This window comes from Thunnus albacares, chromosome 21, assembly GCF_914725855.1.
Source record: "Thunnus albacares chromosome 21, fThuAlb1.1, whole genome shotgun sequence".
Taxonomy (NCBI): Eukaryota; Metazoa; Chordata; class Actinopteri; order Scombriformes; family Scombridae; genus Thunnus; species Thunnus albacares.
Window position 1 is genome coordinate 25,135,055 of NC_058126.1, and position 103,200 is coordinate 25,238,254.

Sequence of the window (103,200 nt, forward strand, 5' to 3'; positions counted from 1 at the left end):
CAGAAGGTTTATGGCTGTTCCAAACGGCCGTCAGAGGACTTCCCTCACTTTTTGTTGTGCAATACCAAGAACGCCTTCGAGGAGAGACTGCCCCGAAGGTGTTCCAGGTTTGTTTTTGAATGACGCTTCGTACAAACTGGTTCATTTCAAGCATGCCCCCAGCCTTACGATCTTGAGTTTAGAGGAATAAAAAGAAGGTAGGGATGAATGTGAGTTGTTACTCCCGGTATGGAGCTGTGAAGCCTGGGAACCGGCTGCAGTGAAGCGTGGCCCTTGTAGCTAGGAGATATCTGTAAGTCGATTAGAGAACATGGAATGACAAGAGAAAAAGGCAAGATAGAATCAAGGACAGAAAGGTTGCTGTATAAAGACCTCAAGAGAGGAATAGCTGGGTGCAAAAAAAAATGTCTTTTTACAGTTAAGTCATCTTGGGTTTTGAAAAGAAAAGTACAAGGCTGCTGGTGACTTTAAGACAGAAAGAAGGTTGTCCTAGTAGAGGCATACCAGAGGTGCTGTTGAGTTGAGCTTTTGTTGTTGCTATTGTCCCAGAGAATGACATTGCTAATGGAATACACATACTTTACAGTCTCAATCCCACCCAAAGGCCCAGCAGGGCTAGCCAGGGCTTACTTAAAGGGATACTTTGATATTTTGAAATTTAGAGTTTCCTGCACCACCACCACCACCACCACCAATCCCCCCATCCTGCCCCAACCCCTCCCCTCCCCCAAAAACCCACATGGCTTAGAAAGAGAAATCCTTGGCCCTGGTCTTCCCTGGCAAGCCCCAGTTGGCCCTCCTAGCTTGACCACTTTTGTACACATTTAACATTTAATTCAGCATAGTTTGTCATCCTTTTTGAATTTCATATAGCAGCAATATCCACTTTACTTTCTTCAAATATCAGGATAGCTTTCATCTGCTTTTTTGTTTAGTCAACGAGATATTTACAAGGCTTAAATATGTCACTTCTGCCACTGTCGACCGTTTCTACATATTTAAGATACTTCATTCACGAGGACAACTCTGAACAGTGGAACTACACGGGTGGGAACATCACATCAAACTGTCTGTATTTTTGACAAACTTGAGAGTTAAGTTAGGTAACTCAATTTTCTTAAAAGGACGATGAGGGAATTGCTGAACAAGCTCTGTAGCAACTGAGTATGTAATTTCATGAAAATGGATCTCACCTTGGTGGGGTTTTTTTTGTATATTTTAAAAAGCTATGAGATATTGCTGGTGAAATATTTCTATTATACTTTAGCCAACTAAATGCAGCTTTTGTCATGTTCTTTAAAAATGCAACAGCATCAATAAAGAAAGAGACGAGTAATTCTCAAGGTCTAAAAGCTTTCATTAAAAGCTAAGAATGTCTTAACACTTGTTTCTTTCAAACAGACAAAACAATCTCTAACTAAAGGTCTGCTTATGGTCTTTCTGGCTGATTAAACAGAGATAACTTTATCTTCTGATGAAGACTGTGTGATAAGGTTGAAAACTCAGAAGGAGCAAGTAAGCGGACCTTGAGCTGAGATTGTTGTGTCACTTTCTGTTTCCAATGTCAAGCTCAAATTATTATTTTTTTTTGTTTGCTTTCAATTTTTGAGGCATTTGATGTCTTTGTTGCTGCTGCTTACTTTAAAATTCAATCACTTGAAGCAAAAAATGAGCAGGATTTATAAAGCGACTAGTTTGTTTGAGGAGGTAAAATTCCATTATCTGTGAATTATGTAAAAACATAACAGGCTTCATATTGGTGCATTTAGAAATCCAGTTTGCATATTGACATTATTACATCATCAGTTGCTATAAAGGCTTTAGCAGGGGGTTTGTGGAGAACTAAACACATCACTGCTTTGTTCTCCTATCCCTCGTCTCTACACTTGGGCTTACAGTAGATGGGTTTATCTTGTGTGGGCATCAAGTGGACTTGAGAACAAGCTCCTCGGATGCCCAGTGATGGATTGGCACAGTGGTTTTCAACCATGGTCCATGGAGGCTTCACCTTTCCGTTCTAAAATCAAGACTCCGGCAGCTGCTGCAGTGGGAGGGTGGAACCCTGCACTTCCATGGATGCTGGCTGATAACAACTCTTCACATACATCAGCAAATCTGAGGACCGTCTACCAAATGTCGAAGGGCATTGATTTGCGTCAGAGCAACATGGCACAGAATGATCAGATTTAGGCAATCTGAGGATATTTACATCCAACGGCAGCTCTCACCTCGACTCAGAAAGCAAGGTGGACAACTAAGTAGCAGCACATCAATACATTATGTATCCATAACAAAAAAAACGATGGAGACAGACGGACTCACCGACATCCAAATTGCCACACAGTTAAACCCTGCGGTGGTTCAGAAGTGCACTTATTGCTGAACAATCAAGAGACTCTGGGATTTCTTTGTCTGGGAGATATTTACTGGATGGATCAAATGTTGACTGTTTAACTCTATGTGTGTTTGAACTGTAACTACTTAGAAATTTGTTTCTGACCTGTGTGTATTACAAGTGCTTTCGATGGAACTTAGACACAAGCAAAAATCTGTAAAATAAGTTCAGATGGGTTTAGATGTATGGCAATATTGGCAACAGGACAAACACTTGACTGAAACAAACTGGTAAATCAGGTGCTACATACAGTATATATTTTTTTTGTCCTTTAGATAGATCATCATCATCACTTATATATATCATCACTTATATATATATTTATATATATATGTGTATATATTTATATTTTTTCTTAAAAAAAAAAAAAAAAGGAAAAAAGAAAATAAGAGCAGATCCTGGCTCTTATGCGTTGGTCCCTTAAGGCTTGCTAAGCTGAAATGACAAAATTGTCCATTTTACGCATTTTTTCGTCATCTTTTGTTTTTCATAAATGTACATTCTAGTAGAAAAAGACCTCGCCACAAAAAAAACAAAACAAAAAAAACAAAAAAAAAAAAAGAAGAAAAAATAATACACAACCTGGAAAACCTATGGCTTAGTAAATATCCGTTTGCTATATTTAAATGAATGTACCTCACTGTTTTTTTGTTGATTATCCTACAGAGAAGAAAATGCTTGAAAGGTTGATTTGCACTGCTGCGCAAAACGTGAAATAACAAAAATCAGAAATCCAAACTTTTACATTTATAGGGCAACATCAGTAATGCTTACAAGTCTTTGTGTCTCTTTTTGAAAGCCACCATGAGCTTTTGTGGCAACGGTTTTTCCAACTAAAGACAGTTTGAGGTGCTGAAGCTCAGTTTCCAGACTCAGTCCACTGGGAGGACAAGCTGTACGATGAGTTGTTGCTGAGGTGGTCAGGTGTTCAGGTGGTGGGGTTTGACGAAATGGCACCAGAGTCGGCTGGATTGTGGGTGCTGTGCCGTGCGGTGTGTCCCTTCTTGCTTTCCGTCCCTACTTCTTGGGTGTGCATAGTAAAAGCTGTTATATGCTCGGCAGGGCTCCTGCAGGCCTCCTCTGACTGACTGACACACACACACACACGCACGCGCACACACACACACGCACACGCGCACAGAGCTGCATACATGCGAGAAACAAAACACTCCACAGCAGCCGACATGAGAGGAGTTGGGTTTTTAAAGCACTGGCACTTTCCGGTAACAGCTGGCTTGGAAGGCATGGTGGCAGCTGATTGTTGTTGGTGTTGTTGTTCTTGCTGTTTGTGGTTTAGCAGAGCAGAGTATAGAAAATAGACACATTTATCTACTGTATATTGCATATGTTGCAGCATGTTCACCAAAAATGAATGAGGTCATCATGTCCAGTTTAGTTTTGCAAAAAAGATCCCCTGCCACCAGAAAGAAAAAAAACCATAATAAATTAAACTGACCTGTCCGACTCCCTGATAATACCGAGGGGAGACGGGGAAATAACAACAGTTTAAAAAAAAAAAAAAAAAAAAAAAAAAACAGGTGCAAAATTGTTGCAGAGATGAGAGATTCTGCTCACAACTCGACTAGATGAAGAACAGATGAAGCCAACGTTTTGTCTGGACCCCACAGGGTAGCTTACAGACCGTCCCATAACCCCCAGGTCCTTGCTTCAGTCCCCAGCGCTACTGTCACATGACTCAAGAGCAGGGCTGCACCCAACTGTGATGAATTCACATTGAAAAATGGTTACATTTGTTGAATAATCTTTACTCTCTGAAATAATACTGATCATGGTTGAATCACTGTTAGCTCGGTGATTAAGAGGAACTGATGCTGTCTTTTCTAGCAGCAGAACAACAGCAAAGAAAAAAATTCTTATCTTCTGAATATTTTATAAACACACTGAATGTGATTTCTTAAGAGTTAAAATCAAAAGAGAAACAGGTTAATTGTTCCATTCGCTGCCATTAAATACATTCTACAGCAGTCAATGTTAAACTGCTGTATTCACTTCCTCTATATGGAAGCCAAAACAGGCCATAATTTCAATTTTATACACAACATAACTCCTAAATGTAAAGTTGAACCACTACTGAGTGCTGAAATTGAAAGAAGACTGAATTTAAAGCATATAATAACAATTATATATGACCTTCTGTCTGAATTTATCTGGTTGATTTCACTCTTTATTCCAAGTTTTTCAATTTTAAAGACTTGATTCAAGTTAAAAAAATCAGATAAAGATTTTAAGTGTCGCTTATCTGAACAAAAATTCACTTTGAGCAACTTAATTTTAGGACTTGACTTGAATGTTTTGATCCAAAAATGAGCGACTGAATTCAAAAGATTCAAATGCATCCAGGTAAATGCTTTTCAAAGTAAAATATTTCAGTGGTATTTGAATTTCAACATTAAGTAGTCAGTAATGATCAGGTGTTCCTCACACCTTTCTTTACTTTACATACTTATGATAATATTCAGAGAATTTCTTTTGCTTTCATGAATTCCTGCGATTAGAAAGGGCCAGCTGTGCCAATCAGTGTAAAGCCAAGCTCCTGTAACAATTAGCTTAATAACATGAGTGTTGTGGGAGCAGTGCACATAGTTACATTCATTAAAGAATGTACAGTATGTTTGTGTTACATTTGTAAAAGTCTCTGTATGGCCCTAATGTGACAGCACATATTGTCTAGATCCATCAAAAAGTTACATTTAGATTATTATTTTTTTTTTTTACACATTTTTTGTGTTTTTAAATCAGAGGAAATGTGAATATTCCTTGATTAAAGATTATTCAAAAAATGGAAATGAAAGACTTGCAGCCCTGCTGAAGAGTAGCTTAACTGAAGTGAAGGATGAAATGCTAATATACAAATGAGGGCATGATAATGAAGATGTGAGGCAGCTCAGAGGTCTCCTAGGTGATTCCCAGCTGCCTGTCTGGTCTTTAGTTTACCTGATGAGGTCTGAGCTCTTATTGGTTGGGTGTGCGATGAGCGGTGGAGGCGGGACTTGAGATGGACACTGGTTGCATCGATGGGTCTTTCAGAGAGACTTCGTGTAATGAGTACAGGAAGATGGAGGATAATGAGTGAAGGCTTCCTTTAATGCCTCTGATATTCCCTTCAGGCACAGCCAGCCCTCATCAGATCCATCCATCCATCTATCCTTTTTATCCACCCATTCATGTGTGTTTGTGAGCCCAGTGTGACACACACACACATACTGTACACACACTGCTTTTCAGTTTTAGATGCAGGACTCATCAGTTTGTCAACAAATGAAATTGGGATAAGAAAAAAAGAACACAAGGGGAATAAAAAGTCTTCACTTCCCTTCCAAACCAAAGGGGAGGAACAATCGATGAATAATAATGAAGATAATAATGTTGTAATGCTAACGATATGGATGTCAGTCAGAGGTGTGTGTGGGTGTGTGTGTTTGGTAGTTGTGTCTACATCTTGATTCCCTCCTGTTGGCTGAGCTGAGACAGGGTTTTCTTGATTCGGAGCGCAGTGAGCCGGGCGGCACCGTTGGCATACCAGCACTCCCTCATTATCTTCGCCATCACCCTCAACGCCTGCAGAGAGGAAAGAGAAGACCAGGATTAATATGACTTCATTACAACATAATGTTGGAACAGTGGGGCATCTTGGGAAATACACTTTTTTTTTCTGTCCAACGTACAATTATGACAGCTGTGGAGTTGTTGAGAGCGTTGAGTCTAGCATTTTCAATTTCTGTTCTTGGGTTGAGCTATGCTAAATTCCAGACTGTTTATATTCTTATTAAGTGCAATAAAGATGAGATAGTGTTGTTGATTAAGACCAGTGACTGATGGAGAATCTGTGGGGTTCCTCAGGGTTCTATCCTTGGTCCTGTTATATTTTAAATCCAAATGCTTCTTATAAGGCACATTACTTATCGGATTGTCTTTCAGCATCTTTACACCAATAATACTGATCTTTATGCATCTGTAAAGCCTGATGATTTCTCTAATTTAGCTATTCTACATAAATGTCTTGCTGAAATCTGCCTGGATCAGTTTCAGTTAAATCACAATAAAAGTTGGTCTTACACCTGATCAGACAGTTGATCAGTTATTCCAACATGTGTGTGTCAGTAACCATGTGGACCTGTGTTGTCCTGCTTGGTAGCAGTCCAGGTCTGAAATTTCATTCTCATTACAGCTTTCCTACAGCAAAACAGTAGGAAGCTTTTGTGAGGCAGATATATAGAAAATGCAATGTACTTATCATTGCGTTAACATCAATCTTATATAAATATAAGCGAGGTTATTCTGTATTAGAAATGTACCTACACAAAAAGATACGGGCATATTCTGCTCTATTCAGCAGATCTGTTTCAAATATTGCAGCATGAGAGGAATGGAGAATGCAGAGAGCCATCTTCCAAACAATACCTTTGACTTTGCAATCCTATAGAAAAACATTTGTACCAGCTTGAATGGCTGTGGTTGCTCACAGCTCAACTGAATACAAAATAATCCTCTATATAAAAAAAGTCAGTTTTTTGATCTCATCATAACATTCTTTTTTTTCTTCTCTCTAAAGCATTTGACTGAATTTTATAATTGGTCTCTTCTTTTACTTTTTCATTGTAATTTCCAGTCTCTTCCTATGTATTTGTAGTTTTTCTTGTGTAACTTAGTGAACCACTCCTGTGTTTTCTTACTTTTAAAAGCTTTTTCTCACATAATCACTGCTTCCTTTTATCTTGTATTTTCTGGGAAATAGGGTTGAATCTAGAAAGTCTCTCCCCCTGCCTCTCTAAAGTGGTGACGTCCGGCTAGACAGTGCAAAGTTTGAAATAGGGTTAGCGCCTCCAGAGTTTACACTGATTCCTTCATGTCTCCCTTGGCCGGATTGTAAGAAGCATCTGGTATGTATGAGTCAACATGTCTGTGTGTGTCTCAGTCTCTCCGAGCGTCTGTCTGGTAAGATGCTGGTGCTCGATCTGTGGAACTTCCTACAGCGCTCATTAGGACAGCCAACACATTCCAGTCCTCCATTCATTGGGTGGATTAGTGCCAACTTCACACTACTACAGACAAGCAATCTGCCACATACACAAGCAGGCACGCACGCACCTTCTATCTGCCAATCTGACTTACAGGCTGAATGGTAAAATGGTGAGACAACTGAAAAAAAAAAAATCCCTCTTGGGAATGCCACTCTTAAACCAAACACTTTGAACAGCAACACAGAGGAACAACTGTACAAGACTTGACTCTAATGAGTGATTCTGACTCTGGAGGGTCTTAAATTTGATGTCAAGGATTCTCAAATAGACCTACTTCAGATCCCACAGAGCCTCATACACCAACATTTTCAGTGGTTAGTGTTGATTTGTACAAGAAGCTGGACAGTATAAGGAGAGATAATAACAGAATGAGTGCAACCTACTATTATTCAGGAACAGTAAGCAACCCTCTTACATGGTTCTCTAATTCTGACCATTTTTGTTCAAATCGTTTCTGTAGTGCAAGCATTATGTAAGCATGTATACCTGTCAGATGCAGTGTCAGCTGGGTTTTTGGTGCAACTTAATCTGAGAGGCTTGTGTCTGTGCTTGAGTCCTGTAATGCGGGTTTGTAAAGGGTTTGAAAGTGCAACAGTATGACCTTCACGATTTCAACATTCATATGACTACATATGATTATTTTAGAATAACTAAATATAACATATTTTGTTTTTCCACTGTAACTATGTGTATATACTGTGTGTATGTGACTCACATACAGCATATCAGATGGTTATTATGCTTGTGTTTCCAGTATGTGTAACACATCAGTTTCTACTTTTACAGCACGCACCTTTTTTTAAAATTCTATGTGTATTTATGTATGATAGTATGTCTTGTATATGGTTATCTATATATATTCTTATATGTGTTAGTTATTGTAATGTATATGAAGAAAAAAAATAATATCCTCCAGCACTTAGCAGAAGTTATAACATTGGTTTGTTCCTTTTTGTGATTGTCTGTGACTAAATTAATTAAAAAATACTAACGGCCCAATCAGGTCAAACTCTGCTTTACAGTGTACCTGGTACAAGTTGGCTGTGAGAGTTATGGCAGATTGTTACACAGTTTACCGAGACTGCAACATTATATAGTACATGCTATTCTTGGAAGCATATTATTTAACATGGCAGGCACTGATTATATTTATTGTAAATCCCTGCTGAAGTCTGGTAACTCGTTCAAGAGGACCTATTATGCTTATTTCAGCTCTACATTTTTATTTTTGGACTCCACTAGAGTAGCTCTGCATGATCCAAAGATCAAATAACTATTTATCTTATACTGGCCCTTTATGCAGCCCCTCAATATACACAGTTACTCTTACACTCTGTTTTAGCTCCTGTCTCTTAAAGGCCCTCCTCCCGATGAGCCCACTCTGTTCTGACTGACCAGACCAGCTTTACATATCAGAGTCATGTAACTTTACCGTCAATGCAAACCAAACATTTCCTGCTTTACTGCTTCCAATTAAAAGCTTTTAAATGACTAACTGATGGGAGACTTTTATTGTGAAGAATTTACAGGAAGTAAAAATGTGTTCCTCACTGACTTAGCGGAGCTTCATTAGCGGCACTAAAAACCAGTCGAAACAACAACATATGGAGCTATGTGTTCAGCAGATCAGTTAGAAATAACACAGGGAGGACTAGTACAAGCAAAAACAACCACAGTGAGATGTTTTATGAAGAACTGCAGACAACCAGCACACCTCCAACAGGTAAACTACTTATTTTACTTTGCTGTACTGTGTAATGGAGTCATGGCTACTCCCAGAGCAGAGCAGTTAACTCGTGTGTTGTGCATGTAACAGATGACCATATACAGAAATCCATCACAAACTGAGGTCAGCTCGGGCTGAAAGTAGAAAAAATCGTTGGAAACCGAGCATTCAGAGCAATCTGAAGCTGCTGCTTTTTGCTCACAGGGACTACTGCTGCATACGTTTACCTTGTTATTTGACATGTCGGCCACTTTTAACATCAACATCCGACGACAATGTTGACAATAAGGAAGTGCATAATATGGCCCCTTGAAGACATTTTTCTTTTCTATAAGGTCACACTTGTTTTCTTAGCAACATGCATTTTGCTACAATAACAATTAAGATGAATGAAAATGAAAATGAAATTCAGTGTCTCTTCAATTTGGTGATGTTCAGAACTCTCCATCACCCATTTTTACTACTAATAGATTGAATTTACCAACACATCCTCTGTTTGCATCTACAAGTACTGTCAAGTTTTAACGTGCTAAACATGTTTGTCTGAGTGGGTATTATTGGTGCGGTCTGTGATTTATCATGACTCACTGTTGTGTGAGAATGAGTGAGATGTGTGACTCTTTCTGTTATATTTGTTATGTATAATGTGTGTGAGGACATATAGACATTGTTGTGTTTACTGCCAGTCCAAACTGTGAAAGCAGAAAGGAGACAGTACTGACATACAGAGATTTACCTGATGATAGAGTCTCTAATATCTGGATGTACACATCAACTGACTGGACACAGTTAAACCTTGTCTGAATCAGATGATTATGACATAATCTGTCGTGATATGGAACATCTTTTTATATCATTTCTAAGCAAAGTGTTGGATGTTTATCCTTCATGGACATTTTCACCACAGAAAAAAAAAAAAAAAAACAGATTGAAAATCTGAAAGTTAGTGAAAAGAAAAGCTAAAGCTGAACGTCAGTTCTCTTTTCAGATGCCAGTGAGATTAAGCCTCCATTATTCAAACATTTAAACACGAGATAGTGATTTTGCTAAGCTGGGCAGAAAAACAAACCACATGTGCAGTTTCCAAATCAATATGCTGCCTTTGGCTCAGAAAGGTCTTATTAGCCCACATTCTGAGGGAAATTTCTCTAGACCTTCTTTAGGGCAGAGGTGTGGATAAGTCATTGTTATGGTACAAATAAGCCTTGTGTTTTAAATGGAAGAATTTTACCTCCAAAAAAGGACAGACTCTTCCTTCCAGGTCATAAATATGACAGATGTCTGGATGCTGCCAGACTAGTACAGTATGTGGCAAAGCTGCAAATACCTGAGGTCAAACTACACAACAGAATGTGAGTCTGAGTATCTTGATCTCTTCTACCATTTTTATCTGACTTTATGAAGTGTGTGTGGGCAGCAGACTTGGCTGCTTATAAGAGAGTCTGCGTTTATAAAGAAGTCTAGTTTGAACAGCTGAGTGGTGGAGACAATGTGGTCTAGTCTGACTCAAACTAAACTCCATCTACTATCCTGCAAAATATCCAGCACTACAGGGCACAACAGTCACAGGAATTCAAGAGATATTTGTGCAAAGTCTGGCAGCTGTCATGTGGGGAAAAAAATACATGTGTGAGCATATTAATTATTGATTTGTGTTCTCAAATCAGTAATTTATGTGCACCAATTAACAGAACTTACAATGAAACAATAACATCTTAATATCTATTGATGGTGTAAGCATATCCACATATCTCTAAACAAAACATTCATTCAGGCAGCTGATTGAGATTGAACTGTCCATGTCCTGACTGCAGGACTGCAACTAATGATCATTGTTATTATCGATTCATCTGGCAATTACTTTCTCAATTCATCAGTTAGTTGTTTGGTCTATAAAATGTCAGAAAATGGTGAAAAATCTCATTCACGGTTTCTCACAGCCCAAAGTTACGTCCTCGAGTGTCTTCTACTGTCCTGACCAACAGTCCACTACTCAAAGATATTCAGTTTACTGTCATAAAAGACTCAAGAAACTAGAAAATATTCACATTTCAGAGGCTGGAATCAGAATTTGGATTTTTTTTTTTCTTAAAAAATGACTCAAAACAATTAATAATTACCAAAAGAGTTGGTGATTAATTGAATACTTGGCAACTACTCGATTAATTGACTAATCGTTGCAGCATCTTAACTAATGAAGCATCATAACTGCATAAATAATATGTATGATAAAGGACTGGTGTGTAGGATTAAGTGGCATCTAGCAGTGAGGTTGCAGATCGCAACCAACTGAATACACCTCCCTCTCCCTCCCCTCCCCTTCCAAGTGTGTAGGAGAACTGACGGTGGCTGTGAAACTTGTAAAAAATGTGAAAGGTCCTCTCTAGAGCCAGTGTTTGGATTGTCCATTCTGGGCTACTGTAGAAACATGGTGGTGCAACATGGGAGGCTCCATGTTAGACCTGCTCCCTGTGTAGATATAAAGGACTCATTGTAACAATTCTTATTTTCAGGTGATTATACACCGATGAAAACATGCTTATGAATATTAAATCTTACACACTGGTCCTTTAAGTGGACAAATGTATTGAATGTGATAACCTAATGAGATTAATATGAAGGAATGGGTTCAGTATTCACAGGCACCTCAAAGACAGAACATAGCTATTAGCCTACTGCTAACACTCTTAGGGTGCCTGTTTTTCAGGTGCAGATGTGACACATGTGCTGTATCTATAAAGAGATGCAGCAGCCTGGAGACTGTGTGTGAGTGCCTGTGACAAGCATCTCTCTCCTCATTGCATATGCATTTAAGGGAGGATCTGCAGGATCTGGATTTGCAATGTGCAACTGTTAGTTTTACCTCAGGTGGTGGTTTTGCCACTAGTGGCAGGTATCATATCTCATCTTCACTGAGAACAATGGAGCTGCCAATTATAGGCTCTCTGTGTATGCTCTGTGTGTGCTTCAAGCCCTGAAAAATGGCTTCTAGAAAGCACTAATTAAATGCAAACACATTGTACAGTTACTGCTATGCCACCAAAACAATAGTATGATGGTTTAAAGAGTTTACATTTTAAAACAACAAAAAAAAATAAAAGACCTGCAGACACTCTCCAAACTTCATGTCCCTGTCCACACAGCGCTGGGGGATAAACTTACCCCAGTCAGCCCAAACTCAACTATAATGATTCCTAACACAGAAAAAACATCAACAAACCAAAAACACAAGTTGTGTGTGCATGTGTGGATGTGTGTGTGTGTGCATGTGTGTGTGTGTGTGCATACGATCTGGTTGAAACTGAAACTTGAGGCTGCAGTTGATACAACACACATGCTCTCTTATCCCACAAGCTGAGTGGTTGCTTCCTCTCTGGGGAGTGTGGGAATGAGAGTGCCTGTGTGTGTGTGTGTGTGTGTGTGTGTGTGTGTGTGTGTGTGTGTGTGTATCATATGACTGAACATTGTTATTGAGTGAGACTCCAGGGCCTCGAGGTTCAGACTTACTGCTGGATACCAAGTGGCTGAGCTGGGCTGAAGTAGACAGAACTCTGGCTGCCTACAACAACAACAACAACATTTCCACATCTACATTTTAAATGAATGATGGAAATGTGTGTTTTTGTGGTACATAAAAAAAAAAAGTGGTTTTACTTTCACTCTGGTGAAACAATGTAGCTAATCATGTCATTTCATATTATTTTCAGACATCTAGTTAGTCAGTAGCTACTGCAGACAAAGTGGAATAATGAGGTGGCAGACGATGCACAGTTTGACTGAAAACCAGTCGGAGATGTCTGACATATACACAGACGGTGAAAACATCATCTTTGATTCCATTATGGGGAAAGAATGAGTAAAAGCATCCGACATCTAGAGTCAGACACGGCGTCCTACCTCACAGCTCTGCCAGCGGTTGGGAATGTTGGGTCGAAGCTTCTGCTCGCAAACCACCTTCCTCATCTCCTCTACTGATGGATCTGACTGAACCAGGTCGTAGTAGGGCAGCTGGTAGTCCTCATGAATACCTGACAGAAAAATATGGAGTTCAATTACATCCAGATGCTAAATGTATCTGTCTGATCATGCTTCTTCCCCTCCATCCATGCAGATATATTTCCATAATTAACCGTTGCTCCATTCATTCATCACTCCCTCCATTAATCTCTCAACCTCCCGCTTCATTCGCCCGATGATTCGCTACCCCTCCGTCTCCTCTCGTTTGATCCTCACCTCCCATAGAGCAGCGGCTAGCTATCTCCCAGAAGACCAGCCCCATGGCGTAGATGTCAGCTCGCTTGAAAGACTCAAAATGTTTCATGTTTATGGAGTCGTCCAGCACCTCTGGAGCCATATACCTGAGCGGAGAGATAATGACAGCATTTCATGGTTAGGAAATCATTTTTCTAGCGTGGCAGACTGATGTTGTGAGTACACAGAAAATCACGTTGTGTCGTATTTCCATTGTACAAACAAAAGCACAAAAGCAACAAAAGCTTTGTTAAGAAGGAAATGATCATTGAGCTTTTCCTGACTTTAAAATGACACTTTGGAAATACAAAGCAACATGTTGGTGTTGTTCAAGTCTGTACTTTTACATCATGGTTAGTGCACTAGTGAGGTGGTGCATGGTGTGAAAGGAGTGATGTTTAAATCTAAAAACAGGTCTAACCAAACACAGATTTAGATCTACTGACATCCTCCTCCTCTTCCTCTTGTCATATAAGACTGCAATCATCCAGCCAGCAGTAATCACAGTCATAACAGCAGCAGTTTGATGGAGAAAGGTGTAAGTTATTGATTTAGGTCCTATTTTTTGGCAACATCAAAGAAAGAAATAAAAAAATCCCCTGGCTGCAATGCCACCTATCTGATGTTTCCTCCTCCTAAGTTTCCTCATCACCCGCAATTAATGAAATACATATTCATGAAACCTCTCAGATCTGTCACTGCTTGATTTAATGTTTGATTTATGTTTAAGAGCAGCAGCTGATCAAAAGTTTACTTTTAGTAACATGACTCATAAGAGGCAGGAAGCTGAGAGCTGTATGACTGTACACTGATCTACAGTGTCATACTCAACAATTCAAAGTAGCAAATGTTTCTATGTTGTTTATGCTTTATGTTTAAAGTTTTGTGGCTCTGCTGCTTCTTCTGTTGGTCTGATAAACTGTGAGTAATATCCTGCAAGGAACTCTGGGAACTGACTACTGAACTCAAGATGCTATAACCATGCGGGCAGCAGCACTCCCTAAAAGTTGAAATTAAAATCATTTACATGGTTGGTTTTCATCACTTACTATGACAAAGGATTATCTACGGGCAATTCAGTTACGACGTCTTAAGCTGTCCAAGTTACTGGTATTTATTGTGAGCGAACCTATTAGCTTGTTTGTTAGCTTATTTGCTACATACCGAGCCAGCTAACCCTTTATTAACATGCAAATTGAATCTCATAGAGACAGAGAGGTGTGATGTTTAACAAAGGTCCTCAGCTGCAATCAAACCACGGATGCTACTGTATGCAGTATGCTCCTTAACCATTGGCTACTGGAGCACCGTCATTTCAATATTTTTACTACAGAGCACCTTTAAAGTGTATTCAGCATGCACCTATTTGACTGCTTGGGAAAATGCATGTGTGTGAGATTGATGAAGATGAAGTTCTGTTTTCTTTCTATAAATGAGCAGGTCATTTTTAGCATTATGCTGCTTCATACATCATGAAAGCCTTCATCAAATGTGAGTGATGAATCTGAAACCTGTGATTAAGACCCGTAACACACTCTCATCCACTGCGGATACCTTGATAAAATCATGTGAAGATAACATTAACAGGTTGCTGCAAAAAAACCCCCCCACAAAAACCCCTGATAACAAACCACATCAGACGTTCTCTGCTCATGCATGAATCAGATGAAGCAATAAGACATAAACATGTGGTTACCCATGTTCACACATACACACGCAGCTGATGATGTGTAATGATAGATTCAACAGTGCAAACACATAACTCCCACACTAACCATACGAGCTCAGGTCTTAACTGAATGGTGTACAAATCGCCTGTGTTTGCCGACTACTGCTGCTGCTGAGAAATTAGAAGTTAAATCAAGATGAAAGCAAAAGACCTTCATCAGTATTTGCTATAGATGCTCAAGAGGAATTTAGAGATAGTGTAATTTTGCGTGGAACAAAAAAAGGAGCGAGTTAATTGAATTGAAAAAGTGAGCTGTCTTTATTTAACTCTACATTAAACAAAAACATACACAGAGTCCACTCCATTCCAAGCTGAATGTTAGAGTGGCTTTTGATGAAGATTGAGTTGGAATAAAAGCAGCATTATCTAGTAAAATATAGACCTTGAGTCTATCATTGCTTTTAAACTAATGGAAAGCATGGTGAGATCAACCGTCTCTCTGCTTACTGGGAAGAAGAAGAAAAAGAAGAAGAAAAAGAAGAAGAAGAAGAAGAAGAAGAAGAAGAGGCTTTTCTTTCCTGCTGCACGTCTCACTGAGATACAACTGTTAGTCAATACATTATAATGAATGTTCCTGTGTCTTATTCCCTACACTCACATGCTGACATGAGTCAAGTGTTACCATGGTTACTAAAATAATCTTGATTAATTACATAGATAAGCTTCAATCAGCAGATGGATTTAATAATAGTTCACATATCTACCATCACACAGTTCTGTGGTTGGTCTGATCTGCTTTCACACTAAACTGAACCCTTGGAACCAGTTCAAGACTACTTCAAGAGCTGGGTCTCAGTCACAAATCAGATCAATGGACAGCTCTCACACCGGCCAACCAACCGACACAAAACAGACAGTTTGAACTGCACCACAAAAGGTTCAAAAAACAACCTGATACGAGGTCTGAGGACAGATTGATCCAGTAAATTAGTCTATTTCTTTGGAGAACAACATCAACTGTTGAAGTTCAAAGTTTGACTTTTGAAAGCTTGTGAAAAGATTTTGAACTTTGACCCTCACAATGCAGATTTGAACATCTGCAGTTTCATAACAACTGAACAAACTGAGCATGCAATATGACTGAAAGCTCCAGTAGTACTAAACCCAGTCATCAACATCATCGACTGTATTTTCTAACCCTATCTGGCCCTATATCTTCATCATCTGACAACAGTCCCTACATCCTGACCTCCCTGATTGATGAAGCTTCCACTGAACTAGATGCTCAATATATTTTTGGAAAAACTGTAAATGAAACACGACTGACTTCTGCTTTCAGCTGCTGAAAACTGTTGGAACTGCTCATGTTTGCTTTGAGCTGGTAAACACTCATTGCAAAATCAGGCTTTAGCAAAAGACCTTGAGTCTGTTTTCTTAGTTCTGATAATCTGTAAGAAATGTCCTGATAAATGAAGACAGTGATATTTTTATTTAACAGAGGCCTTCTACTCAATTCTAAGCAGGGACTGTGGACAAAAATATATATGTTATTCTGTCATTTAGGCAGAGTACATATCAGTTATCTTTCTATGAAAGGGAAAAATGTCATAGCCAATTAATAATACATACACAGGTGCATAATATATACAGATGCTAATGCAGTAGATGATATTTATCTACAAAACATTCCCACAAAAAAAGTACTGACCCCTCAACTGGAAAAGCTACTTAAAATAACAATATTGAAGTTGTGAAATTTACAGGAAATTGAGATTAAACTGTTTTACAACCATGGGAAGGCTGTTTGTTGGCAGTTAAAACAGTAAAACTGTCAAAAAGCAGGAAAGACTTGAGTTTAGTCGATGTCTTCATAAAACAATGAAATGTTAATGCAAGAAACATGCGCTGACACAACTCACAGAACTACACGTTGTCTGACAAAGTGTAACTTTTGGGTCAGACTGATACTTTGGTGAAAGTTTGTGGGATCAGATCATCAATATGTAACATGGACTTCAGCCAAGGCCAGAGCTTCTGTCTCCACTGACCCGAGGCTTACTGAATCATTTAGTGGCACTCTAATACACCTGCAGCATCAAACCACCAAACAACAAAGGGAGCAGGGAAAAGACATAAACAAGACAAAAAAAAAAAGAGGGAGAAAAAGCAGAGTGGGACTGAAGCTATGGTGGTCTCACTGAGAGAGAGAGAGAGAGAGAGAGAAAGGGAGGGAGTGCTGGAACAAGTGCTGGTTATGACCTCGATGCACTGCTCACTTTTCAATCCTACAGCTAGACATGTCTACATAACAGAACAAGAGATGTGTAGACAGACACACACACAAAAGGGAAAGTGAGAAGCCACCTGTAGTCTGGAGAAGAAAGGGAGGAAGTAGTTTAGCTGTGAGGTCAAACATTTTTGGCTATTTTTATGTCTTTATTACAACATTTACAACTTTGATAAAGTATCCGCTTGGGCCATGCAGGTATGAAATTTTCATGCTACAATTGTGGCAAACATATGGTAAACCGTATCATATCTGGATTTAATCAGACTTGTAGAATTAACTGCATATTGCAACTTTGTCAGGTTCTGTCAAAGCATTACCATAAAACAAATGAATAAATACTAGAACTAGACCTACACGTTTTCCATTTCAAAAATCCATAATTTTCCAGACTCAAATTTCCAGACCATATTTGACATCTGAGTATGAATAGCAAGATGTTTATTATGTAAATAACTGGTTTTAAAATCCAACTGCTAACATGTATCTTACATTCTGACTATGTGTGCAATTGTATTGCCAAATAATTGCCAGCAGATTGTAGCTCATACAAATCAACTCAATGCAAATCAAGTTCAATGTGCAGCACTGGCGACCGCGTTGACAGGTTCATTACTTGTTGTGGTCAGTCTCTGGATGGAGTGGATGCTGCGACAAGACAAGAGTGCTTTTGCCCTTACATATAGCTTACAATTGCTGCCTCTCCCATGTTGCAGACGTCAAACAATTTTACACAAAGTTTGCATCTAGCTTTCTTTTCCCAATTGGAACTCTTATCCAACCAGGCTTTATATATATATGGGATTGTCAAGCCTGCCCTTGGAGAACTTGTATTACTGTGGCTGTTAAGTCCACACTGCTACGCAGAAAGTTGGACAACATTCCACAATCAAACATCTCTGTCCAGAGGGAGAGAAAGTAAACTAAATGGTAAATGGACTGCACTTATGTAGAGCCCTTCTAGACTTTCAACCACTCAAAGTGCTCCTTTCACTTTTCTGATGACTACATCACTGCATGACTCATAAATGTTCAGACAAGCTTAATATTTGGTTATTTGTGATGCTGACTAACTGGCTCCAATCTTCACGCTGAGCTTCAACAGATAAGACTATGGAGATGACAGTGGACACCCCTCAGCACTGCTCCCCCTCACAATATCCAACAGCCCTGTGTCAGCCACGAAGACCTACTACCAACTACCATTTCTCAAGACCAGAAGTAGGAGACCAACATCAACTCCATCCTCAGAAAGTCCCAGCAGAGGATGTACTTTCTGCAGCAACTGAGGAAGCATGGTCTGCCACAGGAGCTGTTGAGCCAGTTCTACATCCGTCCTGTGCACATCCATCACGGTCCAGTTCAGAACAGCCACGAAACAGGATAAGAACAGACAGATAAGAACAGAAATCATTGGTGCTCCCCTGTCCACCCTAGAGGACTTGTACTCTTCAAGAACCAGGAAATAGGCCGGAAAAATCATTACACAGTCTCCACACCCGGGACACAACCTTTTTCAACTGCTCCCCTCTGGCAGGCGCTGCAGAAGCCTGTATACCAAACTAGCAGACACAAGAGCAGTTTCTCTCCTTCTCCTTAGAAATAGCTGACCAGTATCAACTGCTCTGCCATAGCTTCTCTTGTTTCTTCAGATAGTTACTACACCCTGCGTCACAATTTCATACAAGTATTGTGTGCATATCAAAACCTGATATATCTTATCCCTCTGTGCTGTAGAGCTCAGTTTTTTGTCCAAAAACTATTAAAAACATGTCAGTGAGCCACCCTGTTCCACTGATGACATGTTCCTTCATTACCATGAACACACACGCGGTGGTTTATTTTGACTCAATCTCACACACGCCGTCCTGCTGCCAGAAATACTCACTAGAGCACCAAATGTGGATTCATACGCCGCTGAAAATAGTCTCCAACACATGCACTATTTCCCTGTAACATTTGTTGTTTGAGTGACCCGCTCTGTCAGTGTAAATAGAACGCCATCTCTGATGTTTGAGCACCAGCTGAGACTGTTTCCATCCTCTGGATTGACCGGTTAGCTAAAAGTGACAAGATGATTGATTTCATAGATGAAATCCTGATAAAGCTGAGGGCTGAAACCCAGTCACCTCCTCAAGTCTTTATAGTCACGCCACCTGTAAAGACAGCGGCAACAGTTGACACTCTAATAGTCTGGCTTCCTTTATTTACATCCCCAATTCACTGAGGTGAGATGTTTTGCAGCTTAGAGATGTGTGGTGAAACACTACTCACAGTGACAACATCACACCTGCCTACACAGCAGAGCAGAAGTGAGTTTTATCCCAAAAGGATGCTTATGTCAGAATGAAAGATAGCCCTAAGAGCCTCCTGACAGAACCTCAGCGGGTACACAACAAGATGGAGACAGAGGATGTCCGACCATAAATTCACTGCTACAGCTACAGACTGTGTGCATTCTGTACAGCATGCACTTACCTTTTGGTTCCCACTCTGTGGTTGGGAGCGATGTCGATGGTGTCGGTGGCTGAGTCGTGGCGGACGGCTAGACCCAGGTCGGCGATGCAGCAGGTTCCGTTCTTCTTCACCAGAATGTTCTTTGACTTCAGGTCTCTGTGGGCAATAGCTGGCTTACCTGGAAGAAGAGAAAGTCATACATTCAACAGAAGTCCTGCACTCACTGGACCTAAATAAGAAGAACTGAGCTTTATGTGCCAAAAGCCTGAGACCACTTTCCCATTCATTTGAAAATATTGAATATAGAAAAAGATATTTTGATATCATAATACAGTGTAATGAACATCTATATCTTTTGAAAATGTACACCACCATATATTTATAATTTGTGTCAGTGATGATGGGAGTGGGAGTTGAAGTGAAAGGGGAGCACTGAGATGCATTTAGATTAAGTGAGGTTACATAGTTTGCTTCGACCCTATTCAAAATATAGACTTAATACGACTTCATTTAAACTTTGCACTTAGCAAACTGGCCTGTTGTACTGACATGAGTCCCGCTGATCAAAATGTAATTTAAAAAGGATTTCATGATGTGGATGGGTAAAATCCTGGTGATTATCAGACTAAGTTCAGTCTGGTGTTTGACTGCTTGTGTTCCCACATCCTACTGAAACATTACTGTACGTTTCCCAACATGTAAAAACTCAGAAGCTGTTGTTACAGCATGCTGCTCTGATAAATGACTATGATCAATAATGAATCTGACAGATCCTGATACGTCTGGTCAACACATGATGTGTGTGTGGTCTTTGTTGTGTTACATGCGTCTCTGCACTTTTTCTCTGAAGGATGGAGTTATAAAACTTAAAAGGGGTCTTGGACTGCTGGAATGGTTTGTGTCTTTGGTCCATGAGTAGTAAATGGTGAGCTCCAGTTTCTCAGATTTTCTTCCGATGCTCTTTTCTGTACATACAAGATCAGGAGAAGCTCAAAATTTCACTCGAGCTGACGGGTTTCTGACTTGAGTGGTGAAGAGAATCTGTTCATCTCTATCTGTGTCTTTCTATCGGCTTTGTAGTTTCATGCTGCTGCAAGTTGTGAGATGCAACTGAACCGCAGTGTTCACCATGTTTGCTTCAGAAAATAAGATGTTTGTTGGTCCAACAAAGTTCAGATTTTATTTGTTCTTGGGGAAATTCTTATCTGGACATTTTTTATTCTTCAGTTAAAGTTTATGGAGATAGAAGAATCTGGTAGTTCAAAAAAAGGTTTTGATTTGCAGGGTTTATTATTTGGATTTTGCAACTAAAACTAAAAGAAACTACAGTATAAAACTATGAATTGTGAGAATGAATTATGTTTTTGCACATTTATGAAACACAGAAAACAGAAAAGCATACAGAATGTGACAAATTTGAGTGTGTGTGTGTGTGTGTGCGCGCGTCTCACCTTGCGTGCCCACTATCTCCATGTGGAGGTGGGCGAGGCCGCTGGCTGTGGACAGGGACAGTTTGATCATGCCCTCCACAGTGACGGTGTAGCGGTTCAGGTAGTCAAACAGGGAGCCGTGTTCATGGTAGTCTGACACCAGCCACAGCTGAGTCCATGTCCCGTTATCTACAGACAGACAGGAGGAGCAGCAGGTCGTTATGTCTATTTTCTGCTTTTCCAGACTCCAGAGTGACACTGGAAATTTGAAAGTTACAAACTACATATCACTCAATATTCTACTTTTTAAAATATATATATATATATATATATATATATATATAAACAAAGTTTTTTGAAAATAGCAGTTTTCAACCTGTAGTTTGGTTCAGTTGGCTTTTAATTTGAAACAGATACAGGAAGTGGTGGCATTCTGCTGACCAGTGGTGTAACTTTATCATTCAGTCAGTCAGTTAGGGACTGTTTATAGGGCTGGCTCTGCTGTTGGCCCTGCTAGCCAAAATTCTATTGTTGCCTTTTAGCTCTGGCTTCTTTCCTATTCACCTTGTGTATTACAAATGAACCAAGAGTTCCAACCATGACATCATATGAACAACTCATTTATTGAACAGTCGCTGATGTCATCCTGCCCAGAAGGACCTGGAGCACTTTACAGAACCTGATGTGTTGATTTATCTTCTCTGGTATCACAAAGAGCTCATGAAGAAATCAATGATTACAAGTATTATGAGTGGATAATACAGCTGGACCTCATCTGTCATGAATAATGTTGAGATGGTAGAAACAGTACATAGTGGCGTCTTGCACAGTAATATTACATTCAGCTTTACATTGAGGAACTGATGAACTACTTGGACTAGGACACACATTCAACACACCTCTGTTTTGACTCTGACTGATGAGGGGAAGCATATGTGTTACCATAGCTACTACTATTGATCTTGCATGATTAAGTAGATCACTTTGGAAATTTCTTTCTATATAATTCCCATGATCAGCAGATGGATAAATTCACACATGTACTTTCACAGTCACAAAAAATGGTTGGTCTGCTTTGCTTTCACACCACAAACAAAGCAGAGAGTTTGCTTTGATCATATCAGAGTTCAATTGCTTAAATATTCACCCAAAATGACCTCAAACTATTCCTGTACTGCATTCTCTTGGCTGCGTGTATGCTGATACTGATAGGACTGTGATAAACTGAATCAGCTGATAACAACAGTCTGGCTCTAGTCTCCACCAGGATACAATAATAAAAAATAAGTTTATAAATGAATACAAATCAGACCAGCCATTTTATTCTGCTCTGTTAGGAGGGAGGTTGCATTTGCAACTTGCTTTGAAACTCTTTAACTGTAAAATCTCAATCTATTGTCTACAAATCGCATAAATTGAAATGAACTCTGTATCTACATGACTTGCCCGACATCCCATGTATTAGCAGCAGCCTGTACAACCTCCCATCAGTCAAACTGTAATAAAAGACACAAAATCCATTCTGTGGGCCGTCTCTCTCACACACGTCAGTAGGTGTGTGTGTGTGCTGTTGGAGCTGTTTAGCAGTGTGTTAATGTCTGCTTGGTCTCTAGTGTGAACTGCTACTCTTCCACACCATCGAGCAGCCTGTCTATTCACACTGAACACTCGCCGGCACTAATGTCACCCTTAGCAGAGTGCTTCTCTTTCAAACCTCGCTCGGTATCTCACTATGGGAAGCGCCTTCTGGTGTGACCAGTCATGGAAGCTCCAATACCACCATGTTGGTCAGGAGACAGACCAATCATCTTGAGTTGGACCAGCCTGTCCCCCCCTTTATAAACACCTGTGGCGTCCCGCGTGGCATTCTCTGGAGCCGCAAAGGCTCTGGAGAGTGAAATTTCTTCTCTCTTAAGCTGAGGGGCAATGCTGGAGGAGGAAAGGAATCTGGGCTTCTACTCCCGGTATCTCCTCATTACAAAAAAGGGCGGTCCATTCCATCTAGTGCCGGACTTACGTTTCCTCAATTCCCACCTCTGCAAATACATATTCAGAACGCTCATACACAATTTTCTGTTCCGCACGATTCGACCTGGTGACTGGATCATATTAATAGATCTGCATCTGCGTAGCCTACAAATATCAGACTCTGCCATTCAAGGCTGTTGCTCACCCTGAGGGTCTTCAGTAAGTGTGCAGAGGCAGCTCTGAATCGTATGCGAGCCACAGGTCTCAGAGTGTTGGCATAATTGGACGATTTTCTCCTCTGTGGTCCCAGGAGGGAGGAAGTGGAGAGAGACAGCCTTTCCAGCTTGAGCTTCAGTGTCAATCACGCCAAGAGCATCTGTTTCCAACTCAGAATATAGAGTATTTGGGCCTCCAAATAAATTCTTTTGGGGCTTTTCTGTCACAAAATCCAGTGGACACCTGGGTGTCCTCCCTATGTCTGGACGTATGACGTCATCTCAGTCAAATGGTGGGCGTGTCCTCAGAATGTCTTTTCCAGTCACTGGAGAGACCCGGTGGTGTTCACCACTGACGTCCCCTTGGGAGCAGTAGTTATGAGGAAAACAGTGACAATATTATACTCTATCGTTTATTTTGTTGTGATGCAAATCACGCTCTTTACGGCAATTTTTTTTTGTCATTTGGAGTCTGTCCATCTTTTACGTGGATGATATTGATAAATTACTCTTAGTGGCTTTTTACTGGGGAAGCTTTTATTGCACTTACAGTAACTCAATGAGTTTAGTTTTCTTCGTTCCAACTCTCCACCGTCGTCTGTCTCTCCTCTGCTGTGCTGCACACACACGGAGGACTCAGCCCCACCCGAGTTGAGAAAGAGCAGTGAAGAGGAAAGAAGCAGCGAGACGGTGGCCCATAAATGACAGCAAAACGCAGTAGAGACTATGTTTATATATGTTATTTACCAAATTTATGCGCACTCCTTTGATTTCAGCTCAGTTTGAGAGTCTCTGCTGTGTTTTGCTGTCATTTATGGTCGCCCTACTCTCCTCTGCTCTCTATGGTTCACTGCGGGCAGGACTGAGCCATTGGTGTGTGTTCCACACACACAGGAAAGACAGTGAACCAGGACAACTACACTCGTTACATTACTGTCAGTGCAATAAAATCTTAGGGAGTGGGAGTTGCCTGGTGTGGGAGAGATTAGGCTGAGTGTCCGTAGATCTCTTCACATTGCACAAAAATGCGCAGTGTCCTCTGTTCTTTTCATTAAGAAACACAGACGCACTGCTAGGAGCAGATGCACTGGTTCATCTATGGCCGAATATCCCATATCGGCCCAGCAGACTGTGAATGGTGGAGCTAGTGCTGCTCCTTCACAGTTAGCCATGGCCGCCGCCGTTATGCAACGACTTGGTGTCACAGGTGCACAGAAAGATTTTTCACCCACACCCCAAACGAGAGAGGGTACATTTGAATCAATCGGCTATTCAAAGTGTGAGGATGGTTAGTGGTGCGTGTTTGAAAGATGGTGTTAGGCTAGAGCCATCATTGGGTTTCAGATTTCTGTTCCAGATGTATTCTGCTTCCTGCAGGATTTACTGGACAATGGTTAAGCTTCTTCCACCATTAAAGTTTATTTGCCCGCGATTTCAGCCTGCCATGTGGGTTTTGGGAATGCATCAGTTGGACAGCATCCTCTAATAAGGAGGTTTATGAAGGGAGCCCGCTGACTGCAGCCTGCGTGTAAACCTTAGTTCCTTCATGGGACTTGCCAACTGTTTTGGAGGCACTCTCAGGGTTACCTTTCGAGCCCTCTGGTGTGCTGAGTTGAAGCTCTCTCAAAACTATCCTGCATCACTGTATCACTGTATCCAATGAATATTGCATTGTCTGATCAGGCATCCTGCTTGCAGTTTTCCCCTGACTTTGGAAAGGTGATGTTGGGCCCTAACCCTGCTTTTGTGCCCAAGGTTAGCAAGTCTTCTTATAGCTGCTCCACACCAGAGCTGCTTGCCTTTCACCCCCTGCCTTTTGCACAGGAGAGTGAGTGTCTGTGTGTGGTCTTATCTCAACCTAGCCTCTGAGAGCTCTTCTGGTTACTCACCTTTGTTGTCAGCGGCGATGAAGCCCAGAATGTTCTCATGTCTCAGCATCACAGTCTGGTAGATCTCAGCCTCCCGGAACCAGGAGCGCTCCTCGCGAGAGGAGAAGATCTTCACGGCCACCTCTTCACCACGCCATTTACCCCGCCACACCTCCCCGAAACGCCCCTTACCAATGCTCTCCTGCAGGATGATGGTCCTGGCGATGGTCCTCTGGACCAGCAGTGGCAGGCCTGGAGAAAAAGCAGACAGGAATGTTTAGAAAATGGAGTTGCTAACAGCTACATCATGATGCAGAACGTATCATTTGTTAAGGAGAAAAAAATCAAATGGAGGAAAGTGGAAAGTCCATGAAAAACATTAGTTACAAGAAAGCAGCCACCTGAGCACCACAAACAAATGAGATGTAGTGGAGGCAGAACTCTCAGTGCCAGATAAAAAAAAACCCCTCAGTTTATAATCTTGTATACACTGAATAGTCATAGCCTTCAAGGACAGGACCACAATTTTTCAAGTCTAATACAATATTGACATGCCCATATGTACAATGAAAAGGTTACTGGTTGCTGTGATTGTTCCTCCTGTTCATACTGGCTGTGAAGAAATACATTCTAAAAGCAGTGTCAATGGAAGTGATGACAAAAGTCCATAGTCCTCGTTGTGTGCAGAAAGATGTTGTAAAGGTCAGCTGAAGTGAATATGAGGCTTCAGCAGTCTGAGTTAGACTTAGTGTATCTTCATAAGTGACAGCTAACAACAAAACAAATTCCCACTTTGTGTTATTTGGTGTCACTTTGTGATACCTCTGCAGTACATCACCGAGAGAACGCTGTCTGTGGAAGCACAGAGGAGGGATTTAATACTAAATGTCTGTCACTGGAAGATCCCTAATTGATTTGTCTAACTCAGACTGCTGAAGCCTCATATAGCCTTAGCTGAAATGACGTTTTTCAGGCACCAGAATGTATTTCATAATTTGAGTTGGGTAATATGAAAAAAAAAATTGTTTTCAAGCATTAATCGAAGAATCAGTTCACAATTTTAAGTCCTTTTTTGCCTGCAAAATGCAGAATTGAATCATCATATTATTACAGTTGAATGTCAGAACCAGATGCTTCAACTAATGCAAAGATATGGAGTTCAATAATCAGTTAGAGCACAGACAGAGCAGAAAGATGAGCTCATTAACTTACACGCTGCTGTTTGTGTTTCTGATTCCTGATGTTTGCAGCATTAGCTACCTGACAGGCAGAGAGAAACTGTACAATGTAGAATGTGGAAAACTGTTCAGTTGACTCCCAGCGCTTCGACTCTGGTAAACTGGAATGATACCCCGTCAACTAATACAGACTGAGAGCACAGATCAGTGTGAAGAGTCGTTTTCAGTCTGTTTTTCTCATAGATGTGACCGTTACATTCACTACGAGTTAGCCAGAGACAGCACACCACCTGGAGTCACCATAGTCCCATAACCAGCAGCAGGCGAGCATGTGGTGTGATGTCATCGTTTATGGGACTGTCATTACTCAAAAGGGCTAATGCTAATGTAGCCAGCTGTCATCTAAGTTACTTTCTGACTGAAAATAAACTTTTTGTGCGTGTTGTGATAACTCAGTTTTCATGATTTAGACATTTTACACATCATGAAAAATCAATCAATCAAATGTCATATATTGCCCTACACATGATTTGACACTCAACAATATTATAGCTTTTTTAACAGTGGCCCTAACACTTCACGCCCACTCTCGATCAATTGAATTCATCCACAGATGTTCCTGTGGGAAGATGCACCTCTCTTCCCAGGGAAACAACAGTGAATAGGTGAGATTTACTAGTTAAGTGGAATTCTGCTGGATAACTCCAGCAGTAGCATATTGAGATCCCTCAGTACACAAGTACAGCAGTTTGCCAATATTAGAGTCAAGTCTGCTTATTAACAGTTGATTTGGTGAAGTGGCTTTAATGAAATAGAGTTTGCTCCTCTTGCAAACTCATTTGGCCAGAAATATTTCCAATAAAGCAACAACTTGAAATGCGGCAACAACAGTAAGAAAGTTGGACTGCATATGGAAAAGCTTTTTTCAGCTCTGTTGCTTTGGCAAACTGCTGATGAGGAAACAGAAAACGGAAGTGGAATGAAAATCCTCCTCCGATTTCAACAGGCACCATACACACACATATTCTGATTCAGCAAATTAAAACAGCCCACACAGTTATGCCAACACATACAAACACATCGTATCAGTCACAAACACAATTACATATTCCGCAAAAGATTGAATCCAAGTGCTTCCCTGGCAGTGTGCTGGAGGTGTCAGTCTCCACAGAGAGGTGCTAATTTATGGCTAGCATAAAGAACAGCTTTTACCAGTGCGGAGATTTTCTCTCTCTCTGTGTGTGTGTGTGTGTGTGTGTGTGTGCGCGCACGTTTTTGTTACCTCATTGGGACCTTTTCTGGCATTAACACCGACCTTGTCGGGACCAGAAGTCCTCATAGGGACCAAAGCCCGGCCCTAATGAGGCTAAATGTCATTTCTGAGGTCCTGACTGAGGTTAGGAGTGAGGTGTGAACTGAGGTTAGGTTAAGGTTAGGGTTAAGCATGAACTTGTTATGGTTAAGGTTATGGGTTGGGTTAGGCTGTCCACAGTGATAGAAGTCAATGCAATGCCCTAATAAGGATAGCTGCGCACACTGAACCAGCCAGACTTTTACTTTCAGATGTTTGTAGCTTCAGGGTTCTCACTGCTGCCATCTCCACACAAACTCATGTACATTTAAATATACAAACTAATACAGCTGTGTAGAACAGGTAGAGGTCAAACGGGTCGAACTTCCTGAACTAAATACATGATAGATCGATAGAAAACCTCCACAACCCAGACATGCATAAAATCATTTTCAAAAAAAGAGATTAATCTGAGAGGAACTTGGGGATATTTAGACCTAAATGAAAATGTGGCAGCAGCATGACGAACCAACAAGTTGCAGCTGCAGTTGAAAAGCAAAGCAATACATTGATTGTTACATTGATGCTAAGCTTCATACTTCACACTCTGTCGGAAAGGATTGCTTCATCATCAGGTAAGACAGGTACGCACAATCACAGCTCACAACTGTCTGGCTGATGATTGGTCCACTGAATGTGCTGCTGCTCTGTCCCACCCAATGAACACAGTCCATCCAATAATCACAGCTGTATTAGCGCGCATTCACTGAGAAATATTGGCAACTCCTTTCAAAAAGAAGAGTTAAGGTCTGCCCCCCCCCCCCAAAAAAAACTAGATTTGTTGTTAAAAGTAGCTAGATCTAGCGAGAAAGCTGCTAAGTTGGCAACACTGAACAGGACTACTCAGATTCACAAATGCTGTGTTTTGACATGCAGAGATTTTTGCACTTTTGCAGACTTGAAACTGAGTTTTCCTTTATCCAATCTGCTGTGCTGCACTGAGCAGTACAATTATAGTTTGACCTTTAACTGTTAGCAAACAAAGGGAAACAGGACGTGTCATGAATGAACCATGCTGCACACAAAAAAGTCCTGATTCATGATATAAACATTAAATATGTTTTATGCCACGACTCAAACTCTGCTTTAATTAAAGGAACAGTATTACCAACTAATATTTCTTTAAGGATTTTGATTGGAGTTATATTTGACATGTTCTCATGCTCCTCTCCACACTGAAACTCACTGTTAAATAAGTAAAAGGTTACAGTAACGGTAGAACGTGTACTGTATGAGTTCATCTTCTGTTTCTGCCACTGTAGCAGTTTGTCATAGCAAACAAATGTGCATAAGTGAAACAGGAAAGAAATGTAACCCTCGTCATATTGTTTTAGACTTCAGTACCCAGACCTTATCTGAAAGTCATTAGTGTGGAGGTGCAGCATTGTACCTGATCCAGAGCCCGAGGTGGTCATGTCATAGATGAGGTCCTTCAGCGTTGTTCCGACAGTGATGAAGGGGTGGTCCATGGAGGGATCCTCTTCGTTGGGCACCCGGTGGTGGTGGTGATGGTGGGCCCCAGCCCCACCGGCTCCTAGACCCCTGTGGCTGTGGCAAACGTAGAACGCCAAAACCAGCAGCAGGCAGAGCACACACACCGGGCCGGCAATCACCGCTGCGAGGGCCACAGGACCCAGAGGAGGGGGCTGGACTGTCGAGACTGCTGGACAGGAAGGAGGCAGACACAGAGTCCGTTAGAAAAAAAAAAAAAATCACACATCAATGTTTGAGGTTAATATATGAGCTGTGTTTCTAATGGTTCTGATGTCAATATGTCAGCAAAAAGTTATGAACATGTGAGAGATCAAGTGAGGCTGCGAACTGTTGGAAAGGTTCACTTGGAGCATACTGATGGCTGGCAAGTGGCAGGCCTTAAGTGCTAGCCACGACCCAGGAAGCTAACAGGCCAAGTGATGCGGGGGCACATTCCATCTGCTAGCCTGATGGGAGATTTGGCCTGTAGCTAACACACCACACACACACACACACACACACACACACACACACACACACACACACACACACACACACATGCACACACACAGTGCCACATGGCCAAAAGAGGCAACTACAATGTCTTTATCCATCTACTGAAGTGATAAAAGACAGCTGGCAAACTTGAACCATCCAGAGGTACAACTGTCCTTGTGTGTGTGTATTTGTTTGTTTGTTTCTTAACCTTAACCCAATGCATGCTGGGACAGGGTCCTGTTTAGGGCTGTCGCAATAACTGCAATATTGCAATGCCGTGCTATAGACAAGCCAACCGAGGTGGACGGCAAGCAACCGCCACAACTGTGTTGTTCACATTTTTCCTTTTTTCATAAGGCTAGGTCCTTCTTGTTTTACACTTCAGTGTGTGTGTATTGGATGTTGGGAGGCTCCCCTGACCCGGTCCAGCTGGACTCCATTCATAAATCACAGGTTTAAGGTGACTCTGCTGTAGGTTTTCTGCATTAGTCAGTTAGTGCTGCTCCATTCAGCCAACACAGGTGCAAAGTCCACTGCTCTTTTTATTCTCCCATAGGTCTACTTACTCTCAGTCCCCTCCTGAATGTATTTAATCTACACGCCTCCAGTCACCTATGTCCTCAGACCTTAGTACATCCTAAGTGGAGCAAAGTGGTGTAAATCAGTGTCACTGGGAGATGTATCAATGGGATACTTAAGCCTGTATATAGTACCCAGGTCCTGATACGATACACGGGTGCAGGGGTAGGTGAACTATAACCTCAAAGGAAAAACATTTACTTCTAGACCCAAGGACTATTTAACTAAAAATGAGAGGGGAAAAAAACACTCATCTAGTAAGGTGGAGTCACACTCCAGAAAAGTACAAGTCCTTGATGAGGAAAACCACAAAAACCACTACAGGGTTTCAGTATCAGTATAACAAACAAAAATGATCTAAGTCTAAGCATCCTTCCCCAAGCAGAGAGAGAACCGTTTTTCTTCTTCTTTACATACCCATGCAACATGAGCTGATTAACAACTGTATGAGGTCAGTGATAACTCATATATGGACTGGGACTTACTGGAAAGTCCCGGAAAGTGCTGTAAGTGAACTCATATACACACATAGGGCAGGCTATAATGCAACACACACAAAGCAATACTGTGACCTTGACTCAAAACAGACTGTAACTAGTTTAAACACATACTCTTTTCTTGTGAAGCATAAAGTAGGGTTAATTAAGTTCAACAAAATCATTCAGAAAATACAATAGGTATTACCGTTTACTAAAACTACACTAAAAGCAAAAATTAGGTGTAAAAAAACATTTTATTTAGCTGAAATAAGAATAATACTAATGAATAAATGCAAAACCAATAACTTAGGCATCAAATACAGTTAGTCAGGACTTTTAACAAGGCCCTGGCCTAGAGTTCATTCTTCTTGGGGTCCAAGAGGTCGAAGGCAAGGGGACACTATAGCACAAGATATCTTGCGCGGGGTGCCCCTCTTAACAAAGGCATGTCTGTCTGTGTTTGTATGTCCTTCACATATCTTGAGAACCATTCCTCCGATCAACTTCACACTCAGCAAGTGTATTGCTAGGGACCCAAGGACATGCAGTGTTGAATTTGGTGCAATTTAAACATGTGACACATTTAATATTAATAAACAAAGGCATGCGCCCCGCTCAGTTAAACTGCCTGAGAGAGACGAACGAGTGCACATAGGAGAAAAAAAAGAGACAGACAGAGACAGTAAAACTAGCCAATAGGAGCGCAGATATGTTTGATTGGCAGCGAAATCAACCAATGTAAGGCCATGAACTGCTTCTACGGTTCAACCTCAGTTTAGTCTCACTGGTGAAGTTTCTGTCTGGTTTTAAACCATTTAATTTATTCAAGGGTAAATTCCTTCACGACGACAGCCGTAGTCCTGCTCCATATGACCCCAGGAAGAACTGGTGATGTCAGCATTTATATAACAGCCTGGAAAGGATACGTTAAAAAATCATCTGACTTTGGTGTCAACATTACCTCTCTGCATTTTAATATACAGCAGGGGGGTCATGAATGATGAAGGCAGGCTAGTGTTGCATCCAACAATGTTAACTTCATCTACATTAAAGGGATGGCACTGGCATTTAAACAAAGGTCTTCATTGCATAATATTCTGTAAAGGGCTCTGATTAAAACTGACAGGGCCGGTGTGGAAAGAGCTGCGATGCTAACGCAATATTTGGCCTCCAGGGCACGAGACAGAGTAGTGACACTGCTGGAGAACAGCTGGGTATAATGATATCGTGATGGAATTTAAAGCTGATTCTACAAATCAATGGCTGTTTATCTCTGTGGCTTACAGACAACTCTGAGTGCATTTAGAGATAGAATATAGAAGTCCGCTGCCTATTTTATAGCCTCCAACCATGCCCAAGCATTGTTAAAAATGTTGCATGGAAAGCATTTGTTGGATTTTCATACTATAAACAGGTGGCATGAATTAGAGGTGGATGATATGACGATATATAGAGCGAGGCAATACATACTTATCTGCTATGAGACTTTCCCATAGGGTTTATGCTGTGGTAGTAATCCCTTCTACATCTCACCCACATATCCTAGTGGGAATGAATGCTGAACATTTAGGGAGATTGGTCTGAAGATTAATGTGGCTTTTCAGGGTCTTTTTTCTCCCTCTTTCGCTGAACAATTCAAGGTGAACGAAGAACCTTCCCTGTAATTCAAAATTGTCTCATTCACAGTATTCTGTGGTTTATTTAACCTAATAAATATACAAAAATATATATGAAAATATTAAATAAATCATCTGGTTAACATGTAAAATACAGATCTGAAAATTGATAAATGCAGCTCAAAAAAGTACAATATGTGCCTCTGAAATGTAATGATGTAGAAGTAAAATAACATGGAAAAGTAAAGTACAAGTCAAAACTGTACTTAAGTACAGTAGCAGCATGTAAAACTGCCACCACAATTATGTAATGAAATTGCTCACAGTTTGGCTGGTGAGAGCAGGCAGTATCAGGAGAGGCAGACAGTACATACGCCTACATCACTGTAATTTTCTCTACACAGTCCCTATCATTATCTAACTATTATCAAAAACAAAAGCTAAAAATCCAGAGATCCGTACTGAAGACAGGCACAGCCGTTTAAAACAAATGACAGTGAATGCAACAGTGATGTATGTCAAAATAAATCGCACCTACGAGAGAGAGATGGAAATTTATAATCGTCTGAGCAGCTTCTGTGGAGCAGAGGAAAAAGTACAACATTCTATTGTCTACTAAAATCCACTGCATTCATTGTATTAGCAGCCTTGCCCATGCCCTCAACCTGCCAGCACATACATAGTCAACAGGAGCCTCTTCATGGGCTCTTGTTAACTTGTTTGGCTAATCTGGTTTTCTAAAAGCTGAAATGTTGGCGGGAACAGAACAACACTTGAAAGGCTTTTGCCACAGAGGTGTTGCTGTTGGTTGAACCTTTCTGAAGAACCAACACCATCATAACAGTGTGAAAAACACCAGCAGAAAAGACTATGGAGGGTAAAAATGTAAGAGGAAGCTATTGTAATGGGAGTGGAGAGCGGATGGCGGAGACATACAAAGAAGACTGCATGTGTACTCTTGAGACGGTGGTTGAGTGTAGTCTGATTGAGAAGGACGGGAAGGGAAAAGGGTTTTGCTATTTATTGTTCATATTGCATCCTGTGCTTTATAAATAAGCTTCTTGTATTGAGTGGTCATGTTCTTTTCTGGCTTGAAAAAAGCCCCTGAAAAAACAGAACAGTCTTACCTGGATAACTAAACATGATGATTAAGAATTTCTTTTCAAAGTAGAACGTCTGTAAGAAGTATTGTAAAATAATAATAATAATAATCCAACAATCCTGAATGTCACCAAGATGAAGGAAATGGTGGTGGACTTCAGGAGACAGCAGCTAGGTAGATAAACCCTGCTAAAGATCAACACAAAACCTGTGATGAGGGTCTCCAGATTCACATATCTAACTTGGACCCTTCACACCCAGCACACACTCAAAAAAATCCAGACTCTACTTCCTCCAACAGCTGTGGAAATTCAAGGTCTCATCCTCCATTCTGAAGACCTTCTACTCCTCAGCTGTGGAGAGTGTCCAGACAGGCAGCAGCAGCATCACCACCTGGTACGGGAAGTGCTCTTCCGGCGACCGTGGCGCCGTGCAGAGAGTGGTACGTTCAGCTGAACGCACCACTGGAACACCTCTTCTCACCCTGCAGGACACCTACATCAGGAGGGTGAGGCTGAGAGCCCAAAATATCATGAGAGACACTTCACACCACAACGACGGACTGTTTAGACTGCTGAGGTCGAACAGACGCCTCTGCAGTCACACGGCCAAAACTGTTTCTATCCTCAGGCCATCCCGATCCTCAACACACACACACACACACACACACACACAGTCACTTACTTGCACACCAGCTCACTTTAACTGTAAATACTGGTAGATTCTGTAAACTGGTAAGATGAGTATATATATTAGTTTCATCTTGCACTAGTAATTGACTTTATTCTATTCTATCTATTTACTGATTTTATTGGATATTCTTGCACAGTAAGAGAGCATCTCCTTCATTCTGCTGCATCTTTTACTTTGTATCTCTGTGCATGTGACAAATAAAGCTCCTTCAATCCTTGGCAACACTCACAGTCACCGTAACGCAAGTGCAATTTGTTACCACGGCGAACTCTCATCGAGTAGCTACTTAAGTCCCTTTTCAACCAAACAGTTCCAGGAACTATTGAACTAGATGAACTAATCTCATCTAATCTAATATAGAAACTTAAGATCTCCTTTGTGTACTCCTGTTTGTGTTTCCACCGCATCTGAACAACAGTATGCAAATTGGACCCAAAAAAGCAGCAGCATTTTTCCTCAACAATACACATCCATCCTGTTGTTCTTAGTGTTTACTGCTGTGTGTCTTCATATTAAATGATCTGCTGAGTGTTTCATGCTTATTTATTTCTGCTTTAGAATGTAACAGCATGAGACAGTCAGAAAATAAAGTTTGATTTCTCTCGTTCACTGGCTCTGTTCTGTCTACTGCCTCTCCCCCTCTCTCATCAACACTGCCAAAACAAACTAACAAACAAAAAACAAACAAAAAGTTTGTGTACTCCCTTTGTACACAAATAGAAGCAGCCACAGTGTCAGGATGACTCTGTTGCTTTCCTGTATGTGACAATTGTGTTTCAAACACCACTGTTGTTTTTTTTTTTTTTTAAATACGTCATGGGTGTAATTTGCCCAGACAGGAGACTTTAAGTTCCTAGTTTAGTTCCTGAGATTAGCTCTTATCCTTCAATAGTTCTTGCACGTTTTTGGTTGAAAAAAGCCATTTGTCAGAAATACAAGAGAAGAGCAGCTGGTGTATGTGTTTCCAGATCAGCAGAACAAACCTGGGTTGTTTTAATAAAGAAGTCAGTCAATAATCCACCATTTTCCATCATGCTGTGATCAATGCATGCACAGCGCAGGTAAGTTTTCCACACAACAGTAGGACACAGTAAAGCTGCTAGGCTTGCTGAGGAGCCTGCAGCTCTTCATCTAACAGCTCACTGTGGCAGCTCCTGACTGTTCCATTACTCCCTGCAAGCTTTCTGATCTGACAGGGAAAAAAAAAAGTCTGAAAATAACCTTTGTGTTGTTTTGTAGATGCATTTTGGATGACTGTTGTGATGAGTGCTAATCTCTGGCTCCTTCATAATAAAAGCCTCACTGTGTTTTGCCAGTTGAAGACTTTTAAGCAGCAGCAGTAGGAGGTTCTGTTTGCGTTAGCAGTAACTTCATAAAGCTTTGACATGGTATAAAGAGAGTAAACAGGACATGGTGATGATGATGTTAATGAGATCAAACTGTGCTAGATACCATGCTGCGTCGTTTACTGTGAATTCCTTATTGATTCAGATTTCCTGAATCAATTCCATTCCAATTCACAAGGTCCCGATTCAATATCGATTTGTTTTGGGATATTTTAGTCACAATACCAGTTTTGCTTGGATATGAAAGAGATTGTCAGAGAACTAATGCTGTAAACTGTACAAGGAACCCTCTAACCTGCTGTATTATTAAAAATATCAATGTTTACAGTAAGAATTGGCAAAGCAATTATATTAATGTACTTTTTATTTAACATGAACACACTACAGCAGTCAACACAATATAGCACAACTCTCCAGTCAGTGAGTGAGTGACTAGATGAGTGCTTTCTTTAGTGCAGTGTATAATCAACAGGCAGCCAGTGGAAATAATGAGGCTACAAACATGCCTGCTGTGATGTAAACATCACTAATATCTCAGGAAAACATACACTTTACTGTGATTGTCTCACAAAGCTTTTGTGCAACAGGCTTGCCTTCGGTGGACGGCAACCAAATCTCATGTACAGCAAGATCTGGCCACAAGGTATATATGGTGGGAGCTGCTCCAAGCCTGAGGGCAGATGTCTGGATTCATTTCCGATGTAAAATTCACAGGAAAAAGGCATATATTAAAAGATCGATCTCAGATTTTACGGATCTAATTGGAAAGATTAAATGAAGATCGATGTGAATCGCAAAATTGATTTTTTTAAATCCACCCCGTAGTAGTTAGGCAATCTGAATACAACTTGGGAATAGTGTACCTCGCCAACACCAATAAAAACACTGTATGGAGAGGTCATTACAGAATGGAAATACCAACTATTAAAAAAATACCACCCATGAATATAGAAATCAATCAAAAGTTGAAGGGTTTAACTGTGCTGTGCTGTGCTGGCCAATCACACAGTTACACTATATTTCATCAGTTGAGCTTGCTTGCTCATGGGGGGAATGTTGGGTCTCTAGTACTAGTCTAGACCTGCTCTATGTGAAGAGTGGCCTCAGATAACTTCTGTTATGATTTGGAGCTATAGAAATAAAACTGAAGTAGAGATTGTCAGTCAGAACTAGCTCTGTGCATACCTTGTGCAGCTTCTGTCTGTATTTTGACTTTGTTATGTAAGTGCATCTGAATATGATCTGACAGTGACATTAACAAGTGAAAGAACAATCAACTGCCTTGTAAGAACAGCGAGACCTCTCATCTGTATTTGTTTCTATCAGATTTATGTTTGGCCTTCGATTTTTGACTGAAGTGAGGCAGCGGCTCAGATGACACTGCTCGACTTTGTTTCCATTAAGTGTTGCTGTACCTTCTAAAGTTATGGCAACGAATCAAATTCGAGCCCTCTGGTTTTTGCAGACTGACTGTTTTTGTACACATAGCTCTTTGTTCAAATCTCAGTAAAAAAAAGAAAAGAAAAGAAAAGTGTTATTTTCTGTGTGGGGAAATGGAAATTGGGAAATAGAATTGCAGGTCTAGTGGGACTGCAGTCTTATTGTAAGAACACACTTTTTTTTTGTAAAAGCAGCAAAGAAGAGAGACTCAGTAGTGATGCAGAGTCTAAACACACCTCTTGATTGAAGTGAAACACCTGTCCTTCTCCCCGGCTCATCTCCTCTTTAATATGGAAGGATGACAATCAAACATGTTTTCAAAAACATAAAAGAGAGGAATTTTTATGGTAAACAAACGGATCACCTGAGGCTGGATAAACCAGTGAGGAGAGGCTGCATGCACTCTGGTGACCCTGCACACTTTACTAACAAACAAGCAGCATATTCTCTCCCAGAGCGGAGCCTTTTTATCATTAGCCCTCATGCTGAGTGCGTCGCTCCACTGTAAAACTAAAACCTGCTTCTATTACACAAGTATTTCTCTGAAGCACTGATTGTTGTTTGCTCCAACTCCATTACCCACTCAGCTAGTGAACTCACAGTTCTATAAAACGGAGGTAACTTGGTGCAAAATGTAGATGTGTAACCTTTGGGCACAAGTTAAGACTCTTAAAATGACTGGAATGCATTTCTTTATAATATTCCAGAGTCAAATGGTGTCATGGCGTTTCTCTGTCCGTCATGGTTTTGAAGCCTACAGTAGAGAGACAGAAGCTGTGTCTCTATCAGGGGCGACATCCTTGGAAGGACGCGGTCTACTAAAGCTCGTCCTCTGTAGACCGTGAAGGCCGGAGCCGAGCGTTGTTAAATGAGACGAGTCTGGTCTAAGGAGGATTTCCAGCTGCGTCACTAGCTGCGCCCGCCCTTACCCTTGCATCATGAAGTGCCGCTCCTGTCGCCTAGCAACCTTGACAGCTGCACTTGAAAATCAGGACACAGCTAGTAGAAATGGTGCCAGAACTTTTAATTTTATTATTGTGACAGCCAATCCAGGTCCAGCAGCACCTCCAGGGACTCCCTGCTCAGCTGAACCAGATTATACATCAACACATTCTCTAAGGCCTCATATTCATAACATTTAATTTAAGACACCCCGCTGTAAAAACTGATGTTAATGAAATAAACAGTGTTTTAATAAACAATTACTTTATTTTAGTTCATTCATTCAGTATTTTTTGGTTTTTCAACTAACCCCTGCCTCTCTCTGCTGACAGCAGCTTCAACACACCTACCTGACTGTACTGTCACAAAATCATCTCAACTACAACTGTTAGATTTCATCTGTGAGACCCGACATTTATCTTCCAAAAGGAATGATATCATATATCAAAATGTTGTGGAGACATTAGAGCCAGCAGTAAATCACCAAAGAACTGCAGGGATCAGTTCATCAGATCATGTTCTCCCCCCTGGATGACGACGGACGTTCAAGCCCGTCATCTCAGGAGTCGGGCTGACCGGCACCCAGCCAGCACAGTCATGAGTCAGGGTCAACTTCAAAATCCATTGTAACTGCTGTAACTTCAAACTGACAGCTGCTTTACTCAATGAACTCTTCAGAGAACCTTATATACAGCATACAGGGATTAGTATTTGATACACAAAACATATTAGATACTCCAGAATTCTGTGGAGAGAAATTTAATTAGGGATGTGTTCCAGTTTCATTTTGGAACCAGTTCCAAGTTGGTAAAATAGTCCTCCTCACTCTTTTATTAACAAAGAGCAACAGAAAACATATAAGCATCAGGCTGTCTCTGCTTAAACTGACAGACTCATCAGTCAGCTGTAACTGTAATTAATGTTAAATCCATAACAGCTAAAATAAAAAGCTAGTCTGCTCTGTGGTTAATGTGTTCTGTGCAGCTGCTGTCACACATTGTTCTCTACATGTACCATGTATGACCAGCAGTGTAGTTACAGTTGCCACTAAAAACTGTTGCGTTTCATCCAACAACAGATGATTTGATTTGAGTTGTAGTTACTTGCGAATGTTGAAAGGTAAACCTAATAACTATAATAAATCATTTGAAAGGATTTGGATATAATAAGTGGATTCAATAATGGATTTGAACTCAATACAATGCTGTTAAACCCCAACCTGACGCTCCAGATGGTTCGTTACAACAGAACCATCTGAGAAGTCGTCCTTGGAAACTAATTGGAAAATGGCAAGCACGCTCAAAAAATACTTGACAGGTGATTGGATGAACCATCTGTCTATCACGGGCTCATCATCGGATGCTGATTGGTCCAGACTACTGTTGGTTCGGCCACTAGCGCATAACTTGAAGCCTGACGAGATGGATTCTTGCGTAATCTCGTGAATCCAGCTGCCTCGCGAGGTCAATTGAACCTGATACCTGCTGCTAATGATGGGAAATGTAGTCTAGAAAACACACATCAATATGCCAGTGTATCATATCAATACAAACTCATCTGTACTGTTTCTGTATCTAGATGCATTAGCTGCTGTTTTTATTCTTATGCCACCTGTTAATCCAAGCCTTACAGGAAAATGCACACAATGTAAGGACATCGTAAGTATATGAACGTGTGTGTGTGTGTGTGTGTGTGTGTGTGTGTGTGTGTGTGTGTTTTTACTGGGGAAGACGGAGAGGTCGGGGTCTTTGTTGCAGTAGTTGGTGGTACAGCACATCGGGTAGATGCCTGTGTCGTGTTTGACGGACGGGGCGCAGATGAAGGGTCGGTCTCGTGGGATCAGTTCGTTTTCGTGTACGCACTGGCGCTGCTCGGTGGCCAGTCGGGAGCCCGTCTTGCGAATGGCGACGAAACAGACGCCATCTGTCGTGCAGCTGGAGTTGGCACTGCAGCGCTCACAGTAACACTGAAGGGCTGGAGGGAGAAAGGAGGAAAGGGATAAAGAGTTACAATTGAGGCTTGACTTGTTTTCTCAATGTAAATGTCAAAGTAGATTCAGACATAATCCAAGGTTTAAAACATTTATTTCCTGTGCTTTTGTCCTTCTTTAGAGAGGAACAAGACTTGACCAGAAATCTATTAAGTTTAAATCTGCTGGAGTCACGTTAGTTTTCAGGTCTGCAATTAAACCAAAGTCACACATGGCAACAATATAGCTAGTTTAAGATGATACTCCATAGCAAAACGGCAGACTTACATGCTTTACATGACTATATGCTGCACAGTCCTCTCTTCTCTGCCCTGACTTTGCAAGTATAAGTGGCTTTCTATGGCAACAAACCCTGAAAAACCCTAGAAATGACTCAACACTACTTTTTCATTTCCAGTATCATTATGATTTTTTTTTTTTTCTTTTTGCTCTTTCATATGACACGTGCTTTGCAAAACATCAGTCTTTCCACTGCGCTGTCAGAAACCAAGTTCTATTTTAATCTTCAACCCATCATGAGAGAAAGAGCACTAAAACTGCTGCTCTTTTTGAACGTTTCTACACACAAATAACCAAAGTGATGTGCACTTTTTATGTTACTTTTCCCATCAGAGGTTTCTTAACCCCACCGTATACTGCTCCATCAGCTGTGTGTGTGTGTGTGCGTGTGTGTGTATTTGAGAAGAACTGTCACTGATGGAATGTGAGACGTTACATCACTCCAGTCATACGTTACACACGCTCTTACTGACTCATTTTCATCCAAATGTTTGCTCTGTTGCTTGCACTCCGTCTGTCCCCGACTCTGTCTCTGTCACACACACACACACACACACACACACACACACACACACACACACACACACACACAGATGTAGTACAGCTGGAGAGCACATGGCTGACTCCAGAAAAAAAAGCCAAGAATCTGATAGTGTTTTGGTTTGCAGTCCTGCAGACTCCATTATGAAGGGGAAGTCAGGCCCTTTAGTCATCCTTTCCATAAAAAGCCTGTCGCAACACACACACACAAAAAAATCAGAGCCTCATATTCATTTACTCACTAGCAACAATACAGAGCTTGTTTTTTTCCCTACTTTACCTGGAATATCTTTTAAGTTTCAACTCAGATGAACTCAGCCCAGTCCTCTTCAGAAATCACAGACAATTTGAAGCATGTGTTGTTGTTATCGTGGCTGCTCGAGCCACAGGTCAGAGCACCTTTAAGCACATTTAAACACTGGGAACCGAGCGGGCCAGACACTAGCAGAGTCAGGAATGTGTTTAATGTAAGAGAGGTCTGCTTAGCAATCCCTGAGGCTTCGAATCATTAGCAGTAGTGTTATGGAGTGCTATGAATAAACCAGGTCACTCTCTCTCTCTCTCTCTCTGTGTCTCCATAGTGTCCTTGCCCCCAGCGCAGGACAGACAGAGAGCTCTGTGCAGCTCAGAAACACATCATGCATGGCTGGCCAGGTTAAAGAAACATAACACACCTTCTAAGACAAGACCTTTGAATAATTAACAGGGCGGGCGCACAGCCTGTGGTGTAAAGGCGCTGAGAGTGTCTGACATCCACACGCAGGCAGATGGTATTAACCGTATGAAAGGTACACCAGTGGAAATCTGCCCTATGGTGTAAATCCATAAATAATTAAGTAATTGCTAGTAAAAGTGTCTGGTAGAAATACACTAACAGTCTGAAAATGTTATAACGTTATCCAAGTTTTGATGCAACTGCAGACTTCCCACTCCTGGAATTCATGGAATTGCCTGAAGGAGAATTCCAGGAAGGCAAAAACAGGGAGGTGAAAAAATTACAACAGCAAAACAACAGCAACTGTGTGTGTGTGTGTGTGTGTGTGTGTTTGTGTGTGTGCTCTGCATGTTGTGGTGGCGTCTCAGGAGGAAGGCAAAGGAGACGGATCAAGCTGTGGAAGACAGCAGACAGCTATATAAAAGCCAGCTGACACTGTCTCCTCTGACTCACCTTCAGAACAGATAAGTCCTGTCTGTCCCACCGACACACACACACTGTACTGTACTGTACTGTTAGGTGTGTCTCAGCTGTCTAGACACCAACTGAAATGTTCCACATGTTACAGTGTGTGTGTGTGTGTAAAGAGCGTCTGCCTATGGGAAGCGGTGCAGTCAGTGGAACACAAAGTGTCCTGCTGATACTCATCATACACCCAGGAAGCAACACTTCTGACCTACACCGGTTATGCTGGAGGAGTTTAGAAGGTTGAATTGATTTTGTAATTACATCTTGTGTGTTAATGTGTTGCACCTTGCCAGATGACTCCACATTGAGCTGCAGATTCAATGTTTTTTTGTTTTTTTTTTTTTTGCTGGATGTCCGAGCCCTCAGTCTGCATCAGGACCCCCCGCTGTGCCAACGCTGTGGTCTCATTGAAATGAAGAGGAGGAAAGCTTCTTTTTCCTCTTTTTCCTCGCTGTGTTTGTTTGTCTGTCTGAACATGGCCTTACTGTTCCTGAGCTCTACTACTACTACTGTTTCCTACAGTGTTTTAATCAAAGTGAGCCACCTTGTCTGGGCTACCTATACAAACATCAAAAAACTGAATAGACTTTTGTTAAATTCTGGCTCCACTCTTCAGAATAAAATCCCCCAACACTCCAAAATGTGTTGTTCCTCTTCTTCCTTCAGTTGGATGTTGTTCTCTTCTCTGTGCAGAATGATATATGTGCAGAAAGTTACTCTGTGCTCACCTGTCTCATAGGCCTGTACCTATGAGCATGATTTGTGACATCACAACTAGTTTGGAACCAATCGTGTTCCAGTATGCAAATTACACAAATGTGATGTAGAAACTTGAAGCCTCCAGTGCACAAACACTGAGAAAGGACTTTACAATGAAGTGTCGAACATTTCAACTTTTAAAATGAACAATATTGACATATTCACAGATTCTGGATTTTTCATTGAAAATATGTTTGGAGGATCATTTTATCATCATCTTTAAGGCCTGACATATTAGCAGCAGTTCCTCTAAGATTTACTCTTGCTCCTAAAAAACACATTAAAGGTAGAGTCAGTCATTCTGGAAAAAGACTGTTGACGTTTGAATTAAACGGCCAAACAAATATATCCCGTCCGTTATGCTCCTTCAGAAGCTCCGCCTCCCAAATTCATGGATGCGCATTGCCAAGGCAACGACCAAAAGAGAAATATGGTGGAATCCAGAGCAATTCGCCAGCTGTAGAATCACTTCTGTCTCTCTCACACCTTATCACGAGTGGAAAAAAAAAATACTGTCTAATGTGAGCACAACAGTCCATCCACACTCTCCGCCTCTCACTCCACCTGCGCTCAGCGTCTCTGTCCAGGAGATATTCATTGAATTTGACAAAAAAGTGTACTGGATTAGAATTGCTGACTCTATCTTTAAGGGACAGACTTTCTGATATAAAGTAGTAGTCTCCCAGCACATGTTGACAGATGCTTGATGACATCACTATGACATCATCAGGGATATATTACAGACTTGACAAAGCTCCTCCAGAGCCACAGAAGACACTGTATATCAGTTTTCACATGCTTCATTACATACAAGATTATGAAAGTGATCACAATATCAGTGCAAACTGTGACACAGTTTAGTCTCATCATCTCTCTCTCAGTGAGACAGAAGTCCTGTATGGATTCATGTCAGGCAGACATGAGCTAACCAGACTGACAGGTCTACACATGCAGACACTGATTGTTGGTTTTTGAGTCAAAAAAAACAAAAAAAAAAACCAAAAACAAAACACGAGTCAGCAGCAGATGGGAAGAAGACGAACACAAACAAACACACCCATTACTTCTGTTATCAAAGCAAGAGCAACAATCTCAAAAGCAATTATTCCTCCTTCCTCACTTCTTTTGTTTGTCTTTCATCATAAAGTTAGTACAAGTGCAGCTGGCCTGGCTCCGGCCAGCAGAGTTTGAGAAAGATTTTTATTAAAAAGCAGTCACCTGCAGAGATTCCAAATCTCACTGCCCAGCCACAGTCCCCAAACAACTGCATTCTTTATGAAACAGCTTGACAATAATCCATATAATAGCACGCTCCCCCGAGGGCACAGCCGCCTGCTTTTAGTTTTTTCTCTTTTAAGACTGCTCTCTCTTCCTCTCAGCGGTGAGAGCAGGACTGAGTGTCAGTGAGTGTTGCTGTGTGTGTGAAGGGCCAATTAAGAGTGTTTCCACAAATGAAGCATCTGCAGATAACACTGCACAACACTGAAGCAGGCTCTAAGAAGAAACAAACACGCTTTTAGATATCCTCACAGCAACACAAAAGGCTAAGAGAATGAACCTTGGAACAAAAGAGTTTATTGATAAATAATCTACAACACGTGAGATAAAAAAAACACTTCAATATGTGTTGAGATGCAGAATGTCCTTGATGATTAGTCATGTTTGACTTAGCGATGCTGTGTTTTTCTGCGGGCTAATCTTAAGTAGAGGTGAAAAGCCCTGTGGATGTGTTTTATTTCATTTTCTTGCTGGTACCTGCAGCAACCATCCCCCCAAAACAACACAGCTCCTTGTTTGTCATTTCACCCAAATTACAAAACAAAAACAAACACTTTTACACCTGCCTCTAGTGGTAATGTCACTTCCCATGACAAGGAATCTGAAGTTACCCGTTAGCTTGTCACTACAGTGATTCTACAGTGTAGTTAAAAATCAGGAAACATGCCTTTAAATGAATTAAAACGTATTAATTAATAATGCAGGTATGCTTCATCAGAACTGCTTGTCAGAGAGTCAAATAGCTTCACAACACTTTCCTGACATCAGACTTGGAGGAGCTGTGTCCCACACTTCCTCTAAGTCTCCAAAACCCACAATCCAGCGTTCACACCCTCACACCTGTGCAGAGGTAAGACAGTCAGCAGGGTTTGAATTTCTCTCTAGTGCTCTTTGTTCTTACTATTCCTGTCACTTCTCATAGGAACAACCCACAGCAACACTATAAAGCACGCTATACCAACTAGTGAACAACACACTTACTTCTCATTCATTCAAAGGAGAGTTTTTGAAGTGACACCTGCGACCTAAACAATTCTCTTCACATGCATTTTACTGGGGAGGCAGCAGAAATCTTTTAAAATCTGGACAAATTAAAGCAAAAGCATCTGCAGGGATGAAAAGTGAAAAAATACTTTTGCAAATTTTCATCAACTAACTCATTCAAAGCAGTGTTACTTTGAGACTGGACATGACCTCGGTGATTCAGTACAATGATGTTTTAATAGAGATTTATGACCGGTGACACTAAACATGATATGATGAAGGAAGTATGAAAAGACAGAGAGACACAAGGCCAGGCTCTAACAATGTGGTCAGACAGAATGTGGTGGACTAATCTAAGATGCTGCTTAGAATGACGCCAGGCAGACAGCCAGACTAAACACACACACACACACACACACACACACACACACACACACACACACACACACACACACACACACACACACACACACACACACACACACACACACACACACACAACATGGGCCAATTGCCCTCCTCGCTGCTCTCAAGGCTGCTCTGCCCTATTTTAATATGGTGTGGGAGAGTGTGTGTGTCTCTTCCTCTGGGAGGTGGAGGTGTTTGGACAGATCAGCACAGCCTGGCTGTAGTTACGCAGCACAAGTCTGAGAGTTTCAACAAGTGTGAAGGCAGAGCACTATTCAGTGTGTGTGTGTGTGTGTGTGTGTGTGCGTGTGTGCGTGCGTGTGCGTGTAAATAGTGTGGTATCTATGCAAGCATGGTATCTGAATTGTTGTGTCGTCATTAGTGTGTGTTCCTATTCTGAATCCTCTCCTCTTCTTAAATCTCATATCAAAGTAAAGCAAAGTATCTGTCACCACATCAATGACAAGTGTGTGTATTTAATATCCTTATAAAACACAAAAAACATCTGCAAAACAACTTGACAAAATACATTATGAACTACAGACTTGAGAATGTAAAAACATGAATGAGAAAAACCAGGACAAAAGAACAAAAACACATATACAGTAGATCTGCTGCTTGAAGATGATTAGCACCTGCAAAGCTTAAGTAGATATTTGAGAGACAAGAAGGATGCTACTGAGTTGCACTATGGAATGTCCCAAGAGTTGTTAACGCCCCGCATACTACGGACTAAAGTCAGAATATCTCTGCCGCTGCTGCTTAACCTGTCTCAACTTTACGGAAGTGCAGAACTAAATCATCATTTAAAGGTTTGGATCAGGTGTGGATGTGTAGTGGCAGGAAAAGCTAAACAGCAATACTGAAACCTAGATGCAGCTTTTATCTGATGACATCCCATCACAGGTGTAATGCACCGGAGGACGATAAACGCCATTGAAGCTAATTAAAACAGACAAATGTTATATTTTAACAACACACAGTGGGGCGAGGTTATCAGTTGGTGCGCCCCGGGAACGGAAGAGCTGGGAATAGATCAGGCTTTAGATTGTATAGCCAATACTCATCAACAGAACAAATGCTACTGTTCTTGCAGGTGCGCTTAGCGCGTCAAAAGAATCATCACTGTTAAATACTGCGCTACGTTATACATTACACATACACACAACCTTCCTGAGGTTGAGTGTAAACCAACAGGAAAGAGCAGCTTGGTACTGACAACGAGAAGAGAGAGAGGAAGCTTCAGCTCTGGGCATCTTGGAGGATTGTTGTCATACATACATAGGCTCTACTTGGGTGGCCTGCCCAGGTAGATTAAGACCCACCCAGGTAAATAAAATCTGTCTGAGTCACATTCTACAGTAACTGAGTGGGGACTAAAGGCTTCTCTGTGTGCAGCTGCCTAGCTAGTGTCTACCGATAGACTGCGTGTGAGGCGTTTATGGAACATCTGTAAATTGTAGTGTCTACCGATAGACTGCGCGTGAGGCGTTTACGGAACATGTGTAAATTGTAGTGTCTGCTGATAGTCTGCGTGTGAGGCGTTTATGGAACATGTGTAAATTGTAGTGTCTGCTGATAGACTGTGTGTGAGGCGTTTATGGAACATGTGTAAATTGTAGTGTCTGCTGATAGTCTGCGTGTGAGGCGTTTATGGATCATGTGTAAATTGTAGTGTCTGCTGATAGTCTGCGTGTGAGGCGTTTATGGATCATGTGTAAATTGTAGTGTCTACCGATAGACTGCGTGTGAGGCGTTTATGGATCATGTGTAAATTGTAGTGTCTGCTGATAGACTGCGTGCGAGGCGTTTATGGAACATGTGTAAATTGTAGTGTCTGCTGATAGTCTGCATGTGAGGTGTTTAGGGGACATGTGTAAAATGTAGCTACAGATAATAACCTGGGTTACACTCCCCCCCCCCCCCTCTAAACTACACGGTCTCTGCATGCACGTCGGTCACATGCCAAGCTGTGGTCTGTGCTGTGTGTCATATGGCAACAAGTCTTGAGTGCACGTGCAACCCAGAGCCTTTGAAGCCAGTTTGGTTTTTACCGTCTGTTTCCGCGGCATCATCTCCTTCACCACAACTTGTTGACTTCTGGTGCAGCAGGTAGGTAAGAGCTCCGCTAGCAGCGGTGTGTGTGTGTGTGGCGTTGGCATACAGCGCCGCCTTTGAGAACATGTCGGATCTGATTTTCAATCCGCAGTATAGTGAAGCCCTAAAGCTTACAACAAGCCAGCCTGAGCCTTTTTCGCCAGCTACTCTCTCCCCCTTCATGCTTAAAGCGCAATAGCCTGTGAAATAGACAAGTGAGGAAGAGTGGGAGTGGGAAGAGTGGGAAAGTAGGCCAGTTGTTCATTCTTGAAGTCTAATCCAGAGAATGTCAAATAATTCAGATAAATGGCTCTCTCTTCACCTTGTTTAGGAATCCTGAAGCTACATTAATTTCTCTACAGGTGCACCAAATATTACATCCAGCTAAAAATATATCAGCCGAGCAGACAGAGGAACAAGTCCACTGGTTCTCAACACACCAGTTTACAGGGCTTATGCTGATATTTTTACTGTCCATACTTTAGTGCCAATATTCAATATCTTTACATTTCACTCAACGCCTTTCAGTAGAAATCATGATGTGTCACAGTGGTTCGGTTTAGACTCTGCCTGTGTAAAAAGCTCTGATTTATTGATGTGCTTGGGTGAAGGCAGTATTTTAAGTTATAGATTATTCAAATGCTGCTCAGTCAGTCTAGTGGGAAATTGTGATGAAGGGTTTTTCACTATTTCTGAACGATTAATGAAATAAATGTAAAAAACTAGACCGATAAATCAGTCAAAATATTAGCTTTCAGTATGGACGTTATTCAATTACAGATTGTTTGAGTTTGCGATGCGAGTAAATGCAAATGAGCGGCGGTGACATCTGGAAGTTCAGACCCTACGACCGATCTGGCTCTGCCTCCTGTTATTCCCCACCGATGCATCCATGAAAACACCATTTTCTGGGCTGTGTAGTAGCCAGGCAACAGACGTACAATGCATTACAAAGCCTCCCGTCACCGGTTAGAGGCTGAACCGCGTTTATCCCTCCGTCCACCCCTCCCTCTCTCTCTCTCTCTCTTCCTCGCTTAGTGCTCCCTCCTTAATTACATCCCCCTCCTGCCACATCCCACTCTTTCTTTTCACCCCCCCTCCCTCCTTCTGACCTCCTCCCCCCCCTCTCGCCTTCTTACAACAATAGAAGGGAAAATGCTGAGACAAGTGTCAAGAGCAAATAAAAGGAATCTACAAGCTGCAGACAGTACAGGTCAATATTTCAGGATGTGAGCATGAAATGAATTAAGTGTAATCTGCCTGACTGTGGATGTGTTTGCATTCGAGCCTGGTGTGGGATTTCTACAGTGTGTGTTTTCCGACACTGTCGGGGTAAAGACATTATTCTGGAGGCTGAGGAAGCGGCTCCTGAGTTCATGCAAATCACCTTCTGCGGTGAATGAGGCTTTGAGTAAGCACCATAGTAGAGGAGACGGGAGGTTGTATTTTCAGCAGACTGCTGATAGGAAGGACTTGTAAAAGGCAGTGTTTCCCTTATATTCATTCTGTAGCGGCGGGCGCACCGCCACTGCAAAATTATGAGCGCTCTGTGCGAGCATGATACACTCTAGTTACTGTGGGATTGTTTTGAGTCACCCTTCCTCTACTCATCCTTCAAAAAGGACAAGGTATTGTTATAGGAGTAAGCGTAGCTCCGTTGAGGAACAGGGCGGTGCGTAATGCGTGTGCGTAGCGACTGCGTGGTTGAGCGAGCCGCAGAGAAGTGACGGTTAATGTGAGCGGAGCGCAGGAAAAAATTAGCATCTGGTAGTAAATGTACGGTGCAGGCTCCAGAGTGTCTTTAAATAAATGCTGCAGCTTCTCAAGACCGAGAAACATTTCATCTGTTGCTTCCCCCGACTGCTGGGAAAGTGAAGCCTAACCTGACCAGGCTCACTTAAGGTGGACTGACCTTTAAAGGTGGACATGTTACTGTCATTTTAGTGCCAATCTCAGCCGCTCTTAAACAGAGAACAGAGAAACGACTGCTGGCTGCTGAATATTCTAATGATTCTTTTTCTTTCTTTAAGACTATTTTGCAAGTTGTTGAAGAGTAGTTCAAGACTCCAAAAACTTAATTGTCCATTACATAATGATAGAAATTTGTCTTAGGTAAGGGGCTCACAAACAACATCAAACATACATTCAAATACAAACAATTCCATGAATAAGAGCAGGTGTGCAAAGCTGCATTAGTGACAGTCTATTTGGCTTTGTTTTAAATGGATATTGCGGCGGGAAACCAAACTAACAGCACAACCAAACTCATGTCACTTTTGGAGACAATGAAGTGAAACCAAACAATTCTAAACAGGGCTCTCCCTCCGGCTTCCCTCTCTCACTTTTCATTAGTTTTATCAGGGCGACATAAAGAGAGGTTTTAATGATAATCATGTCTTGGTGCGGTTCCTATCTACTTCATATAAAGGCACAGAGATGTTTGATAGAGCCAGAGGCTGAGACATTTGAACAGGCTGGGGTGAACAAAATTAGTCTGACGGATCAAAGTTTGCATCAATAATTCATTGGGGTTTTTTTTTTCCTCCACAGGGTTCGATCTACAAACAGGAATACTTAAGAGGAGAAATTGATTTTTAAGTGTCTCCCTTTTGCAGTTTAAAAGGTGTCTGTCTATATGATAGGAGGTCTGGTGACTATGATTGGACCTGTGACCCCCCCCCCCAGGACTTTGATTCTGTCTGATTCTCCTGCTACTCTGGGAACGTTTCTGTCCCTAATCTGGTGCAATGGAATAATTGTTGCAGCTGGAGTACTACCACTACTGTTACTGCAAGTGTTTCTGCAATGGAAGGCAGTGACTGTATATTCACTATTTGTATTATAGTGTGTAGACGCTGGTGCTACACTCCACCAGATCCTACTTTATCTATTTTTACTTGCTTTTCCCAGAGCTCACAACCGCTGCTTTAGATCCTTCATGTTAGGCTTCGTCATGTACTCCTGCAATTATTTCAAACTGGGAACAGAACCGCAGATAAATCCTCAGTTAATCAAAAGCACCGTAATCATCAGTCTGTCTTCAACCGTCTCAGAACCTAGGTGTCTTTTACATCATTTATACATAGTACATATTTAATATAGAATTAATACATAAATAGTTTTAGTGATCTGATATGCAAAGGTTCTGAACAGCTTCAAATCGTCTCATTTGCGGCTTTTTTTTTTTCCCCAGTCATGGCTTTGTGCATAAGAGATGAGGGTTGAGATGATTCCTCTCTGCGTGTTTTGCCTCGTGCTGCTGCAGCCTTCACAGCACTTTAACAGCATTCACTCCAGACTCGTGTCGTGGTTGAAAGTGATGAAGAAATGTTACAGGTTTCACCTTGTAAGATTGCAAAGTGACATTTTTTTTTTTTTAGAATAAAAATGTGTCAGATGACAATGTGTAATGTGAGACATCTGGCTGGTAGTGATGAACCTACAGAGAATTATCAGTGACTCTGCGGCTCTCTATGGCGGCTTTACGGAGCTTTATAGTGAGTTTCAGCTCATTGTTTAGCTGCAGTTTTACTGTTTTGGTTCACTTTCATAGTGTTTTTGGCTGCAGGCAGCTGTTTAAAAAAAAAAAACCTACTGTACAATATCTGCTCAGCATCAAACGGCAGACAGACACAGTTAGCTGTAGACTAGCTGGTGAACATAGTGGAGTATTTAGCAGCTAAAGAGACACATATTTCCCTCAGGAGTTGGTAGAAAAACAGCTAAAAGAGAGTGAATATTGGACTTAGATTCACCAGGTGGACACAAACACGACTCCACATGAATGATAATGTTGCTCTGTAATAATAATATTGCTGTAATAAGGGGCTGTACATTTTCTTTAAGGATAAGGGTGGTGTTATTCTATATTTTACTTGTAAGTCCCTTAAAAAGACTAAAACCAACAATGTGTCAGTTAGTTCTATGTGTGGCTGGAGTATCAGCTACTGCACAGTTATTGACCAAATACCTGTGATTGCTGTGCTCAAAGCTAGTGACAGTGTGTTAGTTACAACTGTCTGTTGTATTGTGGGCAGTGTCAGGTGGAGACAGCGCAGCAATAAGGCAGAGATGGCTGTGAGATGAAACCAACCCATACTGTTGTCAGAGGGTTAGACACACACACACACTCGTATAAGAGAATTTCAAATGGAATATGTTATGACAGAGAGTCAGTAGAGGGAAAAAACCCTGACCTGAGATCAACCTGCTGCTGCAAACATCAGCCTACTAACAGACCATGTTAACCTCTTAAACACCCCAAGGACACCTGCGTCCAGCTGACATTACTGTCTGTCAGAGGCTGTAGCAGCCTCACTTTTCAAACTAGAGTGATGATATGGGCAGGGAGCTAAGCAGAGCTCCAAAAGTTAGATGGAATTTTGGAGAGGGGAAAAACACCTGAAGATATATGAATGAAAACGGGTTCAATAGGTACCCACGAGTCTCCCCAAAAACCATGCAGCTTTTTACAAGCACTATAAATGTGTTATTTTCACCTATTCTAAAAATGGTGTATATGAACATTTCTGCACACTGGGGTTCCTGAACAGTCTTGGAATTGCATAAACTGGTTATGACTAGAAAGCTGAGACTGCATGTGTGATGATGTCAGTCCCCGTAGTAACCATTCACTGTAGTGAAACTTGACCTCACTGTATGAAATGACCTATTGTGACCTCTAGGATAATCACAGCCTCATGAAACTTTACAACCACAAACTAGAGACCGAGGGCGTTCAGAGGATCTATGGCTTTCCTAGATTTATTGACAGTAGGGGGATTTCTGAGCTATTTCACCACCCGATCGCTGAAAAATGCAGCTCTTACAGAAATCTCCAAATGTCAAAAGTTTTTACCAAATCACAGCATGAAATTTTCAGTGGTGTTCCTCAAGGTCTCGGTGTCTTAATGTGGTATTTCAGATGGGTTTTTCACCATTTTAATCAATTCTTGAGGGGTTGAAAATGGTTCAATTTTGCACCAAATCTGTATAACAAATGGTATCAACCCAAAAAATTGCTGCAACAAGTTATGAGACATAGCCTAATTGAGCATGTGAATGGCCGTCATATACTTCCATCCAGAGCTCGGCAATAGGACCAAATATTAGGTCATTTCATATCCCGATAACGATACCTATCCCTTTCTCAGCGTGGGGCGGAGCTGCGTCCTCCGTGTGTATGCGGCGCAGCAGCAGCAGAGACGGACGGCGAAAGAAAAGCGAAAGACTTAGAAGAAAGAAAATAAAGTGAAAGGAATTTCCTTCCCCTTGCCCCCTGACTTCCTTCATAGCCATCGGTGCTCAATATCACCGAGCATGCCAAGACACACTTGAAAAAAAATAATGTAAGGATATCCTTGTCTGGAAAGCTTCTATTTCCTATTGCCAGAGTGTTTCACATGTGGAGCGGAGCTGACTTGAGTCCCACACACCCAAGGGTGGAATTTGGCTGGAATGCCATTGGATTTTGAAAATGTTCTTCCTGGAGTGACTGATCTACACAGTTTGTAAAGTGTACACACAGGGCCGTCGCAGTGATTTAGGGTGGCTGGACAGCGCAGTGTACAGTCATATGCGGTATTAGCACATTAAATTGTGTTGTGGCAGGAAACAACGAGTCCCTTTAAACCTGGGATTTATGAATGGAGTCTGGCTGGACACGCCTTTAGATTGTATGATTGGTGGAAAACTACTTCACCTCGCAGGTTAAATGACGCGGTGACCCGAGAGAGTTTAAACATAAAACTGAGACAAGTATTCATACAGATGTGTTTTACCTACCGAGCACCAACCCGTCAGAGAAACGTGAACATAGCGGTTGTGGCGGTTGCTCACCATCCCTTGCAGTTGGCTAATCAATAGCGCGGGTATAGCAATATTGCGACAGCCCTATGTACACTTGAAACTATTCCTTATTTCTTTATACTACCCTTACAGTCATATGGAAGGTATTGCGATGTGTGTTACTGATTCAAATCTATGGCATGTGTGCTTGCTAGCTGAATATGCAGCGTGAGAACATGTCTTTAATAAAAATCAAGGGAAAACACAGCAGCTGTCTACAGATTGCATTTTTCAAGTGGCTCTCATTGTAAAACAGGTTGGAGACCACTGGTAAAGCCAGATATATAATTTAAAAACAGAGCAGGCTCTCAGCTTATCTTGATTTATAGGACAAAGGGAAATCACTTATAACATTTTAACAATGCAGAAAAGCCAGTCGGTTAATGAGTCATTCAATCAATGAATGTTAACACTGATGTAAATGTGCACCAGAGACAAGCATGAAGAGGGATACAGTGACTGACTTTCATACAGCCAACCTGTGTATAAGGAATATCTGAAAATACTTCTACACATCTACACTTTAACAACAATACTGCTTGTTGCCTTCCTGGTGCCTCTGCTTCCTCCTGAGCTACTATTCTTCTTCTTTACACAAAACAACTCTTTACATCTCCAGACCTTTAACGTGAACCAGCATTTGCGTGAAATACACTTAGGCAAAGTAGTTTCAGAAAATATTTACCGCTCCGTCCAAGGTGTAAACTTAAACTGTATTTTTCTGCCATCAATCTGCATGCAATAGCCCATAATGTTCAGGCAAAAACACAGTCCCCAGCTACACCGAGAGCCTAGTGCACACAGGCGTTATAAGCGCTGCTTAAAACTAGTGCACTCAGGAGAAAAGCAAACACTCCAAGCCTTTCTCTGAAAAACTACTGGCCAGCCATCCATAAGCCGACAGCCTACATGATCCGTCTTGTGAGCAGCACTTAGAAGCAGAGTTTGGCAGGTTTTCATGTTTACTAAAAGTCTCCCACACCAAGAGGTGTGTCAGGTATCAAAATAGGACAGTGTAAGCAAGTCTGACTGTCAGGTAGGAGTGATGGGAGGGGTCTGGCCATGCTTTACAGGATTTAGGCCTAGTTAGGTAATGAGTAGAACTGCACTGTTCTCAACTCTTACCTCTCAGCTATTTCTGTAAAAAAAACAGATTCTTCTTTTCTACTATATTATACTTTTCACCAGCGTCATCAACTCCAGAAATCACTGCAGCAGACCACTCGTGTGCTTCAAACCAAAGACTGTCCCAAACTCCACTCTGAGGACATTTAACTTGCACAAGTAGTTTGTTTGCTTGTCTCCCCAAATGAAGAAATACAGGAAATGATCTCTGTGCAAGTCCCACACATGTAAGAAATACAATCTGTGATAGCAGATAAATAAAAGCCTCCAGGCTGGCTGTGGTCAGGAGGAACCTCAACTCTCTAGCAGGTGACAAAACACTGGAGCACTGATCCAGATCTGAGGTTCACGTTGGGTTCCTTTAAAAAAAAAACAAAAAAAAAGGGAGATATTTTGGCCTCAATTTCAGACATTCAGACTCTCACACGGAGCTGAAACTAAATGAGTGCACATAAATGAGGTAAATAACACGCCAAGAGTTGGTGACACGCGGAGCTTCTTTTCTCAGCTCCTGCTCACACTATGATATCAGTTCTAACCGGAGCTCCTGCCTGTTATTTAACCTGCTTCCAGACGGAGATCTGGTTTTGTTATTTCCCGTATTTGTTGTCAGTTTCCCTCCAGACAGCTAGTTTGGAGGTTTGTTTGTCGGAGCGCGTTTGGCTTGTTTGGGGAACTTGGTGTCGTCTGGAGGGATTTTCTTCATTTGGAGCGGTGACAGCAGGGTTTAACTGCTGGAATAATCAACAGAATCAGTAAAAACAACCCGTCCTGTGTGAGGAGTGTATGTGTCTGACACAGAAGTAGCCCAAACCAGACTCCACCATGCCTGTCAGAAAGAAAGCTGCTTTCACCTCACAAATTACTCATTTTTCACAATTGAGCACACGCTTCTTAACCTTTTTCAGGATATCTGGCGTAATTTTTGGCTTTAGGAAAAAATAAGAGTTGTGGTGATACCAGTATTGGAAATGCCTGAGATACTTCTAAAATCAGCTATCAGCCAGTACGCAAGTCTATGTACCAACCTGATACCATGCAATTTATTAATAAACATTAAAGTAGTTTCACACCCTGATAAAACTGCAGTTTTTCCAGAAATCAGTTCTTCTTCGTTGCTCCAAAACAGCAGCCTACACAGCCAGCTGTGTAGCAACAACTGTTTTAGTGTGACAAAGAAGACTTGATCTCCAGTAAATAAAACGTTACCCTTTAACAAAATGTCAGCGATTTGGCAATATTTGCAGTGGAAAGTCCCACCAGTGAAAAGGCAACATGTACAGTATGCAAGGCTTTAGTTTTGAGGGGCGGTGCTAGTGTTGCCGGTTTCAACACCAGCAACCTTATGAACTTTTGGGAGACGCATAACACGAAAGATAGCAATCATATCCCATCCATACAGGGTTAGTAGTATACAACTGGTAAAGGTTGTAGAAAAAAATGGTATCGGAACATCTGTAAAAAAAAACATGTCTTTGGCCTGGTGGGGGTTGTCGTTGGTCTGGAGGCCCAGCAGGCCTGTACAATTTGAGGGGAAACACTGGAAATTACACTCAACTGAGTAAATCAACTCAACAAATCAAACATGTCCAGATCCTGAAGGGGGAGAACATAGCCTATATAATTGGTTCGTGGTATTAAGGGCCGGATAGTCATTTGGTAACAGTGTGCTGTCAAGCTCCCATCACTGATGTCACGGTAGGTAATTCATTTCCCAGCTGATGGACATTACTGGCTGTGACATCAGAGCAACATGCTTGAAAGCTTCAGAGAGCACTGCAACATAACTGCTCTGTGATTCAGTGCAAACTTAAAGTTAACCCTTTAATCCCAGCCAAAACTGCAAACTGTCAAACTAAAATCATATGTTAATAAAATTACTGAGTAACTTTGTAACATGACAGTTTATGAATGTGCTGCTTCTTTCTTTGTTCTCACTCAGATTGAAGAGGTCAACACGTTTACTTTGTATTTTAGTGTTTAAATGTTGGGTTTTCATTTTTCTAACAGCGGAGTGAGACTTCTGTCCTCCGTCCTGCTCTCTGCTGTAAACACACGTAGCTCTAAACTGATATTCTGTATCTTTCCACACTAGAGTATCAAATCATTTGAACCTTGATTATTTTTTAATTACGGTGTATTTATTACCTGTGGGATGGGGAGGGAATCATTAAGGCAGTGCTAAAATAAAGCCCAAAAAACATGCTTAAAATACCGCTGCCCTGCTGACTGCCATGTTCTTCACCAACAACTACACAGTAGTCTGACTGATGGAAAAGCAAAGTGTTATTCTAAATATTCTAAATAGAAACAGAAAGGCTGACAGTGGTTTTATTCAGTTATCACATAAGTAGGTGGAGAGAGGAGTAGAGATAGTACAGGCGCAGTGAGGGCAGAACCACAAGACTAATTGGCATTCTACTTTGAGAGAGCTGGGAACATTTTAGTACACTGCCATGACATCTGAAAAATATGCCAAACAATAAAATAACTTCTATTTTAGTTAGGAAGCCATACCACAGCAAGTCAAACAATAATGAACTTTCCAATAATGTGGAACCTGTACCCTGACATTTCTGACGGCCGATCCGCATCCGGGTTCAGACACAGTCTAACGTCAGGTATGAGCTGCAACCTGTCTCGATTCATTTCAACATTCTGAACGTATCCACACATACATACACCACGGAGGCATGTCATGTGCAGTCGCTGGACGTGTGTAATTCCTCTCAATGAACCTGATGCCATCCTGGACAATCAGATTAAGGCTGAATAAGCCATTATTGTAATGTTGTTGAGGAGGAGAAGAGAAAAAGTGAAGGAAAGAAAGATGGATTGCCTTGGCCGGGCTTTAAGTGGCTACAGCGCAGCATTGAGAAAGCCCCCGGAGACGCTTCAAATGAAAAGAGAGGATAAAGTTTAATCTAATACATCGACTCACAGCTGAGGGCAGGAGGGCAGGAAGGAAAGAGCGGCAACAAACAATGGCTTCACATTGCACAAATCAATAGCAATTCAATTCTATAACCCCTACGCAAAAAACATAAAGTTACACATACTTGGTGAATGCACACACACACACACACACACACACACACTCACACAGCCTTGAAACGTCCAAGGCAGTAATTGAATTATCTGGCGTTCAGTGCTCAGGCTTTATGCAGCACAGAGGAGAGGATGAAGTGCTGCAGAAGAAAACGGAGGGCCAGTCCTCCCTGTTCCATTCAGCCAAACCTTTACACAAAGTTTGATATAGGCCTATTTCTAATCATCAATATGCTGGTGATGATTACTTAAGAATAATGGTGAACAAGCTGCAAGCAAGCTCTGTAGCTCTTTGAGACTTGAAATTCTTTTTTGAAATGAAGGATCAGAGTACAAGATACCCGCTCGATAATGACCCGACGTTTTGTCCTGTGCTGTGTGTCACAGTAGAGGAAAACAGACGCAGCTCGGTGCTTGACACCTTGAAGAGCAACGGGGGACGCTTTCTGTCCCCCGTTTGCTCTTTCCCCCCCCTCCCTCACCAGTGATTTCAGATCGATATCACACTCCGTCAGGATTCTGAAATACGTGGACGACGCGGCGACGGTAGGACTGATCTCAAGAGACGATGAAGACGCCTACAGGCTGGAGAAGTCAGTCAACTGGTGCAGGGGAAAATGACCTGGATCTGAACAGGAAAAAAAAAAAAGACTACAGAAATGACCATCGACTTCAAAACAAAACAATCAATAAAAGCGCCTATCCACATTGACGGCCAATTACAATAACTGACTCCCTTCAAGTTTCTTGGCACACACACACACACACACACACATCAGCAACAACCTGAAATGGGACTTCAACGCTAACCATCGAATGGAAAAAAAAAAAAAAAAAAGCCCGACAGAGACTCTACTTCCTGAGACGACTCAGAAAAAAACAGAGTCAGGCAAGGTCTACTGCTTCAATTTTACACAGCCATAACCCAGAGCGTCCTGTCATTATCGATTACTGTCTGGTACGGATACACATCTAAGCACACAATAAAGAAAACGGACAGAATTATCGCCAGAGCATCAAAGATCATGGGCTGCAAACTCTATATATACACACACACACACACACACACACACACACACACAGCATCTCACCAGCAATCAAGATCATGGATGACCCTCTCCACCCAGCTCACCATCTGTTTCCACGTCTCCTCTCTGGCAGTAGATACAGGTAAATAAAAAGGAGCGTCTTCACCAAAGCTGTGTAGCTGATTAATACACACAAGTTGGTCTAATTGTATTGTATGGTATGTGGAGCTGTGTACTCTTCTTCTTTATGCACTTATGTCCTCTATGCTTGCACTGGTGTTATATGTGGTGCATTGTTACAGCCTTTCTATCCGTACTGAGATTAATTCCATCAGCCTAGCCTTGTAGTAATAACAGAAACTTGAGCTTATAGAGAAAAAGGAATTGTGTTCCCTGATTCGCGCTGAGCCATTTGACTTTCTATTGAGAAACGATAATAAAAGTTCTTTGTATTAGGGAGCCTTTGTGTCCCTCAGCCTGTGTCCCGTGGGGCAGTTTCAGTAATACATAAATGCCTCCAGCAAATATAACAACAAATAATATTGTGAAAAAGTTTAACTGCACTTGATGCGGGATTTTCAGGCTGCTGTTGTTGAAAAATACCCTGCAGAGAGAAATACTGTTCTCTTCCCTGCAGGATTCAGCTATTTACTACTAAAATGGTTGATGTTTTCTTTCCTCTGTGTGAAGAAAACTTGTTTGTAGTGAATTATCTTCTGAAATGGTTGTGAATGAAACAGAATGAAGTCTGCTCACTCCCGGTGAATGTGTGGGCTCCACGGCTAGTCTGGTGGATGCTGGGATTGCACTCTGAGAGGCTATTACCCTGCTGCCAGCATACATACAGTATGCGTGTCTGGAGTAGAGTGCTAGGTGTGGGAGGTAGTCTCTAGTTTTGATATTTCAGGAGTGATCTGGATATTTGTCAGTCCGAAAGGTAGATGTGGCATCAAGAAGACATAGAAATGGTCTTAATACAGCCTCTTTAGTAACAGTGGATTCTGATGCCATCAGCTGCCATCAGCACGTCATTCACAACCCTGAGCTGAGCTGTTTAAGTGTTGTGTACTGAAGGAAACCTGGCTGAAATTTTTCAAACAGGTTGTTGTGTTTATGGTGGCCGCTTCTGAAGCTCTGAAGCAGCCACCTTCTCCAACACCTTGGACAGGAAAGGGAGGATGAAGATAGGTCTGTAGCTGGCAAGAACTTCTGGCAGATACCAGTTAGAAGGGGGCTGAGAATGGGGATGTATGATCTGTGGGAACAGGGTCCGGGGGACGAGTACAGGGTTTCATCTTACTGAGGTTTTCCTCAATGTGGCTCTGACTGACACCAGTAAAATGGAGTAGAGATGGCCAGCTCCCAGACAGATGATTTATGGTGGAAAGAAAGATGCTTAGGGTTGCCAGGATTGTTATTAATTAGGTTGGAGTAGAACTGTGATCAAGCATCTTTAAGGGACTTTGAGTAAGTCCTTTGATGTTTATGGACAGCGAGCCCAGAGCATCTGAAGTGTCGTCCGGGACATGTCCAGCTGTTTTTATTTTACGTAGTTCTTGAGTGAATTAGGGAGTGTGAAAAATTGACCTCATGCAGCTTGACAGGAGCATGAAGATCAAAGACACTGCTCGGAGATGTATTGTAGAGTGCCACTAGTTCATCCACTGATGCAGAAGCTGGGCAGGTGATGTGCTGGAGGCCATCATGATGGCTGGGTCAATGCTTTTCCTGTTCTGAAAAGGCATGAAGCTCAGGTGTAGTAGGGGGGTGACAGGAATGTCAAATCCATTGAGACTACCTTGTGGTCGGACACACCCGGATCATACACCCATAGCTTACTGATGGGGGCGGAGTCACTGATGACAAGGTCAAGTGTGTGCCCCCTGGCAGTTGTTTTGTGTAGTCTGTTAATGCTAGCCGGGTTAACAGCTCACAACATAGCAAGTTGAGGCAAAACACGTAATCTGCAGTTACGGCAATATGAAGGTGTATTAAAATATCAAAGATGATGATATTGCCCATCGTTTGACATCAAAACAGCGGTGGTTGGGTGGCTGGTGAACGGCCACTAACATAGCAAAGCAGTCTCTGTGTGACCGTAACAATGAACATAAAAACACAGCTAACGTTAGCTGAGCATCACAAGACACTGTTCTCAGCCGTTCGCCAGTTAACCACCACTGTTTTGATGTCGAATGAAGGACAATATCATCATCTTGGATATTTCATTACAGTTGTTTTGGTCCAACTTCCTGTTACTGCTGCTGCCTCCTCCATTGGTGTTTATGTTAAGAAGCTACAGCTGGATGTTCTGAACAGCTTCACTCCTGCTACGTATCAAAATTTGGTACTAAATGACAAGGCATTGTTTGATACTCGATAGTATTGAAGCAATTCGGTTGGTGCCATACCCAGCCCTACAAGCAGTGAAGTTCACAGTCAACTGTCTATTTAGCAGCCAGTATGCACCAACGCTGCCTGGTAACGCTGTACACCATCAGCACTGTGTTCTCACAATACAGCTCCACCTTTTCTGCTCCTCCAATAGCACACCGGCTAATTCAGTATAATGCAGGTCCGGGTTGGGTTGTTCCAAAACAAAGAGCTTTAAAAGTCTACTTTTTTCAAGTGTCTGACAAATGGGCCATAATTCAGACACAGTGCATTCTTGATTCACCTACTTGGCCCAAATGATACCAGTCAAAACAAACCATGTCCTACAAATACAGGTCTTCTCTCTTTGAAGGCATTGATTCGTTTAAGCTTTCTACTGAGTGTCAGGGGGCATGGACAGAGAGTAGACTGTGATGAGATGAAGGGAGTTAGCATCATTTCACTATGAGTCCACTTTACAGTGTTACTAGTCTCAAACCCCTCTGTGTGAGGGTAATATCCTTTCAATAAAGCAAATAAGGTACGTTTTCAAGTAGCTACTTAGAAAAACACAAACCCCTGAGGAAGGTGAGGCATCTGTGCCAGTTTGGAACAAAGTCTTGTTTTCAAGCTCCACAAAAATAAAAACCCCAAGTTTGATATGAGGCACTCCGAATGAGAATCAAAATGTTCAGTGCTTTGCTTTCCCTGGGCTGTGCCGTCAGACATTTCAAATGCCCATCCTGAATTAAACATCGGTCCCAACTGAACTGTCACCCACCTCACATCACACCCTCACTTCATCCACAGCCAGGGTGCCTCTGAACCTGGCTAAACCTTTTAAAAAGGAGTACATCTCGCCTGAAGATGAAGCTGCTGCTAAGTAGGATTTTGCCAATAAAGACTAATGTCACAAACTGAGAGCTTTTTCACAATCAGGACACATGAGAAAGAGACACAGAAACATCAATAAAAACATCTGTGAGACATATTCCCTCATCGTTTAGTAGTTAGTGCATAGTCGAAGGACTGCAGTGGGACACCAGGCACTGATAGTCTGTGTCCTATGTCAATCATTTGATAAGTATCTTTGATAAAAAGGTCCTAATGACAAAAACATAATGATGTCTTTAATAAAAGTGAGGTGAGAGTGCAGGGCCTCATCTGCCATGAATACTCTGCCCTCTGCCATCAACAATCTCATTCACCTAAAGAATTCTATTATCTGCTCTACAAGCAACACCTTGTTGAATCTGCAGTCACATGAACATATCACACCTCTCTCCTCACCCCAGACGTGCACTGAATTAATTTCTTTCATCTCTATGGCAACCACAATCTCTGCAAAAAGATTGGCTCTCCTGAATGGCATTGCGCCACTATTATTATTATTATTAATAATAAAAATTTCACTGTTTTTTTTCAGTTTTGTTTCTACCATTCTACTCTTCCCTTTGATAAGATCACAGAAATATTTGCAACACCGGCAGACAAATTACTTTTAAAATCAGTTATATTGACGTCCCAATAACTAAGTGCGACACATTACCAGAAGCCTGGAAACAACATTTGTGCAGGACAGAAACACACACGTTCACCTGATTATCTTTAAACCAGCAGCACTTCTAGCCCGCATGATGTGGACTGACCCTACATTTGACCGCTTATGACGGCAATCGTTTTCTCCTCCGTCTCAGCGATTGTTAGATTAACAACAAACAATACTGTAAAAACTACAAGGTATTCTACGTGGTAGATTCATATTTAAACGGCCAATGTAGTGAGTTGCCAGATGGTGTTAGAAGTGCAGCAGAGGTTTTACCATTTTTAACTTGACTAGATTATTCTGCTTTTTTTTTTGTTCTTTGTGGTGACAACCCTGCATTATTAATGCAGCTGTGTCATTGACATTAATGAGGAAACTGTGTTTCTGACTGTTATTGTCATTCTGAACACAGCAATTGTCAAAAGGAGCCTACAGTGGTAACCAACACAGCCATGTGCAATTCATGTCTTTTTGACAAGGTGGCATGGCTGCTAAGTACACATAATTATTTTCTTTTAATTGTATTTACACAAATGTAGGCTTTTAAAATCTGTATGCACTTACCTTCCATTCTATGAGTCTACGCAGACAGACAGACACCTCATATATGTTTAACACAATGTTGTTAATGCTTAAAGTCAAACATTAATAGAGAAGAAAGAAGGAATGAAAATATACCAACACACACACACACACACACAGGCCTAAGTGTTAGTGGCCACATGTTGCCCTGCCCCCACTCTGTTCCTTAGATCATTCTGAGTGTGTGTGTGTGTGAGTTGATTCCCCATTTTTCAGTGGGACCTTTCAGCTCCCAGAGTCATTTCCATAGGTCATGGCCCCACCCGCCCTATCCACCCCACCCCCCCCACCGCCCATCCACCCAGCCAGCTCCATTATGGTCAGCCCTTTGTCCCTACCAGATGTGTTCTTTGTGTGTGTGTGTGTGTGTTGGACAAAGGGGCCCACTGCCCCGGACCCAGATGAACCTCCCCCCCTTTGCACTAACACAGAGCAGACCAGAAAGGCTGCTATCTGCTTTGCTGAATTGTTTGTCCTTGCAGGTCGAAGCTGGAGCCAAAGCTTGGCGATGTGGTGTAAACCAGACTGCGGTTCACGCTATAACAGGGTCAGAAGAACAGATACAAGACACTGCCCTTGACACTGGGCAACACAACAGGAAACCGAGCGAAGAGAGTGCCTGAAAAGCTACTACAGCTGCAACCATTAGTCAAAGAATCCATTAGCTGATAGACAGAAAAATAATCAGTGACTATTCATGAATTGTTGAAGCAATTTTTTAAGTAAAAATGCCAAACATTCCCTATCTCCAGCTTGTCAACTGTCAGGATTCAGTGCTACTGGTAAAGAAAACAATTTGATGACCTTGTGCTTTAAGAAAGTGTGACGGATATTTTTACTATTATTTGACATTTTATAGACAAAAATAATGAATCAATTAATTAAGAAAATAAGAGATTAATCGATAATGAAAATCATCAGTTGCAAGCCTAAAATCAACATGCCACACTTTTAGTCCATTCTGCATTAACTAGACAAGCAGGACGTGCACATGATCACCAGAGCCACTCTGATGATGAATCTGATAATAGTATGTCCTTCAATGTGCACTAATTCTCTGACCCATATAGGTATATGATACTAAATTGTGTGGTGAAAATGGTGAAACTGGTTGTGAAGAACACTTGGTGGTAGTTGTTTTTCTGTGTTATACTTGCTGAACATTTGAACATAAGTAGTATTTGCCAACAGCTGCGGCTTCTGCAACCATTCCTTCAGAAAACAATTACTAGTCCCATGCAACCTGCCTGTTTTATCCGTAGAGATGAAATAAGGCAGAGGCAGCTTTTTGTTCCGACCAGACAAAGAGGAAGGTATAGATGGCTATACAGATTGAGAATGGGAGGGGAGGCAGGCAGTACATCTGTCTGAGCCGCTGCTCTTATAAATATGCAGCAGTTTGATCTAAAGGTTAGACAGCTAGCACCCTGGCAGCTGCTCCAACCCAGACACACTGCAAGCCCACACACATATAAACACACACAGTCGTTTTTGACAAACAGAGTTCAAGGTAGAGCCCTTGATCGAGGAGTCCAACAAAATAATCATCATCTTCCAAATGTCCTCTGCCTCTTCACCGCTAACAGAGATGACTTTACTAAGCGGCGTTTCTCATCTAATAAGCCTGCCAGCCAGACAGAGCAAGGCAGGCTCTTGTTGTTGCAATGAGGCTCTGCTTCCATGCATGCCTGATCCACTTCGGCAGAAAAAAAGATATTCCGACTTATCGTTATGGTACCACAAAGAGAGAGGCTCCATTTATACCTCTGTACGGTCCACGCGGATGGAGACAGATTAGTGTGGCATGTGCCGGGCTTTCATACGATCAAGATGCACTTTCTTTCTACCAGACCTTAGTGTGCTCAGCCATGTTATTTTCTCCCAATATCAATATATAACAGGGCAAACATATGTCAAATTACAGGTACACTGAAAGAATTCATACTGAATGTGGTGGACTGTGTTCTGTTATGGTTTCAATCAGACAAAACTCTTGGAATGTAATTAACAAAACTTTCAATAACACATTTGATTTAAAATGGAGTTATTAATGGTTTATTCTTCCCTGCCTGCTTCTTCTTCTTACATTCAGCCTGTTTGTCAAGCAGTCATGTGGTGTTATATTTTGTGGGTTACACTGACGTCAAACGTGTGACTTCCCTTTTCAGTTTATGCTTACTGAGGCCTGGTGAAAGACGACGACCCTAAATGACTTTTAATTTCATTTTCACCCTTTTCTGTTGTGTTGTTGTAAAAGCACACTGTGATCTCAACAATATTTTGATCTGATTTATTTTGATCAGATTCTATTTCAACCCTGGTGGAAACACTAACCATACTGAGAACATTCTGGTTGATTAAGATAATGAATATATTTACACCAGTCCTCACAAATTCAACTGCACCTGAACTTTAACACACCAGTACTCCTCCGTCCTTGTAAACACTGTTGAACTGTCTGAGCTGGACAGTTCAACAGCAAGGCAGTCTCATATCAATGACTATGTCACACACACACACATACACACACAGAGACTGAAGCAGGGATAGTGGAAGAGGCGGGGGTGGAGAGCACCAGTGGAAGTTAATGGAGGCCAGGGAGGGGAGTGCTGTTAGAAGCAGCTGACTCACAGCTCAGACTGAACCGGCTGACTGTCTGATTGGCTGCTCCGGTGCCTGGCCCCCCGTCCTACGTCTTCAACACGCCTGCTTATTACAAGCTGCTCTGCTACACTTCCAGCTCTACATACAAACAACCCCCATGTGAACAGTTTCATAATGTGTCTGTTGTTCAATTTGACTTCCCTACAGTGTTTTACACCTTCAGTCGATGTGCTGGGACACAAAAACACAAACACATGGAGTAAATGCAGTTATGAAATAAGGATTTTGTGGGAACTGTGAGGGGGGGGTGTATGGACCTTCAGCTAGCGCCATCGTAAAGACCTTCAAATGTGACCAAACAACAACTTGATTAACAAGTTGTGTCCACACATCCATTCATGTGTTGTGTTCAGTCTCAGCTTTGACAGATAAGACCACCTGTGCACTAGATCACTCTGCTTATTTGGTTTTCCTCCTGAAAATGACCAAAGTTTACCTGGATAATTGCCTCCATCTGTCTCACTTAATAAATTCCTCTGTCTCCAACACATACATACCTGTATTAAAATCCTGTCCAACAACACAGATCTTGTGAGATAAGATCTGTTTGCTCCAGGCAACCGTTTTATTACCTCCATTCATATCAACAGCCAACACAAAACAAACCTCTCTGATCAGTCTGAAAATCTGACTGCTTGTCTAAAGACTGGAAGGACCAATCAGCATCAGGACAGGATGGAAAGACCTCCACGAATACACATCATGACCCAGCGTAGATAAAGACAGACCGACCCAACACTGCAGCTCCTGTAGTCTGGATTTATAATCAGATGCATTGTAGAAAGATCCATTTGAAAGTTTCTTGTTAGATGTTCAGAATACAAAGTGAGAACAGGGCTGATTAAAGGTTGCAGAGCTTTGTTTTGCTTTGCTCTACCAGCCACTGTCAGCTTGTGGTTTCCCTCTTGTCAAAGAAAACAGATGAAAAATAAAGGGAAACCACACATAACTGTATTTCTAGACTGTAAAACCACTCAGTGAGCTCTTTCTCACAACTGCCTCCACTGCTGATTCGACATGGAACAGGTGATTGGAGGGAAAAAACAAGAGGAAGGAGGAAAACAGAGAACACAATTACATTCAGTGTGATAGCCTGGTGAAAACAAAAGAACTGCTCAGCGATCCATGTGAGGCCTAAACTCTACCTTATCTTTGAGGCTGGTGTATTCTAAGTGTATTGTAGGGGTGGGTCACCAAAAAAAAAAAAGATTCACATTAAGAATCTCAGGTTTTATCTCCTCCAATTCTGAATCTCCAAAGAATCAGAATTGAAGTGAATCATAATACTCCCAAAGATTCACACCCCTGGTGTATTGGTGAGATACTACACTGCAGCTTTGAGATTTTGGTTTTTATCTAGAGGATTTGGACTGAGCACCATGAGAACACAGGCTCTAGTGGGAGATCTTGATGTATACACCGTGCATGTGTCTGAATTTTTGTACGTACTGTTTGACTGCGGAAGACTTGGGAAGTTATTCAGACTCTTTTTCTTCTGTATCAGCTTTTTATGAGACTTTGAATTTAATCCTTTTGGGTGCAAGGATGCAACCAAGGTTTCTGCAGACTTCCAGTTAATTTAAGACTTTTAAAAAACATTTTTAATACAACAGGGACTACAATTTAATATCTGTTTCATGGTCGAAGTATGAAAGATGTTAATAAAAACTATTAGGGATAATAAGATGTAGAATTATTTACCAAGTGCAGTGTGAAATAAGTGTCTATTTGAATGAATTTCATATTTTTGCCATTACTTCCTGGTAGAATCTTACAATTACTCCCAATAATACAACTAATTATATAACTAATTATAACTAATTACTCATTAATCATGACCTGGATGTGGATAAGCAGCAGAAAAAGAACAGATGAATGGATGGATAGATTAACCAATTAAAAAATAACTAATCCATTGAAGCTCAGAGGTCTGGAAACTGAACTGGGGATTTTCCAGACAGGTTTAACTACAATCACACACAATAACTAACATTATCGACTATGGCAGGCTAGAGAAAATATTGAAGACCTTTGTGAATGAAATGTAAGGCTTTCAGACCTGCAGATAGCCTGTGCACCCTTCCATTCATCTTGTACAGCTGTCACCCAGTCTTTCCCTGTCAGAACACTTTCTCTTTCTGAGAGAGCTGTGTTAGTCAGATTTCTCTCAATCCTCTGACCCAATTAAGAAAAAAACATTGTTTCAGTGACCAGGATACTTCAGTGCATGTAAACGCACTGGCTCCCTCACTAGGAAATGTCACCTAGTGCAAACAGTGATGGAGACGCAGCAAAAACCACAGGTCTGACTTTTACAGAGATACAGACAGCAACTTCCTGTCTGCCACCAAAGATGTTAAAAACACTGAACTGAAATCACAAACACATGAAACTAAAACTAAATTTGTCACTGTGACAGAAAAATTTACTCCCTGCTTTAGTTAGCTAACACTAGTTTATTCACTTTCATCCACAGTAGACGTACTGTGTTTGGCTAGCATCCTTATGACAAATCCATATGGTTCCATGACTTCATTTCTTCATAACACATACAAGTCTGATAGATTTCATTTGGTGTATTTCACAGAAACATCAGACAATTACTGAACACTTTTAAGCACCTCGCTGCCCGCTGCACTATGTTTTCATCATTTTCCATCAGCTGTACTTTGACAAAGGCTTGGGATTTAAAAAGGCTAAGTTCACTACATTCATGTTAAATGTACACTTGACTTCTTGCATGGTTTCAAATTAAAAGCCTCCCAACGGAAGCCGCAGTCACACACAAAAACAGTGTTTCCTATTTTAGTGTTAAGATTTGAGTACCACTTTTTCCAAATTGGACATCTGTAATACCCCCCCCAAAAAAGTTGAATCATTTTCTCATTTAAAGTTACTTTTTTTTGTTTGTTTGAATTATTTAATTGTATTTTACATTTCTCTGTGAAGCACTTTGGTCAAAATCTGTGTTTTTATATGTACTCTATAAATGAATTTCACCTGAACTTCATTTACTACAAATATTGATCCTGATGTCATCATAGCAAAATAAAAATCATACATTCAAAAAAAAGCTACACTATTATTAACAGAATCAATTTCACCACACTTCCTCTGAGAGAGATCAATCAGACAAACGTTCTAACAGTGTCTTTTGTCCTCTGCATAATCTCCTTCACACTGAACTGAATGACAGTGTGACTAACACTAGCTAGTTGGAAACACAGAGTGAAACATTTTTAATTTGATAGGCCTGAGCTTAGTCTCTGTAGTTAATTTGACTAGCTATCCTGCAAACTGATTAATGCTAATTAACCTAATTTGAGTGTTGAACACAAGTTATACTGGTTTGTCATACAAATGTGCTTATCTTGTGTTTCACTTTAGCTCCTCTGCGCAAGTTCTTAGCCCCTAGCTAGCATCTCCTACAAATAATCTTTTCCCTCGTCCACAATATAAATCGCCACCTTTAACACTGAAAATGGCTTGTTGCTGCTGAAATCCTTCATGATAAGGACCAGGAAGTGGGTGATACCCAACCATATTTGTAATGTGTGTGTGTGGGGAACAGTCAGGGCATTACCAGCCAGAAACTAAGGGGGCGCAACCGAGTGCCCCCCTCCCCACACACACACACACACACACACACACAGACACTGACTGGTAAACATGTGTAATGGGCCAATGCTAAAAACCACACAGGCACCTTCAGAATCCCTCCTGGTCTCATTTATAAAGAGTTTCCCTTATAGATCTGATTTTTTGTCCCCACTCTGCAAGAGGTCTCTATGATGTGACTGTATAAACAGACTGTTGTCCCCACAATGTGATGATTACCAGAATGAACACACACACACACACACATACACACACACACACACATACACACACATACACACACACACATACACAGAGACTGAAGCAGGGATAGTGGAAGAGGCGGGGGTGGAGAGCACCAGTGGAAGTTAATGGAGGCCAGGGAGGGGAGTGCTGTTAGAAGCAGCTGACTCACAGCTCAGACTGAACCGGCTGACTGTCTGATTGGCTGCTCCGGTGCCTGGCCCCCCGTCCTACGTCTTCAACACGCCTGCTTATTACAAGCTGCTCTGCTACACTTCCAGCTCTACATACAAACAACTCCCATGTGAACAGTTTCATAATGTGTCTGTTGTTCAATTTGACTTCCCTACAGTGTTTTTACACCTTCAGTCGATGTGCTGGGACACAAAAACACAAACACATGGAGTAAATGCAGTTATGAATTTTGTGGGAACTGTGAGGGGGGGGGTGTATGGACCTTCAGCTAGCACCATCATAAAGACCTTCAAATGTGACCAAACAACAACTTGATTAACAAGTTGTGTCCACACATCCATTCATGTGTTGTGTTCAGTCTCAGCTTTGACAGATAAGACCACCTGTGCACTAGATCACTCTGCTTATTTGGTTTTCCTTGTGAAAATGACCAAAGTTTACCTGGATAATTGCCTCCATCTGTCTCACTTAATAAATTCCTCTGTCTCCAACACATACATACCTGTATTAAAATCCTGTCCAACAACACTGATCTTGTGAGATAAGATCTGTTTGCTCCAGGCAACCGTTTTATTACCTCCATTTATATCAACAGCCAACACAAAACAAACCTCTCTGATCAGTCTGAAAATCTGACTGCTTGTCTAAAGACTGGAAGGACCAATCAGCATCAGGACAGGATGGAAAGACCTCCACAAATACACATCATGACCCAGCGTAGATAAAGACAGACTGACCCAACACTGCAGCTCCTGTAGTCTGGATTTATAATCAGATGCATTGTAGAAAGATCCATTTGAAAGTTTCTTGTTAGATGTTCAGAATACAAAGTGAGAACAGGGCTGATTAAAGGTTGCAGAGCTTTGTTTTGCTTTGCTCTACCAGCCACTGTCAGCTTGTGGTTTCCCTCTTGTCAAAGAAAACAGATGAAAAATAAAGGGAAACCACACATAACTGTATTTCTAGACTGTAAAACCACTCAGAGAGCTCTTTCTCACAACTGCCTCCACTGCTGATTCGACATGGAACAGGTGATTGGAGGGAAAAAACAAAGAGGAAGGAGGAAAACAGAGAACACAATTACATTCAGTGTGATAGCCTGGTGAAAACAAAAGAACTGCTCAGCGATCTATGTGAGGCCTAAACTCTACCTTATCTTTGAGGCTGGTGTATTGTAAGTGTATCGATCGCCATAAGAACCTTGATTCTTATCTCTTCCTATCTGAGATTCTGAATCAATTCACAAATGTCAAAAATTGATTTTCTAAATGTTAGTTAATATCTTGATGTTGATGGAACGAAAAAAGGCAGAACTCAGCTGCGAGGGCAGTGCAGCAGAAAAAGAACGGATGACTGGATGGATAGATTAACCAATTATGAAATAACTAATGCATTTAAGCTCAGAGGACTGGAACAACTGAACTGGGGATTTTCCAGCCAAGTTTAGCTAAAATTACACCTAAAAAACTAACATCGCTGCCTATGGCGAGATAGAAAAGTCTTTTGTCGATGAAAGTGTGAAGCTTTTGATGAGAGAGGTCCTATCAGAGACTATGTAGAGACTGGTACATCGGAGCTTTTGCAGAAACACACACAGCAACTTCCTGTCTGCCACCAAAGATGTTAAAACCACAGAAACTGAACTGATGTGGCAAAAACACATCACACTAAAACTGTCAAGATCACTGACGTCTTCCTCACACTGGTACATAAACAAAAATAACACAGGAAGAGGCCAGGCGCTAGACTGTCCTATCAGAGACTCACTGCAGGATGTGCTGAGTGACGTCAACTGAGTAATGTTCAAGTCCGGCTCTGACAACGATAGTTTGATGGCGTGATGCTGCTCGCGGTTCAAGACTTGCTGTCAAGAGATGTGGAGGGACACGAGGCAGCTTCTTAAGGCCAGTTTAGATCAATGGTTTCAACTTTCTAAAGAATCCCAGGATGTCTGATCGTAAAACCTTCTAAATCTGGTCCGTTAACATCAGAGCAATGTTCACAGACACAAATGAGCATTTCCACAGCAACGACACACTGGCATATCCCACTACTTCTGTGTTTATACGCTGTATTAAGTAGGGCTGTGTGATATGACGATATATGTCATGTGACCATAGAAAAATGTCCGTTGTTTAATATTATGGTCTATTGATTATTTCGTTGTGTCGCAAATCACGTCAAATCACATTTCGTCATTTGTCCGTCTTTTGTGCAGGTTACATTAATCAATGACTCTTTTGGCTTTTTACTCGCGAAGCTTTCATTGCACTTACAGTAACGTAAGGAATCTAACTGTTGTCAACGTTCCAACTCTCCACCGCTGTCTGTCTCTAATCTGCTGCACTGCACGCACGCACACACACACACACACACACACACACACACACACACACACACACAGAGGGCTCAGCCCCACCTGCGCTGAGAGAGAGAGCAGAGAAGAGGAGAAAAGCAGCGAGACAGCGACCATAAATGACAGAAAAACGCAATAGAGACTATGTTTATTTATGTTATGAATTTACAGAAAATGTGTTATATTGGGATATGTAGTTATCAGGATAGGAGATTTTGGTCATATCACACAGCCCTAGAATTAAGCGGATTAGCTGGATTTCTGTTTGTCTTTGATAGCCTACAAGCTATGTTACTATCTACGAACAGATGAAACGTTACCATGTTGGCTGGCCTAACTCACAACATTAGCTTAACGTGAATGAAAAACAACAAAATGTAACCAACCAGACTCATAGAACTCTATTGTGATATTGAGTTCTTGCCGGGTTTTTTTTTTTTTTTTATTCTGCCACAGCTCTAATTGCCATGAACTGGAATGAGATAAAACCATGAAACTCGGCCCAATAACTGGAAATGATAAGCAAATGCTTCCCAAGAAATATGAGTTGGCGCTGTAACTAAGGCTGAAAAATGCAATTTTGGAAAGACCACGCCCCTCACACTGTGAGTCAGACTGACTTGAAATTTCACACACAAGTCTACCTCAGTGTGTTCTACAAAACAGCCAACTACACCAGAAAAGTCTGCCATGATGGATTTTTTGCTAATTTGCATAAACTGAAAAACAGTAATGTTAGATATACTTTTTGAATTTTGGTTTTATCAAAACCAAATTTGGGGTAGAGCCTTGGGGGACTGAGATACACAATTCTACTATCAATGAGCAAGATCGGCCAAAAAATATGGCCACCATCAACCAAAATATCTTCACAAAGGGTGGGCCTTAGCAGGAAATGAACCATAACTCATTAACCATTTGTCCAGTCATCATAGATGTTGGTACATAACTTCAGTCTGTGATTGGGAATAGGTTTACCAAAACATTTTGAGTCTGACCCACAGGGGGCACCACAAATGCCACAAACGTGTATCTGACAACCTGGTGGACAGAATTTCACCAAAATTGGTGTGCATGCTCTGGGGGCAAGTATTAACCAAAATCTGAAGTGTCATACCGATTGGTGGGCGTGGCCTAACACATATTTGCTCATAACTCAAGATGCCTTTGCGACCCTGATTAAACTCACTAGAGACATCCTGCCTTATCTCCTGATCATACACACCGAGTTTCATTCACATCCGATGAGGGGGGGGACAAATGACAGAACTTCGAGGGCACGATTATTGAAAGGCTGCATGCACTGTAATGATGAAACAAGTATGTGCTTGGTCTCATCCCTTCCAACAGAATGAAACTAGCTGAAGTGCTCTGCTTTGTCGAACCTGAAACCTGCTCGTTGCTGCTTTAATTTTGGCTGATGGAGCTGCTTCCTTCTGTTCCTTGAAAAAAGGTTTGAACCTGCAAATTGCTGAATTTTGAATCATAACTGCTTAATGGTAATATAGTGTAATATAGTGTGGTCCGGCTTGGTGGAGGATGTTTGGCTGGGGGTCCTCGTGTTTCAGATGCAGGCTCTGTTCTGTGATGCAAAGCCAAATAGAGAAGAAACACTCCAAAAGACATTTCTTGCTGCTGCCTCATCTCTGTGTTTCATTCAAAACACCTCATTCTGACACAAATAAAACAATACATCACCTCACTGAGGAGGAGAAAGGGGAGGGGAGGGGGGGGCGCTCTTTTACTTTGGGGTAATGGAGCATTTAATACACACAGCAAAGATGGTATATACTAGTTTCTTTGTGGAAAGAAATACAGCTCATCTCTGCTTTTAAAATAGCCAGGACTTCTGAAAACTACTGAAAGTAAGTGTAGACATTTGTAAGTGAAGTAAAAAGAACAACCAATCTACAGAGATTAACTACTAATACTTGGATCTGCAAGTCATTCTGATTCCTACATGAACGAGCATAACTCTCGCCTCTCACAAACATACAATCAGCAGTAGAGCTTGTGATCCCCCGGCCTCCCCATGAAGGAGAGCAGGGTGGGGGGCCATTCATTAACGCATTGGTGCCTTTGAATCAGATGGCCGCTGGCACCGCTACAACCTCTCAAATTAGTTGTGGTTCCTTGGGCCGGGACAACGGGCGTCCAGGGTCACCCGCATGCCTGGCATTCCTCCACTTGCTAGTACTGACAGCGGCAGCACACAGCACCCAGAAAAACAATGCTACACAAGCATTTCATAGAAACACACAACAGACACAAAAAAACGGCCCCCAGCAGCTGGGGAGGGAGGGAGGGAGGGGGGGAAAGAACATGGTAGAGATGAAAGTATGCACTAAACTCTCTGCATTCTCAGTGGAATTTTTACAGTATCAGTATCAAGATAAAAACACCATAATGGATCTATTGAACCCTACAAAAAAGGGAAGCAGAGCTGCTGTTGTGGTTATGATGAAAAATCTTATGAATTCTGCCTTAATGAAAAATACTTCCTGGTTTGTTGCAGATTTTCTTAAGGGGTGAACACTCAACTACACTTTGCTACAGACCACTTTTATTACAGAATATGCAACAATTTATTGCAATCTCAGTGTTCAGTAATATCCCTGGAGCATTCAATTTTCAATTCAATTCCACTGCATTCATTCCAGTTTCCAAGCCGTGACCCCGGCTGCTATGAAATAATATATCATTCGAAAAGGTGTACTTGAAAACAGGGCTTTGTGTCTGTAACCTTAGTTTTGTAAACTTGGAACATTTATGTTTGAAAGTTTAAAGTCTGTGATGCAAGCTTGCATATACGTACTTGCAGGCTGAACATTTGGGTGTCTGCAGCCTGCAAACTTCAGTGCGAGCTTGTGCGTTTGGTTGCAGGCCTGCAAGCCTGCAGTCATGACCTGTGAGAAAACCAAAAACACTCAGCTGGGATTGTGTGGGCACTACGTTTCACTGTAAATGCTCTTTTATTTCTGTAATGAGTGATCTTTAATGGGTTTGTTGCTGCACTCTCAGGTAGTAAGCAAATGCTAACACCATGCTAACATTACATTGCCAATATAATCTTTATTCATGGATGTCATTTGTTCTGGGGTTTATCTGAATACCATTAGGCTAATACAGTAGATTTTGAATAGGTCGTTTTACCTGTTGCGTGTGGCCCAGTGGGATCTTCTAGCTAGCAGCTGGATAACTGTTGACTGTCTTATGATCAGTAGGTGATTTGAGGAAGGATGCTATCCCCCTTGTTAGCAAAATGACCAAAATGCATCCCCCTCGTTAACCTGCCCACCCTCTCTCCAGATAACTGGATAAAATGGAATTGTAGAATTAGAAATGTCATAATTATAGTTAAAGCATACTGCAACAATATCCTCTGGGAGGTGTACAATGGGTGTGTATGTTGGTTGGTCGTGTGGGAGCAGTGGGGGGTGCTCCCATTGGGCCATTCCCCCGGTTGAAAATGAACAAATCACCAACTGCCTGAACAGCCTGACCAATTGGATTCTGCTCGGCTCCAACAAAGCTGACTGGTCAAAAGTTGAAGGTCCCGTCCCCTCCTTCATACAAAGTTCAATGTACAGAACTGCAACACATGAAACATGCAGTAAACATGTCAAATGTCTTTGTGTATGCGAACACACTCCCGCGTCAGTGTTTTTGTCTCACAGGTCATGAATACAGGCTTGCAGGCCTGTAACTGAATGCACAGAATTGCAAAACAGAGTGGCTGCAGTACAGGCTGCAGACACTGAAATGTTCAGCCTTGAAGTATGTATGTGCAAGCTTGCATCACAGTTACAAACAGAAATGTAAAAGTTTACAAAACTAAGGTTACAGATACTAAACCCTGTTTTCAAGTAAACCTTTTTGAATGAAATAATATTCCATAAGTTGCTTACTTCAGACTAATTCTAACCCTGTTTGGAGTAGGTTCTATTAGATCCTGCAGAATATCCTCTATACAAGATTGTACCATACCATCTCATCACACTGCATTTCTCTGTGAAAGCCACAACTCAGTGGAAAGCCCTACCTGATGATATGAAGAACTGTAGTTTCATCAATACATTCAAGACCAGACTGAAACATGTACTAAAGACCACTGAGTCACACAGCTGAGTTTCGTTTACATCATTTCTAATTGACATTGTGGGTGTATGTGCTGTGCTGTGTGTAGCTTTGTATTTTGTATGGTGTGTTTTTTTTGGGTTTTTTTCTTTGGTTTTTACTGTTTGTTATTGTGCTGTTGTGTGTTTTTTTTCGGGGACTACAGATGCAAATTAGCTTTGAGCTAACTCTGGTGCAGTGCATCTTTAATGTTTCAAACTGCACACTGTCCCAGTCAATAAATAAATAAATAAATAAATAAATAAACAAATCAGTACAGGGCTCCAGACTGTGACCGAAATGGTCACATGTGTGATCATTTTGTGAGCGAGTGTGTCAGTTAAAATTTCAGGCGGTCACATTTGTGCATGATGATCATTAGGCTGTTTTGCAAATATCAAGTCTTAAATCGCTGTCAATCTTCAGGGTTTTTTCCCTGCCTATCTAACTCAAAGACAAGCTGCCTTTGTATTACTGGCTATAGCCTTTGTTGAAAATTCCTGCATGTGATGTTGACAGAACCAAAAAGGCAGAAGTCAACTGTGAGGGCAGTGCAACACCCGGACAGTTTACAGCATCCACACGCTACAGTTACCTTGTAATTCATCTTCAAATTATTAATTTAATGACCAAATAATTACCATGAAGTATATTGTGAATACTTTCTATATCGTCACTAAGACACTAACGTTAGCGGAGCAGAGCAGCAATCAGTAGTAACAAAATAGACCAGCTGACCAACACACACTGCAGCATTAAACAACCTAAACCAACTCTGACGTAAAGAAAATAACTCGGTGCTCAGTCTGTTTCACTTCAACAACCCAGAGCCCGCTCAGCATCTTAAACAGTGATGTCTTTCCCCTGAACTAACAGAGCAGCAGAGAGGCTGCTCTCCACTGCTGGAGACATGACGTTAATAACACAGCGGAGCACTCCACCTCCCCCTCACTTTGTTATTCTCATACAGCCAGTAGACTGTAAGGTGGGAAAAGGCTGGTGTGTGGTTCCACACACACACACACACACACACAACACACAATGAGTACATTTACCTGCACAGTAGTATCCCAGTTTGATGTATAATGTTTACAGGGAACATGAGACAGCTGGTTTTTCATTATCTGATCATAACAGTATCTTTAATTCCTGAACATTTCTGTACCGACTGAATTACCTCAACAGTTGAGGATGAACGCAGTTTAGACTCTGGCTGTCTGACCGGCTGCTATTAGAAAACAAAAGTGAGAACACAGTTTATGGTCCACATCCCCAAATTTTTACTGGGCCTTTATTTCAGCGTGTTAATCATCATTGCAGAATTTACCAGTATATTTTTGGTTTTACTGATTAACTAACTGGAGTTGACAACACACCTCAACACACAGAAAAGACAGCTCAGAAATTTGGATGACGTGTTTTACATGCCACAGTATCCTGGATTCTGTGGGAGCATCCTTGCTAGCATGTCCAGGTTTTTGAAACCAGGATATGGTATTTACACCAAACCCACATAACAGAGATACTCCAAAAACAAGCAGTCACTGGAACACTAGTGAACATGTGAACACACTCGGTGAATAAAAAGAAGCTGCCCACAGCTGAAACATAGTGAAAACAGGTAAGACAGCCACAGTGATATTGCTCAAATCAAGCAAATAAAACTGTACTACGTGTGACTAAAATCCTTGAATAAATATTGTATTTGATTTTAGTGAAGCAATCACATTCGAAAATGAGAAAAAGTATTGTGATGACGCAGTTTGCCTAATGTCTGTCAGCACACACCTTGTGTCATTTCCTGTTCATTTCTTGCATTCAAACTGCCAAAACATCGTAACATCCTCCTTAGTACATAGAGTATTCTTTGCATTATTAGTACATTGTATGAAAGTGGGACACACTGTGGTATAAATCCCAAGATATTTCAGGAATTTCATGACCAGTAGCAACCATGGAGCAAGAAGAGCTGAGATAACATCCAAAGCTGATCTGCTACATCCTCAGATGTCAGAGACAGACAGGATTGATTTGGAATCTCCCTTGACAGTGCCTTGCATTTGACTCAGAGTGCTGACACAACACTCTATACCAACCTCTCCAGCTAAACGCAGCCCATTTACTTACTATGCCTAAAAGGGGGCTGGGGGGGGGAGAAGCACAAGGCTTGGAGCAGACAAATGAAACTGAAGGGCGGGAGTGCTGAGGGAGGGAGAGGGAGAAGCGAGTGACAGAGCACGAGGACAGAGCCTATTAGGCGGGAGGATGACTGAGGCTGGTAGAATGAGGAGAGCGATAGTGACACCACCTAATTTAGCCCGCTGCCAGCGTTCAGATGTGTGTGGATGTTTTTTGTGTGCGAGTGAGTGCAATCCTGTATGCTTCTGTGAACCGCAGGGGTGTGGTGCTGGACGCTAAACAGCAACGTGCCACATGAAGGTGTCTGTAAAGGTGCTCTATTATTACATTCGCATCTGTACTTTTGTGGATGTATATCAAATGTAATAAAACAACCTGGAAATTCATGTCACTCGCACTGAAATGTGCATTGGAGGACTAATCTTTTTTTTTTTTTTTTTTTTTGCCCTAATCTGCTCATCAGATTATCTGCATCAAAAATATTCGATTCTTTTCTGATGTAAATGATGCAGCTTCTCCGGCCGTGGACCCACGCCATGACAATCCTATTGCCGGACAAAGAAAGTGGAATTCCCTTCCCTCCTGTGTGTCCGTGAGCCAACATATCAATTTAATAAGCAGCCTGCATCTGAGGCAGCAATGGGGTATATGAGGACATGACCGTGCTTTTGGCATTGGGAGGTTCTGATGAGATCTTTATGTATGCTATTTGAAAAGCATGCTCCTCCACTCATGATGAGGCTCTCTCTCTCTCTCTCTCTCTCTCTCTCTCACTCTCCACACAAAGGAATGTCACACAAAGGAAACGCGTGAGTGTGCCACTCAATAGGAAACAACACACTATCTGCTGTGTGTTCCTATTAGAAAGGCCTTCTCCTTTTGCTATCACATGCTGGCTACCGAAACAAAGAAAAAAAAAGGACCACACTTCCGTTGCAAAATTGAAATAGAAATCACAGCATAATGAGAGGCAGTGTGTAACACACGGTAACAGCAGCGGTGGCTGTGTATCAGTGTCATTCTCTAATGAGGGGCTGTAAATGCCGAATCCAATTCACAAATCTGGCAGGTTAATTCGATAGTGCTTATCGGGAACCATAAACAGCCCATTACACACCATTTGAGGACACGTCTTTGTGAGACTCCAGTCCATTCGGCATGAATGAAAGACTGCAAGTCGGTCTTCCTTCAACATTTCAACCGCAGCCTTCATCCGCTGAAATTATACCAGCAAAATTCAAACATCGAGTGTATTTATGAAATAACGTGCTGCTGAGGAATTTGTACGCCGAGCTCAACGAATCGTTAAAGCCTTCAACAGTGCAAAACATCATTAAATTGGTACATTTTTGAACGGAGTTTGGCGTCCCCGGATACGCTGTATACTGTTAAACTGGAAGGATGAACTGAAGTAGCCTACTGAAGAGATTGTTTCTCATCATTTGACAGCAAGCTGTTAAACCGTGGTGTCTGCGGGGCAAAAATCCATCTGTGCTGCTTATCTAAACTAGTAAGACCAATGTCACCACCTACCACAAGAAACACTGTCATTTCTCAAACCGTTACTTAAGTACAGCTAGACAGGAAAACGAAAAAATGTCGAAACTGTTGTGGTTTAACACCAGCAGCTAACGTGAGTATGCAAAGTAGATATGTCACGTTAACGTTATCTGTCAGACAATAGCAAGTTAAACTTCAAGGCAACACTTAAAACAGTTTATTACCCAATTAGACAAGAAGGCAGAGAGGACAGAAACTAAATGTTGCTACCAGGAGGGACAAAAAAGCTCGATAAGAAGTCAGGAATTTATGTTCAAACATCTACCAAAAACACTAAGCAAGAACGAGACTGTCATATCACCTGGAATTAGAGAATAGTTACCAAGTTAAAAACACAGGCTAAGGCGAGACAATGTTGCACCGAGAGATAACTGAAAACTGGAAGAAGACACTCAGCCCTGAGGCAACATAAAGTTCAACTATGTGCTCCAAAAAAAACCTGCGAGGGGACATGCTCCAACCACAGAGTCAATGAACAACCAGGGCTTGACAAAAAGCAAACATCCACTCACAGTGATGCTGCCAACTTTGTATTTGCGAAAAACTGAGGACTGATCCTCCGGACGGACTCTTTGTGCTCTTTGTTGGCGAAGCAGAAATCCAAAAACTGTTGCCAAAACCTGGCCGAGGAGAGGCCAGCTTTGATCCTAATGTGACTTTTACCTCCCTGCTTCTTTTTTCCTCTCAGACAATAAACATTCCTCAGACAGGCAACAGCAGGCTGGCCGCCGACCCTGCGCCATCTTAGTTACACACACTCTGCTTCTTCGGGCTTCTTGAACAAAGAGCTTTTCTAGCGGAACCAGCCGGACCCATAAGTGTAACTTTCGAGAAACACGCAAGAAACACAAACCACAACTCCACGTTGCCTATTAAAGGGAACTTACCGGTGTTTTCTTGTATCCTTGTCCCGAACAGGAGGACGAGCAGAAAGCATGGTATTGCATCCATCGTGGCTACGGACCAGACTGGCAGCCGACTGCTAACTTCTCCCTGCGCTGAGGAAGGTAGGCGCTGATTGGCTGACAGAGCTGCAAGTCCCGCCTAGCCAGTGCGAGTTCGGAGGAAGAGCGAAGCTGATTGGCGGAGATACCTGCCACACCCCGCCCCACTGGAGCCACTCTACCACTGCTGTAAACAAACACTGTTGCTATTCACTATAATGACAAAGTATTAATTTATCTTACTTTCCCAATTTCCATAATCAGTTTTTTTTATGAATAACACGTTCTAGAATGACCTTTTAATAACCACCTTTATACCAAAACTAATAATAAAAAACAACCTTTACATAAAATTTTCATATTTTTTGCTATTTGTCTGCTATAAATTTACATCATAGAGATTTACTGCATTTCACCCTTAATGTAGGAAAACTTCAGCATAGCCAAAGGCTAAATGCACTTGGTATGATTTCCTCAAACAGCTCTTATACAGACTAACTTTAAATAGAATTTCTCCACAGAAAAGTACATCTTTGAGGAAAAATTAGCTCAGACAGAGAGGAAGGTGACACTCGTGATTTTGTCAAAGAGAAAGAATATGTCACAGTGGCTCTGACAGAGGCAACATATCATAATAATAACATCAGCAAATAGAGATGACATTTTTCCTACTCCCGAGATAAGATATCCTCAATGACATGCTGTGGCTAGAACTGTGTGCATCGCCCATATGTTAGTCTTTCACACACAAACACACACACACACACACACACACACACACACACACACACACACATACACACAAAAAGACAGATGCCCTACACAATCACAGCAACTTACACACACACACACACACACACACAAACACGCCCCTCTTACATTGTTCTAAAGCCTATAACCCTTTGTCTCATTCACAATTACTCCATCTCTTGAGAGGACTCACACACACACACACACACACACACACACACTCACACACACACACACACACACACACATACTTGACCTGGCCTCTGCCCCCCCTCCACCACCAATCCCATCGCACACACTCACTCACACACACCCTCCCTAGTCCCTGGAGAGTGTGACAGAGATTGATGATGGCCTATTATTTGATGTCCAACTGAGCCCTGCACAGCCTCACACGCACACGCACACACGCACACACACACACACACACACACACATACTCACACACACACACACACACACACACAGGCTGGTACACTCTCATGCATATTTATTGTAGTTGTCCCTAAAAGATGGAGAACAAAAATTATACGAAACTAATCAAATGAATGGAACAACGTCAACTGTAGATAGATGGATCATGTGATGTATATTGTCCAAATATGTAGGATCCTATTTAAAATCCCAAATATTATATTCACGTGAACAGATGTTATTAAATGGAGAAGGACCTCTGACACCCCATCCTCCTGACGTGCACTCTCACACACACACATACACACACACACACACAAAGACACCGCCTGCTCTTAGCAGTAATCAAATGCTGTTCATATTTCTGTGCTTGTACCTGTGTCATTTGCATTTACAATTTTGGCATTTAGCAGACGCATTCATCCAGAATGACTTGCACTGTGTGGGGCAGTATAAAAAAGATTTTTAATCACAAAATTACAAGCAACCAATAGTAAGCGGTGCAAAGGTCAGTGAGGATGTTCCTTTGAGTGCAGAATGATGTTGCAAAAATATAGGCACAAGCAAAGAAGAAAAGGGTAGTTGTTTTTTTTTTTTTCAGAACAAAATCAATATTTGGGGATTCAGTGGGGGAGGTAAATACGCCCTAAGTAAATAAATCTTCACCCACTCCTTGGTTCTGTCTGGAGTGGGAAGGTCAAAGGTCTCTTCATCATTGAGGAGGACAGGAGAGAGCACAGATGACTAAAGCTCTGTAGAGTTTCCATTTCAAATGTAATCCTGCTCCCTGCTCTGCAAGTGTTCTCTTCTGTGACATATGGAGCTGGTGTGTCACAGAGGATGAAGACTAGTTAAAGGAGTAATGATACAGGGCTTAAGGAGAACAGGGAGGACATGCAGAGAGGAGGCAAGCAGCAACCACCAAAGCTGAATGCTGAAGTGAATGTTGGTGCCTTCAGCTGCAGTTTCTCTATAGGCCACTGGTTGCTGGCTACAAGAAAAGCTCCATTCATCCGTCTGTCCAATACTTTGATTCACTATAAGATAAATGTCTTTGCTGTAAATCCTGCACTGATTGCCATGAAATGTCCTGTGGATATTCCCCAGAAGCTGATCCCCAGAGGATTCCAATATTTTTGTAAAATAATGTACACAAGAGATGAACACAAACCATTGTTCTATTCCTCACAGAGGATGAACCCTTTTCATTTTGGATTTTAATGTCACCCAGAGGGCAAAATGTCCTGCACACAATATGCCTTATAATATAATAGGTCCACCATGACCTTTGCTGAGCTCATTCATGCTTCTCAGAGGATAACCCTGATTTTAATGACGTCATGGCCTTCACTCAGGGACATGTTAGATTTTTAGCCCCAGCATTGGTAACACTATAAAGTATGGAGGCTCTATGGGGAAGCAAAAAATATTTTACAATAAGGTTCAGGAGCGATAGTCCGCTGTGTGCACCATTATACTATGTAATAGTCTCACATCTGGTATGAATTCATGCAGTAGTATGGCTTTAGTGATGGTAATGTCGGTCACTTGGGTTGTCCACCACTTTGGTACATGCTGAAATATCTCAACAACTATTGGATTTCCATGAAATTTGGTAAAGACATCCATGGTTTCCAGAGACACACAACTTCCCCTCCCATGCCATCAGCAAGTAAAAGTTTGCGCTTACTCAGTGATATCTAAACATCTACTGAATGGATTGGTGCAAAATTTGGTCCAGACATTCAGAGTCACCAAAGGATGAATCTTAATTACTTTGTTGATCTCGCGACATAATTATGACGTTGAAATTTGTGGTTTTGAGTGAAATATCTCAACAACTATCGGACGGATTTCTATGAAATTTGGTACAGACATTCATATTTCTCTCAGGATGAATTGTAATAACTTTGATGATCCTCTGACTTTCCTCAAGCACCATCATCAGGTCAACATTTTCACTTGTCCAATACTTTGGCTTATAACCAAATACCCATAACGACTGACATTCCCATCAGCCCCAGCTGTGCATTGTGTTCAGTGCTAAATAGAAACATTTAGCTTGGCATGCCCCAGTAGCCTGTGGTTCGATTCTGGCAGCTGACCTTTGTCACATCTTGCATGTCATTCCCCATCTCTCTCTCCCCTTGTTTCCTTTCATCTCTCAACGGTTGCTGACCAATAATGGTGAAAATTGTCCCAAAAATATATTAAAAGAAATATTTTGCATGCTAATACCCTAAAATAAGATGGTGGCCTACATTTTTTATGCTAGCTCCTTACTTAGATTGTCACTCTCTATATATATCATATACAGCTGACTGAGACAACTGACTCCTCAACAGATCTACTTTCATGAGATGTCACTACACATTTAATCAAGTGCCTTGCCTTTTCCATGTGTATTTAAGGTCCTTAGATCAGTTCCTGTACAGGACCAAGCCTGGAGCTGCCTTTCTTGTGCTACCATCAGTCTTCAACATGACATCATGTATGATTCACTACGTTCTCAGGCTGGAAACATAGGCATGTCCAATGAAATAATAATACATACACTGAAATGATGGAGAGATGATAAAAGCTGAAGAAGTTCAAAATCAAAGGCAAGGGATTTGATGTTGATTCATGAATGCATCTACAAGCAATTAAATGTTTGTCCTATATATATATATATATATATATATATTGATGGGTGATAAATTAAAGGAAAAACTGGTACAGGTCTGAATGCTTGACCCCTACAGTGAGGGGATCTGGTGGCTCTGTTATGCTGTGGGGGGCATTTTGCTGGCATGGTTGTCGCCTTAGAGGGAAGAGTCACTGCAAATCAATACAAAGTTGTTCTGAGTCAACCCCAGATGAAGAGGTGGTGAAGAGCGCTGTCTAACACGTCAGTCCAAAATCTCCCATAGGTGATCAATTGGGTTGAGATCTGGTGACTGTGAAGGCCATAACATATGATTCACATCATTTTCATACTCATCAAACCATTCAGTTACCAGATTGGATTCTCCTGGGCAGGGATGATACCAGTCTAGAACAAATCTGTGGAGAGATGTTCTGTCATTCTTCATAGATTATTCCTTTCAGCTGCTCTTTGTTGGAGGGGTCGTGTTGCTCTATCTTCTTCTGTGAAATACTCCAAAGGTGTTCTGTTGGATTCAGGTCTAGGGACATACTAGGTCATAGTTTTCACTTTTTTTCTTCACTGAAAATTCGTGTGATTTTTGCAGCGTGTTTGGGATCACTGTCATGTTGGAAAATTCCTCTCCTGCCAACCTTCTTGAGACTGGGAGTCATCTTTTCATTCAGTATTTGGGTATATAAACTTGCATTCATAGTGCCATCTATAAATGTCATCTCCCCTACACCTTTTGCACTCATGCAGCCCTGTATCAGCACACTTCCACCTCCATGTTTCACAGTCAGCACTATGCAGTCACTGTGGTAGTTCTGGCCAGGTCCATGCCAAAACATGCTAGACCCCATCTGACCCATACTAATTTATTCTGGTTTCATCTGAACAAAGAATGTGCCATCAGTATTCATCAGGCTAGTTTTCATGTCCTTTGGCAAAGTTTCATGGAATGCCCTTCGCACTGTCTGAGCCGAGTCAATAGTGAATTGTGTGCGCTGTCATTTTCGAGGACAGCCACTGCACCTTCAGTTATTGGTAGTACGGGTCATCCTCTACCTCCTAACCACTGCTACAACTGTGTTTTGTCTTCTGTTCAATAGCCTACTGATGATCTTCTATCTTCTCCCATCTTTATGAAATCTGGTTTCTTACTTGTTCAGACAATTCCTAACCATATGGAGCCATGTTGCATGAGACACAACCCAGGCCAAAATTGAGAAAGTTGTGATCAAAGGTTCTTTTATAAGTTGTTCAGGCAATTAGTCTTAATTGGAAGTCATTGATGTAATCTCTTTTGTTGAATTGAGGTTGCACATTGAGGCCCGTATTGTCAATTTAGTCTATCTAACCTGTTTTTAATTACAAATAAGATCAAATACCCTACACTACAACCTAAAAATACTACAATTATAGTAAGATGATACAATGTTGAATCATTTAACATTTTAGTGATATTGCACAGGGGTGTACTCAGTTTTGTTATATACTGTATGAATATGCAAATATATTTCTTTTCAGAAATGTAACTACTGGACACAAGATGTCTCCTCCTTCACTGTGAAGTCCATTCTCAGTGTTTGTGCACTGGAGGCTTCACGTCTCCACATCACACTTGTTAAAGTTGAATATTGGACCAGGACTGACTTCCAAACTACTTGTGATGTCACAAATCACTCTCATAGGCCCACCCCTAAAAATCAGATTTTCAATGAGCACAGAGAAACTTTCCACTTTCAGCAGATGAATATAAAAACAAACTCTGCACATACATCATTCTGCACGGTGAAGATCAAACATCCAACTGTAGGAACAAGAAGAAAAACATATTTTTGAGTGGAGGGAGACATTAAGAAATTTTCATTTAAAAACAGACAAATAACTGAGATTGTGTTGAATAATTGAAATATTGAACTAAAAGTAAACTCTTTGTGTTACATATTGCTGGGATAAATAGAATTTTGTTTGATTTTTGATTAAGATTTTGATTCAGTTGGATTGTATTCTGTTGATGGAGCAAACTTCCACTTGGAATAATCAAATCCAGAAAAAGCCACTTTATCTTAAAATAAAGGAATGTTTCAACAGAAAAAATAGATGCAACTTTTGTGGAATACAGATCTTGGTCTCAATGGGTCATATTATCAGTGCCTCCAGGCTGTTCAATCCATGTGATTAAAAGTAGTGAAAATGCATTATGGGAATAAATTATAAAATTGTTTTACAGTCAGATGAATAGATCATTCTGACCTTATAAATAGTTTGTCCCCTCTGTCCTTTCAGACACTGCCTTCCCTTTACTGCAGTCTGTATTATAAAGGCATGAGTTGGTATCTCACAACATCATGTCATATGTATTTATGTGTGTTTATGGTTAGATAAGCGTTACTTATTACATTAACCCTTTCATGCATGAATTATGATAACCTCAGTCAGGATTTTTTCCCAAGTGTTTTTATTCCCCTTTAGGCATGAAAAAACACTAGAGTCCACTGTGGTGGCTGATGTGCAACTATACCATCAGAACCCATGCATATCTAAGAAAACGGCTTTTGAATAGCTGTCCACTGTAGTGACCACTATGCATTAAAGGCTTAAAATATCAAGTGCAATTTGATGTTTTTGTCCTAAGATGAAACCTTAAATACAGCCAATATTAGATCCCAGTGACACACACACACACACACACACACACACACACACACACACACACACACACACACACACACACACACACACACACACACACACACACAGCGTGGCTGTCATGCAGCGTTTAACTAAAGGGAACGGACTGTGCTCTGTCCAGGGATCCTTCTCAGACTCCACCCTGATATCTGGTGGTGTGGATGGAGCTGTGCCAGTAATACCACTCCTCTGCTTTTATTTTAGACTCAGACCTGACCCTACAAAAGCCTCTGACGCCGTCTCGACTCCACCGCTGCGAGAAACAAATGACATATCCTCCTCATCGCTGTAACTGAGAGTATTCTTCTGCTGAGCAGGAAATCGAACAGTTGTGGGACCTTAACACTCAGGAGTGATATGAGTAATGTGACTTTATCTTGAATGCTAATATTTACTCACATCATACAGTATTATTCACATTTTTAAAATCGCAAAGGTAAAGTTAAATATATGGCCCAATTCTCATTGAAAAATTGTTCTGTTCTTTTATTATTTTTCTGTTCTCATTGTATTATACACATCACTCTGCTCAGTCCCGCACACACACACACACTCAGTCTGTGTGTGTGTGACTTACTGTAAGCTGGATTTATACTTGACAGCCCTGCTTTAGATACCTGCAGGTAGGTTTTCACTCACTGATATCACCACCACAACACTAGAAGCATGTATTGTACATGATTGGGCTATATCATGCTTTAATTATATTCATCATTAGTATACCACCTCATGTGTCTACAGCACATAATATATGATATCTAATGATACTGTATGTATGTACTGTTTGGATATGACATCTCATGTATGTCCTTCAAAAATTCATCCCCTTAGATAACATTAACTTTGTGTGGTAATGTTCTGACTTGTATGTTAATTTAATTAATGCCTTCCTTAAGTTGTTGTTTTCAGTCATAGCTGCGTACATGTGTGTGTGTAAATATACAGTATGCTAACTGGTCTGTGTGCTGTGGGGAACCTCTGTGATTGTGGTCACATTCTTACTTCCACAAAGGAATGAATGAATGATTGTCAGTGTGAAATGGAAGCTCTGAAAAAAATTGACCTGTCAATTCTGCAGCACTGACACCAAAATGGGACTGATTTACCAGTGATGTTTTGGATACCTGACATATTATGGCATTAAACGTCATTCCAGTGGCTGGAATAAAAATTTGTTTTGTCATAAATCTGCTTTTGGACATTTTTCTGTCAGAATGAGAAAATTGCACAACTACATCAGCTACACCAACAACTAAATGACCCTAGAGATGCAGGCTGCACCACAGAGAGCTGTTAAAATGTGCGCGAGAGTGGATTTATGTGTCAGTTTATTGGGGAGAATAGAGGGAACGCAAGGACCTGCCTGCTGAGGTTCACGTGACAGCCGAAGTCATCAGTATCACTTTTCAGCTTGCCTCTCGCCTTTCTTGAAAAATCTGTAAAACACTTCTTAATCCACCTGCCGTATTTGTTCACTCTTTCACCTCCATTACCTTATCACTGTGATTTAAATCAATGCAAGCATTTTCAAATCTAAAAACAATGATTATAAAGAGTATAGGGGCCCTCCTCCTATCAATATATGACATTATACCCTTCCTGAATATTGATGCAAACTTCTAGCCAATCAGATTTTCAATCAGAGTTTGAAAAGCAGATTTAAAGATTCCTTATGTAAGCTACATGCCAGACAGTCTGTATTAAAGTTCTTTGCTACAGTTATATTCTTTGTATTCCAATTCTATTCACATTTACATCATATCACTGAATTTTTCACAAGACCCTTTAATGTGTGCATCTCTTATCCGAGATTTGATATTTGATATCTAGAGCCAGAGCACAGCTTGTGTAGTAAAAAGACAATCAACGTAACTTTTGACATTAATTCTTATCAAAAGATTAACACAGCTACACCCATCAGTCACGTGACCCTGGCCTTCAGGTCATAGTCTCAGGAGTCAGTCAGTCCAGAGGATTGGTTCTCTACACCTACAGCCAGATTGCCTTTAGACATGTGAGCCTGCTGTTGTAGAGTCCACTGCTGCAGGGAGAAGTCAAAGAGAGCGTGACTTGTCTGTAATGTTGCTCTTGCATATTTTTACATGGCAATTCATTATTAAAAATGGACAATAGAAATGGAAATAAAAGACTGGCAGCACTCTTGGGCTGTCCTGCAGCACCCACTTTGGAAATCAGTGATTTGGAAAACTAATGTTTGAATTTCCACAAAATTTGCAGATTCATGGTCTCCAGAGGATGAATTGTTGACCTTTTCTTTAGCGCTGTCGTGACGTCTGTGTTCCCACCAGTGCACAAGAAATATCAGAATCTAAGATTGCCATGAAATTAGCTGCGAGCCCCACAGCTTTTGCCCTATCGCTGCCCTTTATTGCTTTATAGCTGTTTACAGGTCTTGTTTCTTTAACCACAGATCTAATCATATGCATTAGTCCCTGCAGTGTTTAATACAAACTAATACTGTTGTGTAACATTCTACCAAGCAGCAAGGGGTCCTGTACCAAAGTAGCCCTCAGGCCGAGCGTTTAACACCTTTTTATGGCACAGCATTAATTTCCTGGCAAGGCCCTTGCCTATCAGATCATGTTCATTGTATGCTGGCTCTGCAGTTACTTGCTTTGAAGAGCAACTGATATATGGAATCATCTTCCATACTTCTCCTCATGACTAATAACCTCGCTGGAAGGTGGGAGCTTTAAAAACCTTTGAAGCCCCGTGGGCTGTGAAAAAAAAAATGCGTAAAACGACACACTGAGGAGTCTGTGCGCTGATTTTAAAGATGAATATTAAGAGTCTGTGGATGGAGGGCAGAGGGGACAGAGGAAGGATATTATCCAGATGTCATTTTCCTCTAAAGCTAAAAGTGGCATATTATGCCTGACACCTCTTCTAGCAGATGAGACTGCAGTGGGGGTAATCTGTCTGCCTACAGTGGAAGATATATCCATTTACATTATGCATGGTTTCAAATGAGAGGCCATCGCTGTAATGTAAAAGGTATTTGACAGTGAGAAGGGAAGGGGGAAATATGCAAACTAAAGAGAGCTGCTGTGATTCCAACATGCAGCTCTTCAGTGAATGACATAGCAGGGCATGAATATTCATATATATTCACATGTGGCTTTATGTCTTATGAATGCTTAAGTGAGTTTGACATGTGTAGGTTAATTAGTATTCTGACACTTGGTTAAATGAAGCCACAGATCACACTGCACTGAACACCTGATGCTGATGCTTGCTGTCATATCATTAACTGAAATTGTTGGCTGCTGCTTATTTTGTGACTCACTCACACGGTTGTATGAATAACTGGGTTACTTATGTTCCATGCGAACATCATAACCTGAATATGATCAGTCTTTTGGGCAGTGTTGGCCCAAAGGTTAGAGAAGCAAGCTTGTGATCGTAGGGTTGCCAGCTCAATCCTCTGGACCGGCAGGATAAATCTGAGTGGGGAAAGTGAGGAAGTAGCGCTTGCCCCTCCCTCATTACCACCACTGAGGTGCCCTTGAGCAAGTGCTCCCCAACTGCTCCAGTGGAGCTGCTCAGTGGCAGCAGATCAGACTGTGATTGTACTGGGCAGCTTCAAGGTGTGAATGTGTAACAGTGTGAATGTGATCATGTGATTGCTCTCAGTGAAATTCCCCTGAATAAATGAAGGTTAAAAAACAAAAAAACAGGATAAGACTCATTACTAGAATACCACTGTGTATGTATGTGCACAGGTGTGTCTCAAGTCACGATAATATAAAACGATACACTGTATAAATGCTAATTTATATTCTTCGACATAAATTAGGATTTCAAATTGTTCAGACGTAGAAATACAAATGATCAGCATTTAATGTAACAAATGCTGAAAACTTACAATCTTTAGCTGTGATTTATTACAAGGAGAGAAAGTTCTGTTAACTTGTGTTCTTTAACTAATTTCTGAGGTTTAAACTTTCAGAGTGAACAAAAATATACCAGCTGACAGGACTTGTCATTTTAAGTTTGATAAACCTAACATAGAAGTTTGATTAAAGGCCCCATGACATGAAAAATACATTTTCCCAGTTTTAATCCTGTGTCCCTGTATTAATTGGTCATGTATCTCTTGTTATATGCCAAATATATGTCAAATATTCTGTATCAGAGTATTTTACATCAGAATCCCTGTCTCTTCTCTTCCTGTAAATTGATTTCAGATGTTGGACGACTCATCCTGCACTCAGGGGCGTTTACAAAAGTTCATCCAAACAAATGTGACTTTGGGTGAGTAGCTATCCACGTTGGTCATACAAAACCACACTTCACCATTTGTGGGTTGTAGTAGCTAACAGAGCAATATGGAGAGAGATAGGAGGAGATGTGTGTTTGGATATCAGTTGGCAAAAAGGTTTTCATTTCTAAACAGTGTGGCTGCTGAGGTCTAGTTCATTCATCTCTCCCTCATCCTCCTCCTGAACTAACAACGGGTGAGGGAGGTGTGTGTGGAGCCAACAGTCCTCTGTAGCTCTGTTTCTCTCTGCAGCTCCATATCACGCTAAACTCTAAGCCTTGCCCACTTTTTAAGCAGTCCAATTTTGTCAAGGAAACACATCACTTCACTTTGCAAGGTTGGATCAACCTCATCACACCACAGATGTCGCTGGTAAATGGGAATGCCACATGCACATGTTAGTGAGGAGGTAAAACAGTATGGAACATGGCTGCATCAGGTAAGTTAACCTATAGTGAAATTAATGAAGTTGGTAGGTCCAAGGATAAAGTGAATTGTTGTTGTAAGATTATAATGAAGCAGGGGGAGGCCATGTTCAACATTAGGGGAGGGGTGGGGTAGTGAAATCACTGTCCCCTTCCACCATGTAATTGCATCATTAATGTAACAGGTTTCAGCATATGCTATTAACTATCTTTTCCTCTCTGGTAGACATGGGGTGCTAAAATAATCCTTTGACTGGGATTTACTTGGGATAAAACACTTGCCCCATTACCACTTGCCACTTCTAGTCAGTCATCATGCTTTGCTAAGTAATATAGTCCATTAGTAGGCTTGCTTATAGTAATAAAGGTTAGAAATATCTTTATCAGTAACTTAATGAGACCATTAGGCCTATAGTCAACTGGTGCTTATCCAAGCTAGCTTGTCCAATTGAGACCAATTCCCCACCAGGCCAGAGGACTGAAACTGCTTTGATGAGTTTAGCCATGATTTATGGTAATAATATCCAATTTTATTTATTTCCAGCTTCTGATGTCCAATATAAATTGATTTGTTGAGTAGGCTAAACATCTTATTAGGCTTCAAAGAAGTGGGTAGGCTAATCATAGCCTTTATACCACAGCAAGCAGATTGCTCATTTTCAGCACCACCTTCACGATAGTCCACTGCACAATAATCCTTTCATTGCTAGTTTATTGCTGCTTGGTTTCTCTCTCATGTGAGCGCAATCTGATGCTGTCTGTAGTGCTGAAAATCTCTCTGTGTGTCTCTGTATGTCTCTCTCTGATCTCCCTGTCCTAAGCAGAAAAATCCAGTGTGAATGCATTGTTGATGTGATAATTTCCCATGAATTTAATTAGGTTAGGCCACAACTGAAAGTCGAAGTTGATTTCTTTAGGGCATTTGTGGCCTATGATATTTATTTGGTATGCTTATGAAATCAGAAACACTAGGCCTGTGATAGCCTGATCAATTGCCAAAAATATGAAGAAGATATTGGCATCAGTGTTTTACCAAGAACTTTCAACAAATGCACAGAAAAGTTGTATAGATGCTCAAACACTCAGGAGCAAGAATATACAGATTTGAGATTATATAATTCTGGTAAACCCTATTTCCTGTTTATCCCATTCACAAGCCATCAGAGAACTTGCCCTATTAGGCTACGTTCAACAAATATCCAAAATATTTTTTTTCCTGGCTGACGCTGGCTGGGAATTGTATGTGTGTGCATGTTTTCCTATGCTTCTTTTCCACTTCGATCATTATCATCCATTTAGGCTAAGTTGCACAATTGCAAGTCAAAGTAGCCAAAAGAAAACTGTAAAAGTCAGGGAAATAAAATGAAATCAAAGCCTGAGTATATTGTTGGTGTGATAGCTTTTATGATTTTTAGGTTACAGTTTAACTGAAAGTAAGTGAAATAGGGCTTTAGGCTATCTATTTGCTACCATACAGCAAAACATCATTTATTAGCCCAGGCTTTTATTTGCTTTGATCGTTGAACACAACTGGTCTATAGGATTTCGCTTCTAACCTACTTGGGTCAGGCCTTTTAATTCCTTTCACACAAACTTCTTGCTCAGCAAAAAAAGGTAATTAAACCAGTATGAACATTACTAGTAACCCATTAAAGCAAATTTGATGACTGACAGCTTTTGAAGTCATATTTTTTTCTCCTTGTCACCATGGCTAGCTTATCTTTGTCTAGCTTATTTATGCCACCAACCAGTAGTTATGGTAAGAAAACAGTATTAAAGTATGGGAAATATTTGGGCACTGTTGTTTGAGGTTATAATAAATACTGTACCATAAGCTAACAGTAGACCATATGTAAAGCCCTAGTATAAAGATTGTTTGTGAAATATCAGTGTTCATTTAGAGTAACAATGAAACATTAGCAGTATAGGGAAGTGTGTATCAAGAATGTACTGTGATTGTACATCCTTGATACACCCCCCCCCCCCCCTTCCACCTTTAAAGGATGACAAAAAAGGATTAAACTTGTTGCACTCATTCAACAGATTGACAAAGATGTCATCCCTCTTACGGAAGATGGGGATCGGGCCAAATACATTTCCTCATAAGGGGATCGACTGGCATTGATGAACCTCTACAAAAATCAAACACCACTTCAGAAACAAAAGATGGGCCTTTTCCTAAAGCTCCGGGCAAAGCTCCAGATGGGAAAGGAAGCTGATACTAATAAAACTAAAGATCAAGTGCCAAACAATGAATCTCCAACCCCTGCAAAGAAGAGAGGGAGAGCAAGTCATTGCAAAATTAAAATAGGGTGGTTGCACAGTGGGAATGAACAAGTAAAGCAAATGAGAGCAAAATAAAGAGGGTCACAATGACAGTAGATGTTGGAGTAGAATGCGGCATGGATACTGTCCTTGAAGAAGGAAAGAATTTCTTCCTCCCAAAAGGAATGTCAACCAAAGGCCATCTAACACACTTCCACTTCGAAGTGTGGGATTACAAACACAACCCAGTCCTTGAGGATGTAACTACTGGTTTTATCTATGACACTCCATCTCTGTATGGCCAGGTTAGGCTTCTATATTGCTACTTGCCCCAAGGAGAAGTTACAAAATGATAGTGCCACAGATGATACAGAAGCAGAAGACACTGATGATGTAGAAGAGATAAATGATGATGATGACGATCATGATCGAGATAATCCGCAGCTGGATTCTGACGATATAGTGCAAGAGAGTGAGGATGATGTTGGTTAATTTCCTGCTAGATGAAGATGACTCCTTAAACAATGGCATGGAACGTGGCTCACTGGACAACCTGTCAATCTCAGTCATTGACTCCCATGGTATCACAGGTGCTCACATCATTGATTGCTACTATACTGTAGAAGATATAATACTACACAATATTCCAAACACTGACCTTACATCTTCTGCATCTGAGTATGAAGTTAAATTTGGTCTAGGCGGCAGTGAACATGCAAGTCACGATAATGACACAGAGCCATGTGATGTTGAGGTAATGCGACAATATCTACCCGTGTGTCCAGTGATGCACACCCACAACAGCCAACCTCCATGTCACATGTGTCCAGTGAAGCACCCCTTCAATAGCCACCCACCATGTCACATGCATCCAGTGATGCACCCTCACAACAGCCACTATTCATGTCAAGACCTCCGAAGATAGAATCCATACACCATAGCAACTGCCTGAATGAAATGATCAATAGATTCTTGGATCCAGCAGTGCTGACACAGCCCTTGATTATAAAACGACTACTTCTTGATAATACAGAGGAAAATGGCACTGGCTCAGGTGTTGTGAGAGAAGTGTATAGTTCTTTCTGGCAAGAATTTTATGATCGTTGTACATTAGGAACAACAATGAAAGTCCCTTTCATCAGGCATTACTTCAGCAGTGACACTTGGAAGGCCATTGGCAGAATTCCTCTTAAAGGTTATCAAACATGTCAATACCTACCAATCAAGCTGGCTCTCCCACTTGTGGAGGAGATCTTGTGTTGAGCAGTGTGCAGTGACGTACTTTAAACCATCAAGCAGTTTGTGAATTGCCAAGATGATGTCATCCCCCAGAAGGCTCTCGATTTTTCCTCTGTTGATACTGACGAGCTACTGGAGGTCCATGGCAACTATGAATGTTGAATGAGAGTTGCAGCTGAGACACTCAGAGAGCTCCTGATGGAGATTGCACACAAACAGCTTATGCAAAGTGTATGTGGTAAATTGCTGGAGGGAGGTGATGCAGCCAAATCACCCTTAACCATGATGAGCTTGTCAAGATGTATGGCAACCTCAAACCAACACCAGGGACTCCTTCAGTTCCCTTTGATGATGATGCCAAAGCAAAGGAAGGTGGAGAACCACCTTAAAAGGTACCTCAGGGAGTTGGATGAAGAGAAACTTAGCAAGTTCCCATGGTTTACCATGTGTGCCCAATAGGCCCACTTGTGAATTTGATGTTTGAAAACAGAATCTCAGTTCTGCTGTGATCACATCACTTCCCGTGGTGGGGTTCTGGAACTAGCTGACTGCTATGAGAACTTCCCAGACTTACAGTCTGATTTCAATGCAGTGTTTGATAGCAACATCTGGATTATGGACATTGTGTAGCTCGTGCTCAACAGTGTTTTGGACATACATTTGACTTTGCCCGGAGGTCGGCTACTAGTTTAACACTATGGAAGATATTTTTGTTCAGAATTAAAATTAAAAGTCCAAATAGAAAATTAAAAGACAGAAAATTAAAAAGATTATTATTTTACTACACTTCTAGGAATAATCAGGCCATAATCAAACTTAAAAAGAAAAAGGAAATTGAAAAAGCAAATTTAAAATGTAAAATGATAATTAAATGAGGAGAGAGGAGGGCAGAGATAATTATGCAAAGATAATTCTATTTATTTACATTTAATTTGATTTTTTAAATTTATTTTATCTTTTGTTGTACAAAACACATAACATACATTTTTCTTTTAGACAAACCAAATGATAACCTTGACACTCAAAAAAAGTTGTTTTTACTGAAAATAATTGACAGAGCTGTTATCTCTAAGGACGTACCATTTGAAACATTTAGGGTCCCTATGTACTTTGAAGCAATTAAAAGTTTTTCTCTTCCTAAAACAGTCTTTTATTTAATTTATTTTTAAATATACTTTTATATATCAATCTTAATGGTTTTATGCATTGTTTAAAGGAGCAGTTCACCCCCTCCAAACCATATTTTCCTCTTACCTGGAGTGCTATCTATCCATCCAGATAGTTTTGTTTGTGATTTGCCAGTTTGTTGCATTATTTTCTACTGAAGTACACCCACCATAATAGTTCTTAATGAAACTGTTCACAACAAGGTCTGTGGATTATCTTGAGTAACTGTGTCATGATTTCTGGAAAGAGACATTGCTGTTGAGTTTTCCAAATGTAATTTTTTGGTGCTTTGAGCATCACAAAAGAAGGCCAATTGAGCTCCATTGTAGTGGGCTGATGGCAGACATCTTTATGGCCAATATGTCTAAACCTTGGCAAATCACACTAAAACTACCTAGCATTGCATTGTACTACCTTCAAAAAAATATTTTGTCAAACTAAAACTACTTTGAATAAGCAGTTCAACTACATCTAACCTACATTATGGACAATTATCACAATCTGAGTCTGGAATCTCATAGTTACATGGAGCAACAACTGAACTGACACTGAGTGAAGTGTGGGTGTGTTTGATTTAGTGACTAGGGTAGGCAAAACCTCACTCAAGCATGGGTGTCTTTTAAAGAGGGGATGCACTTGTTGACTACTGAAAAAGCTACTGCAAAATGTAGTTAAACTAATAGAACTACACATAGTTAACTACTCCCCAACACTGACTATTATATCCACGATTTGCTTTCACATCTCTTATAGCATCTCTAATATACATTCAGAACATTCCAATGATTTCATAACCATTGTTACTTTGTCTCAGTGAATATATCAGGATTCAGCACAGTTCAGTGAAAAGGAACTGTTGAATAGGCTTTAACTGCACTGATATGCCTGTATACATTATTATACATTAAGCCACCAGTAATACTATGTAATAATAGGAACGCAACAGAGTAGCTGATAAATGGGGATGACTAAAGCCTGTCTTTAGATATTTTAAATCACTGTTCTAAGTGAGGTGTATAGTTCTGCAGCATCAAATGCATCTGTAGGAATATCCCATCCATTCTCCTGCATTAGTAGTACACAGAGTTCAAAAACAGTCTCATCACAAAGGAGCTGACTTGGGTGTGCACTCGTCCTTGCACACAGCCAATTGTGTACATGAGGACTGGACAACCTCCATACACATCTTGGCCTGGCCTGGGTCTGATCTTCTTTCTGCAAGAATATACATTACAGGACAACCACTATTACTCTTGAGGGGGTGTATAGCCTATATTGGGTATTGCATTATCTCCACTCACTTATAGATCAGACCATAGGGTACTTAAACATTGCGCTTGACTTTGCCCGTAGGCTTGGGCTGGTCAGACTAATATTTGGTGTGGACCTATCCGGGATTAAGGTACTGTAAGCAAAGAAGGTACCATATATGAAACTGTGGTTTAGGGGTTGTGTGTATGTGTGTGTGTGTGTGTGTGTGTGTGAGTGTGTATTATGTGTTAACTGAACAAGGTTGAGGAAGCAGAACTGGATTAGGCTTTTATCCAAAAAGTTTCCAGAGAAATGACCATTCTCTTAGAGGGCTTTGAACATGTTCATCCATTACTGAATGCTTTGTATTCCCAACTAGGATTCAATGCGTTGATTGCCTGCACTGCATCCATGAATAAAACTGTTGTCTTTGGCGAAAGTGTTGGTGTGGTTTCTCCTCAGAAACACTTGCATGTTGGTGACATGTCTGTTTTCAGTGCCAATGTCTGCACAAATCCTCTCTGGACACCCACCCAAGCACCTGATGCATTGAATATAATAGTCAGCTACAACCTCAGGGTCGTTTTTTGTTGTGTAAGCTTCCATCCATACAAAAAAACAACTGAAACCATTGATGCATCCATTAATCCCTATACCATATGGCCTCAGTTTATCATAGGAGTCCATGTCCCAAAGAGCAGTAGGCCCTATAGTGTTGTGCTGCCTAAGATGCTGCATTCTTCAAAACTCCACAACTTGATTAATTTGATGATCTGTCGTATTGTGTCCTGCTGTACCACAAGTCCCATTTGAATTGCCTCTAGATGTAACCAGCAATATTCTTGCATCTGTCCATTGCATTGTAGTTCCTGATGAGCAAAAGCTATCACCTCATCCAAATCAGTATGTTGTTTTCTTCTGAATAGGCCCAATTCACAGCAAAGTCTCTTCAAAGTCAGGATGCTTATGATAATATGATGATCCTGGGCTAAAATCACGAGTATTTCCTTATTGCTAAATCCGATTGAAAAGTATAATTTGATTAGCTCATCCGCTGTGGGCATAATACACGGCAAGCAGCGGAGTTTGTGGTGTAATGAGGTTGATCCAACCTCGCAAAGTGAAGCGATGCGGTTCCTTGACAAAAAACAAACAAACAAACAAACAAACAAAAAACACTATTATTAAGTTTTTTTTATTGTAAATCTGTGACTTTAATCTCAGAGAATTTCTGAGTTTTTTCTCACAAATTTATGACTTTATAACCTCAGCGAATATCCAAGACTTTTTCTCATAAACTTACAACTTTAATTTTGGAAATTCTGAGTTTTTTCTCTGAATATTACCTCCCCTTCCCTCGTCTCTGTATTTTTTCTTTTTTAAATCTACAATGGCCCTAATACACCGTCGTACCCTGAAATGAAAATGAAAGCAAGAATGTTCTGAGCTGATTCACAGCATAAAGATCAGGGTCAGTCCAATGGTGGAAGAAGTACTCAAATCCTTTACTTAAGTAAAAGTACCAATACAGCAATGTAAAAATACTCCATTACAAGTAAAAGTCCTGCATGAAAAATCCCACTTAGGTAAAAGTACATAAGTATTACGAGCTTGATGTAGTTAAAGTATTGCAGTAAAAGTACATAAGTATTATGAGCTTGATGTAGTTAAAGTATTGCAGTAAAAGTAGTGGTTTACAGTTAGCTAGTTTAGTCCTGTGGTTGCCAACCTAGGGGTCGGGCCCCTCCAAAGGGTGACCAGATAAATCTGAGGGGTCATGAGATGATTAATGGGAGAGGAAAGAAGAAAAAACAAAGTTCTGACACACAGATCTGTTTTCAGTTTTTGGACTTTTTCTCTAATCTTTGATTTTTGCTGAAATATTGGATCATTTGAACATTTATTGAAATGAAAGCATGTGAGAAGTTTAGACGGAAAAATCACTATTTGGTGGAGCTGTTAACAACTCATAGACATGTGAAATGTGACCCCGACTACACACTGCTTTTTGTAAGACGTCAAAAGCCAAAAAGTTTGGAAACCACTGGTTTCATCTTTATCAATGTGTTGTATTTTAAAAGCTTGTTATATTATCCATTGTGTCAAACCTTCATCTGAAAAATAACTAAAGCTCAAATAAATGTAGTGGAGTAGAAAGTACAATATTTCCCTCTGAAATGTAATGGAGTGGTATAAAGTATAATGTAGCATCAAATAGAAATACTCAAGTAAGGTACAAGTATCTCAAAATTGTACTTAAGTACAATACTTGGGTAAATGTACTTAGTTACTCTGGAAATGACAGCTGTCAAATAAATTTTGCTCCAAAACACTGACTGCCACAAAATAAGCCACAAAATACATAAGCTGCAGCCAATAGTCTCAGTTAATGATCTGATAAGCAGCAGCAATAAGTGAGCAACATGAGCAGAGCTGCTTTGAGTTTCACATGTTTGTTTTGTGTCTATTTCAACTACATTCTGCAGATGAACCACACCCCTAACACACTGCTGCTGCTTGAAAGCCTCAGTGGTTCTGTTCATGATGAGAATGAAAACAATCCTGTCCAGATCAGATCCACACTGACATCTTCTCTACATGAATATAATAAAAGTTGTGATGTAGGTTGTATTTTCGCATTGACTATAGAATTAAAATAAATACTGGATCATAAAATGTGGTAAGGACATCCATAAGTGAAGACCTGACTCTGACAACACCTGCATCTCCATGCAGAAATGACAGAGACAAAAACACTGCAGCACAGACCATCAGAAACCTGGATAATGTTAAAACATACCATTATATGAATAACTAGATTTCTTATATATCATGTGTCAAATGTTGATTATGTTGAAATCATCTATTTCACACCATGGAGCCCCAGATTAATGCAAAACATATCTTTCATGCTTTTTATATGAGAAGAGGTACTTGAAACTTTCCAAAAACCAACATGATACTAAAATATTTAATATCTGTCTTTGATGTAAAAAGTTTGTTTTTGGCGGCTCGGGCCTCAAGAGCAACGCTCAAGTTAAGATATCCGCATGCCACTGCAGTGTGCTGAGCTACAGTGTGCATCAATGAAATTTTAATAAGTTATCAGTTACTTTGAAGTCACTCATCGCACACTGGTTTGTTGTTTCATCCAAATCTGCTTTGCTGTCACGCTGTGTGAGTTCTGTATGTGTTTGGATGTGTTTAAGTGGTGAGGAAGTGTGCACATTAAAGGAACTCCACTATGTAGGTTTACAATATGAAAACAAAATATGAAAAGAGGTGTAGAAGAATAAGTAAATGTGTTATAAATGCATAAAAATGTGTAAATATGTATCAGATTTCAACATGAAACTAGATGTATGAATGAGATGGATTTATATATTGTACTCTAAAATTTCAAGTCAAACGGTTAAAAAAATGTGAAAACATGTAACATCAAAATAAACAAAAACAGAAGAGAAAAGACAAAACAATTTTAAAAAATCTGACAAAAATATTAACTCAAGGTCCAGACTAGCTTTTACTGGAACTTTCCACCAACCATCCCTCACCGCCTGTAATCATGTGGCTGAATTTCCATAGTAAAGTTACATAATGATACCTGGGAAACTGAGCTTTATCTACTGATGAAGAACCTGATATACATAACTGAAAGCTCTTGAAAAAGCCAGTAAATGTACCTTGAGTTAAGATTTTATTGTCAAACAGTCAAGATTGAACTTTCTCATTCACAGATGGCAGAATACTGTTACTATGTTACAAATTACAGTGTACAGTGAATGTGCATATATGTTAACACATTACAAATTACAAATTTAGATATATAGAATCATTGTAAAATGAAAAACGAAAAAACTGGAACTCAAAATGTACAATCCATCCACCCTGACTTCCCATTGTTGCTCTATGGTAATATCTGTTAGGTGGAACAGAGCAGGTGGACCCAAATGCAGGCTGAGTGAGGATGAGGAACCTTATTTATTAAAGGCTTGTGTAGGCAAAAACAAAGCTGGCAGGTCAGATTGAACCAGAAACAGAATACAGAACAAACTGAACAAATGATCCTACAAAACTGAACTGAAAACCAGGGCTTAAATACAAATTGAACTAATGAAACTACAAGGAACAGGTGGCAAGACACAAGGGCAGGCTGGGAGCTGATTAGCTGGGGAAGACACAGGGAGCAGGACGAGGCTAATGAGACTGAATGCAGGGCAAGTGTGAAGGGAAAAGCAGGCTGAGGAGAAGTATATGAACACAGAAGGAAAAACACCCGACAAACAGAAAACCAAAAAACCAAAAAAACAAAAACACAATGAAGACAGTGTATCTAAAAAAGGCAACTTAAATGATATCACGCCAGACGTCTTTAAAGATACAACTCAAAACAGTTTCCTCTCTCCCAGTCCAGTCCAAACAAAAAGGGAGAAAAGTCTGAGGGCCTCTGGAGGACTGGTGGAGAATGGCAGCTAAGGACACAGAACCTTAACAAATATCACCCAATTTTCCTTTGCTTCCGTGATAATTAACACAGTTGCTAGGAGGCGCTGTCACCTGAACGTGAACATATGCCGTTTTGGGGCACTTACTAAAACGATTCTGTCATTTTTGTCAGGAGTATGGTCTCTATCCCGGGTTGAAACGTGTCATCACATCAGGATACACCACTGTCTGACTTCCCAGTGTTGTTGCACCTCAACTCCCCAGACAAACAGCACATCCCTGTTACTGTACATTACCTTGACCACAGGTATCACTTCAAATCATGCAATGCTACATGACGCAGTCGATGTATGTTACATTTGACTGACATGAAAGCTCTGTCTCCTCACAGTAAGTGGGTCCCGGTTTCCTGTCCAGGCTGTACTCTGCCTCTCAACCAATGTGTGCTGCAATAGACTGGAGCCTCACATGACCCTGCACAAGATGAATTTTACATCTGGAGTAACACAAATATTAAAAGACAAATTATTCCACAAGGAAGCTGGTCTGTAAGAGAACCATAATGAGAGAGCAGCAGTAATGGGAAGAAAAAAAAAAAAGAAATGAAAAGGCAAGGGGGATGCTATGAGAACAGGTTGAACTAAATCAATACTCAAGCTAAAGTGAATAATATTTGTTCTCTGTACAGTACACTGATTCTAATTGGGAGTGAGGAGCAGCTGGGTGGGCAGGTAACTAGGTCAGCTGATGAGA

At 41.1% G+C, this 103,200-nt stretch overlaps 1 protein-coding gene and 1 long non-coding RNA gene across 3 annotated transcripts; one reads left to right on the top strand and one right to left on the bottom strand.

Annotated features, from left to right (window-relative positions):
- Nucleotides 1-3,234: 3,234 nt before the first annotated feature.
- On the bottom strand, nucleotides 3,235-81,057 carry tgfbr1b (transforming growth factor, beta receptor 1 b). Of its 2 annotated transcripts, none has more exons than XM_044340054.1 (9): nucleotides 80,829-81,057; nucleotides 39,727-39,978; nucleotides 29,228-29,497; nucleotides 25,330-25,560; nucleotides 21,279-21,446; nucleotides 19,849-20,005; nucleotides 13,397-13,521; nucleotides 13,061-13,191; nucleotides 3,235-5,974 (listed from the first exon to the last, which is right to left on the bottom strand). In XM_044340054.1, the coding sequence occupies exons 1-9, from the start codon at nucleotides 80,890-80,892 to the stop codon at nucleotides 5,849-5,851; spliced, it is 1,524 nt and encodes a 507-aa protein (XP_044195989.1). In that variant the 5' UTR covers nucleotides 80,893-81,057; the 3' UTR covers nucleotides 3,235-5,848. The 2 variants fall into 2 exon arrangements, with proteins under 2 accessions (XP_044195989.1, XP_044195988.1); XM_044340053.1 differs by having other exon boundaries at nucleotides 29,228-29,500.
- On the top strand, nucleotides 80,015-91,881 carry LOC122972742. The gene is made up of 3 exons (XR_006399837.1): nucleotides 80,015-80,027; nucleotides 81,597-81,602; nucleotides 91,772-91,881. It is a non-coding gene; the product is annotated as an uncharacterized LOC122972742 (long non-coding RNA).
- Nucleotides 91,882-103,200: the final 11,319 nt, after the last annotated feature.

Coding starts and splice junctions, on each gene's coding strand:
- tgfbr1b (XM_044340053.1), bottom strand. CDS start 80,892: ATGGATGCAATACCATGCTTTCTGCTCGTCCTCCTGTTCGGGACAAGG. Junction 20,006..21,278: donor GGAGATAGTGGGCACGCAAG/GTGAGACGCGCG, acceptor CTCTTCTTCCAG/GTAAGCCAGCTATTGCCCAC. Junction 13,192..13,396: donor TAGCCGCTGCTCTATGGGAG/GTGAGGATCAAA, acceptor TTTTTCTGTCAG/GTATTCATGAGGACTACCAG.